Source organism: Dendrobates tinctorius, unplaced genomic scaffold (genome assembly GCF_039654945.1).
Source record: "Dendrobates tinctorius isolate UK_male_01 unplaced genomic scaffold, ASM3965494v1 ptg000038l, whole genome shotgun sequence".
NCBI classification, from domain to species: Eukaryota; Metazoa; Chordata; class Amphibia; order Anura; family Dendrobatidae; genus Dendrobates; species Dendrobates tinctorius.
In genome coordinates this window covers 25,236,678-25,380,856 of record NW_027361706.1, presented here as the reverse complement: position 1 = coordinate 25,380,856, position 144,179 = coordinate 25,236,678, and the positions used below count along the sequence as shown (strand labels likewise).

At 44.8% G+C, this 144,179-nt stretch overlaps 1 long non-coding RNA gene across 10 annotated transcripts; it reads left to right on the top strand.

Annotated features, from left to right (window-relative positions):
* The first annotated feature begins 37,351 nt into the window (after positions 1 to 37,351).
* Positions 37,352 to 142,803, top strand: LOC141088280 (uncharacterized). 10 transcript variants are annotated; one of them, XR_012231884.1, is made up of 5 exons: positions 37,399 to 37,438; positions 41,793 to 41,816; positions 41,910 to 42,036; positions 71,798 to 71,980; positions 142,485 to 142,803. It is a non-coding gene; the product is annotated as an uncharacterized lncRNA (long non-coding RNA). The 10 variants fall into 10 exon arrangements; XR_012231885.1 differs by lacking the exon at positions 41,793 to 41,816 and having other exon boundaries at positions 37,352 to 37,438; XR_012231881.1 differs by having other exon boundaries at positions 37,394 to 37,438; positions 41,793 to 42,036.
* Positions 142,804 to 144,179: the final 1,376 nt, after the last annotated feature.

The following is a 144,179-nucleotide window of genomic DNA, read 5'->3' as shown; positions in this document are numbered from 1 at the left end:
CTAGTATGGGCACGTGATGCAAGACAGCTCCTTATGTGCATGTCACACAAGAGAGGGGTGGGGTCTCTCAAATCATGCATAAGCATGAAAAAAACTGGATTAAAAACACACATGTGACATGCACAATGTGAACAAGTCTGTTGGACCATGTTCACTCCACCCTGACTGAAACACAAACAAAAAGCACAGAATGACAAATGTGCAAAAATACCTTGCAATAAGACATATAACAGTAGTCAGCAAGTGCTGATAAAAGGTAATAACAAACACAGGGTATTTAGTCTATACGTTTTTTTGCAAAAAAATGTATACCAAGCTGCCTCACCAACGTCAAGGTAACCCGTATTGAAGCAGTCCCTATCTAATCTGTTTAATACCTGAACATATGAACTGTGTCTAAATGAGCAGGATTAAGATAGGCGCTTTCTAGTATGGGCACGTGATGCAAGACAGCTCCTTATGTGCATGTCACACAAGAGAGGGGTGGGGTCTCTCAAATCATGCATAAGCATGAAAAAAACTGGATTAAAAACACACATGTGACATGCACAATGTGAACAAGTCTGTTGGACCATGTTCACTCCACCCTGACTGAAACACAAACAAAAAGCACAGAATGACAAATGTGCAAAAATACCTTGCAATAAGACATATAACAGTAGTCAGCAAGTGCTGATAAAAGGTAATAACAAACACAGGGTATTTAGTCTATACGTTTTTTTGCAAAAAAATGTATACCAAGCTGCCTCACCAACGTCAAGGTAACCCGTATTGAAGCAGTCCCTATCTAATCTGTTTAATATGTTTCATATGTTCAGGTATTAAACAGATTAGATAGGGACTGCTTCAATACGGGTTACCTTGACGTTGGTGAGGCAGCTTGGTATACATTTTTTTGTAAAAAAACGTATAGACTAAATACCCTGTGTTTGTTATTACCTTTTATCAGCACTTGCTGACTACTGTTATATGTCTTATTGCAAGGTATTTTTGCACATTTGTCATTCTGTGCTTTTTGTTTGTGTTTCAGTCAGGGTGGAGTGAACATGGTCCAACAGACTTGTTCACATTGTGCATGTCACATGTGTGTTTTTAATCCAGTTTTTTTCATGCTTATGCATGATTTGAGAGACCCCACCCCTCTCTTGTGTGACATGCACATAAGGAGCTGTCTTGCATCACGTGCCCATACTAGAAAGCGCCTATCTTAATCCTGCTCATTTAGACACAGTTCATATGTTCAGGTATTAAACAGATTAGATAGGGACTGCTTCAATACGGGTTACCTTGACGTTGGTGAGGCAGCTTGGTATACATTTTTTTGCAAAAAAACGTATAGACTAAATACCCTGTGTTTGTTATTACCTTTTATCAGCACTTGCTGACTACTGTTATATGTCTTATTGCAAGGTATTTTTGCACATTTGTCATTCTGTGCTTTTTGTTTGTGTTTCAGTCAGGGTGGAGTGAACATGGTCCAACAGACTTGTTCACATTGTGCATGTCACATGTGTGTTTTTAATCCAGTTTTTTTCATGCTTATGCATGATTTGAGAGACCCCACCCCTCTCTTGTGTGACATGCACATAAGGAGCTGTCTTGCATCACGTGCCCATACTAGAAAGCGCCTATCTTAATCCTGCTCATTTAGACACAGTTCATATGTTCAGGTATTAAACAGATTAGATAGGGACTGCTTCAATACGGGTTACCTTGACGTTGGTGAGGCAGCTTGGTATACATTTTTTTGCAAAAAAACGTATAGACTAAATACCCTGTGTTTGTTATTACCTTTTATCAGCACTTGCTGACTACTGTTATATGTCTTATTGCAAGGTATTTTTGCACATTTGTCATTCTGTGCTTTTTGTTTGTGTTTCAGTCAGGGTGGAGTGAACATGGTCCAACAGACTTGTTCACATTGTGCATGTCACATGTGTGTTTTTAATCCAGTTTTTTTCATGCTTATGCATGATTTGAGAGACCCCACCCCTCTCTTGTGTGACATGCACATAAGGAGCTGTCTTGCATCACGTGCCCATACTAGAAAGCGCCTATCTTAATCCTGCTCATTTAGACACAGTTCATATGTTCAGGTATTAAACAGATTAGATAGGGACTGCTTCAATATGGGTTACCTTGACGGTGAGGCAGCTTGGTATACATTTTTTTGCAAAAAAACGTATAGACTAAATACCCTGTGTTTGTTATTACCTTTTATCAGCACTTGCTGACTACTGTTATATGTCTTATTGCAAGGTATTTTTGCACATTTGTCATTCTGTGCTTTTTGTTTGTGTTTCAGTCAGGGTGGAGTGAACATGGTCCAACAGACTTGTTCACATTGTGCATGTCACATGTGTGTTTTTAATCCAGTTTTTTTCATGCTTATGCATGATTTGAGAGACCCCACCCCTCTCTTGTGTGACATGCACATAAGGAGCTGTCTTGCATCACGTGCCCATACTAGAAAGCGCCTATCTTAATCCTGCTCATTTAGACACAGTTCATATGTTCAGGTATTAAACAGATTAGATAGGGACTGCTTCAATACGGGTTACCTTGACGTTGGTGAGGCAGCTTGGTATACATTTTTTTGCAAAAAAACGTATAGACTAAATACCCTGTGTTTGTTATTACCTTTTATCAGCACTTGCTGACTACTGTTATATGTCTTATTGCAAGGTATTTTTGCACATTTGTCATTCTGTGCTTTTTGTTTGTGTTTCAGTCAGGGTGGAGTGAACATGGTCCAACAGACTTGTTCACATTGTGCATGTCACATGTGTGTTTTTAATCCAGTTTTTTTCATGCTTATGCATGATTTGAGAGACCCCACCCCTCTCTTGTGTGACATGCACATAAGGAGCTGTCTTGCATCACGTGCCCATACTAGAAAGCGCCTATCTTAATCCTGCTCATTTAGACACAGTTCATATGTTCAGGTATTAAACAGATTAGATAGGGACTGCTTCAATACGGGTTACCTTGACGTTGGTGAGGCAGCTTGGTATACATTTTTTTGCAAAAAAACGTATAGACTAAATACCCTGTGTTTGTTATTACCTTTTATCAGCACTTGCTGACTACTGTTATATGTCTTATTGCAAGGTATTTTTGCACATTTGTCATTCTGTGCTTTTTGTTTGTGTTTCAGTCAGGGTGGAGTGAACATGGTCCAACAGACTTGTTCACATTGTGCATGTCACATGTGTGTTTTTAATCCAGTTTTTTTCATGCTTATGCATGATTTGAGAGACCCCACCCCTCTCTTGTGTGACATGCACATAAGGAGCTGTCTTGCATCACGTGCCCATACTAGAAAGCGCCTATCTTAATCCTGCTCATTTAGACACAGTTCATATGTTCAGGTATTAAACAGATTAGATAGGGACTGCTTCAATACGGGTTACCTTGACGTTGGTGAGGCAGCTTGGTATACATTTTTTTGCAAAAAAACGTATAGACTAAATACCCTGTGTTTGTTATTACCTTTTATCAGCACTTGCTGACTACTGTTATATGTCTTATTGCAAGGTATTTTTGCACATTTGTCATTCTGTGCTTTTTGTTTGTGTTTCAGTCAGGGTGGAGTGAACATGGTCCAACAGACTTGTTCACATTGTGCATGTCACATGTGTGTTTTTAATCCAGTTTTTTTCATGCTTATGCATGATTTGAGAGACCCCACCCCTCTCTTGTGTGACATGCACATAAGGAGCTGTCTTGCATCACGTGCCCATACTAGAAAGCGCCTATCTTAATCCTGCTCATTTAGACACAGTTCATATGTTCAGGTATTAAACAGATTAGATAGGGACTGCTTCAATACGGGTTACCTTGACGTTGGTGAGGCAGCTTGGTATACATTTTTTTGCAAAAAAACGTATAGACTAAATACCCTGTGTTTGTTATTACCTTTTATCAGCACTTGCTGACTACTGTTATATGTCTTATTGCAAGGTATTTTTGCACATTTGTCATTCTGTGCTTTTTGTTTGTGTTTCAGTCAGGGTGGAGTGAACATGGTCCAACAGACTTGTTCACATTGTGCATGTCACATGTGTGTTTTTAATCCAGTTTTTTTCATGCTTATGCATGATTTGAGAGACCCCACCCCTCTCTTGTGTGACATGCACATAAGGAGCTGTCTTGCATCACGTGCCCATACTAGAAAGCGCCTATCTTAATCCTGCTCATTTAGACACAGTTCATATGTTCAGGTATTAAACAGATTAGATAGGGACTGCTTCAATACGCGTTACCTTGACGTTGGTGAGGCAGCTTGGTATACATTTTTTTGCAAAAAAACGTATAGACTAAATACCCTGTGTTTGTTATTACCTTTTATCAGCACTTGCTGACTACTGTTATATGTCTTATTGCAAGGTATTTTTGCACATTTGTCATTCTGTGCTTTTTGTTTGTGTTTCAGTCAGGGTGGAGTGAACATGGTCCAACAGACTTGTTCACATTGTGCATGTCACATGTGTGTTTTTAATCCAGTTTTTTTCATGCTTATGCATGATTTGAGAGACCCCACCCCTCTCTTGTGTGACATGCACATAAGGAGCTGTCTTGCATCACGTGCCCATACTAGAAAGCGCCTATCTTAATCCTGCTCATTTAGACACAGTTCATATGTTCAGGTATTAAACAGATTAGATAGGGACTGCTTCAATACGGGTTACCTTGACGTTGGTGAGGCAGCTTGGTATACATTTTTTTGCAAAAAAACGTATAGACTAAATACCCTGTGTTTGTTATTACCTTTTATCAGCACTTGCTGACTACTGTTATATGTCTTATTGCAAGGTATTTTTGCACATTTGTCATTCTGTGCTTTTTGTTTGTGTTTCAGTCAGGGTGGAGTGAACATGGTCCAACAGACTTGTTCACATTGTGCATGTCACATGTGTGTTTTTAATCCAGATTTTTTCATGCTTATGCATGATTTGAGAGACCCCACCCCTCTCTTGTGTGACATGCACATAAGGAGCTGTCTTGCATCACGTGCCCATACTAGAAAGCGCCTATCTTAATCCTGCTCATTTAGACACAGTTCATATGTTCAGGTATTAAACAGATTAGATAGGGACTGCTTCAATACGGGTTACCTTGACGTTGGTGAGGCAGCTTGGTATACATTTTTTTGCAAAAAAACGTATAGACTAAATACCCTGTGTTTGTTATTACCTTTTATCAGCACTTGCTGACTACTGTTATATGTCTTATTGCAAGGTATTTTTGCACATTTGTCATTCTGTGCTTTTTGTTTGTGTTTCAGTCAGGGTGGAGTGAACATGGTCCAACAGACTTGTTCACATTGTGCATGTCACATGTGTGTTTTTAATCCAGTTTTTTTCATGCTTATGCATGATTTGAGAGACCCCACCCCTCTCTTGTGTGACATGCACATAAGGAGCTGTCTTGCATCACGTGCCCATACTAGAAAGCGCCTATCTTAATCCTGCTCATTTAGACACAGTTCATATGTTCAGGTATTAAACAGATTAGATAGGGACTGCTTCAATACGGGTTACCTTGACGTTGGTGAGGCAGCTTGGTATACATTTTTTTGCAAAAAAACGTATAGACTAAATACCCTGTGTTTGTTATTACCTTTTATCAGCACTTGCTGACTACTGTTATATGTCTTATTGCAAGGTATTTTTGCACATTTGTCATTCTGTGCTTTTTGTTTGTGTTTCAGTCAGGGTGGAGTGAACATGGTCCAACAGACTTGTTCACATTGTGCATGTCACATGTGTGTTTTTAATCCAGTTTTTTTCATGCTTATGCATGATTTGAGAGACCCCACCCCTCTCTTGTGTGACATGCACATAAGGAGCTGTCTTGCATCATGTGCCCATACTAGAAAGCGCCTATCTTAATCCTGCTCATTTAGACACAGTTCATATGTTCAGGTATTAAACAGATTAGATAGGGACTGCTTCAATACGGGTTACCTTGACGTTGGTGAGGCAGCTTGGTATACATTTTTTTGCAAAAAAACGTATAGACTAAATACCCTGTGTTTGTTATTACCTTTTATCAGCACTTGCTGACTACTGTTATATGTCTTATTGCAAGGTATTTTTGCACATTTGTCATTCTGTGCTTTTTGTTTGTGTTTCAGTCAGGGTGGAGTGAACATGGTCCAACAGACTTGTTCACATTGTGCATGTGTGTTTTTAATATATTATTGTAGATACAGACTGTATGGGCTCCTGTCAGGTATATATTATTGTAGATATAGACTGTACGGGCTCCTGTCAAGTACATATTATTGTAGATACAGACTGTACGGGCTCCTGCAGGTATATATTATTGTAGATATAGACTGTACGGGCTCCTGTCAGGTATATATTACTGTATATACAGACTGTACGGGCTCCTGTCACGAATATATTATTGTAGATGCAGACTGTATGGGCTCCTGTCAGGTATATATTATTGTAGATACAGACTGTATTGGCTCCTGTCAGGTACATATTATTGTAGATACAGACTGTATGGGCTCCTGTCAGGTACATATTATTGTAGATATAGGCTGTACGGGCTTCTGTCATGTATATATTATTGTAGATACAGACTGTATGGTCTCCTGTCAGGCATATATTATTGTAGATATAGACTGTACGGGCTTCTGTCATGTATATATTATTATAGATACAGACTGTATGGGCTCCTGTCAGGTATATATTATTGTAGATACAGACTGTATGGCTCCTGTCAGGTATATATTATTGTAGATATAGACTGTACGGGCTCCTGTCAGGTATATATTATTGTAGATATAGACTGTATGGGCTCCTGTCAGGTATATATTATTGTAGATATAGACTGTACGGGCTCCTGTCAGGCATATATTATTGTAGATATAGACTGTACGGGCTCCTGTCAGGTATATGTTATTGTAGATACAGACTGTATGGGCTGCTGTCAGGTATATATTATAGTAGATATAGACTGTATGGGCTCCTGTCAGGCATATATTATTGGAGATATAGACTGTACGGGCTCCTGTCAGGTATATATTATTGGAGATATAGACTGTACGGGCTCCTGTCAGGTATATATTATTGTAGATATAGACTGTATGGGCTCCTGTCAGGTATATATTATAGTAGATATAGACTGTATGGGCTCCTGTCAGGCATATATTATTGGAGATATAGACTCTATGTGCTCCTGTCAGGTATATATTATTGTAGATATAGACTGTTTGGGCTCCTGTCAGTTATATATTATTGTAGATATGGACTGTACGGACTCCTGTCAGGCATATATTATTGTAGATATAGACTGTACGGGCTCCTGTCAGGTATATATTATTGGAGATACAGACTGTATGGGCTCCTGTCAGGCATATATTATTGTAGATATAGACTGTACAAGCTACTGTCAGGCATGTATTATTGTAGATATGGACTGTATGGGCTCCTGTCAGGTATATATTATTGTAGATATAGACTGTACGGGCTCCTGTCAGGTATATATTATTGTAGATATAGGCTGTACATGCTCCTGTCAGGCATATATTATTGTAGATATAGACTGTACAAGCTACTGTCAGGCATGTATTATTGTAGATAGACTGTATGGGCTCCTGTCAGGTATATATTATTGCAGATATAGACTGTACGGGCTCCTATCAGGTATATATTAATGTAGATATAGACTGTATGGGCTCCTGTCAGATATATATTATTGTAGATATAGACTGTACGGGCTCCTGTCAGGTATATATTATTGTAGATACAGACTGTATGGGCTCCTGTCAGGTATATATTATTGTAGATACAGACTGTATGGGCTCCTGTCAGGTATATATTATTGTAGATATAGACTGTACGGGCTCCTGTCAGGCATATGTTATTGTAGATATAGACTGTACGGGCTCCTGTCAGGTATATATTATTGTAGATATAGACTGTACGGGCTCCTGTCATGTATATATTATTGTAGATACAGACTGTATGGGCTCCTGTCAGGTATATATTATTGTAGATACAGACTGTACGGGCTCCTGTCAGGTATATATTATTGTAGATACATACTGTACGGGCTCCTGTCAGGTATATATTATTGTTAGTACAGACTGTATGGGCTCCTGTAAGGTATATATTACTGTAGATACAAACTGTATGGGCTCCTGTCAGGTTTATATTATTGTAGATACAGACTGTATGGGCTGCTGTCAGGTATATATTATTGTAGATATAGACTGTACGGGCTCCTGTCAGGCATATATTATTGTAGATATAGACTGTACGGGCTCCTGTCAGGCATATATTATTGGAGATACAGACTGTACGGGCTCCTGTCAGGTATATATTATTGTAGATATAGACTGTACGGGCTCCTGTCAGGTATATATTATTGTAGATATAAACTGTACGGGCTCCTGTCAGGTTTATATTATGGTAGATATAGACTGTACGGGCTCCTGTCAGGTATATATTATTGTAGGTAGACTGTACGGGCTCCTGTCAGGTATATATTATTGTAGATACAGACTGTATGGGCTCCTGTCAGGCATATATTATTGTAGATATAGACTGTATGGGCTCCTGTCAGGTATATATTATTGTAGATATAGACTGTATGGGCTCCTGTCAGGTTTATATTATGGTAGATATAGACTGTACGGGCTCCTGTCAGGTATGTATTATTGTAGATACAGACTGTATGGGCTGCTGTCAGGTATATATTATTGTAGATATATACTGTACCGGCTGCTGTCAGGCATATATTATTGTAGATATAGACTGTACGGGCTCCTGTCAGGCATATATTATTGTAGATACAGACTGTATGGGCTCCTGTCAGGTATATATTATTGTAGATATAGGCTGTACGGTCTCCTGTCAGGCATATATTATTGTAGATATAGGCTGTATGGGTTCCTGTCAGGTATATGTTATTGTAGATACAGACTGTATGGGCTGCTGTCAGGTATATATTATTGTAGAAATAGACTGTACGGGCTCCTGTCAGGCATATATTATTGTAGATATAGACTGTACGGGCTCCTGTCAGGCATATATTATTGGAGATACAGACTGTACGGGCTCCTATTAGGTATATATTATTGTAGATATAGACTGTACGGGCTCCTGTCAGGTTTATATTATGGTAGATATAGACTGTACGGGCTCCTGTCAGGTATATATTATTGTAGATACAGACTGTATGGGCTCCTGTCAGGCATATATTATTGTAGATATAGACTGTACGGGCTCCTGTCAGGTATATATTATTATAGATATAGACTGTATGGGATCCTGTCAGGTATATATTATTGTAGATATAGACTGTATGGGATCCTGTCAGGTATATATTATTGTAGATATAGAATGTACATGCTCCTGTCAGGCATATATTATTGTAGATATAGAATGTACATGCTCCTGTCAGGCATATATTATTGTAGATATAGACTGTACGGGCTCCTGTCAGGTATATATTATTGTAGATATAGACTGTACGGGCTCCTGTCAGGTATATATTATTGTAGATATAGACTGTACGGGCTCCTGTCAGGTATATATTATTGTAGATATAGGCTGTACAGGCTCCTGTCAGGCATATATTATTGTAGATACAGACTGTATGGGCTCCTGTCAGGTATATATTATTGTAGATACAGACTGTACGGGCTCCTGTCAGGTATATATTACTGTAGATATAAACTGTACGGGCTCCTGTAAGGTTTATATTATTGTAGATATAGGCTGTACGGTCTCCTGTCAGGCATATATTATTGTAGATATAGGCTGTATGGGTTCCTGTCAGGTATATGTTATTGTAGATATAGGCTGTATGGGCTCCTGTCAGGTATATATTATTGTAGCTATAGACTGTATGGGCTGCTGTCAGGTATATATTATTGTAGAAATAGACTATACGGGCTCCTGTCAGGCATATATTATTGTAGATATAGACTGTACGGGCTCCTGTCAGGCATATATTATTGGAGATACAGACTGTACGGGCTCCTATCAGGTATATATTATTGTAGATATAGACTGTACGGGCTCCTGTCAGGTTTATATTATGGTAGATATAGACTGTACGGGCTCCTGTCAGGTATATATTATTGTAGATACAGACTGTATGGGCTCCTGTCAGGCATATATTATTGTAGATATAGACTGTACGGGCTCCTGTCAGGTATATATTATTGTAGATATAGACTGTATGGGATCCTGTCAGGTATATATTATTGTAGATATAGACTGTATGGGATCCTGTCAGGTATATATTATTGTAGATATAGAATGTACATGCTCCTGTCAGGCATATATTATTGTAGATATAGAATGTACATGCTCCTGTCAGGCATATATTATTGTAGATATAGACTGTACGTGCTCCTGTCAGGTATATATTATTGTAGATATAGACTGTACGGGCTCCTGTCAGGTATATATTATTGTAGATATAGACTGTATGGGCTCCTGTCAGGTATATATTATTGTAGATATAGACTGTATGGGCTCCTGTCAGGTATATATTATTGTAGATATAGGCTGTACATGCTCCTGTCAGGTCTATATTATTGTAGATATAGACTGTATGGGATCCTGTCAGGTATATATTATTGTAGATACAGACTGTATGGCTTCTGTCAGGTATATATTATTGTAGATATAGACTGTACGGGCTCCTGTCAGGTAAAAATTTTTGTAGATACAGACTGTATGGGTTCCTGTCAGGTATATATTATTGTAGCTATAGACTGTATGGGCTCCTGTCAGGTATATATTATTGTAGATACAGACTGTATGGCCCCCTGTCAGGTATATATTACTGTAGATATAGACTGTACGGGCTCCTTTCAGGAATATATTATTGTAGATATGGACTGTACATGCTCCTGTCAGGTACATATTATTGTGGATACAGACTGTATGGGCTCCTGTCAGTTATATATTATTGTAGATGCAGACTGTATGGGCTCCTGTCAGGTATATATTATTGTAGATATAGGCTGTACATGCTCCTGTCAGGTATATATTATTGTAGATATAGGCTGTACGGGCTCCTGTCAGGCATATATTATTGTAGATACAGATTGTATGGGCTCCTGTCAGGTATATATTATTGTAGATACAGACTGTATGGGCTCCTGTCAGGTATATATTATTGTAGATATAGGCTGTACGGGCTCCTGTCAGGCATATATTATTGTAGATACAGACTGTATGGGCTCCTGTCAGGTATATATTATTGTAGATACAGACTGTACGGGCTCCTGTCAGGTATATATTACTGTAGATACAAACTGTACGGGCTCCTGTCAGGCATATATTATTGTAGATACAGACTGTACAGCCTCCTGTCAGGCATATATTATTGTAGATATAGACTGTACGGGCTCCTGTCAGGTGTATATTATTGTAGATATAGACTGTATGGGCTCTTGTCAGGTATATATTATTGTAGATATAGGCTGTACATGCTCCTGTCAGGCATATATTATTGTAGATATAGACTGTACATGCTCCTGTCAGGCATATATTATTGTAGATATACACTGCACGGGCTCCTGTCAGTTATATATTATTGTAGATATAGACTGTATGGGCTCTTGTCAGGTATATATTATTGTAGATATAGGCTGTACATGCTCCTGTCAGGCATATATTATTGTAGATATAGACTGTACATGCTCCTGTCAGGCATAAATTATTGTAGATATACACTGTACGGGCTCCTGTCAGGTATATATTATTGTAGATATAGCCTGTATGGGCTCCTGTCAGGTATATATTATTGTAGATATAGACTGTACATGCTCCTGTCAGGCATGTATTATTGTAGATATAGACTGTATGGGATCCTGTCAGGTGTATATTATTGTAGATACAGACTGTATGGGCTCCTGTCAGGTATATATTATTGTAGATACAGACTGTACGGGCTCCTGTCAGGTATATATTATTGTAGATATAGACTGTACGGGCTCCTGTCAGGTATATATTATTTTAGATATAGAATGTACGGGCTCCTGTCAGGTATATATTATTGTAGTTATAGGCTGTACATGCTGCTGTCAGGTATATATTATTGTAGATATAGACTGTACGGGCTCCTGTCAGGTATATATTATTGTAGCTACAGACTGTATGGGCTCCTGTCAGGTATATATTATTGTAGATATAGACTGTACGGGCTCCTGTCAGGTATATATTATTTTAGATATAGAATGTACGGGCTCCTGTCAGGTATATATTATTGTAGATACAGACTGTATGGGCTCCTGTCAGGTATATATTATTGTAGATATAGACTGTACGGGCTCCTGTCAGGTACATATTATTGTAGATACAGACTGTACGGGCTCCTGTCAGGTATACATTATTGTAGATATAGACTGTACGGGCTCCTGTCAGGTATATATTACTGTAGATACAGACTGTACGAGCTCCTGTCACACATATATTATTGTAGATATAGACTGTACGGGCTCCTGTCAGGTATATATTATTGTAGATATAGACTGTACGGGCTCCTGTCAGGTATATATTATTGTAGATACAGACTGTACATGCTCCTGTCAGGCATATATTATTGTAGATATAGACTGTATGGGATCCTGTCAGGTATATATTATTGTAGATACAGACTGTATGGGCTCCTGTCAGGTATATATTATTGTAGATATAGGCTGTAAATGCTCCTGTCAGGTATATATTACTGTAGATACAGACTGTACGAGGTCCTGTCATGTATATATTATTGTAGATACAGACTGTATGGGCTTCTTTCAGGTATATATTATTGTAGATATAGACTGTATGGTCTCCTGTCATGTATATATTATTGTAGATACAGACTGTTTGGGCTCCTGTCAGATATATATTATTGTAGATAGACTGTATGGGCTCCTGTCAGATATATATTATTGTAGATACAGACTGTATGGGCTCCTGTCATGTATATATTATTGTAGATACAGACTGTATGGGTTCCTGTCAGGTATATATTATTGTAGATACAGACTGTATGGGTTCCTGTCAGTTATATATTATTGTAGATACAGACTGTATGGCTCCTGTCAGGTATATGTTATTGTAGATATAGATTGTACGGGCTCCTGTCATGTATATATTATTGTAGATACAGACTGTGTGGGCTCCTGTCAGGTATATATTATTGTAGATATAGACTGTACGGGCTCCTGTCAGGTACATATTATTGTAGATGCAGACTGTACGGGCTCCTGTCAGATATATATTATTGTAGATATAGACTGTACGGGCTCCTGTCAGGTATATGTTATTGTAGATACAGACTGTACATGCTCCTGTCAGGTATATATTATTGTAGATATAGACTGTATGGGCTCCTGTCAGGTATATATTATTGAAGATACAGACTGTATTGGCTCCTGTCAGGTATATATTATTGTAGATATAGGCTGTACATGCTCCTGTCAGGCATATATTATTGTAGATATAGACTGTACGGGCTTCTGTCATGTATATATTATTGTAGATACAGACTGTATGGGCTCCTGCCAGGTATATATTATTGTAGATACAGACTGTACGGGCTCCTGTCAGGTATATATTATTGTAGATATAGACTGTACGGGCTCCTGTCAGGTATATATTATTGTAGATATAGGGTGTACATGCTCCTGTCAGGCATATATTATTGTAGATACAGACTGTATGGGCTCCTGTCAGGTATATATTATTGTAGATATAGACTGTACGGGCTCCTGTCATGTATATATTATTGTAGATACAGACTGTATGGGCTCCTGTCAGGTATATATTATTGTAGATACAGACTGTATGGGCTCCTGTCAGGTATATATTATTGTAGATATAGACTGTACGCGCTCCTGTCAGGTACATATTATTGTAGATACAGACTGTACGGGCTCCTGTCAGGTATATATTATTGTAGATATAGACTGTACGGGCTCCTGTCAGGTATATACTATTGTAGATATAGACTGTACGGGCTCCTGTCAGGTATATATTATTGTAGATATAGGTTGTACATGCTCCTGTCAGGCATATATTATTGTAGATATAGACTGTACGGGCTCCTGTCATGTATATATTATTGTAGATAAAGACTACATGGGCTCCTGTCAGGTATATATTATTGTAGATACAGACTGTATGGGCTCCTGTCAGGTATATATTATTGTAGATATAGACTGTACGCGCTCCTGTCAGGTACATATTATTGTAGATACAGACTGTACGGGCTCCTGTCAGGTATATATTATTGTAGATATAGAATGTACGGGCTCCTGTCAGGTATATATTATTGTAGATATAGACTGTACGGGCTCCTGTCAGGTATATATTATTGTAGATATAGGTTGTACATGCTCCTGTCAGGCATATATTATTGTAGATATAGACTGTACGGGCTCCTGTCATGTATATATTATTGTAGATACAGACTATATGGGCTCCTGTCAGGTATATATTACACTGGTCAACAGCATTTTTGGTGCCAAAGATATTTCATCGAATTTAGGGTATTTTTGGGGTGCTGATTCTGAATATGTCATCAGTTTTGCCAGATTGGCTCAAGTTTTTGAGATTTTTGGTATCTTATTTATAGCACTTGTTGGTAAATGCGACGCATCATCTCATTAATTTCTTTGGATTAGTACTTGAACTGAGCAGTTCTCAATATAGTTTTGTGTTAATTAGTGTTCTAAAAGTTTGTTCATAGCTTGATTTTTGCACTAACTTTATGTTGTTGTCTGTTTTCCAGTGAAAAGCATGAACTCATCAAGAAGAAGTTGTCTTAACGATCCAGACTCATTCTGTTACATTTGTGGTGAATACACACTGCCAAAACATAGAAGAAACATAACAGACTTCGTAAAAAAAGTGTATTTTGCCTATTTTGGGGTTATGCTTGGGGACCAAGACAAGTTTTGGGCACCACACATAGTGTGCAAAGCATGTATCGAATTATTACGAAAATGGAGCAAAGGACAAAGAAAAAGCTTCAAATTTGGTGTTCCAATGGTGTGGAGAGAGCCAAAAAATCATCATGATGACTGTTATTTATGGTAAACACAGGTACAGGCACATCTTCACAATGAGGGACAGGCCTTCTTGCAGATTCCATGTTACTCCCATTTTCGTTTCTTATGCTTATTGAATCCTTGCACTTGCACTGCACAGAAATAACAGTCATCATGATGATTTTTTGGCTCTCTCCACACCATTGGAACACCAAATTTGAAGCTTTTTCTTTGTCCTTTGCTCCATTTTCGTAATAATTCGATACATGCTTTGCACACTATGTGTGGTGCCCAAAACTTGTCTTGGTCCCCAAGCATAACCCCAAAATAGGCAAAATACACTTTTTTTACGAAGTGTGTTATGTTTCTTCTATGTTTTGGCAGTGTATATTCACCACAAATGTAACAGAATGAGTCTGGATCGTTAAGACAACTTCTTCATGATGAGTTCATGCTTTTCACTGGAAAACAGACAACAACATAAAGTTAGTGCAAAAATCAAGCTATGAACAAACTTTTAGAACACTAATTAACACAAAACTATATTGAGAACTGCTCAGTTCAAGTACTAATCCAAAGAAATTAATGAGATGATGCGTCGCATTTACCAACAAGTGCTATAAATAAGATACCAAAAATCTCAAAAACTTGAGCCAATCTGGCAAAACTGATGACATATTCAGAATCAGCACCCCAAAAATACCCCAAATTCATTAAAATATTTTGGACACCAGAAAAAAAATTTTTTTTCGTTGACCTGTGTTATTGTAGATACAGACTGTACGGGCTCCTGTCAGGTATATATTATTGTAGATTTAGACTGTATGGTCTCCCGTCAGGTATATATTATTGTAGATGCAGACTGTATGAGCCCCTGTCAGGTATATATTATTGTAGGTATAGACTGTATGGGCTCCTGTCAGGTATACATTATTGTAGATATAGACTGTACGGGCTGCAAGATTCAAAGATTCAAAGAAGCTTTATTGGCAGGACTAAATACACATTAGTTTTGCCAAAGTAGGTGTACAGAAGGGAATAGGGATAGGGACTGTAGGGATGTTGGGTAGGGGCTGTAGGAAAGGTGGATGGGGCAGATCCAGGATGGGGCTATAGAAGTCCATGGCATAGGGAAGGTGGATGGGGGCAGATCCAGGATGAGGCTATAGAAGTCCATGGCATAGGGAAGGTGGATGGGGGATTGGGGCATATCCAGGGTGGGGGCCATAGAAGTCCATGGCATATCATAGTTCTCTTTCTCGCAGTCTATGGCATTCGCTCACATATTGCGCTGCTATCTCCACTGCTCTCTCTTCTTCCCCCAACAGGATATATGTTTTCTCTTCCTCCTTCATGGTGGTGAAATCCGGGAAGAGATGTGAGAGTCTCCTGAAGTGAGTGTCCCTCACTGCTGAGTACTTGGAGCAGTGTAGCAGGAAGTGGGTCTCATCCTCCAGGGCCTCCTGGTCACAGTATTGGCACAGTCTTTCCTCCCTGGGCTTGTAGCTCTGCCTGTGTCGGCCGGATTCGATGGCCAGACTGTGGGCACTGAGTCTATACCAGCTCAGGATCTTGCGGTCTTTGGGGTCCGGGAGTTTCTCCAGGTTTGGAGCCAGTCTGTAGTCTCTCTGTAGACTCTGGTACATGGTCAGTTTCTGTGAGCTGATGATGTTCTTCCAGTCACTTACGTACCTCTCCTGGCCTTCGTCTACCATCTTCCTGATTCCGGCTTTAGTCAGGTTGTTGTGATTGGTGTTCTGGTCAGGTTGGGTTTGGGTGAGTTGTTCCGAGGGTCCTGGTTTTTCTGTTTCCCCTACATGTGTCAGGGCTTTATGGTGATGGGAGCTTGGATTGCTCCTACGTAGGTGAGCCCGGAATGACAGTGCCCTCTTTAGAACCGTTAAGTGTAGAGGGAATCTGCCCAGCTCGGCCCGGCAAACACTGTTGGAAGTGCTCCGATGGACTTGGAGAAGGTGCTTGCAGAATTACAGGTGGAATATTTCTGTTGGGCTTGAATCCCACCTTGACCAGTCTGGGTAGGTGTGAGGACTCCAGACTTCGCTGCCATACAGGAGGATTGGGGCGATGATAGAGTCGAAGATTTTTAACCAGACCCTCACTGGTGGCTTTAGATGGTAGAGTTTCCTTCGGATGGCATAGGTTTTGCATGCCTTGTCTTTCAGGGTCTCTATGGCTTGTTTGGAGCTCCCTGATCGGTGAATCTCTAGGCCCAGGTAGGTATATTTGTCCGTTCCTGTAAGGGCGCAGTTGTTGAGGATAAATGAAGGATGCTGGTCTGATTTTCTCTTTCTCTTCTGGAACACCATGATGTTGGTTTTCTATAGGTTGACCGGTAGAGCCCAGGTGGAGCTGAATTTCTCTAAGATTTTCAGGTTGTCTTGGAGGCCTTTCTCGGTTGGTGACAGAAGCAGCAAGTCATCTGCATACAGCAGGAATTTCACCTGCGCGTCGTGGAGGGTGAGACCTGGTACTGTGGAAGATTCCAGAGCGGTAGCCAGCTCGTTGATGTAAATGTTGAAGAGCGTTGGGCTTAGGCTGCAGCCTTGTCTGACTCCCCGGCTCTGCTGGAAATAAGCCGTTCTTCTGCCGTTCACACTCACACTGCAGAGGTTCTCGGTGTAGGAGCTTTTGATAACATCATAGGTCTTTCCTCCTATTCCGCTCTCCAGCAGTTTCAGGAATAAGCCTGGGTGCCACACCGAATCAAAGGCCTTTTTAAAGTCCACGAAACAGGCGTATATCTTCCCGTTCTTTGTATTCTGGACGTGGCTCTGAATGAGGCTGTGCAGGGTGTAGGTGTGATCAGTAGTGCGGTGGTTTGGCATGAAACCTGCTTGGCTCTTGCTGAGGACGTTGTGCTCGGTGAGGAAACTGAGGATCCTCTTGTTCAGGATGCTGTTGAACAGTTTTCCCAGGTTGCTGCTGACACATATTCCTCTGTAGTTGGCTGGGTCATACCTGTCCCCATTCTTGTGGATGGGTGTGATGAGGCCTTGATTCAAGGTAGGAGGGAAGTAGCCGGCACTTAGCACAATATTGAAGAGTTTAACCTTTGCGGCCTGTATTTCTGGTGGGCTGTACTTCAGCATTTCAGGTAGGATTCCATCCTGTACGGGCTCCTGTCAGGAATATATTATAGTAAAAGTAGACTGTACGGGCTCCTGTCAGGTATATATTATTGTAGATGCAGACTGTACGGGCTCCTGTCAGGTATATATTATTGTAGATACAGACTGTACGGGCTCTTGTCAGGTATATATTATTGTAGATATAGACTGTACGGGCTCCTGTCAGGTATATATTATTGTAGATATGGACTGTACGGGCTCCTGTCAGGTATATATTATTGTAGTTATGGACTGTACGGGCTCCTGTCAGGTATATATTATTGTAGATACGGACTGTACGGGCTCCTGTCAGGTATATATGATTGTAGATGCAGACTGTATGGCCTCCTGTCAGGTATATATTATTGTAGATATGGACTGTACGGGCTCCTGTCAGGTATATATTATTGTAGATGTGGACTGAATGGGCTCCTGTCAGGTATATATTATTGTAGATATAGATTGTACGGGCTCCTGTCAGGTATATATTATTGTAGATACAGACTGTACGGGCTCCTGTGAGGTATATATTATTGTAGATATAGACTGTATGGGCTCCTGTCAGGTATATATTATTGTAGATATAGACTGTACGGGCTCCTGTTATGATTGAGTCACCGTAGGAGGCAAAAACAGAAATGCTAGCTAAGTCCTGAAAACCAGAGAAGTTGGCAACTATCAGATTGCAGACCCCTGAACCTATCAACACAACTAGCAGTAGCCGTGGGGGGTTCCTACGAAGACCTAGACCCCTCGATCACAGCCGGAGAGATACATAGGCCTAAAGAAGGAAAGTGGAAATCTAACTGCCCCAGAGCAGACCCCAAAGCAATAGGCAGCCCCCCACCTATAATGGCGGTGAAAGCAAGATGAAAACACTTACACAGACAGACAGGCTGAGCAAAGACGGGGCCCAAAAACTACCTAGATAGGAACGGATAGGAAGGCTGCTGTCTGCAATCTGCCAAAACCCTATCAGAGACAAAAGCCAACAAGCTGATATCAAAATGGCCCTGAAGCAACTAAGCTTCAAAAACTAAATCAGCACTCAGGTACCTTCAGAAGACAGAGCTCACGGAACACTGCACACTCCAGCAGGGAGTGGCAGAATCCAAAAAGCAAGAAAAACAAAAACAAATCTTAGATGCAAAAACGAAAAACAGAAAACTTAGCTTTAGGAGAGCAGGAATCAGACTGGTGTCCAAGAGTCCACAGAGAAATCACCCGCAGGGCAGAAAGGGCGTAGGCTGCCTTAAATCCAGTCAGTGACTCCACTCAGCCAATCGTCTTCATTAGTCCCAGGTGTCTGATAATCAGGCTCACTACCTTCCTTCACTAGAATAGGGAGTTCACCAGGCCTCAGTGACGGAGGGGAAAATGAACTCACAACAGTACCCCCCCTTGAGGAGGGGTCACCGAACCCTCAACAATGCTACCAGGGCGATCAGGGTGAGCCCGATGAAAGGCACGCACCAATCTTTTGGCATGAATATCAGAGGCAGAGACCCAGGAATTATCCTCCTGACCATAACCCTTCCACTTAACCAAATACTGGAGTCTCCGTCTAGCCAGACGGGAATCCAGAATTTTCTCTACCTCATATTCCAAGTTACCTTCAACCAATACAGGGTCCGGAGGTGCCACCTCAGGCACAACTGGCTCAACAAACCTCTTCAACAAGGACTTATGGAACACATTATGGATCTTAAATGTGACAGGAAGAGCCAAACGAAAAGAGACCGGATTAATAATCTCCAAAATCTTGTAAGGTCCAATAAATCTAGGCTTAAACTTAGGAGAAGCCACCTTCATAGCAATATTTTTTGATGATAACCACACCATATCACCAATCTTAAACTGGGGACCAATGGAACTATGTCGATTGGAAAACCGCTGGGCCTTTTCCTGGGAGAGAGATAACTTATCCACCACTTGGTCCCAGATCTGGTGCATTCTCTCAACCACAGTGTCAACACCTGGGCAGGCAGAAGGCTCCACCTGCCCTGAAGAAAATCGAGGGTGAAAACCAAAGTTACAAAAAAAAGTGACATCAAAGTGGCAGAACTAGCACTATTATTTAAAGCAAATTCGGCCAAGGGCAAAAATGAAACCCAATCATCCTGATCAGCGGAAATAAAACATCTCAAATACGACTCCAAGGTCTGGTTTGTTCTCTCTGTCTGCCCATTGGTCTGAGGGTGAAAAGCAGAGGAGAAGTACAACTGAATTCCCAACTTGGAACAGAACGTCCTCCAAAATTTAGACACAAATTGAACTCCTCTGTCAGATACAATGTTCTCAGGAATCCCGTGCAAGCGAACCACCTGTTGCAAAAACAGAGGCACCAACTCAGAGGAAGATGGCAACTTAGGGAGTGGTACAAGATGAACCATCTTAGAGAACCTATCACAAATCACCCAAATAACAGTCATTCTTTGAGAGACCGGCATATCAGAGATGAAATCGATTGAAATATGGGTCCATGGCCTCCTGGGGACCGGCAAAGGCATCAACAACCCACTAGAGCGAGAACAAGATTTAGACCGGGAGCAAGTCCCACAGGACTGCACAAAATTCCTGACATCATGAGACAAGGTGGGCCACCAAAAAGAGCGACTCATCAGATCTCTAGTACCAAAAATACCTGGATGACCAGCCAATGCAGAGCAATGAACTTCAGACATCACTCTCTTCTTCCACTGGTCAGGAACATACAACTTTCCACTGGGGCAACGCTCAGGTTTGTCCTCCTGGAACTCTTGCAGAGCAAGTCTCAAATCGGGCGAGATGGCAGAACTACCCCTTCGCCTAAGATGGTGGCAGCCTTGGTCACCACAGGAGAATCAGCAAAGAAACTCCTAGAGAGGGCGTCTGCCTTGACATTCTTAGTTCCAGGAAGGAAAGAGACCACAAAATCAAAACGTGTAAAAAACAAGGCCCACCTAGCCTGTCTAGGGTTCAAGCGTTTAGCCGACTCTAGGTAAATCAAATTTTTGTGGTCAGTGAGGACCACAACTTGATGTTTGGCTCCCTCCAACCAATGTCTCCACTCCTCAAATGCCCATTTTATGGCCAACAGTTCCCGATTCCCCACATCATAGTTACGTTCAGATGAAGAGAACTTACGGGAAAAGAAAGCACAGGGATTCATTTTAGATGTTACCGGATCCTTTTGGGACAACACTGCTCCTGCACCAATCTCAGAAGCATCCACCTCTACCTGGAACGGGAGTGAGACATCAGGTTGCTGCAGAACCGGGGCGGAGGTAAATCTACGCTTCAGCTCCTGAAAGGAAGCAACCGCCTCCGGAGACCAATTCAACACATCCGCACCCTTCCTGGTCAGGTCAGTCAATGGTTTGGCAATACTAGAAAATTTTGCTATAAATTTCTGATATAAATTAGCAAAACCCAAAAACTTCTGGAGGGCCTTCAAAGAAGTGGGCTGAACCCAATCATAAATGGCCTGTACCTTGGCCGGGTCCATTTCAATAGTTGACGGAGACAAAATAAATCCCAAAAAAGAAATTCTCTGTACTCCAAAAAGGCATTTTGATCCTTTGACATACAGAGAATTCTCTCTCAAGATCCGGAACACAGTCCGAACATGTTCCACATGAGAATCCCAATCCTTGGAGAAGATCAAAATATCATCTAGATAGATAATCAAAAATTTATCGACAAAGTCTCGGAAAATATCGTTCATGAAGCACTGGAAGACAGAAGGGGCATTAGTGAGCCCAAAAGGCATCACCAGGTACTCAAAATGTCCCTCCGGAGTATTAAATGCCGTCTTCCATTCATCCCCCTGCTTAATGCGGATAAGATTATACGCCCCCCTGAGGTCAAGCTTGGTAAACCAGCAAGCTCCTCTGACTCTAGAGAATAGATCCGAAATCAGGGGTAACGGATACTGATATTTAATAGTAATTTTATTGAGGGCACGATAATCAATACAAGGCCTTAAAGAACCATCCTTCTTGGCCACAAAAAAAAAACGGCACCTAAGGGTGAAGAGGATGGTCTAATATGACCCTTCTCCAACGCCTCCTTAATATAGGACCGCATAGCCTCGTGCTCGGGTACAGATAAATTGAAGAGCCGACCCTTAGGAAATTTACACCCCGGGTTTAGTTCAATTGCACAGTCATAACTCCTATGAGGAGGCAAGGACGCAGACTCATTCTCACTAAATACATCATAGTAGTCCGCCAAATAGTCAGGAACCTCATGCGACTGAGGAGAGGTGGAAAAAACCGGAGCCTCACTAAAGGTACACCGGCAACCCCAACTCACCACAGACACAGACAACCAGGGAAACCCCAGGACAACGGCATCATGCAGACCATACAACACCAAAAATCTGCAATTTTCTTGGTGGTCTGGGGCGACCCGCATGACCAACTGGGTCCAAAACTGAGGTTTATTTTTAGCCAGAGGGGTAGCATCAATCCCCCTCAAAGGGATAGGCGTCTGCAGAGGTGTCAACGGAAATCCACAACGTTTAGCAAAATCCAAGTCCATTAGGTTTAGCGCTGCTCCCGAATCCACAAAAGCCTTGGCGGAAAATGTGGACAGGGAACAGATCAGAGTAATCGCCAAAAGAAACTTAGGCTGAACCCCACCAACAGAAAACGTGTGTGTGCAAAGCGTTTCTCACGTTTAGGACAAACAGAAATAACATGTGAGGCATCTCCACAGAAAAAACACAGCTTATTACGCCTTCTGAATTCCTGACGTTGCGCCTTAGACAAAACTCTATCACATTGCATAGGTTCAGACGTCTGTTCAACCGGTGGCAACACCTCTCGTGTAATCCTGCGTTCACGTAAACGCCGATCAACCTGAATGGCTAAAGACATAGAATCGTCCAGACCAGAGGGAACAGGAAATCCCACCATAGTATCTTTTACCGCTTCTGACAAACCCTTCCGAAAGGGAGCAGCCAAGGAACTATCATTCCAGGTAGTAAGGACCGCCCACTTTCGGAACAGGGTCTTTTCAGCCTGATCAATAGCATTAGGTTTGTCGTACAGCAACCCCAAGGCTTGAAAAAATGCGTTCACATTAGTCAGAATAGGGTCATCTGGTTTCAAAGAAAACGCCCAATCCTGGGGATCGCCGCGCAGCAAAGAGATGACAATTTTAACCTGCTGCGCGGGGCTCCCTGACAAGTTAGGCTTCAAAGCAAAAAATAATTTACAATTATTTTTGAAACTCAAAAATTTAGATCGATCCCCAAAAAATACATCAGGTGTGGGGATCTTTGGTTCAACAGCATGTGAACGAGCAAGATAGCGGGAAATTCCGCGCACTTCAGCAGCGAGCTGCTCCACACGATCAGACACTTGCTTTATCTCCATTGAGAGAAAAAAAAAAAATTCCCCCTACGGCCTCAGAGATATAGGGGAAAGAATATACACACACCTTTTTTTTTTTTTTAAAACAATTCTTTCCTGCTATTGAGTACCCCAGGATCTGCGGTTGGGCGGGTGATTCTGTTATGATTGAGTCACCGTAGGAGGCAAAAACAGAAATGCTAGCTAAGTCCTGAAAACCAGAGAAGTTGGCAACTATCAGACTGCAGACCCCTGAACCTATCAACACAACTAGCAGTAGCCGTGGGGGGTTCCTACGAAGACCTAGACCCCTCGATCACAGCCGGAGAGATACATAGGCCTAAAGAAGGAAAGTGGAAATCTAACTGCCCCAGAGCAGACCCCAAAGCAATAGGCAGCCCCCCACATATGACGGTGAAGCAAGATGAAAACACTTACACAGACAGAAAGACAGGCTGAGCAAAGACGGGGCCCAAAAACTACCTAGATAGGAACGGATAGGAAGGCTGCTGTCTGCAATCTGCCAAAACCCTATCAGAGACAAAAGCCAACAAGGTGATATAAAAATGGCCCTGAAGCAACTAAGCTTCATAAACTAAATCAGCACTCATGTACCTTCAGAAGACAGAGCTCACGGAACACTGCACACTCCAGCAGGGAGTGGCAGAATCCAAAAAGCCAGAAAAACAAAAACAAATCTTAGATGCAAAAAGGAAAAACAGAAAACTTAGCTTTAGGAGAGCAGGAATCAGACTGGTGTCCAAGAGTCCACAGAGAAATCACCCGCAGGGCAGAAAGGGAGTAGGCTGCCTTAAATCCAGTCAGTGACTCCACTCAGCCAATCGTCTTCATTAGTCCCAGGTGTCTGATAATCAGGCTCACTACCTTCCTTCACTAGAATAGGGAGTTCACCAGGCCTCAGTGACGGAGGGGAAAATGAACTCACAACAGGCTCCTGTCTGGTATACATTATTGTAGATATGGACCATACGGGCTCCTGTCAGGTATATATTATTGTAGATATGGACTGTATGAGCCCCTGTGAGGTATATATTATTGTAGATATAGACTACGGGCTCCTGTCAGGTATATATTATTGTAGATACAGACTGTACGGGCTCCTATCAGGTATATATTATTGTAGATACAGACTGTGCGGGCTCCTGTCAGGTATATATTATTGTAGATATGGACCGTACGGGCTCCTGTCGGGTATATATTATTGTAGATACAGACTGTACGGGCTCCTGTCAGGTATATAATATTGTAGATATAGACTGTATGGGCTCCTGTCAGGTATATATTATTGTAGATATAGACTGTATGGGCTCCTGTCAGGTATATATTATTGTATAGACTGTATGGTCTCCCATCAGGTATATATTATTGTATAGACTGTATGGTCTCCCATCAGGTATATATTATTGTAGATACAGACTGTACGGGCTCCTGTCAGGTATATAATATTGTAGACTGTATGGGCTCCTGTCAGGTATATATTATTGTAGATATAGACTGTATGGGCTCCTGTCAGGTATATATTATTGTATAGACTGTATGGTCTCCCATCAGGTATATATTATTGTATAGACTGTATGGTCTCCCATCAGGTATATATTATTGTAGATACAGACTGTACGGGCTCCTGTCAGGTATATATTATTGTAGATAGAGACTGTACGGGCTCCTGTCAGGTATATATTATTGTAGATACGGACTGTACGGGCTCCTGTCAGGTATATATTATTGTAGATATAGACTGTACGGGCTCCTGTCAGGTATATATTATTGTAGATATAGACTGTACGGGTTCCTGTCAGGTATATATTATTGTAGATATAGACTGTACGGGCTCCTGTCATGTATATATTATTGTAGATATAGGCTGTACATGCTCCTGTCAGGTATATATTATTGTTGATACAGACTGTACGGGCTCCTGTCAGGTATATATTATCAATCAATCAAATTTATTATCGCCAAGTACATATTACATATATACAAGGAATTCTTTGTGGCAAAGAGGCAACATAATATATAACAACAGATACAACAAGTAACATTTAACAAGACAGATACAGTATATAGTCTACACATGACGATTTAATTGTTGAACAGAGAGTGGATAGAAGCTGTTCATATGGCGGTTGGTACTGCATTTGGGGACTCTGAAGCGGCGTCCTGAAGGGAGTAGTTGGAATGAGGAGTGTCCCGGGTGAGAGGGATCGGATGAAATTTTCAATGCGTGGGATCGAATACTCTTATCATAAAGATCCTGGATTTTAGGCAGGGGGGAGCCTATAATTCTTTCTGCTGTTCTGAAAGTCCTTTGTAAGCGGAGTTTGTCATGCGCAGTGGCTCCCCCATACCAGACTATCAGAGAGGAACAAATCACAGATCTGATGACAGCATTAAAGAATAAGATCAGCAGATTCTTAGACAAACCATATCTTTTCAGCTGACGCAGGAAGAACATCCTCTGTTGTGCTTTTCTTATAACAGCATCCACGTTTTTCCCCCATTTAAGATCATGAGAGATGATAACACCAAGGAATTTGGTCTCTGTGACCCTAAGAACCACTCCGTCATGGATGTAGATTGGAAGTATCTCATGTTGATCTTTCCTAAAATCCACAACCATCTCAGCAGTTTTTTTAGTGTTGAGTACAAGATTATTGGCTTTACACCAGTCACATATTCTTTCCACCTCACTCCGATACAAGTCTTCAGCATTTCCCCTGATGAGACCAATCAGTGTCATATCATCGGCAAATTTCAAGATTTTTACTGAGTCTGCTGAAGAGATGCAATCATTCGTATAGAGAGAGATTATTGTAGATAAAGACTGTACGGGCTCCTGTCAGGTATATATTATTGTAGATATGGACTGTAGGGCTCCTGTCAGGTATATATTAGTGATGATATCAAAATGTATGGGCCTGTCAGGTATACAGTTGTGCTCAAAAGTTTACATACCCCGGCAGAATTTTTGCTTTCTTGGCCTTTTTTCAGAGAATATGAATGATAACATCAAAACTTTTTCTCCACTCATGGTTAGTGTTTGGGTGAAGCCATTTATTGTCATACTACTGTGTTTTCTCTTTTTTAATTATGACAACTCAAAACATCCAAATCACCCTGATCATAGTTTACATACAACATTTTTTTAATACCACGTATTGCCCCCTCTAATATCAATTGACTGCTTGAAGTCGTTTGTGGTAATTATGGATAAGGTTCTTTATTTTCTCAAATGGTAAAGCTGACCACCAAAGTTTTGATGTTATCATTCATATTCTCTGAAAAAAGGCCAAGAAAGCAAAAGTTCTACGGGGGTATGTAAATTGAGCACAATTGTATCAGTGATGACATCGGAATGGAGTATATATAGAGAAAAAACTCTGCATCACCATTAAAAAATAGAAATAAACTAAAAACTTTATTCAAAACATTAAAATCATGAAAAATAACGCCCACAGGTAACAGCTCTATCAGTGATCTACCGCCCACACTGAAAAAATATTGCAACATTTGTTAATAGTGAGCTGTACTGCAGGTTGTGAGTCCAGAAGCAGAGGATATAAGTACAGAGATAAAATTGCTATGTACAATGTGTCTCTATGTTGCTATATTGTACAGCTGAAGAAAATATTTTTTTTCATATAAAATAAACTAAAAAAAAATATGCCAATTTCAATAACCTTTTCTTCCCCCCAGTATTTTTTAACTTTAATGACCAGACCACTCCTAGGAAGTTTCACCACTGTACCATGTTTTCTCCATTTGTGGATAATGGGTCTAACGGTGGTTCGCTGGAATATCAAAGCTTTAGAAATGGTTTTATAACCTTTTCCAGACTGATAGCTCTGAATAACTTTCCATCTCATTTGACCATGCATTTCTTCGGATCGCAGCATGATGTCTACCTTTTGAGGATCTTTTTGTCTACTTCACTTTGTCAGGCAGGTCCTATTTAAGTGATTTTTTGATTGAGGATAGGTGTGGCAGTAATCAGGTCTGGGTAGGGCTAGGGAAACTGAACTTTGCTTTTCAAAGATGTGACAAACCAGTTAAAAAAAAAAAGTAGGGGGCAATAACTTTCACACAGGGTCCTTTATTTTCTTCCCAATTAATAATAGACCTTCATTTACAAATTGAATTTTGTGTTTACTTGTGCTATCTTTGTCAAATATTTTAATTTGTTTGCTGCACTGTAACATTTAAGTATGACAAACATGCAAGAGAGTAAAAAATCAGGAGGGGTGGGCAAAAAGTATTTCACATCACTGTACACTACCGGGCCACACAGATCTTTATATGAAGTATGTACCCACCGCATCTCCTGTATATACAGTAATGACCCCCTACAAGTAGTGACTTAACCCCTTCACTTGTGGGGGAGCTCCAATGTTTAGGCACGCAGGGGCTCTCCAAACGCGACATGGCAACCGCTAAATATTTTCCATTCAAAAAGTCAAATGGCGCTCCTTCCCTTCTGAGCCCTGCTGTGCACCCAAACAGGTATCCATGTACGCAGGAGAAATTGCCTAAAAAATTTTAGGATCCATTTTATCCTGTTGCCCATGTGAAAATAAAAAAAATTTTTTGCTAAAAGAAAGTTTTGGTTGGAAAAATTAAAATGTCAATTTTTTCCTTCCACGTTGCTTTAGTTCCTGTGAAGCACGTAAAGGGTTAATAATCTTCTTGAATGTGGTTTTGAGCACCTTGAGGGGTGCAGTTTTTAGAATGGTGTCACTTTTGGGTATTTTCTGCCATATAGACCCCTCAAAGTGACTTCAAATGTGAGGTGGTCCCTAAAAAAAGTGGGTTTTTTTGTAAATTTTGTTGTAAAAATGAGAAATCACTGGTCAACTTTTAACCCTTATAACTTCCTAACAAAAAAAAAAATTTGCTTCCAAAATTGTGCTGATGTAAAGTAGACATGTGGGAAATATTATTTAGTAACTATTTTGTGTCACATAACTCTCTGGTTTAACAGACTAAAAATTCAAAATGTGAAAATTGCAAAATTTTCACCAAATTTCTGATTTTATCACAAATAAACGCAAAAATTATCGACCTAAATTTACCACTAACATGAAGCCCAATATGTCACGAAAAAATTATCTCAGAATCGCTGAAGCGTTCCAGAGTTATTACCTCATAAAGGGACACTGGTCACAATTGCAAAAAATGGCCTGGTCATTAAGGTCAAAATAGGCTTGGTCATTAAAGGGTTAAAATACAATGACCAACTTTCTACTCTGCTTTCTGTGCCACTTTGAGGCATGGCAGGCACAACGTAGGAATGTTCTCCCGTGTGGTGATGTCTGGCGGGTACAGTCTCGAAACGTCCTCACATGTGGTCTGAGGCACGTTCTCGAAACGTCCTCACGTGTGGTCTGAGGCACGGTCTCGAAACGTCCTCACGTGTGGTCTGAGGCACGGTCTCGAAACGTCCTCACGTGTGGTCTGATGTCTGGCGGGTACGGTCTCAAAACGTCCTCACGTGTGCGCTGAGGCAAATGTGAAAACAAAAAAACCAAGATAGCAGCAAGAATAACCCCTTAAAAATTAACTTTTCATTAAATAATTAAAATCTTGGACAATCCCAGCTCAAAGGGTACAGGACAATCAATCACCAAAAGGTCACCAGGCAGAACATTTTTGCAAAATACTAAGGGCAACTACACTCGTCCTAATGGGCCCTATCGAGTCCCTTCCTGGCCGCAGAGGTTGGCACCCTAGTTGTTGACGATGTGGCGCCCCCGCTCAACGTTGGTGACCCTATAACACCATACAAATCCCTTGTCCACGACGAAGATACACAGAAAAAACACACAAACACCCAAAAAAAAAAACCCCTAGTGGAGAGACTGGATTACGTCTCTTAAGTGCAAACTTATCTCGAGTAGAACCGTGAGCACTAGGCCCACACCTAATAAACCTATCTCACAGTAAAAAGGGCTTATGCTGCATGCAATGACAGACTATATATGAAAGACCCCCTAAAAAAAAGAAAAAACGTCTACACAAGAAAAATTGAGAGGAAGCAATGTTCCAAACAGTAGTAGTAAATATTGCATAGTTATGCACTGCAAATAAATAACCATAAACACCTCCACCAGGTGGAAATAAATGGCATAAAAACGCTGATTAATCATACAACATGGACATAATAGTCCCAAATAGGCAAAAGCGGCAGTGAAAGCACTCCCTACAATCAAGAATGCCACTATGTCCACATACAATAAAAATTTACATTGCCATCCATCAGTCTGTCAGCGCATAAAAATCAATACTTATCAGCCATTAGAAGATGTGAGGCCCAGCCCGACGCGTTTCCCCCTCCAAAACACTGAGGGTTCATCAGGGGCAGAGAAGGGGTCTCATCACCCCAGCCGAGAGATCAGTGCAATGTGCGGCATGTGCCTGATGAACCCTCAGTATTTTGGAGGGGGAAACGCGTCGGGCTGGGCCTCACATCTTCTAATGGCTTTTAAGTATTGATTTTTATGCGCTGACAGACTGATGGATGGCAATGTAAATTTTGATTGTATGTGGACATTGTGGCATTCTTGATTGTAGGGAGTGCTTTCACTGCCGCTTTTGCCTATATTTGGGACTATTATGTCCATGTTGTATGATTAATCAGCGTTTTTATGCCATTTATTTCCACCTGGTGGAGGTGTTTATGGTGATTTATTTGCAGTGCATAACTATGCAATATTTACTACTACTGTTTGGAACATTGCTTCCTCTCAATTTTTCTTGTGTAGACGTTTTTTCTTTTTTTTAGGGGGGCTTTCATATATAGTCTGTCATTGCATGCAGCATAAGCCCTTTTTACGACGAGATAAGCCATTTAAAAGCTGCAATAGTAAGCATTTCTTACTGCGAGATAGGTTTATTAGGTGTGGGCCTAGTGCTCACGGTTCTACTCGAGATAAGTTTGCACTTAAAAGAGACGTTATCCAGTCTCTCCACTAGAGATTTTTTTTCGGGTATGTGTGTTTTTTCTGTGTATCATCGTCGTGGACTAGGGATTTGTAGGGTGTTATAGGGTCACCGACGTTGAGCGGGGGCGCCACATCGTCAACAACTAGGGTGCCAACCTCCGCGGCCAGGAAGAGACTCGATAGGGCCCATTAGGACGAGTGTAGTTGCCCTTAGTATTTTGAAAAAATGTTCTGCCTGGTGACCTTTTGGTGATTGATTGTCCTGTACCCTTTGAGCTGGGATTGTCCAAGATTTTAATTAAAAGTTAACTTTTAAGGGGTCATTTTTGCTGCTATCTTGGTTTTTTGTGTTTCTTTTTGATCCTTTTCTTCATCTTTCTTTGTGGTTTTTTGGCTGAGGCAAATGTGAACAACATCTTATACTCACCTACGGGGCAGTCTGGTATTGTTTGTCATTGTTCTTCTTCCAGTGAAGTCCTCCTTCCCGTGGATGATGCGTCCTACATCATCCACACAACCTCCACCATGACGCTTCTGTGCAGGAACACGTCTCGGCCCTGCCAATCACAAAGCAAAGTACTGCAAAGCGCAGAGAGAAGCGAGTCTGCACCGGAGCGCGATGGAAGACACTGTGTGGATGGACTTAGGACGCGTCGTCGACTCAAAGAAAGGACCGTGATAGAAGAGGAGGAGGCACCAGATTAAGCCTAGCGAAGCCCATTGGATGGGACTGCCCTGCAGGCAAATCTAATAAAAAAAAGTTATGCAGATTGGCATTCTAGAATGTTGTGTATATATAAGGGCATTCAGATAGTGGACGTGCTTTATAAAATGCTGTATATAGAGGGTATACAGGTAGTGGTCGTACTATATATATACACAGCATTCTAGAATGCTGTGTATGGCGACGTACAAGTAGTGGTAGTACTTTATATGGAGGGGACATAAACAATGATTGAATACCCTGTAGTAAATAAACAGCAATAATGCATACAAATATAAGGTACTTGGTTAATACACTCGATTTAAAAAAAAAAAAAAAATGCAAAAGCCATCCTACCACTTCACAGTGACCCTAATTGGGACAGTGATAACTAATATTAACCCCTTAACGACCGCCGATACGCCTTTTAACGGCGGTAGTTAAGGGTACTAAAAGCACAGCGCCGTTAATTCACGGCGCTGTGATTTAAGTGAATAGCGCCCCCCAGTGTCGGATTTTCTCCGGGGTCTCGGCTGCCAGGGGTAGCAGAGACCCCAGAGAACATGAATCGGTTGGTTTTTACCGACCCCCGCTTTTGCGATTGCCGTTATTAACCCTATAACGGCGACCGCAAAAAAAAAAAAGTCGCGATTTTACATTTAATTTCTCTCTCCTCTGATGTGATCGCACATCAGAGAAATAGGGTCCCCGATCCCCCCCCCCCGGTGGTCCCACGTCCCGCCTGCATCCTCCGATGGGCGCCATCTTGAAAATGGCGGGCGCATGCGCAGTGCTCCCGCCGGGAATCTGCCGGCTCCGGCTGGCAGATTCCATTCATTATTTTGATCACTATGATAAACGATCATAGTGATCAAAATAAAAAAATAGTACATAACCCCCCCGTTTATCACTCCCTTATATAGGTCAATATAATGAAATAAAGAAAATATTTTTTTTTTTCAGTTTTCCATTAGGGTTAGGGTTGAGCTAGGGTCACGGCTAGGGCGAACTAGGATTAGGGTTAGAATTAGGATTAGGGGTGTGTTGGGGTTAGGGTTGGAGCAAGAATTGAAGGGTTTCCACTATTTACCAACTTTGGGGGTCTAAAAATTGTGGTCTAAAAAAATCACTTTTGTGGAAATAAGACTTTATTTTCACAGCTCTGCGTTTATAAACTTTTGTGAATCAGGGGCTCTGCAAGCGCAACATGATGCCCGCAGACCATTCCATCAAAGTCTGCATTCCAAAATGGCACTCCTTCCCTTCCGAGCTCTCCCATGCGCCCAAACAGTGGTTCCCCCCCACATATGGGGTATCGGCGTACTCAGGACAAATCGCATAACAACTGTGCGGGTATGATTTCTCCTGTTACCCTTGTAAAAATAAAAGTTTGGGGGCGAAAAGATCATTTTTGTGGAAAAAAATAATTTGTTATTTTCACGGCTCTACGTTATAAACTTCTGTGAAGCCCTTGGGGGTTCAAAGTGCTCACCACACATCTAGATAAGTTCCTTAATGGGTCTAGTTTCCAAAATGGGGTCACTTGTTGGAGGTTTCCACTGTTTAGGCACATTAAGGGCTCTCCGAACGCAACATGGCATGCGATCTCAATTCCAGCCAATTCTGCGTTGAAAAAGTCAAACAGCACTCCATCCCTTGCGAGCTCTGCCGTGTGCTAGACGAGAGCCTGGATTTTTTTTTTTTTTAAGAGCAGGGTCACAGGAGCCTCTGTGAAACGTGGAGGCCGCATGAATAGGAAGGTTTCCCCAGGAGATGTCCATATTGCTCAGGGGAAAACTAGGACATATTTGTCTTGTCCCTTCATTTTTTTTAATGAAGCCCCCTCACTGCCTGGTAGGATATACCTGTCCTGAAGATTTCAAATCCTAACCTTTACATAGACTTTCGGACGACTGGCAGGTAACGGATTTGTCTTCCCTCCCTACTCTATCTGGCTCTGGGGGGGAGAGAGGGTAGGGGATTAGTGGTAAGGACTGTCCACCGGAAAACCGCATACACTCTTGATGTGTTAGGGCCCTGCCTCGTAGATCACAGATGATATGGTAGTGACAATTCTAGGTGGGAGATCAGAGTGATAACTCCACTCTGTCGCCCTTAAAAGCCATATCTGAAAGAAAAAGGGAAATCATTAACAAAAAAAATCAAGACCTAAGGCAGAAACCAGCCTGGGTGGTCCGGACCCATGTCTGCCTCCTACTGACACTAAGCTAAAACGGATTAGCTTCATGCCAGTTGGTGTACCCTCCTAGCATAAGCAGCATACAACCATAGTTTTTTGTGTGCCCCAATGAAGCATTAACCACCCCGCACACCAACCAGAGGGCCACACAGGGTAACCCCCCTGTCCAATCATAAACCTCCACCTCACACTAATCAGTGGACCCCACAGGATAAACACATCAAAGCACAAATGCCCCCTTCCCCCAAGCGTAAATCCCCATCATGCACCCTCCACCCCAAAGCAAAATCCCCCATCGGACGTCCACACGCCCCCAGGCATGAGCCCCCATCGGACGTCCACACGCCCCCAGGCATGAGCCCCCATCGGACGTCCACACGCCCCCAGGCATGAGCCCCCATCGGACGTCCACACGCCCCCAGGCATGAGCCCCCATCGGACGTCCACACGCCCCCAGGCATGAGCCCCCATCGGACGTCCACACGCCCCCAGGCATGAGCCCCCATCGGACGTCCACACGCCCCCAGGCATGAGCCCCCATCGGACGTCCACACGCCCCCAGGCATGAGCCCCCATCGGACGTCCACACGCCCCCAGGCATGAGCCCCCATCGGACGTCCACACGCCCCCAGGCATGAGCCCCCATCGGACGTCCACACGCCCCCAGGCATGAGCCCCCATCGGACGTCCACACGCCCCCAGGCATGAGCCCCCATCGGACGTCCACACGCCCCCAGGCATGAGCCCCCATCGGACGTCCACACGCCCCCAGGCATGAGCCCCCATCGGACGTCCACACGCCCCCAGGCATGAGCCCCCATCGGACGTCCACACGCCCCCAGGCATGAGCCCCCATCGGACGTCCACACGCCCCCAGGCATGAGCCCCCATCGGACGTCCACACGCCCCCAGGCATGAGCCCCCATCGGACGTCCACACGCCCCCAGGCATGAGCCCCCATCGGACGTCCACACGCCCCCAAGCATGAGCCCCCATCGGACGTCCACACGCCCCCAAGCATGAGCCCCCATCGGACGTCCACACGCCCCCAAGCATAAGCCCCCATCGGACGTCCACACGCCCCCAAGCATAAGCCCCCCATCGGACGTCCACACGCCCCCAAGCATAAGCCCCCCATCGGACGTCCACAAGCATAAGCCCCCATCGGACGTCCACACGTCCCCAAGCATAAGCCCCCATCGGACGTCTACCCCCCTGAATAAACCCCCATCGGACGTCCCCCCCAGCATAAACCCTCATCGGACGTCAACTCCCCCTTAAGCCCAAGCCCCTATGGGACGTCCACCCCCCTTAAGCATAAGTCCCTATTTGATGCCATTACCAACATAAAACTGTCATTGGACATCCACCCCCTGCATAAAACCTCATCAGACGTCCACCCCTGACCCCTCCCCAGCATAAACCTCATTGGACGTCCACCCCCCCTCCTTAAGCATAAACCCCCACCGGACATCCACCCCCTCCCAGCATAAAGCCCCCGTTACACACTGCGATATCGCTAGCAATATCGCTGTAAAGTCACCGATTTTGTGACGTTGCAGCAATATCGCTGTGTCTGATACTTACCTCCGACCGGCTCCCCCCGCTGGTTATCGCTGATCGCGCGAGAAGCTGCTGGATCATTTCTCGTCGGTCACTTCGAGCGACGCGTGGAGCCGAGCGGGAGGACGCAGGATCGCCGCGTCTGACAGGTAAGTAGCGATCCCCATCCCCAGCGATGTTGCTGGTGAGATCTGCTTGTGTGGCAGCTCACTAGCGACCACCTAGCGATGCACCAGCGATCCTGACCGCGTCATATCGCTAGTCGGGATCGCTGGTGCATCGCTAGGTGTAACGGTACCCTAAGTCCCACCGGATGTCCACCCCCCCCCCCCCCATGGCACCTCTTCCCCAAACAAAAAGCCCTACCAGTCGAGCGCCTACCCCAAAATCAATCCCCCCCTTTCAAGTCACAACAGATGCAGACAGGCCCCGTTGCCAAAGCATCAAGTCCCCAAGACACTCAGACACCACAATTGTGCATTAAATCCCCCCCGTCCCAAGATCCCAGCCAGACCAGGAGGAGTTAATGCACGCTTGGGGACGGGGGTCCTACTGTGGATAATGCACGCTCGTGGGGTCTGGTAGGGCCCCGGGGGAGGGTAAATGCACGCTTGAGAGGTCTGGTTGGACCCTGCATTAGACCCCCAAGGAGCCCAGCAGACCACAAAAGCATGCATTAACCCCCTCCCCATGAGCCCAACCAGACACACAAGCGTGCATTAAACCCTCCGCGCTTGTGGGATCTGGTGGGCTTCTGCAGGGTCCACCCAGACCCCGCAAACGTGCATTAACCCCCCCGGGGCCCAACTAGACCCCAAAAGCATACAATAACCCCCCCTGGAGCCCAACCAAACCACAAAAACGTGCACTAATCCCCCCCACAGTGAGGACCCCACCCAGACCCCACAAGCATGCATTAATCCCGCCGGAAACCCAAACAGAACCCACAAGCGTACATTAACCACCCCTGAGATCCAACCAGAACGCATAAGCGTGCATTAATCCTCCGGGAGCCCAACCAGACCTCACAAATGTGCATTAACCCCCCCCCCCCCACCGGGACCCAAACAGAACCCACAAGCGCGCATTAACCCCCCCCCCCGGGACTACCCGACCCTGCAAGCGTGTGCATTAACCCCCCGGATCCAACCGAACACAGCAAGCGTGCATTAACACCCCCCCCGGGACCCAACCAGACACGGTAAGCGTGCATTAATCCACCCCGGGACCCAACCAGACACGGCAAGCGTGCATTAACCCTCCTGGGAGCCCAAGCAGACCCCACAAGCATGCATTAGTATCCCCCGAAGTACAACCAGACACCCCAAGCGTGCATCATCAACCCCCCTCTCCCAGGACTACCAGACACCCCAAGCGTGCATCATCAACCCCCCTCTCCCGGGACTACCAGACATCACAAGCGTGCATTAACGCCCCCCTCCCCTCTCCCGTGACTACCAGACATCACAAGCGTGCATTAACCCCCCCGCCCCCCTTCCCCAACCAGACCCCACAAGCATACATTAACCCCCCCGGACTCGTAAGCGTGCATTAACTCCTCCACCCCCCTGCCCCAAACAGACCCCACAAGCACGCATTAGTACCCCCCGAAGTACAACCTGACCCCACAAGCGTGCATTAACTCCTCCACCCCCCTGCCCCAAACAGACCCCACAAGCACGCATTAGTACCCCCCCGAAGTACAACCTGACCCCACAAGCGTGCATTAACTCCTCCACCCCCCTGCCCCAAACAGACCCCACAAGCATGCATTAGTACCCCCCAAAGTACAACCAGACCCCACAAGTGTGCATTATACCCCAAGCCCCCTGCCCCAAACAGACCCCACAAGCATGCATTAACCCCCCCCCCGCACCCCAAACAGACCTGTAAGCGTGCATTAACCCCTACCCAAACAGACCCCACAAGCATACATTAACCCCCCGAACCCCAAATAGACCCTGCAAGCATGCATTAACCCCCCTGGGAGCCCAAGCAGACCCCACAAGCAAGCATTAACCCCTCCAGACCCTAAACAGACCCCGTAAGCGTGCATTAACCCCTACCCAAAGACCCCACAAGCGTGCATTAACCCCCCGACCCCATAAGCATGCATTAACCCCCCCTAGACCCAACCAGACCCCACCAGCGTGCATTAATCCCCCCTCCCCTCCGGGAGCCCAACAGCTCCCAGATAAGCACCCAAATCCCACGTTAGCCCCAAGTATCAGCCCCCATCAACCAAACATCTAAGAAGACGCCAACCTGTTACTCACCAAACCCTCCTGCCTGTCACTGACCTCACTCCACACTGCTCACAGACGCGGGCACCAGAGACACAGCTGAGAAAGTGTGTAACGGAGGCTTCTCTCCCTGCACCAGACGGCAGAAGCCAGAAACACGTCTGTAATGGCGTCTTCTCTTCCTGCCTTTGCTGTCAGAACACGCCCCCCTGTATGACACGCCCCCAGAAATGACATCACACCTGGAAGGAGCCCATACAGTCTAGCAGCTACCGAAGGAGCAGGTGTCTGTGTGTGATCTCTGGGGAAAGTGGTTGTCACGTGGTGCAGTGCGCAGTTGTGTATGAGACGAAGTGGGGCCAGTGCGAGTGTGACGTGGGTACAGCGGAGCCGTGCGTGTGTGTAACGTGGGTACAGCGGAGCCGTGCGTGTGTAACGTGGGTACAGCGGAGCCGTGCGTGTGTAACGTGGGTACAGCGGAGCCGTGCGTGTGTAACGTGGGTACAGCGGAGCCGTGCGTGTGTAACGTGTGTACGGCGGAGCCGTGCCCGTGTGTAACGTGTGTACGGCGGAGCCGTGCGCGTGTGTAACGTGTGTACGGCGGAGCCGTGCGCGTGTGTAACGTGTGTACGGCGGAGCCGTGCGCGTGTGTAACGTGTGTACGGCGGAGCCGTGCGCGTGTGTAACGTGTGTACGGCGGAGCCGTGCGCGTGTGTAACGTGTGTACGGCGGAGCCGTGCGCGTGTGTAACGTGTGTACGGCGGAGCCGTGCGCGTGTGTAACGTGTGTACGGCGGAGCCGTGCGCGTGTGTAACGTGTGTACGGCGGAGCCGTGCGCGTGTGTAACGTGTGTACGGCGGAGCCGTGCGCGTGTGTAACGTGTGTACGGCGGAGCCGTGCGCGTGTGTAACGTGTGTACGGCGGAGCCGTGCGCGTGTGTAACGTGTGTACGGCGGAGCCGTGCGCGTGTGTACGGCGGAGCCGTGCGCGTGTGTAACGTGGGTACAGCAGGAGCCGTGCGTGTGTGTGACGTGGGTACGGCGGATCCGTGTCTGTGTGTGACGCGGGTACGGCGGAGCCGTGTCTGTGTGTGACGCGGGTACGGCGGAGCCGTGTCTGTGTGTGACGCGGGTGCGGCGGAGCCGTGTCTGTGTGTGACGCGGGTGCGGCGGAGCCGAGTCTGTGTGTGACGCGGGTGCGGCGGAGCCGAGTCTGAGTGTGACGCGGGTGCGGCGGAGCCGTGTCTGAGTGTGACGCTGGTACGGCGGAGCCGTGTGTGTGACGCGGGTGCGGCGGAGCCGTGTGTGTGTGTGACGCGGGTGCGGCGGAGCCGTGTCTGTGTGTAACGTGGATACGGCTGAGCCGTGCATGTGTAACATTGATGTGGTGCTGAGCTGCTTGCAGACACGTGAGATGGGTATAGTGGAGCTGAGTTTGTGTTTATGTACAGTATATAGTACAGCAGCGCATTAAACCGTTGGTCGTCAAGAGGCCTATTTCCAGATTGCTGTTTTAAAACTATGATCAGCAAATAAGTGAATAGTGCCCCCCGCAGGCGACAGCTGCATGTTATGTCGGCCCCAACTGATTTTGGAGCCGATCGGGGTTGATTGGACCCTTAAATAATAAGGGTCTAGGCATCTATGTGGCTAAGAGGGGGTTAAAAGGACCCCCATTGTGGGGTCCAGTTCCACCTATTAGCCTTGTATAACTGACAAATTTCATTTTTCCCTCCCCTTCTTTCCAGAGCCATAACTTTTTTATTTTTCCGTCTATATGGCCATGTGAGGGCTTATTTTTTGCGGGACGAGTTGTACTTTTAAATGACACCATTGGTTTTACCATGTCGTGTACTCGAAAACAGGAAAAAAATTCCAATTGCGGTGAAATTGCCAAAAAAGTGCAATCCCACACTTGTTTTTTGCTAAGTTCACTAGATGCTAAATCTGACCTGCCATTATGATTCTCCAGGTCATTATGAGTTCATAGACACCAAACATGTCTATGTCCTCTTTTATCTAAGTGGTGAAAAAAAATTCCAAAGTTTGCTTAAAAAAACTTGCGCAATTTTTCGAGACCCGTAGCGTCTCCATTTTTCATGATCTGGGGTCGGGTGACAGCTTATTTTTTCCGTGCCAGGCTGACGTTTTTAATGATACCACTTTTGTGCAGATACGTTCTTTTTCTCGCCCGTTATTGCATTTTAATTCAGTGTCTTGGCGACCAAAAAAACGTAATTCTGGCGTTTTTAATTTTTTTCTCACTACGCTGTTCAGCGATCGGGTTAATGCTTTTTTTTTTTTTATTGATCGGGCGATTCTGAACGCAGCGATAAATATGTGTATGTGGGATTTTTTTTACTGTTTTATTTTGATTGTGGCGAAAGGGGAGTGATTTGAACTTTTAGGTTTTTTTTTATTTTTAAACATTTTTTTTTTTTTTTTTTTTTACTTTTGGCATGCTTCTAGAAGCATGCACAACCGGATCGGCGCTGCTACATATGGGCGATGAGCAGATCGCCCATATGTAGCAGATTTACTGCTGTGCTTTCAGCGCCGACCACCGGGTGGCACTGAAAGCCATATGCCTGGAACAACCATAGAGGTCTCATAGAGCAGTGGTCCCCAACCTTTTTTGCACCGGGGACCGGTTTCAAGCAAGACCATTCTTCCATGGCCCGGCAGGGCGGGGATGGAGGTGTGGCAGGGGCGGGGCTTTGGTCATAAGGGGGCGGGGCTATGGACACGGTTGTAGTGTAGCAGTGCATACTTATAATTAAATAACATTTATAATGTGACTCAACTCACCATAGGTTTTGAATAAGTGCTCCATCACCCCCTTCTCCCCATCATTGCCTTCACCCCATCACTCCCTTCTCCCCATCATTGCCTTCTCCCCATCACTGCTGTCTCCCCATCATTGCCTTCACCCCATCATTCCCCTCTCCCCATCATTGCCTTCACCCCATCACTGCCATCTCTCCATCATTGCCTTCACCCCATCACTGCTGTCTTTCCATCATTGCCTTCACCCCATCACTGCTGTCTCCCCATCATTGCCTTCACCCCATCACTGCTGTCTCCCCATCATTGCCTTCACCCCATCACTGCTGTCTCCCCATCATTGCCTTCACCCCATCACTGCTGTCTCCCCATCATTGCCTTCACCCCATCACTGCTGTCTCCCCATCATTGCCTTCACCCCATCACTGCCATCTAGCCATCACTGCCATCTCCCCATCATTGCCTTCACCCCATCACTGCCCTCTCCCCATCATTGCCTTCACCCCATCACTCCCTTCTCCCCATCATTGCCTTCACCCCATCACTCCCTTCTCCCCATCATTGCCTTCACCCCATCACTCCCCTCTCCCGATCATTGCCTTCACCCCATCACTCCCTTCTCCCCATCATTGCCTTCACCCCATCACTCCCTTCTCCCCATCACTGCTGTCTCTCCATCACTCCCCTCATGGCCTTCTCCTCATGTCCCCATCCAAACACAGACCAACACACACACAGACATACATGTACACACATTATACACACACACACACACACAGACACCACCTCTCTCCTCTCACCTGCCCGCCGCCCGCGCTTCCTCGCTCTGACACAGCAGCGGCCGCGCTCCTCTCTGTGTCAGTCAGAGACAGGAAGCGCGGGCGGCGGGCAGGAAGCTGGACGGGTCCTTGCAGCTCCGCTCCTGCTATTCCCTCTTGCAGGCAGCGGAGCTGCTTGATCGCTCCCTGCCCGCCGCTAAGAGCTGCTGCGCGCCGCCCCAGCCCCCGCTACGCCACTGACCGCCCCTGGCTCCCCTTGTGTCCGCGGACCGGCAAGGGCACTGCAGCAGCCCGGTGCTGGGCCGCGGACCGGCGGTTGGGGACCCCAGTCATAGAGACCTCTGGTTGTCCATGCAACATGACGCTGACCTCCGATCACTTGACGGGGGTCGACGATGACGTCATTTCCGGCCCGGCGGCCGGAAATGCTATTTAAATGCCCGCTGTCAGCTTTATCGGGATTTAACTAGTTAATAGGCGCGGGCGGACGGCGATTCCGCTCGCGCCTATTGCGGGCACATGTCAGCTATTCATTACAGCTGACATGTCCCGGCTTTGATGCGAACTGTGTCCGTCATTAGACATTAAGGGGTTAAAGGAAATCTGTCACCTATCAGCTGCCGGCACTGACATCAGGGGCTTATCTACAGTATTCTGTAATGCTGCAGCTAAGCCCCCAGTGTAATCTGAAAGATAAGAAAAAAGAGTTAGATTATACTCACCGGGGCGGTCCGGTCTTGGTCCGATGGGCTTTGTGGTCCGGCGCCTCCCTTCTAACAGTGACTTCTTCTTTGCTGCCTGTTGTGGCTCCTGCGCAGGCGCACTGCTCTGCCTTGTTGAGGGCAGAGCAGAATACTGCAGTGCGCAGTTGCCGGACCTATCCTGGTGCCTGCGCACTGCAGGACTCTGCTGTCAACAGGGCAGAGCAGTGCACCTGCGCAGGAGCCACGACAGGCAGCAAAGAAGAGGACGTCACCGTTAGAAGATGGGAGGTGCCGGACTGGACGGCGACACCCATCGGACTGGACCGAACGCCGGGGTGAGTATAATCTAACTCTTTTTTTTTTTTCTTTCAGGTTACATCGGGAGTTCTTTTTCTGGTAATCCATGGTTTATGGAGAGTATTTCGTTTTTTAACCATGCTGTTTTCATTGATCCTGAATCCCAGCTATGTTTTCATCTGCCCTCAACAGGACAGAAAATTACGCCTGCGCAGGAGCCGCGACAGAAGCAAGGATGAGGACGTCATCACTAGAAGATGGGAGGCACCAGAGCCGGACCGCGACACCCATCGGACCCGGCCGCACCGGACCGCCCCCGGTGAGTAGAATATAACTCGTTTTTCTTTCAGGTTACATCGGGGGCTTATCTACAGCATTACAGAATGCTGTAGATAAGCCCTTGATGGCGGTGGCCGCATCTCATAGGGAAAAAAAATAGGTGACAGATTCCCTTTAATTTGCTGAGGTAATCTGGAGAAATTCACCCCATGCTTCCAGAATCCCCTCCCACAGGTTGGTTTGGCTTGATGTGCACTTTTTGCGTACTATACGGTCAAGCTGCTCCCGCAACAGCTCAATGAGGTTGAGATCTGGTGACTGCGCTGGCCACTCCATTACAGATAGAATACCAGCTGCCTGCTTCTTCCCTAAATAGTTCTTGCATAATTTGGAGGTGTGCTTTGGGTCACTGTCCTGTTGTAGGATGAAATTGGCTCCAATCAAGCGCTGTCCGCAGGGTATGGCATGGCGTTGCAAAATGGAGTGTTAGATGTTGGGTTCCTGTCGCTGCACAGCAGGAATCCCGAGCTTTGCCTTCGGCGGTCTCCCATTACTCTCCGACCACAGTGGAGCCTGCTCAGCAGACTCGTCGATCCCAGCGCTCTGCTCACACCAGCATTGTAGGTTTGGTTGCTGCTGCCACCTCTGGCCCAGCTATAGCAACGCATGCTGGTCAGCAGCGATCTACTCCAGGGACCAAGTCCTCCTGTCAGTCCACTGAGCATGCCCGTGGGACAATCTCTCATTGGAGATCGGAGGTCACATGCTCAGGTCCTTCTCCAGCTCGGATTGGACCATCAGGAAGGTCCCGGAAGGACGCTGCTGTAAAAGGTTCGCATGGCTGCTCGGCCATGCGCTAAGATAGACTTTTGTTGAGACTTGTGTGAGTGATGATGGATGCATGTAACTGGTGACTGACTCATTAACCCCTTCCTTTGATACGTATGTGTTAGGGTTAGTTCAGCCTGAGTCAGCGCCTCATGGTGGCAAAGCATGTGCCACAGTGCTCCAGTCTAGCACAAAGGTTAGCGCCATAGTGCCGCCATATCTCCCATGCCTCTGGGCGGTACGAGTCTATCCGCTGCACTCTGTGACAGCTAACAGGGCACAGCACTTTCCTAGCGTCACTCTCTAGCGCCGCTGCAGCGGCTCTGAGCACAAGTGGTTCTAGAAGGACTCTGACTCCATGCCTCTGGGCAGAGTTCTGTGACCACATCGCTTGCGCTCACATTATATTAGTGCGACCTTGTGAAGTAACAGGGTTCGCCTCACACACTCCGGGTGAGGTAACCCGAGCGTGCTACTATCCGCCATTGTCTAGCAGCAGTTTCCATCGTTGCACGGTGAACCCCAGGCTGCGAACGCACCTCATTAACATCTATATTACTTGGTGTGTTCCGCCAGCCTAACATGGAGTGATAACCTTCCATATTCAAAATCCCTTTTACCTTGTACAAATCTCCTACTTTACCAGCAGCAAAGCAACCCCAGACCATCACATTACCTCCACCATGCTTGACAGATGGCGTTGGGCACTCTTCCATCATCTTTTCAGTTGTTCTGCGTCTCACAAATGTTCTTCTGTGTGATCCAAACACCTCAAACTTGGATTCGTCTGTCCATAACACTTTTTGCAATCTTCCTCTGTCCAATGTCTGTGTTCTTTTGCCCATATTAATCTTTCCCTTTTATTTGCCAGTCTCAGATATGGCTTTTTCTTTGCCACTCTGCCCTGAAGGCCAGCATCCCGGAGTCGCCTCTTCACTGTAGACGTTGACACTGGCGTTGTGTGTACTATTTAATGAAGCTGCCTGTTGAGGACCTGTGAGGCGTCGATTTCTCAAACTACAGACTCTAATGTGCTTATTTTGTTGCTCAGTTGTGCAGCGCGACCTCCCACTTCTCTTTCTACTCTGGATAGAGCCTGTTTGTGCTCTCCTCTGAAGGGAGTAGTACACACCGTTGTAGGAAATTTTCAGTTTCTTGGCAATTTCCCTCATGGAATAGCCTTCATTTCTAAGAACAAGAATAGACTGTCGAGTTTCACATGAAAGTTCTTTTTTTCTGGCCATTTTGATAGTTTAATGGAAGGAACAAATGTAATGCTCCAGATTCTCAACTAGCTCAAAAGAAGGTCAGGTTTATAGCTTCTCTAATCAGCCAAACTGTTTTCAGCTGTGCTAACATACCCTTGTGCAAGTATTCTAACCATCCATTAGCCTTCTTACACAGCAAACACAAAGTACCATAAGAACACTGGAGTGATGGTTGTTGGAAATGGGCCTCTATACACCTATGGAGACATTGCATTACAAACCAGACGTTTGCAGCTAGAATAGTCATTTACCACATTAACAATGTATAGAGTGTATTTCTGTATCATTTAATGTTAGCTTCATTGGCAAAAGCTGCTTTTCTTTCAAAATAAGGGAATTTCTAAGTGACCCTAAACTTTTGAACGGCAGTGTGTGTGTGTGTGTGTGTGTGTGTGTGTGTGTGTATATATATATATATATATATATATATATATATATATATATATATATATATATATATATATATATATATATATATATATATATATATACACACACACACACAGCTGTGGCAAAAATTAAGAGACAACTGCACAGTTTTATAAAAATCAGCTTCTCTACATGTCTCACAGCCATTCCATTCCAGTGTCACTTGATTTCCAACCAGACTACACCTCATTCTACTCAATGTGCTTCTGATTAGGTGATCACCTGAACCAAATCTTATTTAACAAAGGAAAGTATAAAAACCCTGCTGCGGTGTTCACAATCCTTTTGCAATAGGACAAGCTGGATGGCAAAGCAAGTGCTAGTAATATCCCAAAATTAATAGGAATGAAAAAATAACTTACTCTGTCGCCTTATTGGGGGACACAGAACCGTGGGTGTTATGCTGCTGTCCACTAGGAGGCGACACTATGCATAATCTGAAAAAGATTAACTTTGGCTCCTCCTCTGCAGTATACACCCCTAGACGGCGTCAGCCTTCTCCAGTTTTTGCTTAGTGTCGCAAGGAGGCATACTTAAGATTTTTTACTCTCTTCCGTTTTTTTCCTTAATTTTTTTCAACGGATTACAGACGAAGAAAAGTGGGTCTCCAGTGAGACTCCCGGCATGGCTCCCTCCTCGGTCCCCTATTAAGGGGTACCCGGTTGAGGTCGAGATGGCTCTTCCCCATGTCGCTCCTTCCCCAGTTCCTTGGGCTCTGGGTTGAGGTCGAGGGTAGGACGAAGCCCCCTGACGGTGACAGCAGCACCCTCCCTAATCCCCCTCTGGGGGCATTAGGTCGAGACACCGCAGGTAGGGCCTGTACCAGGCACCATTCGGCCACTTACATGTCCAGGGACCCCAGCCCAGCTGCGGGCTCCTGTTTGGACCGGGGGAGGTGCAGGCAGGCATGGCACTTGTCAGAGACAGGGCTCCCGGCACCCCTGTCTCTGCGGCAGCACCAGCTGCATTGCGCCTCAAAGGAACCCCCCACAGGGCCCAGGTGGCGCTCATGTCCCCACCGCTAGCCTACCGTTCAATCCGGGGGGTCTGGTTGGAATCCGACCCTCCCCCTGACAACTTCTGGGCATGAGCTATCTAATTTAGGCCGCGGCTTCGGCCTAGCCGAAGTCGCTGCCTTATTCCCGCCCCCCGGATGACGAAAAATGACACTACAGTGTCATAGAAGGGGCGGATCGAGACAGGAAGGGCGCGCTTTTACATAGCTCCGCCCACCCTTTTCATCTCTCCACCCCCTTCCCCCTCCACCTCAGAATCCGGTGGCCATCTTGCTGCACCTGAAGAAACTGAAGGCAGCACAGCAGTCTCTGGGGGGCACAAGACGTGGGATTTATAAGCGCTGGACCTAGGGGGAGCACCGGTGGGGTAAGATCACAGCTGGGTTCTTTGTACTCAGCTGTGAGTTCCTGTCACCTATAACGCTCCCCTACTCCTCCTTTCCTCTGCGTAGATACCCCTGTAGGGCCTCTGCGAATAGGTACTATGTCGGGCTCAAAAAAGGACCAGGCAAGACTGCTTTTACGCAGTCTGCACAGCCTGCAAGGCCACTCTCCCCAGCGGCAGCACGTACCCGCACTGCCGGGACTGTACCCAAAGAACAGCAACGCTTCTGCGGCCGCTACTGCGCTGGAATGGGTGACTCAGATGTCGCAGTCTATGACAAAGTCTATAGATAACCTGACCTCCACACTACTGCAGGCTCTGCAGGGTCATGTCTCGGCTATGAACGTTACCCAGCAAAGGGACGTCCGGTATCAGTAACAGGCCGCTTACGACAGTTCGAGACGTAAGCGGACCCACAGGTCGCGTTCATCTGCGTCCTCACATAGCACTAGGTCGTCCCCCTCCAGGGAGAGGCACAGTGGCTACAGGTCACCGAGACCGTCCCCTGATAGACAATGTGGATCTCCACAACGATCCCAGACCACAGAACAGTCCTAGTTCGCCCGCTAGGGAGCTCCTTAGCGATGCGCAAGACTCAGAGGGCATATGTGACTCCAGCTCAGATAACGAAACAAGGAACGCTCTGCTCCCTTGTCCCCCTAGCAATACTGCGCTAGTTGAGGATATAATCTCTTCCATCCTTCGGGTGATAGACTTTTCTGATCCAACCCCTGAAGTACCAGAACACAAGATTTCCTTTGAAAGTGTTCAGAAACCATCTGAGGTCTTTCCTGATCACCCGGAATTTCAAAAAATACTTTCTAAGCATTTTTCGCAGCCTGAGAAAAAATTCGTCAATCGCAAATACTTGAAAGCAAAGTACCCCTTCCCACAGAAGGACACTAAGGATTGGACAGATCCGCCTAAAGTGGATCCTCCAGTCTCTAGGCTGGCAGCACAAACGCTTCTCTCGCTGCCGGACAGCTCAACCCTCAAGGACGCAGCAGACAGACAGTAGAACGCATGGCTCGTTCAATCTTTGAGGCGGCAGGTGCCTCTTTGGCTCCTGCATTTGCTTCAGCTTGGGCAGCCAAGGCCATTATGGCCTGGGCTGATGTATTTCAACAGGGCCTCCAAGCTTCAAATCCTCAGCTGGCGGACCAGGCGGTGCAAATTGCAGTAGTGGCAGATTACATGGTCCATGCAGCATTGGATTCTGCAAGAGGGGTAGCGGAAATAGCATCAAACGCCATCACAATCCGGCGTATTCTCTGGCTAAGAGAATGGAAGGCGGATGCGGCCTTAAAAAAGTCCCTAACAAATCTCCCATACTTCAGGGGCCGTCCTTTCGGTGAAAAGCTGGATACAATGATATCCAATGCTACCGGGGGTAAAAGTACTTCCCTCCCTCAGCTAAAACCAAAACACACGTTTAAAAGACGTAATCAATCTCGTTTCCGATCCTTTCGGAATTCTTCAGGCTAGTCCGTCTCGCGCCCGGCACAAAATCATAACAGTTCCCCTCGCAGGGACAACACACGGGCGGCACAGAGGCCGGACAGAAACTGGCAGTCAAAGGCAAGCCAGGCAAAATCCAAGGGAGGGAAAGCTCAGATTTTTCATTCATCATTACTCATCCCCTCCGGAAAACACCCCACTTGTAGGGGGACGACTGCTACTCTTTCAGCAGGTCTGGCTGCCTATTACAGAAGACAGGTGGGTCAAGGAAATAGTGTCTTCAGGATACAATATCGAGTTACTACCAGCCCACCGCAAAGGTTTTTTGTCTCTGTCCCTCCAAAACCTCCACTCAAAGCTCGAGCCTTCCATCAAGCGATTTCATCCCCCCTGCAAGCAGGAGTCATAATACCGGTTCCATCAGATGAGCGTTTACGAGGGTTCTACTCCTACCTGTTCGTGGTGCCCAAAAAGGGAGGCAGTGTCTGACCCATACTAGACCTCAAGCAACTCAATAAGTATGTCCGAGTTCGTCACCTTCGCATGGAATCCCTCCGGTCAATCGTTGCGTCCATGGAGGAAGGAGAATATCTCGCCTCCATAGACATACAGGACGCATACCTGCATATACCGATTGCTCCGCCCATCAGAGATTTCTCAAACTCGCAATCAACCAAGACCATTACCAGTTTGTGGCCCTCCCGTTTGGTCTCTCCACGGCTCCCAGAACATTTACAAAGGACATGGCAGCTACCATGGACGTTCTGCACTCCAGAGGCATAGTAGTCGTTCCATACCTGGACGACCTTCTCATCAAGGCCCCCACCTTCAAGGACTGCAAGGTCTACGTCTCAATCACGATCGACACTGAGTCGCCTGGGATGGTTAGCCAATTTACAGAAGTCCTCGACTACCCCGAGTCAGTCTCTGACCTTCCTGGGGATGCTATTCGACACCTCCAGGGGTCTGGTGATCCTCCCCAGGGACAAGGCACTGGCCCTCCGTTTGGGAGTTCACACTCTCCTCCGTGGTTTTCCCCGATCTCTCCGGTATGCCATGAGCGGACTGGGCAGGATGGCAGCGGCAATGGAGGCGGTACCATTTGCCCAGTTTCACCTCAGACCCCATCCTCAAGTCCTGGGACAGGAATCTGTTCTCCCTCAACAGAGAGTTCCGGTTATCAGCGAAAACCAGGAGGTCCCTGTACTGGTGGCTCCAGCCAACCTCGCTTGCAATGGGAAAATCCTTTCTCTCCGGTCACTGAAAGGTTTTGACCACTGATGCAAGCCTTACGGGTTGGGGCGCGGTACACCTACATCACAGAGCGCAAGGCAAGTGGTCACCAATGGAAGTGACCATGCCCATCAACATCCTGGAAATTCGGGCCATCTTCCTGGCATTGAAAGCCTTCCATCACTTGCTAGCAGACTGTCATATCAGAGTGCAGTCGGACAATGCCACGGCGGTGGCATACGTGAACCATCAAGGCGGCACCCGCAGCATCCAGGCGATGAACGAAGTAACACGTATCCTACACTGGGCGGAGGATGCGAGGTCGGTACTCTCTGCGGTCCACATTCCGGGTGTGGACAACTGGGAAGCCGACTATCTCAGCCGTCAAGGAATGGACTCGGGGGAGTGGTCTCTCCATCCTGAAGTTTTCCATCAGATCTGCCATCGTTGGGGGACCCCGGACGTGGTTCTGATGGCATTCCATCTCAATGCCAAAGTTCCCAATTTCATGGCCAGGACGTGCGATCCGCAGTCGCTCGGAGCAGATGCCCTGGTTCAGGACTAGACCCAGTTCCAGCTTCTGTACATTTTCCACCCCTTCCCCTGATTTCCAGAGTCCTGAGGAAGATCAAACAAGAGGGTGTTCCCACCATCCTATTCGCTCCAGACTGGCCCAGGCGTACATGGTACGCCGACGTAGTGCAACTCACAGCAGACGCTCCCTGGCGTCTCCCCACACGTCCCGACCTTCTGTCACAAGGCCCGTTCTTCCACCAGAAATCAGGGGCTCTCAATTTGACGGCGTGGCCATTGAGACCTGGTTTTTGACCCAAGTAGGTTTTTCATCGGACGTTGTTAAAACCATGATCAGGGCTCGAAAGCCAACTTCAGCCAAGATTTACTATCGTACCTGGAAGGCTTTCTTCACATGGTGCGAATCTCGTGGGCACATCCCACTCCCCTATTCTCTTCCAAAGGTCCTCGGTTTCCATCAGTCAGGCCTGGACGCCGGGCTATCCCTGGGCTCGCTTAAGAGCCAAGTGTCAGCGCTTTCAGTGCTCTTTCAGAGGCATATTGCTAACAAGCCGCAAGTGAAGACTTTTCTCCAAGGGGTTTCTCGATTGGTTCCCCCCTACAAGCATCCGTCGGAGACGTGGGACCTCAACCTGGTCTTGACAGCACTACAGACACCTCCTTTTGATCCCCTAAAGGAGGTCTCACTCCGCTTTCTATCACAGAAAGTGGTTTTTCCTGGTGGCAATCACCTCGCTACGCAGGGTGTCTGAACTTTCAGCTCTTTCCTGCAGGCAACCCTTCCTGGTTTTTCATCAGGACAAGGTGGTTCTCCGTACATTGCCATCCTTCCTTCCGAAGGTTGTGTCCACCTTCCACCTCAATGAGAAAATCTCACTACCATCTCTTTGCCCGGTTCCCGTTCATAGAATGGAGAAGGCTCTGCATACGCTTGACCTTGTCAGGACATTGCGTATTTACGTGTCTAGGACTGCTCCCTTCCGGAAGTCTGATTCACTTTTCCTTCTTCCAGAAGGCGTTCGCAAGGGCCTACCGGCTTCCAAAGCCACCCTTGCTAGGTGGATCAAGTCCACCATTCAAGAAGCTTACCGCCTTAACAATTCTCCTCTTCCAGCCGGTATCACGGCTCACTCTACGCGGGCGGTAGGGGCCTCTTGGGCCATTCAGCATCAAGCCTCGGCACATCAAGTGTGTAAGGCAGCCACTTGGACTAGCCTGCACACATTTACAAAACACTACAGAGTGCATACCCAGTCCTCAGCTGGGTTCTCATATTGTTTGAGCTCGTTTATAGTAGCCTTCTTACAGGCATGGTTATGTTTCTGGTATATTCCTCCTAATGCTTTTGCACAAAACTGGAGAAGGCTGATGCCGTCCAGGGGTGTATACTGCAGAGGAGGAGCCAAAGTTAATCTTTTTCAGATTATGCATAGTGTCGCCTCCTAGTGGACAGCAGCATAACACCCACGGTTCTGTGTCCCCCAATTAAAGGCTAAGAGAAAGAGATTTTACGGTGAGTACACAAAAATCTCCTTTTTAATCATGCCAAAGGAGTTGAAAAGACAAGTCTTGAGTGAGGAAAAGAAGAGCTCAATTCTGGCTTTACTAGCAGAGGGATTTATTCCCTGTCTCACCTCCTGGGGAGGGGGTTGGGTGTTTAGCTCAGGGCTAAACAGGAGATAGGGACAGGTTGGGGACTTGGGCCTCCCTACCATCAAGTGTACCCCCAAGCTAAGGAGAGCCAGGGCACCCCCTTTAGCCTGAGGGGCAGTTCAGGGGCCCTGGTTCCACTTCTCCTGTTTCCCCGCAACTGCCCCATGACATTATTACCAGCACCCATTTTTTTTCTGGTGAGCCATGGCTCTAATGCAGACCTATCTCCAATTGCTGCAGACCCTCACTGAGGAGCGTGGGGTGCTGCACGGTGTGGTGGAGCAGCAGCTGCAGCAGTTCGTGGGGTTCGGGGCCTCAGCTCAGGTTCAGGCTCAACCAGAACCCAAGTTGTCTCTCCCAGACAGGTTTTCTGGATGGAGAGATAATTTTTTGTTTTTTTCAGGAGGCCTGCAAGCTACACTTCAGGCTCCGCCCTCGTTCATTAGGGAGTGAGGAACAGCGGGTGGGATTCATCATATCTCTCCTTAAAGTTGTTCCCCTATCCTGAGCCTTCTCCCTGCCGGCCGATTCATCATCTCTACGGTCGGTGGACGAGTTTTTTGCGGCTTTGGCGAATTTGCCCCCTGTAGTCCTTGCTAGGGAGGAGAACTCAATGGTGCAGTCGGACGAGCCCAGGCAGGTGGGAGGAGTTTGTTCCCCAATGGTGCTGCCTGCGGTTCGTCATGGTTTGGGAGCATGTTTTAGCTGTGGGCAGACCAGTCATTTTATCAGGGTCTGCGCAGCTTGCGCCAAACTTCCGTACCACCTAAGAAGCCGCGTCCCCCTGGTCGTGTGGAGGGAGGCGACCAGGGAGTGTATATTTCCTCCATTTTGCCCACTCTGTGTACTTTGTCAGCAGACGTGGTGGTTGGCAGGGTACCTGAGGGCATACCGGTGTTTGTGGACAGTGGAGCGGGAGTCAATCTGCTGGATGCTCACTTTGTCCAGACCCATGGCCTGAGGTGTAGGACGCTGGCCAAACCCCTTAGCGTCCATGCCATTGACTCTGTCCCACTGAGCCAGGGGAGGTTGACCCAAGTTGTGGAAAAAATACATTTGCGTATAGGGACATATCATGTAGAGTCCCTGTAATGCTACGTCTTGGGGGTGAATTCCATCATCCATCGTTTTAGGCCTCCCTTGGTTGGAAAAACACAACCCAATCATAGATTGGCGGTCTAGGGAAGTAGTCAGCTGGGATCAGTCGTGTGAGGGCTGCTGCCTGGGGGCTACTGTCTCTGCCATCTGTGGTGTAGTGACCACTATGTCCGCTAGGGGGCGCTGTGTGGGTGTCCCAGGACGGGTGTACAGGCACATTCAGTGTGGTAACAGGAGCAGGGTCCTAAATGACCATTATGTGTCTCAAGGTGGGTGGCCTTGGGATGCTCCAGGGTGTATTGCTCAGCAGAGGTACTGCTGATATTTCTGTTACACTGTATCAGGGAAGCCTGTGTGTGTCTATGTGCAATAGAACCTTTAGTGATGTCATAGCCATGTGATCACCTGTGGATGTGGTTACAGGGCTATGTAATTGAGGTGTTTAGCACATGTGAGGGGGTTTGAGGGAGTCTGTCAGAGGTGGACAGACTTCCCAGTGTCCAGGTGGGACACTACAGAGAGTGGCCGGTGTGCTAAGGAAGGAGAAGCCTTCCTGGGTCTACGGCTGCAGATAGAGCGCTGCTCGGGACATTGCCCTGGCCTATGTATTCGTTGTATATGGGGAGGACTACACCTCCCAGCATGTGCTGAGGCTCTTGGTCCGAGTCTGAAGCCATGGACGTTTATGATCTTTATGCCTAAGCTATGTTGGTGATATGCTGAGTTATGGTTTATGAATCAAATAAACCTCATGAACTTTGGGAAGAACCTGCCTCATAATTGTCTCCCGCTGCACCTGAGCGAGTTGAAATCCCCACACATCTTTCTACAACCGTCCACTTCTCCAGTGGGGGCAGCAGAGGTGCTGCCAGGGAGTAGGGGCATGTCTCTACCCTCACCACATGCTAACCCTGGGTGTCGGAGTCCTCTTAGGAGGAGGCGTCAGAGGAGTCATCTGTGTCAGAGTCCGAATGCTCTGATATAAACGTTTTTCCTTTAAGGCCATCGGGAGTTAATATTAGTTTTTCCCTCCAGTGACAGCTGGTGTTACTACAACTGTAGTTGGTCGGCTGCTTGGTTCTCCCCACCCCGGTGGCCGCTGGTGTTACTACATGTTTAGTTAGTCAGCAGGTGGTGACTACTCCCACTTCCCTTTTATAAGGCCACCTGGTGCTGCAATTCACTGTTGGTAATACTGGTCATTTGCTAACCAACCTTGGTGAAGACTTGGACCTGCCTGGTGCAGAGGGGGTTCAGCTTATCTGGAGCAGTGGTGATGCTGCTGGATGCTGATCGGGTGCCTTACTCTGCTGGTGGGAGCATTGGCAGCAGATAAAGCTAATCTTTGGTTTTTAGTTGCTTTAACCCCGTCGTGTCTGTTTTATATTTCCTTTTGTGTTATTGGTGCAGTTCACTTTATTCCCTGTCTCACTTCCTGGGGAGGGGGTTGAGTGTTTAGCTCAGGGCTAAACAGAAGATAGGGACAGGTCGGGGACTTGGGCCTCCCTACCATCAAGTGTACCCCCAAGTTAAGGAGAGTCAGGGCACCCCCTTTAGCCTGAGGGGCAGTTCAGGGGCCCTGGTTCCACGTCTCCTGTTTCCCCGCCACTGCCCCATGACAAGGATTGGACCATAGAGGACTGGAGTAAGGTAATCTTCTCTGATGAGTCTAATTTTCAGCTTTGCCCAACACCTGGTCGTGTAATGGTTTAGATGGAGACCTGGAGAGGCGTACAAGCCCCAGTGTCTTGCACCCACTGTGAAATTTGGTGGAGGATCACTGATGATCTGGGGATGCTTCAGCAAGGCTGGAATTGGGCAGGTTTTTCTTTGTGAAGGACGGATTAATCAAGCCGCATACAAGGTTATCCTGGAAACACAGTTGATTCCTTATGCTCAGGCAATGTTTTCCGACTCTAAGGACTGTTTTTTTCCAGCAGGGCAATGCGCCATGCCACACAGCAAGGTCAATCTGTGTGGATGAAGGACCACTACATCAAATCCCTGTCATGGCCAGCCCAGTCTCCAGACCTGAACCCCATTGAAAACCTCTGGAATGTAATCATGAGGAAGATGGATAGTCACAAGCCATCAAACAAAGAACTGCTTACATTTTTGTACCACGAGTGGCATAAGGTCTCCCAAAAGCAGTGTGAAAGACTGGTGGAAAGCATGCCAAGGCCCATGAAAGCGGTCATGGTTATTTCACAAAATATTGATTTCTGAACTCTTCCTGAGTTAAAACAGTTGTTTCTAAATGAACTTGTTTTCTTAGCATTATTGGAGGTCTTCAAGCACTGCATTTTTTTGTTATTTTGACCATTTCTCATTTTCAGAAAATAAATACAAAATTTAGTGCTTGGAAATTTGAAGACATGTTGTCAGTAGTTTATAGAATAAAAGAGCAATTTATATTTTACTCAAAAATATAAAGGGAAAAATCTGACAAACTGAAAATTTTGCTGCAGTCTCTTAAATTTTGCCAGAGCTGTATTAGGGCAGTAAAAAATTGCTGAGTTAGTAAAGTGACATGGTAAAGTTTTTTAAAAAAAATGTCATTATCCACAGTGGAGGCCTTCTCAATATCCAACACGTGCTCCCTCACTCTAAATTTAAGTTCTGTTGTGGTCAGCCGGACATATACTTTCCCACACGGGCATTCAGCTTGATGTATCACCCCCTTGGAACTACATGTGAGGTGTTTCCGAATATCGTAAAGGCGTGATCCATCAAAATTTTTGATTTTTTGGATTTGTTCAGATTCAAACAAGCCTTACATAGGCCACTAGGGAAGAACCCTGGGCCTAGGGACCTACTGCTGGAGACTCTTAGGGGATTGTAGTGACTGCACCAAAAGATCTTTAAACTTGGCCGAACGTCGAGCTACACACTGGGGGGAAGGAGGTAAAGCCCTTTTCAAAATGGGGTCCGTAAGGAGGACATTCCAATGTTTATTGATGAATTTTTCTATGTTATGCCACTAACTATTAAAGGTGGAGATAAATGTTACCTGTTTGTTCTCTTTATCTGCAATTTGGTAACTATATAGCAGTTCATTCCTTGATGTTGCAACCGCTCTTTTGTACCCCCTCCTGATCATCCTTCGACTGTAGCCCCTTTCCTCAAATCTCCTGGTCAGTTCTGCTCACTGTTTCTCAAACCTTATTGGATCCGAACAAAATCTCTTAGCATGTAAAAACCGACATATAGGGATACTACGGATGATGCTTGCTGGGTGGGAAGAGCCTGCTTGTAAATACGAGTTTGTGGCTGTCGGCTTCCTGTATACATCTGTATGGATCATCCCATCATTGGAAGCTTCAATCCAGATGTCAAGGAACTGCAGGGGCGTGTTTTACTGAATAAGAGTAAGGCTGTACCTTTGTTTTGAATATCCAGAGCGGTTTATGTCATTTTAATAAACTCGCTTGGACTTTTCCACAATACTGCTTCCTATGCCTACCTCAACAGCAGCCGAGTGAGTACAGATTTCTACGGTATATACAGCTGTGTGAAAAAGTGTTTGACCCCTTCATGATTTCCTATTGTTTTGCATGTTTGTCACACTCAAATGTTTCAGGGGATACGTCGATAATGGCTCTCACTCTGGTTTGCTGGAGTCCCAAAGCTTGAGAAATTGCTTTTTGACCTATTCCAGACTGATAGATCTCAATTACTTTACTTTTCACTTTGTTCCGTAATTTCTTCGGTTGTGGCATGATGTTTAGCTTTTGAGAACCTCTTGGTCTACATCATTTTGTCAGGCAGGTCCTGCAAGACCTTTGGGGTGGCCTAGTCAAACTCCTGTCCTTAATCTGATTGATATGCTGTGGCATGACCTTAATAAAGTGACGGGATGAAGGTGTCATAGACAGCACTGCTGATAAAGGATCCAAAACAACATATACTTGGATGCGTTTATTTGCAGGGTATAAGAGTCAATGTGTTTCGAGGTCACACAGGACCTCTTCATCAGGACAGAAAACTAGTAGTAACTGTCAGAAGTGGCTATCTTATATGTGGTCTTTAAAAAAAAAAAATGCCAATCCGAGCACATGTTAATGTCAAAGTTCAACATTAGCACTGAAACAAAGTCAAATACTAAAATGTTACATTTCATGCTAGATGTTATTCTATATGTAACATTTTTCACGTTGCTTTCTGCCACCACATCTGGTGAGTTATTTTAGTTTATTAAATACAGGTATATCGGATAAGACCCTATTGCACTTATTCGTCTCCCAGTTCTTCCTTCATTACCTTAAAAAGATGGTTCATGTTTGGAAATCCTCCTATGTGGCTGTATTACAACAATTCTGCAAAGAGGAGTGAGCCAAAATTCCTCCAGAGCGTTGTAAAATACTCACTGCCAGTTATCGCAAACGCGTGATTGCAGTTGTTGCTGCTAAGGGTGGCCCAACCAGTTATTAGGTTTAGGGAGAAATCACTTTTTCACACAGATCTGTAAGTTTGGATTTCTTTTTCCTTTTAATAATAAAGACCTTCATTTATAAACTGCATTTTGTGATCACTTGTGTTATTGATGTCTTTTATTTAAGTTTGATCTGAAACATTTAAGTGTAACAAACATGCAAAAGAATAGGAAATCAGGAAGGGGGCAAACACGAATAGGAAATCAGGAAGGGGGCAAACACTTTTTCACATAACTGTATATATACATACTGTATATGCTAGATGAGAATAAACTGAAGACAGTTTGTATAGTTTATTTTAGCAGCTCCATGGTGTCCTCCTTCCTTCCAATAAACCTGTCAGACTGATGAGATAAATCTTGAATCTCAGTCAGCTAGAAAGGTTATCTCCTGCTTTAGGCCTCCTTCACACATCCTGATCACAGGGAGACCAAGCAACAATGAGAGCGGCCTTCATCATCCGGACGGCGACTGGTCACAGCGTGAACTGTATTGATTTTCCCACATGCTGGCACATGTACTGCACTGGAATGTGTAACACGGACACACAGGCATGGACAGTGTCACGTTTACTCCGCACAGTGAATGATTGCTATGCTGTTCTATGGAAACTGTCTTGTTGAGCTGTCTGTGTCTTGATTGATAGCTTGGTTGTCCAATACTGGGATGGGCTTGCTGGGCTGATGGTGCCTTGATTGACAGCTTAGCTGTCCAGTATGTGTCTGGGGCGTGCGGGACTTTCTGCAGGTGTTCAGTGTTCTGTTAATCGCATAGCTACTTAACTGAGCTACATAGGAGGGGAGTCTTGGAGCTGCAACGGGATCAATCTGTAGGTCCAAATTAATAGAGCCGAAACACTTGCGGAGGTTGGGTGCTCGTCCAGGCTAGTTAGCGTAGCGGAACAGGAAGAAAAAAGTTTGACTGCACTCCAGAGAAATAAAAAAGTAAAATTTTTATTGTGGCAGATCAAGCCATTTAAAATCAAGTTGCCTGACGCGTCTCGAGTGCTTTTCCTGCACTCTTAGTCATAACATACAGAAACAAGTACTACCACAATTATATATACATAGATCAACTAATCAGAAATGAACAATCATGGAAAACACATGTGCAAGAGACAAAAAATGAGAAAACACAGGGCTGTGGAGTCGATAAGCCAAACCTGTGACTCCGACTCCTCAATTTCCCTTACACCGACTCCCACATATATTGCTTATATTTAAGTCAAAAATTTATTGTAGTACAATGTGAACATCAGACATTAAATCATTTTTATGATACAATAATCAAGATATTTAGATACATAAGATATATTTATTGGAATACAACTTTAGAACACAAAACTGTAATAAAATGTAAATATGTAATACACTATGTAATATCGATTACATATATACAGTACAGACCAAAAGTTTGGACACACCTTCTCATTCAAAGAGTTTTCTTTATTTTCATGACTGAAAATTGTAGATTCACTCTGAAGGCATCAAAACTATGAATTAACACATGTGGAATTATATAATTAACAAAAGAGTGTGAAACAACTGAAAATATGTCTTATATTCTAGGTTCTTCAAATTAGCCACCTTTTGCTTTGATTACTGCTTTACACACTCTTGGCATTCTCTTGATGAGCTTCAAGAGGTAGTCACCGGAAATGGTCTTCCAACAGTCTTTAATGAGTTCCCAGAGATGCTTAGCACTTGTTGGCCCTTTTGCCGTCACTGTGCGGTCCAGCTTACCTCAAACCATCTCGATTGGGTTCAGGTCTGGTGACTGTGGAGGCCAGGTCATCTGGCGTAGCACCCCATCACTCTCCTTCTTGGTCAAATAGCCATTAAACAGCCTGGAGGTGTGTTTGGGGTCATTGTCCTGTTGAAAAATAAATGATGGTCCAACTAAACGCAAACCAGATGGAATAGCATGCCGCTGCAAGATGCTGTGGTAGCCATGCTGGTTCAGTATGCCTTCAATTTTGAATAAATCCCCAACAGTGTCACCAGCAAAGCTCCCCCACACCATCACACCTCCTCCTCCATGCTTCACGGTGGGAACCAGGCATGTAGAGTCCATCCGTTCACCTTTTCTGCGTCGCACAAAGACACTGTGGTTGGAACCAAAGATCTCAAAATTGGACTCATCAGACAAAAGCACAGATTTCCACTGGTCTAATGTCCATTCCTTGTGTTCTTTAGCCCAAACAAGTCTCTTCTGCTTGTTGCCTGTCCTTAGCAGTGGTTTCCTAGCAGCTATTTTACCATGAAGGCCTGCTGCACAAAGTCTCCTCTTAACAGTTGTTGTAGAGATGTGTCTGCTGCTAGAACTCTATGTGGCATTGACCTGGTCTCTAATCTGATCTGCTGGTAACCTGCGATTTCTGAGGCTGGTGACTCGGATGAACTTATCCTCCGCAGCAGAGGTGACTCTTGGTCTTCCTTTCCTGGGGCGGTCTTCACGTGAGCCAGTTTCTTTGTAGCGCTTGATGGTTTTTGCCACTGCACTTGGGGACACTTTCAAAGCTTTCCCAAATTTTCGGACTGACTGACCTACATGGCCACTTGTTTTTTTTTTACTTAGCTGCTTTCTTATTGCCATAATACATATTCTGACAGTCTATTCAGTTGGACTATCAGCTGTGTATCCACCAGACTTCTGCACAACACAACTGATGGTCCCAACCACATTTATAAGGCAAGAAATCCCACTTATTAAACCAGACAGGGCACACCTGTGAAGTGAAAACCATTTCCGGTGACAACCTCTTGAAGCTCATCAAGAGAATGCCAAGAGTGTGCAAAGCAGTAATCAAAGCAAAAGGTGGCTACTTTGAAGAACCTAGAATATAAGACATATTTTCAGTTTCACACTTTTTTTTGCTAATTATATAATTCCACATGTGTTAATTCATAGTTTTGATGCCTCCGGAGTGAATCTACAATTTTCATAGTCATGAAAATAAAGAAAACTCTTTGAATGAGAAGGTGTGTCCAAACTTTTGGTCTGTACTGCGTGTGTGTGTATGTATGTATATGTGTGTATGTGTGTATATATATATATATATATATATATATATACACACACTATGACTTATCTCAGCTAAGACAAAGCCTAGATCCTCAGGCTACATTCACACCATGGGCGAAGCCAGGATCCAACCTGGGGGGGGGCAGAACCTCATTCTGTTCCGCAGAACCTCATACTGCACACCTCAGCTACTGCAGAACCTCATACTGCACACCCCTACATTTGAAAGTAAAGCATGCACCTTAAGAAGATGTGGTGATGAATGCAGTCTATTTATTCCAACTATCAATTGATGTGTTACTGAAGACGAGCAATGCCTGTCCTGGGCGTCCTTTTGGGCAGCTATGAGGTGTACCTGACTGGTGCTAAAAAAAAGGAGTGTAAGGCCGCCGCTAAGCTCCGCCCCCCATGCCGCGCTTCCGCCGGTAGCTCCGCCTACCGGCGCATGACGCTGCATGCGTCCTGCGTCCCCTATCTTTATCACTGGGGGCGCAGGCCGTGTGCAGTATGCGTTTGGCGACGCATGCGCCTTTTTGACGGTGCGCCGAGCGCAACCAAACTGCAGCAGGTTGCGTTTGGCGCAGGTCGGTGCACCGTCAAAAGGACGCATGCGCCACCAAACGCATACTGCGCACGACCTGCGCCCCCTGTGATAGATAGGGGACGCAGGAAGCATGCAGCATCATGCGCCGGTAGGCGGAGCTACCAGCGGAGGCGCGGCAGGGGGCGGGGCTTAGCGGTGGCCGTGCGCAGGCCGTCGCTGCGCTCAAAAGCGCTAGTGTGAAACTAGCCTTAGTCTGTGTGCTACCCGGCGTTCATTCTTTTTGGTACAGATAAGATATGGATAGATAGAGCAGATTTCTAATATGCTTTTGCTATTGAAAACATCTATGAGCTCAAAAACCTTTCAGGTGGTGGTTTTTTAAAAATCTGATCTGCTTTTGCAGCTGAAAAACTTATCCTCAAAAAAAGCGCAGGAAAAATGCTGTGTGTGAATGTAGCCTTAGATCAGGAATAGAACAGCCATTTATAGCGCATTTCATAACTCCCAAATTCCTATGAAAAAATATTCAGCACATTGTGCATTGAACTACTGTACCCAATTTATTATATATTTTAGGAGTCGGAGTCGGTCCATTTTATTCCGACTCCACCAAAATGAGCTCCGACTCCACAGCCCTGGAAAAAACCAGCTTAATAAATATAAAACAAATTATTGTTAGAGTTCATGCCCAGTGGAAATCTGGTGTTTAATTTAAGGATCCAAAATGCTTTCCGCATGAAAAGCATTTTTTGTTTATCACCTCCTCGTATAGGGCTTAATACTTTTACAAAGGCAAAAAACCTGAATGATGAAAAATTGCCATGGTGAAAATTACCAAAGTGCTTGGCTGCACCTGAATAACAAACGTTTTTGTTAGAAATATTAGTGAGATATTCAGCAATGCGCTTCTTGATTTTTCTAGAAGTACATCCGATATATGTAATATTGTATTCATTGCAAAAAATACAATAAATAACACTTTGTGAATTACAGTTGATTAATGAAGAAATTTTTTGAGCAAAACCAGAAACTGAAAAAGAAAAAATTTCTTAAGTTTTATCATGGGCAAAACAACAAACGTTGTAGCGGCTGTCCGCACATGTGTAAAAGCCCTCCAAAGATAACCATGATTTATTGTTTGAACGCTCCTGAAACCGGCTGGGAGAAAGCGCATTTAAGGTACTGTCACATTTAGCGATGTACCAGCGATCCCAACCAGCGATATGACGCGGTCAGGATCGCTGATGCATCGCTAAGTGGACGCTAGTGAGCTGCCACACAGGCAGATCTCACCAGCGACATCGCAGGGGTCGGGGATCGCTACTTACCTGTCAGACGAGGCGATCCTGACGTCCTCCCGCCCGCGTCCACGCATCGCTTGTCACAGCAGGAAGCCCAGCAGGAAGCTGACGACTAGAAACAGTCCAGGACGTTCTCGCGCGATCAGCGATAACCAGCGGGGGAGCTGTCGGAGGTAAGTATCAGACATAGCGATATCGCTAGCAATATCGCTATAACGTCACAAAAACCAGTGACGTTATAGCGATATTGCTAGCCATATCGCTTAGTGTGACAGGCCCTTAAGACTAAAACCCCTTTTTGCAACATAACGACATCCTTGACCTATAATGGAACTTAACTTATCCTGATTAAGGATCGGAAGATATTTCTTGATGATAGATTTAATAGCATTGAATTGGGGAACATTTTTAGAGAAGAATCTAGGTTGCCTGGACACCTTGTTGAAAGCACGTTTTACGATGTGATCATTATAACCTCTGTCCAGGAGACGTTGAGTCACAGTGCGGCTTTCACTAAAAAAAAAGAATTAAGGTCAGAGCAAAGACGTCTGGTTCTGTTGAACTCCCCATACGGTATCGCTTTAATGGTGTTTGTCATGTGAAGAAGTAGAAAGGAGAAGTGTGTTACCAGAGACTATTTTTTTCGAAATACAGAGGTGTGTATTTTCTGATCCTGAACATTGCCTGATAGCCAAATGTCGAGAAAGGACAATTCATTTCCAATGCCACTTATTGTAAAGGATAAATTAAGGTAATTAGAATTCAAAAAGACATGGAACAAATCCAAAGCTGTGTGTGGACCCTTCCATATGAAGATCAGATCATCCACATATCTGCCGAATCAGTGGATATAAGAAGAAAAATAATTCAAATCAGAAAAAATAAATTTCTCCTACGCCTCATTAGGGGACACAGAGACAGTGGGTGTTATGCTGCTAGCCTCTAGTAGGACACTTTGTAAATCAGAAAAAAGTTAGCTCCTCCCCTGCAGTATACACCCTCTCGCTGGCTGAGATTTTGCCATTTCTTGCTTAGTGTCTATAGGAGGCACTTGGGTCTGGTTTCACACCCCACCATTTTTATTTTCATTTTTGATTTAATGTAAATTTTTATTTTTTAATTAACGGAGTGAAGGGGGCGACAGTTCCTTTCTACGGCCCGCTCTCCCCCGAACCAACAACAGGCAAGCACGCGGAGTATACCTCCCCGTACACTTTCCTGCGACGAATGGGGCTGATTGCTCTGACGATGGTTCCCTTACGGTCGGTACTCCACGGATGTGAGGGCAAGCACAACAGGATGAAGCACAGAAATGCATGGAGAGGACTTGAGCAGCGCATTTCGGATGCCTTAAATCAGCCCCAGAGCTCTCCATCCCCCTGCCACAGGGTGGATTGATTGAGCAGTACCCCTTTAAGACCTCCTCCAGCTCTGCTACATCGCCCGGAGGATGAGACACCTGCAGCTGGAAGACCCCGGACAGCGTGACCTGCCTGAGCACAGGAATGGAGGTATGGGGTCGGGTCCTTGTCCGCGGGAGAAACGCTGACTTGGCGTCAGCGGCGGTACACTGACACCCGGTCGCGGCCTCCCCCCGCCTGGCGTTTACCGCGGGGAGGCCAGAAATTTAGTCCCCGACTTCTCCGGCCTACTAGGCCGCAAGTTAAATAGTGCCGCCCCCAGCGCCTACCTCGGGTAGGCCAAAAATGTAATCCTCGGCTTTTCCGGCCTACTAGGCTGCAAATTTTGAATAGCGCCGCCCACGCTAACGTTGCCGCCCCCTTCTCTCGGCGCCTCTCATTTCTTACGAGACGCGCAATTCTAATCTCGGGGGTCATGCTTTTTACCTCAACCTGCACTGGACAGCCGGATACCAGGTGCCACCACAGGGCCACCGCTTTCCTCCCGGGGGACACAGCAAAGGACCGTGGGTAAGCTGCATCTGCCCTCAGATTAAAGCTTAACCCCTTCCCGGCACATTCCCTGCAGCTGCAGGCAGACTCTGCCGTTAACCCTTTCAGGAGCGCTATGTCTAAATCTAAGGAGGCTAAATGGGCTGCCAAGAATCACACTGCGTTTTTTACCGTGTGTACCACTTGCAAGTCTGCCTTACCCAGTGCACAGACTAATCCATTATGCACAGACTAATCCATTATGCACGGACTGCGACCCGGCCTGCGCCCCGTCCTGCGCTCCAACGCCCCTCGCCGCCGCTGCTGTCGGGCCTCCTGCGTTTAGTACCCCTGAGTGGGCTGCATCCCTGTCACGGTCGGTGGAGTCTCTGACCCAGGCTATAGACGCCCTCCGGGAATCCTCTTTAAGTCAGAAAGCGTCTTTACCTCCCGAGGAGGTCTCTGGCGTCGTCCGGGAACTGTCCAGCAGGGGCCGTACTCGTTCACGAGATGGTCAGGTCTCTAGAAAGCGGACCCATGACACGTCCCCTAGTCACGTTCACGCCTCAGCATCGGCAACTCTTATCTCTCGCTCTCCCTCTACTGAGGTTCACAGCGAGCACGACTCTGAATTCGAATCTGACACGTCAGCCCCTCAGTCTCCCAACTGATCAAGAGTCGCTTGATTCTCTTATAGAATCAGTCAACAGGATTCTGTAGTTTGATGAGGATAATGTTCCCGCTTCAGCACACCCTATGTCATTTAAGAAAACTAGTAGAAACTGAAAGAAAAAGAGCGCAATAGGGTCTTACCCGAGAAAACACAGATATAAGTCAATGGTTTATACTCACCCTCTGCAGGAGAGTAACAGGCATAAAGGAACAAGGTCAGCTTGCTGCACATCCAAATGACCACGCCGTGGCCATAAATCTTCAGATTCAAGGAAGGAATTTTTATGGATTAAACGTGCGCTACCAGACCATCACTCCTCACAAGTTGTATAGTTAATACATTTATTTCCCTACGCGTTTCAAAGTTAAAAACTTCTTCCTCAGGGGATGATATGATGAAGTTTTTAACTTTGAAACGCGTAGGGAAATAAATGTATTAGCTATACAACTTGTGAGGAGTGATGGTCTGGTAGCGCACGTTTAATCCATAAAAATTCCTTCCTTGAATCTGAAGATTTAAGAAAACTAAACGTGTGCGCAGGTTATTTACCAGCCATCCGGTGTTTAAAGAAATTGTCCAGAAACATAGGGATTGGCCACATAAGCGGTTCACAGGGCAAAAGTCTACTGAGGCTAAATACCCTTTTGATCCAGACCTAATGAAGGATTGGTTATAGTCCCCTCCGGTGGACCCTCCTGTATCGCGTCTTACTTCTAAAACGCTCCTATCTGTTTCTGAGGGTTCCTCAGTCAGAAACCCCTCCGATCGTCAAATTGACTACCTTGCCCGTTCAGTTTTTGAAGCTTCAGGAGCACTGCTTTTTCCATCTTTCGCAGCAATTTGGGTCACTAAGGCAATGGCCGCTTGGGCAGGAGTCTTGATTACTTCTTTCCAGGGCACCAGTCTTCGGAGGCAACCAATGTCGCCAGGCAGATAATTCACGCAGCGGACTTTGTAGTGGACACTTCTTTTGATGACGCCAATTGCGCGGCTTTAACTGCCGCTAATGCGATCTCCATTAGAAGAGCCCTATGGCTCCGTAGCTGGCGGGCGGATGCCACATCTAAAAGATCGTTGACTTCTCTCCCCTTTCAAATGGGTTGTCTTTTTGGAGAGAAACTGGACCAGCTCATTTCTGATACTACCAGGGGAAAAGTAAATTCCTTCCTCAACAAAAGGGCTGTTTGGCCGTTTCGCAACCAACAGCTAATGCGTTTTCGATCTTTTCGCAACAATTCTGGTTGGTCCTCCTCTACCTTCTCTTCCGGATCTGGTCGGTTCCCGCGTGGAGACAGAGGCCCTCAGGTCTCTTACAGACCTAACCGTTCTTGGAAACCCAGGCCTAGGGCTTCTGGATCTAGGGGAGCCAGATCTCATAGATCTACCCAATGACTTGTTGCGGTATCCGGCGGACACCGACAAAGTTGGCGGTCGCCTACTTTCCTTCAGCCACACCTGGCTCGCGGTCGTCCACGACAAGTGGGTCAGGGAGTTGGTGTCCTCCGGATACAAGATACAATTTTCTTCTCCCCGTCCAACTCGGATTTTTCTTTCCTCTGCCCCCAAGAAAAAGACAAGAGCCTTCCTTTGGGCTGTTCAAGCTTTGCTAAGTGACTGAGTCATCATTCCGGTCCCTCTTCACGAAAGGTTCAGGGGATTTTATTCAAACCTTTTTGTGGTTCCAAAAACGGACGGGACGATGCAACCCATTCTGGATCGCAAACTGTTAAATCAGTTTGTCAAGGTACGGCGATTTCGAATGGAATCTCTCCGATCAGCTGTCGCTTCCATGGAAAAAGGAGAGTTCCTAGCATCCATCGACATCAAAGACGCTTACCTTCACATTCCGATCTGCCCGTCCCACCAGCAGTTCCTGCGTTTTGCAATTCACGAGGAACACTTCCAGTTCGTTGCCTTGCCCTTCGGACTCGCCACCGCCCCCAGGGTCTTTACCAAGGTCATGGCGGCTGTCATGGCCATTCTCCACTCTCGGGGAGTTGTGGTGTTACCGTATCTAGACGACCTGGATGACCTGCTCATCAAGGGTCCGTCCCTTCCAGCCTGCGAGGAATCCGTGGATATAACAGTAAATACACTTTCTCGCCTGGGGTGGAAGATAAACTAAAAGTCTTTCCCAAAACCGACTCAGCAGGTTTCCTTTTTAGGAGTGATCTTGGACACTTCCCGCGGGTTGGTCATTCTCCCTCCTGAAAAGACCCAAGCCTTATAACAGGCAGCACTGACTCTTTTCCGACCAGTTTCTCACTCCATTCGTTTCAGCATGAGAGTTCTCGGAAAGATGGTGGCAGCGATGGAAGCTATTCCATTTGCACAGTTTCACCTCCGTCCCTTACAACATGCGTTAGCTTGGAACAAGAACCCATTCTCCCTGGACCGTCGGATCCTTCTGTCCCTGCGGGTCAGGCAAGCCCTGAGGTGGTGGACACTGAGGTCCTCCCTGAATCAAGGGAGGTCTTTTCTCACAGTAAGATGGTTGGCAGTAACCACCAACGCATGTCTTTTGGGCTGGGGTGTGGTCTTTCGTCACCACACGGCACAGGGTCGTTGGTCAATCCGAGAGTCACGTCTCCCCATCAACATTTTGGAGATACGAGCGATCAGATTAGCTCTACGGAGTTTACACCATCTCCTTGCAGGTCACCCCATCAGGATCCAATCTGACAACGCCACGGCTGTAGTGTATATCAACCGCCAGGGAGGTACCCGGAGCTGGATGGCCATGCACGAAGTGAGTCACATCCTCCACTGGGCCGAGACCAACCATTCGCTCATCTCAGCAATCCACATCCCGGGCGTAGAAAATTGGGCGGCATATTTTCTCAGTCGCCAAGGCATTGCCTAGGGAGAGTGGTTTCTTCATCCGGAAGTCTTTCAGCAGATTTGTCATCGTTGAGGGACTCCGGATGTGGATCTCATGGCCTAAAGACTAAACAACAATGTTCCTCGGTTCATTGCCCGATCGCGCGATCCCTGCGCCATCGGAGCAGACGCCCTAGTTCTGCCTCCGGTACATCTTCCCCCCTCTTCCCTTGCTTCCGAGGGTCATCAAGAAGATCAGAGCGGAGGGAGTACCAGTGATCCTAGTCACGCCAGATTGGCCGTGCCGAGCATGGTATGCAGAACTAATACAACTAGTCGCCGACATCCCCTGGCGACTTCCAGATCGCATGGATCTACTCTCGCAGGGCCCGATTTACCACCAAAACTCCGGGGCCCTGTCTTTGAAGGCGTGGCCATTGAATCCTGGATTTTAGCACAGGCTGGGTTCTCTCATGACGTGATTTCCACCATGATTAGTGCTAGGAAGCCTGTGTCCATGCGCATCTATCACCGCACCTGGAAAATCTTTTCGTGGTGCAAGGATCATGGTCGATCACCTCTTGTGTTTTCCATTCCAGCCATATTGGAATTCCTTCAATCCGGATTAAAATCAGGTCTCGCGCTTAGGTCGCTCAAGGGTCAAATTTCCGCCTTGTCAGTGCTTTTCCAATGCAAAATTGCCACCAAACTTCAGGTCAAGTCGTTCATTCAGGGAGTTTCCCATGTGGCGCCTCCTTATAGAAGGCGTTTGGAATCATGGGGCCTTACAGTAGACTCCTTTCGAACCGCTGCAGGACGTGTCACTGACCGTCCTCTCTTGGAAGGTGGTCTTTCTAGTGGCAATTACGTCAATCATACGAGTTTCGGAATTGGCAACCCTGTCATGCCGTTCTCCGTTCCTGAATTTTCATCAGGAAAAGGTAGTTCTCAGGACGTCCCCGTCCTTCCTGCCCAAGGTTGTCTCCTCTTTCTGTCTCAACGAGGAAATTGTTTTGCCTTCCTTTTGTCCGGCGCTAGTCCATCGCATTGAGAAGGCCCTCCACACCCTGGATGTGGTTAGGGCGCTGAGACGGTACATCTCGCGGACTGCTCCCTTCCACAAGTTAGATGCCCTGTTCATACTTTTGGAGGGGCATAGGAAGGGTCTAGCCGCGTCAAAAGCAACGCTAGCCAGGTGGATTCGATTGGCGATTCAGGAACCCTACTGTGTCAGGAACGCGCCTGTCCCAGCGGGGATCAAGGGGCACTCTACCCGGTCAGTGGGCGCCTTTTGGGCCATTCGGCACCAGGCCTCGGCAGAACAGGTCTGCAAGGCTGTGACTTGGTCCAGTCTGCATACCTTTACAAACATTGCCTAATTTATTCTCAGGCCTCTGCGGATGCAGCTCTCGGCAGACGCAGCCGGCAGACGCAGCCTGCAATCGGCAGTACCTCAGTGTTGACTCAGTGGTACATGGGGTATTGGCAGATGTATGCTCCCCACCCAGGGACTGCTTTAGGACGTCCCACTGTCTGTGTCCCCCAATGAGGCGTAGGAGAAATAGGGATTTTTGTGTACTCACCGTAAAATCCTTTTCTCCGAGCCAATCACTGGGGGACACAGCACCCACCCTGTTTAGCCTATTGGCTCACTGTAGCATTCTTAGGTTTTGACATAGCTATGGTTATTGTTGACTGTTTATGCTCCTACTGCTTTGTTCACCGAACTGGAGAAATCTCAGCTAGTGAGAAGGTGTATACTGCAGGGGAGTAGCTAACTTTTTTCTGGTTTACTTAGTGTGCTCCTAGTGGCCAGCATCATAACCCCCACTGTCTTGTGTCCCCCAATGATTGGCTCGGAGAAAAGGATTTTACGGTGAGCACACAAAAATCCCTATTTTTCTTTCCACCATGCCATATACAGGATTGCTAGAGAAGGGGAAAATTTTATGCCCATCGGGGCACCAAGAATTTGCAAAAAAAAAATTTTGTTGAACATAAAAAAAATTATGGTCAAGCAGATATGCGAGTGAGCTGATCGGGTAGGATTTGAGTTCTGCAGAATAATTGCTGAAATGGCTAAGGTGATGATTGATAGCCTGCAAAGCAAGATTGTGAGGATTAGAAGAATAGAGATTCACTATATCACATGTGAAGAAATAAAAAAATTTTTCCCACTGTGAATTATCGAACGCCATCAGAACGAAGGTGGAATCTTTCAGGTAACCAGGAATTCTCGACACCAAAGGCTGCAGATGGCTGTCTACCCAAGACCTGAGATTTTCATTTAGTGAACCTATACTTGAAATAATAGGTCTGAAAGGAGGAGGGAAAAACCTCTCTGTGGGTCTTGGGTAGACCATGAAAAATCGATATGATGGGGAATTCGGGTAGTAGCCATCTGCCAACCTTTGAGTTGATGACACCGGAAGCTATGCCTTGCTGAATTAGGAGATAATTTAATTTTATAAACTGGAGTAGGATCTGCAGACAGAGGAGAATATGTGGTAGTATCACTTAGGACCAAATTCACACAGTGCATATAAAGACCAGTATCAAGAATCACAGTGCAACCCCCTTTGTCTGATTGCCGAATTACAATATTTGTATTGTTTTGCAACTCAGAAATAGCTCTGGATTGCTGAATCGTCAAATTATGCTGGAAATGAAATTGATTAATTTGTTTATCAAGAATTCTGAGATCTTTTTAGACTAGAAATTGAAATGTCAAGGGACATCATGTTCCTACTTAACTGAGCTGCCTGCCCCTGATCCCTGCCGGACGTAGTTTGTTCTTCTTGGTGAGTGTTAGCCCTATTCTGTTTTCTCTGAGGTCTGATCTGCCTGACCCTTTAGACCAGGGTTCCCCAACTCCAGTCCTCAAGGCCCACCAACAGATCATGTTTTCAGGATTTCCTTTGTATTGCACAGGTGATGCAATTATCACCTGAGCAATACTAAGGAAATCCTGAAAACATGATCTGTTGGTGGGCCTTGAGGACTGGAGTTTGGGAACCCTGCTTTAGACCGTGTTCTGACTCTCCGTTTTTCTTGTCCTTTGATCCACTATCTCTTGTTATTGACCCTGGACTGGGACCTGACTTACACCTTTGTCATTTTCAGTATTGACCCCAGAACGTTTGACTCTTCTGCCTCACGGCCTGTGAGTAGTGACTAGCGTCACAGACAGCAATCGGACGCGCGGCTGTGACATATGTACAGGCTTGGACTGGCCCATAGGGGAACAGGGGAATACCACAGACACGGGCCCCCAACCTCCCTACATGGGTAGTTCTTGGCATAATTCACATGATTTACTCCGTAGAGAAAAAAAACAGCATATCATCATTCATTAACCAAACTACCTAGTTTATTATACAGAGATATAGGTACATTTTTGAATGGCTGTAGTGTATTTTTTGTATGCAGATGAAAATGGGCCCCCACACTAATTGTTACTGGTGGGCCAATGGCACCTCAGTCCGACACTGCATACGTATGTACAGATGGCACACGCTGCATTATACCCTGTGAGGGGACTGCATTATACTCCATGAGGGGGCTGCATTATACCCTATGAGTGGGCTGCATTATTCCCTATGAGGAGTCTACATTATATTCTATGGGGGGGGGGTGCATTATACTATATTGAGAGGGCTACATTATACCCTATGAGGGGGCTACATTATATTCTACAGGAGGACTGCATTATACCCTATGAGGGGGCTGCATTATATTCTATGAGGGGGCTGCATTATACTATATGAGGACTGCATTATATTCTATGAGGTGGGCTACCTCAACCTCTGCTATATCATTAAGACATGTACTACCTTATATTATACCCTGATATTAGCGTGTTTTACACCACAAATTGTGATCTTGTATTTATTTTTATGTATCTACATAGTGGGCCCAAGGTGTTCTAGTCCGACGCTAATTTTAATGCCCCCCCAGACCTGCTGGGGAGGTCCGCCAGAAAAATGCTTTCCCATTGACTTCAATTATACTCGTTACCAGAGACGAACACTCGAGCATTATGGAAAGCTTGTTATGAGTAAGAGCAGCCAATAATTTTAGGACTCGCTCATGACTAATTATATGATAAAATGAATGGTGTTGCTGAAAACTACTATACATGGCAACAGCATACTGAGATTTCTTGGACCTGTAAGATGCGTTCTTTGTGCAGTGAAAAAACAGTGTCAAAAACAAACCAAATACTCATTGTGGGAACTTAAAGTGAAGTCTGCAATGATTATGGATCATATGGCTGCTGTGGTAGATCGTCTCACTCGGCTGCACGTAGAGGTGGACACAGGAACGCTGTTTATTAAATCTTCAACTATTTTATTGAAGGTACTGTGTAAACAAGTGCAGCGTTAGCGAAAGAAACACAGCGTTTCTGGCCTAACGGGAAACCAAAACCATAACGTATGGCACAGTCTATGTTGCTGAGGGGATCCGCCCACTCAGGAATAAATAACAAAAAAAAATTCAACTTTCCTAATGAAAGCACATCTTGTGGCTTGCACCGCCAGGTACGCTCAGCACTGAATGAGCAGAATGCTGTGTATTTATCCTCTGGACTCCACACACTTTAGAGCTGGTCACTCACCCTGGCCCTAAACATGGCTGATTAACCCCTCTCAGCACTTCGGGTGCTGTAGCGTTTATTTAGGTTCATATCACTGAAGCCAACGACCACAGTGATACATATCTCCCCTCCAGTACTTTGCCAGTGACTTTGTCACACCATGTTAAACATGTTTTGTTTGCATATCTTCAAGGAGTTAAGACTGCACAAACAGGTCACCAGCCAATATCTATATATGTACAGATATTAAGTGCTGCTGAGTCCAGTGGGAAAAACTCAGATTAGTGAGATGACTTAAAAGTCCTGCCGAAAATGATCTGTTTTTAGTGCACACTCAAATCCATAGACAGTGGGAATGAACCTGACTGTCTGGAGTAGCACACTCCTGAGAGCTGGTGCAGCACAGAAAAAGTCATGGACGTGTGAGTGGGAGGTCCTGATTATGGAGGATGCTAGTGTAATACCACGGTCGCCGGGGGGTAGCCTCATCACCCGCTTCGGTACTCACTGTGCTGGAGGCTGCTTCATCCCAGGTACTGTGCTCCCTCCTAGGGACCAAAAGATTGGAAGCAGAGGCCGGGATAAACTTTAACAGCTCAACTTTATTTTCTTCAGGGCACAGTACAACCCAAACGCCATCAGGACTCTTTACGTGATACCAACAGTACATCTTCCTCTACAGCAGCACGTCACTTCTTCAGACACACTTGGGTGGACCACACAATAAACACGGAACAAGGAACACTGTGAACGCGGCTCTTCGTCTTCTCTCCTGGCAACCGACTACAGACCACGAAGGTAACAGTCTACTACATTGTAGTTCACCCCTTTACGGCACTGGTGATTCTCTCCGTGCACTCAGCTAGTGGCCTACTCTACTGCTTGATCAGCTCCACACACTGGCTGTCCTCTCCACAGAGACTCTCTGTAAACCCTGTCTTAACAGCTCCTAGACTCCGGCTGTCGTCTCCACAGGGACTCCTCTATTGTTCTCCCTGGCTCAAGAGCTCCCAGACACAAGCTGACTTCTTCCACAGACTGGCTTCAATTCACATCAGCTTCCAGCCCCTAGCTGACGGCTCCAGTGGCTCTCCCCACTGGCTGCTGCTGTAGGCACAATTCTCCACTTCTCTGCTCTGGTGTTCTGCCTCCACTTTAGCACCAGAGGCTACTCCTGGCTACACTGGCTCCAAGCAGGAAATCTGTCTCCTCAAGTACCAGCTAACCACTCCTCTCATCTTAACCCCCTAGTGTCCTCCAGAATTGCCCCAACCTAAGTGTGCTCAGTGCCCCCATCTAGTGTCCCTATACCCAAACTACACCTATCTCTACATATCTATCTAACTAATGTCATGTGGCCGCAAACACATATGTACATATCACATATACTGCACACAAACACGTCAGGGATAACAAGATAAAACAATGACTTCAATATTTACAGGGCTAGTCCCTGTCACCTTCTTACACTAGTCTTAGCTCATTGGAGTGTAGATATGGTAGTAGACTGACAAATGAGAGGAGTTGTAGGACAGTGCAGCACTGTGGAGAGCTTTGTGGGAGAGTGCAATGACTGGTACTGAGTGGAGGCATCGGTGTAGCTGCTGGACAGAAATATGAGCCTGACTGCTGCATTCAGGATAATGACAAATGCATTTAGTGACAAGAAGAGCAATTAGTGACTTACAGTTAGTTGTGAGTTCAAGATGAAATGGAATCCGAGCAACAGTAACGGCTTTTAGTTTTTGTTTTTTTTTAATTAATGAGTGATTGTGCGCCGTTCGGGAGCGCGCTGGGATTAGGAACCACGCAATGGGGTGTAGCCACGCATCAGACTGACCTCACAATGGGGTGTAACCACGCACCAGACTGGCGTATGTGCAGAATAACAGCAAACTTAAATACCTGGTGTACCTCTCCTGCCACTCCTACCTTGTGTATGAAAAAGCTCTGACGTTAATACTGTTCGGGTAGAGCTATTCAATGGCGCTATCCATGAAGAAAGTGCACGGGTAGAGCTATCCCATAGCTCTATTCCTAAAGGAAATGAGCGGGTAGAGCTATCCAATAGCGCTATCCCTCAATATTCCTGAGCGTAAGCTATTTCACATGGTTGAGCGCACTTGGGATCTGCCCCCAAGGCCCTGCCCATGCCCAATGTTTGGTCCGTAGACCGCGGCTAGGAGTTAGTCCCGCTTTTGTGTCCAGCAGTGATGGTGGATCTGCTGGACTTCAGGGCTCTAGATGCGGAAGTTTACTGTCTTTCAGATGGTTCTAGGGCAGCAGTAACAACCTGCAAATGCTTGAGCAGCCCTGGCTAATCCACGCCGGCAGGATGATAAGATCCGGCGGAGGCGGGAACCTATGAGAAGAGAAGTAAATATAATGTAAGTGACGGGACTCCATATAACATGATACTACTGTGCGGTCACTGTGGCCGGACGTCAGAGGAATCTTATCACACAGAGGTCAGAGATCATCGTCAGCCATCATACATGTGACAATCCCATCAATGACAGATGTCATCTCACCCACATGCATCATTCTCACTGACTGACATCACACAACATAGAGCTGATTCTCACACTTACGTCGTCTCTTTCCCTTCTTTTCTTCATTTTTTGAGTTTTGTTGCTCCATACTCAGATTTTTTTCCTCCTGAGCTGGAAATTCTGGTCAGAAAGTAAGAAAAAAAAAGCTCAGTAACAATATATTCTTATAGGATTTGCTTTGTATCTATACTGTAAGTAAAGGGACTCGATGTTACATGATACTACTGTGCGGTCACGGTGGCCGGACATCAGCGGAATCTTATACAGAGGTCAGGGATCATTGTCAGCCATCATACATGTCCCATCACTGACAGATAACATCTGCTCCTCATGAAGTATTCTCACTGCCTGACATCATATAACATGGAGCTGCTTATCACACTTACCTTGTCTCTTTTCAGAATTTTCTTCATTTTTTGAGTTTTCTTGGTCTAAACTCAAATATATGGAAGAATTACTTTCCTCGTGAGCAGGAATATCTGATCAGAAAGTAAAAAACACTTAGTAATATAATCTTATAGGATCTGCTTTGTATCTGTACTGTAAGTAAAGCGACTACTTATTACATGATACTACTGTGCGGTCACTGTGGCCGGACGGCAGAGGAATCTTATACAGAGGTCAGGGATCATTGTCAGCCATCATACATATCACATCACTGACAGATAACATCTGCTCCACATGAGTTATTCTCACTGCCTGACATCACATAACATGAAGCTGATCCTCACACCTACCTTGTCTCTTTTCCTCCATTTCTAGCTCTATACTGAAATATATTGATTTTCTTTCCTCGTCAGTTTCATTTTCTATTCAGAAAGTAAAAAAACACCTCTTAGTATCAGAATATTCATTTAGGATCTGCTTTTTATCTGCTTGTAATATAAGTGTGCAAAATAAAAATTTTTGTCAGGTGCCAAAGTTTTTTAATAGATTTATGGCATTTCAAGGGTGTTGAATTAAAAAAAAATCTCACGGCATTACATAACTTATCCCCAATACCTATACAGAGCATAAAATAATACAACTATGACACATTGACTTAGTAGCTAAAAATTGGCCACCAAAGAATTTTTTTTTTTAAATTCGTTTATTAACCAAGAAAGAGAAACCACATGTACATTTATGCATAAACCAAAATAATACACATGCATTTTACCAAAATAATTGTAAGTGAATAGCAATTCACACATTAAATTGTTCTTACAATTTAGTTTCACAGGTCTATGAGTTATTGCTTAGATAATGAATTATTAAACAGATGAACAGAAGCATTGTCAAGCTCTATATCTTGAAAGTACACATCACAAAAGCACTACCAATCTAATTAAACTACAATCTAACACACTGCCTAGTACATTATATAATAAAAAAAAAAAATTATGTGATGCCATGAATACATCTCGATAGATTCCAACTATTAACAGTCACGGTGGTACCGAGCCTCCACTCCCCGATATAGTGAGATGAGAGGAATTCCATCTATCCCAGATTTTATCAAATTTGCCCATACAGCCCCTGTTTTGATAAAGTGTTCGCTCTTATGGGATGACCGAGTTCACCAGGTCAATCCAGGCTCTGAGAGAGGGGTTTGACCCTCCCATCCAACGTAACGCCAGCACCTTCCTAGCCAAGAAAAGTGTTTCACATAGAAAAATCCTAACATAGTGTCCCCAATTCTCCTCATCTAGCACCCTGAATAAACAAACTGATGGACTAAGAGGAACAGGAATTTGCACAAAGCATGTTAGCAATGTTACTTCAGACCAGTATGAAAGGACAATGGGGCATCCCCACACCATATGTACAAAGTTTGCTTCCATTGTATGACACCTCAAACATTCCGAGGATTGGAAAGACCCATCCTGAAAAGTCGCGATGGATTTAGATATGACTGATGTAAGATATATAATTGAGTCCTTCTATTATTAATAGATGGAGATACTTTAGTTGGAGATTCAAGAATCTCCTCCCAATCTTCAGCCTGAGCATCAGGAATGAGATCTTCCCACTTCCCCCTAATTGTCGTTATAGCAGAGTCAGTTCCTGCCGACAACATGTATGTGTAGAGAGTAGGGATAAGGCCCTGAGGGCCTTGGGATTTAAGGATTCCTATTAAAGGGAGAGATGAGATAGCTTGGGTCGTACTTGAATACCGTAAATGCGAATGGACAGCTGATCTGAGTTGAAGATAGCGGAAGAATTGGGATCTAGGGACATTATATTTAAGTTGGATTTGTTCAAAAGACATAAGGATATTACCTTCATATAGGTCTTTTATTACACATGTGAGGTCCAAAAGCCAGCGGACGGGTGGTTCAACAGCACCGAGAAATAGTTATTGTTCCATAGTGGCATTTCAGCAATGATGCCCTCAAAGCGGATCACTTTTTTGATCTGTCTCCAAACCGACCTCGCTAAACGGAGTAGAGGTAACAATCGGGGGGCATTAAGTTTATCTGTTTCTAAAAAACAGTCAATCTCTGCAGCATGAATGAGATGATGTTCCGAGTTAGGTAGATTATTTTCCGGCATCCACTTACTCAAAGCTTTAATTTGTCCTGCCAGATAGTATAAATAAAAATCCGGCAGTGCTGCTCCCCCCATGCGTTTAGACCTCTGTAGAGTGGATAATTTAAGTTTGGGTCTAGATTTCCCCCATATAAAGGACGTGGTCAGGGAGTTCAGATTAGTGAAGATGAATTTAGGAACAAGCACCGCACTATGCTGGAGGGAGTAACTAAGTTTGGGAAGTAGAATCATTTTAATTAGATTAATTCGGCCGGCAACAGATAGGGGAAGTTTACTCCATGAGGCGAATTTGAGTTTGACCAGTTCCAGTAATGGGAAGATATTAAGTTGTAGGGCAAGATCACTGCTTTTAGATATATTAATTCCTAAATATTTAAAGTGAGACACTATGGGCAAAGGGGACAGAGAGCTAAGATGGGTCACAGGGCCATGAGAGAGGGGCAAGAGAGCGGACTTATTCCAGTTGATATAAAGGCCGGAGTATTTACTAAATTTATCTATGGTAGTAATCACATGTGGCAACGTCTCGTCCGTTTTATCCATAAACTCCACCATGTCGTCAGCGTATAAACCAATATTATCTAGACGATCTGCTATTTTTATACCTCTAATATTCGGAGAGGCCCTCATACGTATTGCTAGCGCTTCTATAGCAAGGGGCAAAGAGGGTCGGGGAGAGGGGGCAACCCTGGCGCGTTCCCCTAGAAAGAGAAAAGGATTCCGATATGGAGTTATTTATAACTATACGAGCTTTAGGTTTTGCGTATATTACACCAATCCATTTTTGGAATTTAGCACCAAAGCCATATCTTTGTAAACATGCAAACAAGAATGGCCATTCAAGGGAATCAAAGGCTTTAGCTGCATCCAGGGACACCAGGGCTCAATTATTATCCTGTACCAGGGAGCTATATTGAATCACTGACTGGACCCTCCTGATATTTATAGAGGTGCTCTTACCGGGCATAAAGCCCGTCTGGTCCGGGTGTATAAAATCTAATATTACTGAGTTTAATCTAGTGGCCAGAATCTTAGTGAAAATTTTATAATCTACATTTACCAGTGATATGGGGCGATAAGATCCACAATCAAGGGGGTCCTTCCCTTCTTTCTTGAGAAAGATAATATTTGCTTCATGATAGGAGTCAGGTAAGCAGTCCCCCCTCAAGATCCCTTGAAATACTTTTAGAAGAAGTGGTGCCAGAATGTCTTGATATTTTCTATACATTTCAACAGGGAACCCATCTGGTCCAGGAGCCTTTCCAGGGGCCAAAGCCATCATAGCATTTTTAATTTCCTCTATAGTAAAATCAGCATCCAAAAAGGCTCGCTGGGTAGCATCCAGTGTGGGGAATTCTATATCTGATAGGTAATTTAGGCATTGTGGAGTATCAAGACCACTCGTTGAATTATATAATGTTGTATAATACTCATAAAAACAGTGAAGTATATCTTCAGTTGAAGTCACTCTTGAATTATCCAATGTTCAGATCTGGAGTATGGTGTTAGATGTGTTAGGCTGACGCACCAGGAAAGCCAAAAATTTACCTGCCTGATTCCCTAGTTCAAAATAGGATTGCCGAGTAAAAAATAATTTGCGCTTAGACTTCGTGTCCATGTGCTGAGTATATAGCCTATGGGAAGTCAGCCATACCACTCTATTCTCATTAGTGTGGTTAGATAGATATGCTGCTTGTCGTTATTCCATCTCGTCATCTTCCCATGAGGTCATCTTTTTAATATAAGAGATCGTAGAGGACAAACATCCTCTCAAATACGCCTTAAGGGCATCCCAAAACAGATTAGTATCCTGGGGTTCAGGGTGAGAGGAGATGAAACAATCTAATTGGTCTATAGTTCTGTCATTAGAGCCTATCAATTTCATCCAAAATGGATTCAGTTTCTAAAAAGTATTGTGTTTTGATCGGCCAAAATTAAGTCTAAGTATAATCGGGCTATGATCTGAGATTCCTTCGTTACCATGTTCTATGTCAACCAACCACATCACTAAGCTACTGGAACCAAATATGTAGTCTATACGGGATAGAGTACGTTTAGTAGACGAGTGACAGGTGTATTCCTTTACCCCGGGGTGGCACATCCTCCACAGATCCAACCAACCACTATCCTCCATAAACAGCGCCAGTGAAGAGGAAGATGAGGGTAAAGAGGAGGTCCCTCTAGAAGTCTCTCTATCCAGTCTAATTCTATCGCGACAGTCATCCATAACTAGATTAAAGTCCCCCATACATATAATGTGTGCATCAGGATAATTTAGAGCAAAGCTCATTGCCATCTGAAGAATTGACATATTGGCTGGGGGGGATTGTATACACATAGTATGACGTATGTCTTGGAGTTGATCAGTGCGCATACAAAAACGAAGCGGCCTTCTGGGTCTCTTCGAGCCTCCCTGACCTCCCATCTCAAATCTCTATGTATCAACAATGAAACCCCTCTCGAGTAGCTAGTGTGAAATGTGTGAAGAAACCACTGTACCCATGGCTTCTGTACATGTCGGGCTGAATCCCTGGTGAGATGCGTCTCGATCAGAGCCACGATGTGGGGGTGATGGTGCTTAATCTGGGAAAAGACCTTAATTCTCTTGCGAGGAGTCCCAAGACCCCTCCCATTCCAGGTCATACAGACAATTTCAGAATCCATGTCCCCTCATTTAGGTATGAGATGCCATATGATGCGAGTGGAGTTTATACGCAACACATAAAGATCTTTGGCAGCAATATCTATAAAAACTAAAACAAAACTAACAAGAAATAGAGAACAATAAGAAGTTCAAAAATAAAGGAGCAAAGTCCTGCGCTCCTATCATACATCCAACATGGGGATACCCTCACTGGAAACTGTCCCGTATGGTTGTGAAGTCAGACGCCAGTGGAAGGAGTTCCAGTGCTACAGTTCTTCGGATAAATGTCAATTAGCTGCAAACATATCAGGACTTATTTCCACGAGATCCCGTGTGAGAGCGTAACCACTCAGCTGCCTCTGCTAGATCCGTAAAGAACATGGAAGAGCCCTCATGGACAATGCGGACACGAGCTGGATATATCATGGAGTATAAGATGTTTTTTTTCTCTGAGCTGCTTCTTAATGTCCATGAATTGTGCCCTTTGCTTTTGGAGTTCCATAGAGAGATGGGGGAAGATCGAAATCGTGGCATTGTTAAACTTAGTAGGGCTTTTCTGACGTGCCAGACGTAATATAGCATCTCTGTCTTTACAATTGAGGAGGCACGCCAGGAATGGTCTAGGTGGACTGCTCGGTGGAAGTGGCCTTGTGGGGACCCTGTGAGCCCTTTCCACAGAAAACGTGGAGGAGAATTCATCTCCAAGATTATCCTTAAGCCAGCCCTCTAAGAATCGCTCAGGTTGCTGACCCTCTGAGCGCTCCGGCAATCCTATAATCCGAATGTTATTTCGGCGCCGTCTATTTTCAATATCATCCGCTTTTTGCTTTCAGGCATTTATAGAGCCGGCCACTCTTGTTAACTTAGTTTCCATGGGTGGGAGATTGTCTTCTAAGTGGGATACTCTTGTTTCCACTTCTGTAATGCGCCCCCTCATGGTTTGCATATCCTGTCGGAGACGGCCCACCTCAGAGTGCACATCCTCTATCTTTTCTGTCAGGGATGCTCTAGTTAAAGATACGGCCTGCATTAACTGTTCGGATGCTTGTCTAAGAGTCAGATCATCCTGGTCCCCACCCTCACTATCAGAAGCGTGGTTTTTACGCTGGTCTGTAGTTTTAGCATGTGATGAATTATGCCTGAGAGATCGTGCACTGTCGGATGGATCAGTTCTTGCAAATTCTTTCAGTTTGTCAGCTGACCCCGACCCTTTTGAATGATTCATATTGAACAGTGATGCAAATGGCAAGCTGAATAAACGTGTGACCACAAAATCCCCTCTTTCCTCTGACTCCAGCAGCTATAGTGCTAATCTACTATATATGTGCTCCTTTAAGCTGGGCAGTAGAAAGGAATGCAGCCAGCTCAGAATAGGGTCGCAGGGTGAAGTGTTGATTTATGACAATCCTGAGGTCGTCACCCAGGTCCTGCAGCACAGGGTGTATTGCAGTGCCTGCAGGGGGGGCCACAGTCTGTGTGTACAGACCCCTGACATGACAGGAGCCACGGGCTAGTTTATTGTGACCAGGGAAGCGCGGGGCTCATTTCTCAGAGCTCACACCGCGTATTCCCCTGCAAATACCTCCGAGAATCACTGAGTCCGCCCACAGGTCTCCTCAGGAGCGGGATCCGACAGATGGCATTCGTCTCTCTGCAGGAGACACAGGAAGAGATGGCTGCCACCGTCCACTACAGGCCTCACTCCTTGCTGGAACAGCTGCGGCGGCCCTCTCACTGAAGCCCCCCACGCACCTCCCAGGAAGCTGGATGTTGTCAGGAGCCCGGGGGACCGTGCCTCAGGCAAATAAATCACTCTCAGCAGGCTCTGTGTCAGGATAATTGCCCGGATTATAGGAGCTCTCCCAAGGTGCGTCCTCACGGCTCTGCTACATCGCCCCGCCCCACCGCCACCAAAGAATTTTGTAACTTATTATACTAAAAAACTTGAACCAATCCCCGCAGCTTGGCCAAAAGGCTCAAGGCCATTTATCCCAATGACTGAATGACTAACCCTAAGGCCGTGACAAAATGAATGGCGGGGCAGCACTTCTGCTAGGAAAACGCCAGAGGTCAGACAGGGACCCCTGGCGCTACCCACTTTTATCCCACTCTCCTTCTTTATTTAGAAATTCTTACTCCAATCAGGGACCATTCACAGGAAATTAAACCTATCCTTCCCCCTGCTACGGTCCCCTAAATGGCCAGGATTGCTAGCCAACCACCTGCAAAGCACTGCGTATGTACCATGGCAAAAACAGAGGGAAAGATTTTTTCCCACCATGTAACCCCTTCAGGACGGGGATATATAACAAATAGGGTAATGCCATGTGTTCCCCTCCTGAAGGTCCATTGATCACTATTACCTTTGCTGAATTGGTTCTAGTCTTTTAGGTAATTGTCACAAGTGTGTCACGTCCTCCTGAGATATCGGGGTTAGAAGATCACTACGTATTGTGAATCTCAAATCTTCCCTTTAACCTGTGTGTTCGTTTCCCATATTAAATGGATTTAGTTTCATCCATGAAAATAATGATTTCTCCCAATGCGACTTTTGTGCGATAACAAATGCAATAGCTTTTGGTGTTTGGGTCGGTCTTTTGAATCTAACAGCATCTCAGGTAATGAAATAACCTATATAATTATTTTGTATTTCAATTTGTAGGCTTACAGTGCCATAAAAGCGACATTTTATGGATAACATGGGATACAAATAACAGAAAAACCATGTGGAAATATTGGAGACTTGAAGTCAACATTCTCATGTTTTTTCCCATAGGCATGTACATACCTGACAATGGGGACGAGGATGGCAAACTGGTGATAGCATAGTCACTAATAGATACAGGAAAAGATTCTTTTTGCCTGTTTGGAAGAAGAAAAACATGTAAATCACACTAGATGCAGTTTAAAAGGGGGTTTTCTCACTAGATTAACACCAACCATAAGGCCCATTAGGACATATGAGAGTTATAGTGTGCAAAATAGAGCAAAAAAAAACTACAAAGAATGGCTCGCATGTAGTAGTACATATCTCCTACAGTGTGGGCAGCACTAAAAGTGCATGACTGGCTGCAATTATGGGATGTTACCATCAGCAGTTTCTGAAGCCAAGAGAACAATGACTGCTAATCATGGGGCAATGGATGCTGTATTTGATATTATGGTATTTATGTCCTATATTTGAGGTTATGCACATATATCAGCCTGGAGCTCCAAGTAATGACCCTATAATCTACTCACATTTCCGAGATGTCTGTGTTGGGTTCTGGGGTACACTCTGGAGGGGACTTGGGATCCTCCTTGTTCATCCTACTGGTAGCGTTGGTACAGAGCTAAATGCAGACAACAAGAAGATATGAAATACATTTTTTTTTACTTTTAGAGGTATTTTTTTTTTGCCCTTTTATCTATTGTTCTCATACTTACTTTAGAAAGCCATTCAGAAGAAGATGTAAAGTTTGGGTAGTTACAGCTCTCATTGTCCTCCTCATCCTTGGAGACCAGATGTTCGTGATCTACAAGACATAGGTAATGAAATATTTTTAGAGGCTGTCAATAAAACACCGTAACCATTTATCTGTAATATTAATGACAACCAATTGTCTCATACTATGGTAGACGAGACAAACAGCTCCTTAGTCTAAATGACGTCTCCTTCTACTTTCTGATGGATAAGCTTGTGCCCATGTTTTTTTAAATCAGATAGTTTTTTATTAAACATAAGAGCATTGAAAACAAATATCACATGTCACAAAATAACTCTTATCCCAGATAGGCGAGAACCTAGTAAACCCAGTGACCCCCCTAATCTGTTTGGTTTTCTGCCATACCTTATGGATAATCATAAGATTAATAGTCTCGTACCGAAATCCCAATTTTTTTGAAAGGTCCCGCCTCCAGATCCATACTTAACGCCAAGGTCTTAATTAGGTACCTCAAACATCCAGGTATCTGACCCTTCCCTAACACCTCCCCCCATCCTTTAAGATGCTGGCAATGTACAGATAGAAAATATATCCAGGGATTGGGTAATGCAAGCCCCCCTTCTTCCTTCAGCCTCTGCAATATTTCCTGTTTGAGTCTTGGACTCTTCCCACACCAGATTACCAAATAATGATTTTATCCTATGAAACTTGCACATTGGAAGCCAGACCAGGGAATTATGTAACACATACAATAACTGAGGCATAACAATCGTCTTGAGGATGTCTACTCTGCTCACCACTGATGTGCAACTAGTTGGATATAATAAAATATATCACTTTATTCAAGAATTCATTATCAAAACTACATAATATAAAGTAGCAATAAATATAAGTGCAACAAGACTATAGCAAGAAAATCCAGATATAACACAGGGAAGCAACAGTGCCCTTTCATTAAAGTGATATATTTTGCTATATCCACCTAGATGCTCTTCTTCCTCCTTACACACATGTCTTTGTTGAGTGGGTGTATTCTCTCCCTGGTGTGGGATTATTGGTATCTCACCAACTGGCACCATGTATGCCACTGGGGTTTTCTGTATCCACCACCGATAGATGTAGATTATTCCGCCCTGAGACTTTGGTATGTATTCTTTGCAGTAACGGGCTCAAGTTGAGTTCCCCAAACCTCGTCAGTGGAAGCACTATATGGATCCCCAAGTACTTTGCTGAACTACCTTTAATTTAGTACCTGCCTCCACCTCCCCAGTACAATCGTCATCTCCATCAGTCGGCAAAGTGCACGACTTATCCCAGTTAATCATCAATCCTGAAATCAGACCAAAACCTTCAATTAATATCATTACCCTTCTTAAGGACTCCCCGGAATCTGCCAAGAAAAGCAGCAAATCGTCGCCGTACAGAGCGATCTGTGCCCACGTTTGCCGCAAGCTGAGGTATATACACAGGCTTCTGACTTAGAAGGTTGTTAAAGTCTAAGTCTATCAGGAATGGATGACTCTTGATCTCAAATGCTCCTGCTGGAAAAGACAAAAGAAAAGTGTTGCGGATATTGTCAGAGACTGTTCCATATCTGAACTGTTTAACTTAATCTAAACTAATGAAATTTCTGAGCAAACAAAGGAAAATAACTGAAAGTCACATGACGAATAAGAAATGGATGAGCTGATAGAGAAGTGCTGATTCTCATGGACATGGGCGATATGTCCTATGTGTAATAAGCAAATTGTTACCTGTCCCAAGTCTTTGTTCAGGATTTTTTCTGAGCAGTTCTGTGATCAGACTCTGAGCATCAATGGGAGGAACGGGATCACAATCCCAACGTATGTCTCCTATTATATAGAAAATTACAGAAAATAAAACATCTTTATTGGACTGTAAGATAAAGCAAAGGAAATAAGTAAAACAATGTAACCAATCAAAGCAAATGATCAGATTATTCCTCTTACCAAAGACAGTATTATTAAAAATCTCTGATCGGGATTTCCCATAAAATGGTACACGTCCCACAAGAAATGTATATAGTATGATCCCCATTGACCACCAGTCCACAGGTCTTCCATAGTAATCTTCCAGGATGACCTCTGGGGCTATATAACATGGGGTGCCAGCAACCTGGAAAGCAACAGAAGAAGGAGATGAGATTGATGATACCATTATTATGACAAGTTCTCACATAAAAACACAATGACAGAAGATAAAATATCAGTGGAAAAGTTCTCTAGAAAAGAAGAATGCAGAGAAGAATCAACAGTGTGATGAGATTAGTAAAGAACAAGCTGCGTTTCTGTAAGTGATGCCGACCTCAAAGTCCTGGAACTCTCTGCTGATGTCTTCTGCTAATCGCTTGTAGGTGTTGTTTTTTTGTGTCATGACACCAACTTTTGAAACTCCAAAATCGGTAACTTTTATGTGTCCGGCAGATGTTATCAGGAGGCTGTGAAAGAAAAGATGGTTTTAACCTTACAGACTATGTGATAATAAATGATAACTTCCATTATTATACTACAGGGGGCACTTACTTTGCTGGCTTCAGGTCTCTGTGCACCACCCCATGGCTGTGCAAGTATTCTACAGCAACAACAGCTTCTGCAAAGTACAAGCGGGCCAAGGGGACAGGTAAATGACCCATGGTGTTTAATAGGGTCCGACAGTCTCCACCTGTAGAAAAAAGGAAATATGACTGGTGAGGGGTTTATAAAGCAGACCACCGTGATGTGTAATGAGAACTGAGCAGAGATATTTGTCAGGAAAGACTGTATACAGCTATAATGAATAGTGCACATAATATTAGACTAAAGTAGTGGTGAAGTGTGCTCCATGTAACTAATAACATAAAGTGATATCACATCTTGTCTACAGCTGAGGAAACTGGAGATACTGGCTTGCTCAGTGTGGACATACAGGGGAGATCACACAGATAGTGGCGAACATAAAAATTACAGGGCCCCATAGAAAAAGTTCTAATTAGGCCCCTAAAAATATCTATTGAAGCCCCTTTGTGTTCTCACCAGCAATACACTTTTTATGGCCATTTCAAAGTATGATGCCCTCAAGCGTGCCCCCACTCACAAACACAGAGTATGGTATCCCCACAGTGAATCCTCCTGCCTACCGTATCACCCCACATATACAGTGTCAGTATGATGCCCCCACTTAGTATAGTGGCGCCCACAGTGCCTATACTCAGTATAACTTCCCACACAGACACACAATATAAGGCTCCCCACATGTTTCCACTTAGTATGATGGCCCCTCACACATAATTTGGACCCTAACACAGAATTAGGACTCCCACACAGAATAAAACCCCCACAGCACACCACTCAGTATGAAGACCGCACCCAGTATAGGGGCATTCACAGCCGGCAAATCAGTTTCGTGGCATTAGCAGGCTCCCATAGCCTCTCATACAGTACTATGTCCCCCACAGCCACCCAATCAGTATTATGACCCCTAGAAATGCTGACATTAAAAAAGCACTATTCACCTGGCCCCATTCCCACGGCACGCTGCTCTGGTCAGTACAGTGTGAGTACTGAGACTCCACACTACAGGCGGGATGCTGTGACTACTTTGCACCTCCAGTGTACGGAGTCTCAGACCACAGTCTCACAACCACGGGCTGAATGGTGGATCCGGGGGGCTTTTGGCTTCCTGAGGCACCATTCTGTTTATCAGTATTCTCATTCTGAGGATGCGGCTGCTCTGAAATTGTGATGATAGGAGGAGTGATGTGGCCCAATGCCAAGTGGCGCCAAGCCTCCTGTGACTCATGGGCCCCATAGTTCCCCTGCACACTGATCAATGGATTTCCGTGCAGCTAGGTAATATATAACCTATAGTAAATGTTCTGTGGTGATGGAACCCACCACCTGGACACATCCTAATTATATGTGCGGTGATAAGATGTGAGCAGACATGGAGTGACTAGAATATAATGCATATGTGTCCTACCTTCCACATACTCCATGACCATACAGAGGTGAAGTTTAGTTGGAAAGGAGCAGAGCATGGAGACCACAAAGGGACAATCAGCGAATGTTAAGATGTCCCTCTCCATAAAGGCCAATTCCACCTTTTTTGGAGTATTCAGGTTCTGCTTGGCCATTGTCTTCATTGCAAAGACCTGGTGCAAGTCTTTATGGCGTGCTAAGTAGACGGACCTGGAGAAAAGGACAATCCATGGTTAGTAATCAATCCTTAATAACAGTCCAGCTATAGAAATCATTATACGATCTTCTGTACTAATTCTTGAAGTCTACCAGTCACTGGAAATAAATTTGTAGAAATTAATAAAATAGCAGCACATAGACCAGCTATGGAGCTGTGCACAATGCCATGTCTGTCGGAGCCCTCACACAAGTCACATTAGAGAGGAGAGAATCTTCTTGGGAAATTCTCTATAATTGACCACAAGATGCGATTCTGTCCAGGTAAAATTTAGTCCAAATTGAAATTCCTCCAATTGCTGTAAGAAGTTTATTCTGCGCCTCCCATACCCTAAGGCTGCTTTCACACGTCGTGGTTTATTCGTGGCGGTTTTAATCACGCGATTTTGCCGTGAAAACGCGAAAAATAAGCATCCCATGCAATCCTATGGGATTCCGCAATGCTGTGCTAATGCTGCGTTTTTTTCCGTGGTGGAATCGCTTCGCGGTAAAAAATGCAGCATGCTCATTAATTTAGCGGAATCGCGGCGATTCCGCCCACATAGGAATGCGTTGTTCTGCTTACTTTCCGCATGTGGCTGTTCCCACCATGCGAAAAGTAAGTAGAACATTTGCGGATGGTACCCACGGTCCGGAGGAGAGGAGACTGTCCTCCGGGCTCTGGGCACCATATCCCTGTAAAAAATAGAATTAAAATCAAAAATATTGTTCTTCTCACCTTCCGGCGTCCCGCGCAGCCTTCCCGCCTCTCTCCACGCTCCCGGCATCTTCGGTCCCAGTAATCCTTTGCAAGAATGACCGCGATGACGTCGCGATCTCGCAAGAGCGCGACATCTCACGGTCATCCGCGATGACGTCGCAGGAGCGCAACGTCTCGCGGTCATTCGCGCAAAGGATTACTGGGATCGGAAGATGCCGGGAGCGTGGAGAGAGGCGGGAAGACTGCGCGGAATAACAATATTTTTTATTTTTTTTTTAATTATTTTTTACATCCTATCTTTTACTACATCAGTAATCAGTAGTAAAAAGTTTGTCACACTTGTCAAACACTGTGTTTGACGAGTGTGACCAACCTGTCAATCGGTTCTCCAAGCGATGCTCCAGATCGCTTTGAAAACGCTAGCATTCTGCAAGCTAATTACGCGTGCAAATCACTAGTTTTTCTGCGGGAAAATTGCGGGAATTCAAAATGCGATTTTCCCGCGGAATGGAATTCTCGCAGTAACTTCTGCGGGAATTCCGCTACGTGTGAACTTAGCCTAAGGCGAAATAAATGGAGGAGATGGAAGTAACTAAATAATAATGGAACCCATTCTCCCCACCTGTCCGAGGCTCCCACCTGTCCATCACTGCAGGTCTCTATCCTCTGAGCCAGTCTTTTGTTTTTCTGGCGCCCCCTTCTGGTGCTGAGGCCAGTGATTGGACTCACGTGATCATGGTGGAGGGTGTTGGGTGCAGATGTCATTCACGTCAATATCGTGTCAGTCCTCACGTGACCATGTGTAGCCAATTACCCTTATCAGCTCCAAAATGGAGCCCCCAAAAAACCAAAGTCCACTGAGGAGGAAGCTCTGGTGGAGGCGGCAACATGAGAACAGATGGGGTCTAGGACAGGTGAATGGGATATATTACTTTAATCCCTTTCCATAAGGGGATGTGCCCATATTAAGTATTTGCAGCAGAAATTTTTACACCATATTTGCATTTCTAAGTAGAAAAAATGATGCGCAAAATAGACGCATTTTTGTTGTGTTTTTGATACGTTTTTTACCTGCGTTTTTGTCGCAGATTTTCCCCCCTCATTATTATATGTGACATCTGCAGAATAAAGCTGAAAGAATTGACATGTGCAGATTTAAATGGAAAGATCACCATCGTGTGCATGAGACTTCAGGAATCTCAGTCACTTTTCTGGCATCATGAAATCCCTCAGGTTTTGTAACAAATCTGAGCAGAAAAAACACAAAAAAGCGACAAGTCTGCAATGTGTGCACAGGTCCTTCCAGTGTAACCTGTTATGGGTCAGAATGCTCCGCTGTATATAAATGAGCTGAATAGTGAGAATTAGATGTGGACAGTGATGTGGACTCCGATTATTTCCCTCTGATAACACTGAATGGCGGAGCACAGAGGCAGAAGTGTTGTCATAGGGAACCCTGAGAAATGTGGATTATACCAACAGAAATCTCACCCAAAATGTCCAGCGCCGATCAGTTTGGATGCTTTAAAGTCGCTTATACGCGGCTTTCTCGCTGGGATCAATGATTCAATCGCTCCCTATAAGAAAATAAGAAATGATATTCAGATAAAAAAGCAGCAAGAAAAAAGCTCCAGATACAAAAACTTCTCCCTCCAATATTATGTCCCAGCTGATATACAGCAATTGGATGTAGGGCACGATACAAGCAGAACGCTCCGCAGACACGGATGTCATTTAACCCCTTAATGACCAGGGGTATTTCCGTCCTTGCGTCTCCGTTTATTGCTCCCCTTCCTCCCTGAGCCATAACTTTGTTACTTTTCGGTCAATATGGCCATGTGAGGGCTTGTTTTCGTGGGACAATTTGTACTTTTGAACGACACCATTGGTTTTACCATAACCTGTACTGAAAAACAGGATAACAATCTAAGTGCAGTGAAATTGCAGAAAAGTGCAATTCCACAATTGTTTTTTTTAACCACATTCACTAAATGCTACAACTGCCCTGCCATTATGATTCTCCAGGTCATTACAAGTTCCTAGATACCAAACATGTCTAGGTTCTTTCTTGTTTAAGTGGTGAAAAAAAAACCATCCAAAGTTTTGTATAAAAAAAAGGCGCTGTTTTTCGAGACTTGTAGCTTTTCCATTTTTCGTGGTCTGGGTCGGGGTGATGGTTAATTTTTTTGAGTGCCGAGTTAATATTTTTATTGATACCATTATTGGATAGGTACGATGTTTTGATCGCCCGTTATTGCATTTTATTGCAATGTTGCAGCGACTAAAAAAGTGTAATTCTGGCATTTTGATTTTTTTCTTATTGCGCCATTTACAGATCGGATTTCTTCTTGTTAGACGTTGATAGATCGGGTGTTTCCGAACGCAGCGATATCGAATAGGTATATCTTTTAAATTATTTTGAATGGGGCAAAAGGGGGGGTAATTTCAACTTTTATATTTTTTTAAATCCTTTCTTTCTACTTTTTACTTGCTTCAATAGTCTTCATGGGAGACTAGATGCTCCGAACATCCGATCGCTTGTGTTACACAAAGCAAATATGCTCATCTGCTATGAGCGTCAACCGCTGGGCGGAACCAATAGCAGTTTGGCAACGACAACCAAAGGGGTCTTCTGCAGACCTCGGACGGATTGTCATGCAAACCCATCGGCGACCCGCAGTCATATGACACAGGCGCCAATGGGCGGAGCTAAGATGCGCTTCCGTAGCAGCCATTTAATTATGCTGCTGTCAGAGTGTGACAGCGGCATTTAACATGTTACAGCCGCGGGTGGATCACGATTGCACCCCTGGCTGTTAGGAGCACATCACAGCTAATCAGATGAGCTGTCATGTGCTGGAAAAGATGAGGGAGGCCACGGGCAAAGCACGTCATAGGTCGTTAAGGGGGATCCTCCAAACACCAGAATCATTGTACAGTGCTGAATAATATGGGAGATCACAGATGAAAACTTAAAGGGAATCTGTCATCAGGTTTTCATATGTAATCTAAGAACAGCATGATGTAGGGGGTGAAATCTTGATTCCAGTGACGTGTCACTTACTAGGCTGTGTGTCGTTTTATTAAAATCAGTGTTTAATCAGCAAGAGATTATCACTATAGGACTAGTCTTGTGTCACGTAGTCCTATTGCTCTGTGTAACCCTGCTCCCACCACTGATTAGAGGATTAGAACAGAGATCTCCCATGGTTATATGGAGGATAATACTGGATGTGTCATTCACACTCTATGATCTGGTGACGTACAGACATCCCCTTCTATGATACTCACAGCGTCAGGTTCTTGGATCTCCGGGATCTCATAGATTCCACTATCAGGAATCGCCAGCACTGTTGGATCTAAAATAGTGATGAAGAGATGAAGAAATAAAATGTATTAGACAACATCAATCCTCCATACACAATACAGCAATATAATTTACGTCTGTAAATGGGATTATTACTGATTATATGGGGATTCTAAATATGAGGCAGTCATCGCCCTCACTGTACATGTGAGTGATGGGAAGAGAGAGCTCAAGCAGAGAAGCCATATGCATATTAGCCTGTAAGTGCACTAGGGGCGTGTCACTGCACTCAGATGAAAAAAATTATTGGAAAAAAACCGTATATTTGTTTTCAGTTTAGTCGCCAATTTCCACAAATCAAGGGAATCATTAATAGATATTTGCCCATTTTATATGAAGATAGCAAATTGGCAGATATATTAAAGCCAGGTATTAATATAGTATCGAGAAGAGCTCCTACATTGGGAGACAAATTATCACCTAATTTATTTTCTCTCAATAAAACTAATAAAACCTGGTTAACCTGCAATGGTTTTTTCAGATGTGGAGCTACAAAATGCAAAACATGTAGATATGCAAATGTCACAAAAAAATCTTCTGATGCGGCAAATAAAGTGCAATATAACATAAAACAATATATCAATTGTAATTCAACTAATGTAATATACAAGATAGATTGCACTATTTGCAAATTATCATATATAGGGTGCACATCTAGAAAAATGAAGATGCGCATTAGGGAACATCTACATGATATTGAGAATACGAATAACATGAATCGTAATATATCAGCTGTGTCGCAGCATTTCATTAGGCACCATGCTAGAAATACCTCGAGTTTCAAAGTGCAAGGAATAGAACAGGTTAAAATTCCTTTCCGCGGCGGAGATTCAAAGCGACGCCTGTTAACAAGAGAGGCTTTTTGGATTTATCACTTAGATGTCCGATCCCCGAATGGTTTAAAATAAACGAAATGGTTTAAATAAACGAAATGACCTAATGCTTCATTATTGTTGAAAAGATAAATATTTCTCTTTTGCAACATGTGTTTTAATTTATTTTGTACATTGTTATGTAATTTTAATGAGTTAATTGTCATGTGATTGCATTTGTGCATGTCATTGGATTAAATGTAGTATATATGCAGCTGAGATCAGTGTATCTCTATGGCTCTGACAAAGATCTTACAGATCGAAACGCGTTGCCGTGTCCGTGTGTATGGCATTTACTATGAAGATGACATAATTTTAATGTTGAAATAAAGAAGAAATTTTTTACACGCAGCTGGAACTAAGTGCTTTTTACTGCACTCAGATGCTTTCTTTCACGCCCCCAGTGCACTTCCACCCAGGTTTGTGTATGGCTTCTACGTTAGATTTCTCCTGACTGAGATATTGGATTTCTAAAAACAAAAGGGCTCTTTTCATTAGAGGTAATGGGCTATATAGTCAGACCGGTACTTCACATGTAACAGGCTGACAGGTTCCCTGTACACAGAGTACAGTAAATCCACCATTATCCCCTGTTCTCTATAATATCTGGAGATTCCTTCTAGAAGGTCGGGTGATCGGCTTACCTGTGGTCAGATCGCTGGTCAGTTCCCGCTGACTCGTATTAGGGTCAGGGGTCATTCCCGGGTGTAGATTTTGCCCATCTTCGGTGTCGCCTTCTGCTGTTTCCTAATAGTTATAATATATAGATTTAATATGTGGAAGATTTTACTAAATCACCAAATTCATAAATCAGGAAGAACTAAACCTGCATTTACAGATGCAGCAATTGTAACTCTACAGACAATGCGCCATGTTGAGAACTTTTCTCATTCTCTCATTTAGGTGGATTAAGATAAAGATAGAAAAATCAAACATTCAGTGTAAAGGTACTGTCACACTTAGCGATGCACCAGCGATCCCGACCAGTGATATGACGCGATCAGGATCGCTGGTACATCGCTAAGTGGTCGCTAGTGAGCTGCCACACAGGCAGATCTCACCAGCGACATCGCAGAGGACGGGGGTCGCTACTTACACTAGGCGATCCTGCGTCCTCCCGCCCGCGTCCACGCTCGTCGCTCGTCTCCACAGCAAGAAGCCGACGACGAGAAATGGCCCAGGACGTTCTCGCGCGATCAGTGAAAACCAGCGGGGGAGCGGTCGGAGGTAAGTATCAGACATAGCGATATCGCTATAACGTCACAAAAACCAGCGACGTTACAGCAATATTGCTAGCGATATCGCTTAGTGTGACAGACCCTTAAACTTTGACTTCTCTGCCCTGTGACCCCAGAGCCGTGTTACCTGCGCTCCTTATATCAGGGGTACTTCATTCATTATAGTATTAGGGGGAATTGCTTTACACTGCAGCTCCTCTCCACAAGTCCAGATTAATATACTTTATAAGAGACTTGTATGCAGAACATTTCTGTAATATCGCCCATTATCTCAGCTGCAGCATTTACAATCAGGAAGATAATAGCGCTAGACAGAGGCGGAAACACAGACGTCCCGCCACTGAGCTGTGACTACAGAATACAGGCTGCCATCACGGGGGAGGGAGCAGCAGAGACTAGCGGCCATAAATATGCTGTGCCTGCCAGTAGCTGACACAGAGGCCTGTAAGATCTAACACCAGATCTTCTGATATCGGACTGGTGATCTGGAGAAGATCAGAAAACAAGGACGTGTGATAGAGAAGAAGACGGCTCCTTACTAGGCGTTCCGATGAGCGGGCCGGACGTTCCAGTGCAGACAGGACTTTTTGGGCGAGTTTCTTAATTAAAGACAAATCGCCATGTTGAAATCTTTTTTCAGCCTATAAAAAAGAAAAGAAATAAAAATGAAAATCCTGAGTTGAGAATGGTCACAATGTGTTTGGGCTGGCGGAACGCACCGGATAATAAAGTAGTAGTGGGTGCGTTCGCAGCCCGGGGTCCACCGTGCAGAGGTGGTACACTGCTGCTAGACAATGGCGGAAGAATAGAGCGACGAGAAAACAGTCACACGTGGGTTACGTCACCCATTGTGAACAGGAGCGGACACTGTTAATTCACAGAACCGCACAGCCGCTGAACGTGAATGCCGGAGCCTGTTTAGCTCACAGAGCCCGGCCAAAGAGCGCACAGCAAATGGCCATAGAACTCTACCCCAAGGACACGGGGTTACAGTCCCTCTAGGCCCACTGGGCGCACGGCGTCGCTGCCATGAACGCCGCTATAGACGCTGGCTATGGAGTATGGTGCACTTGCACTAAGGCGTGCTGACTCACTGATGAAGGCTAAAGCCTGACTCAGACTCTGACCTACCTACACCTAAGCCTGGGCGCTAGCAGGCTAGGCTGCACAACACATGTGCACCAAGGGTAGGCGTTTCATAATGAGTCAGTCACCAGAGACAGTCATACGTGCATACATCACTCCTTATAGTCTGAAAATACAGTCTATCCTAGCGCATGGCGGAGCGGCCATGCAAACCTTTTATAGCCGTGAGCATCCAGGACCTTCCTGGCTTCTCGGACAGACCAATCCAAACAGGAGCAGGACCTGAGCACGTGACCTTTGATCTCCAATGGGAGATCACTCCACGGGCATGCTCAGTGGCCCGACATGGGGACTTAGTCCCTGGAGAATCTCGCTGCGGAACAGCATGTATTGCCGTAGCTGTTCCAGAGGTGGCAGCAGCAAGCAAACCCACGGAGCTGGTCTGGGCAGAACGCCGAGACCGACAAGTTTGCTCAGCAACCGCCTCCGCAGCTGGAGAGGAATGAGATACCGCCGGAAGAAAGGCTCGAGATTCCTGCTGTGCATCGACCGGAACCCGACGCCTAACACAATGGAGGGTGCCATTTTATGTGAAATTTGCTCCTCTGTCTGCAGATAAAATGCGCCATATCTAGGGATTCGTCGTGTTTTGTATTGGAGGAAAGAAGAAACTTCTATCCCGCCATTATTAGGGAGAAGATTTGTGCGGAGTGTCCGCCACTTACCTGCTGTAATAACATCCTGATGTTCTGAGGTAAATCGCTCAGATACTCTGAGGTTAGTTGACCTTGGTTGTATGTGGTCAGGCAGTCCTTTACCAGCTCTATCACCAGCCGGTGAGTGAAGCTGAGGACGCCATCGGGTGGTAGAAGCGCAGTGTCGGGGTTATTTTCTAAAATAATACCCCATAGTGCGTCTACCTGAAAGTCATCTAGAAGATAGTCAGCCATAGCGAGTAAGTGCAAGTGCGCACAGTTCACTAGCTATAGAACCAAAAAATGGCACCTATGACACTGTGTACATTGTATAAGTAGAGACTGTGTTCCGTGATGTCATAATAGCCAACATCATGAGTGATGTCATAATGGCCAACATCATGAGTGATGTCATAATGGCCAACATCATGAGTGATGTCATCATGGAATCTTGAGATAGAATTTTCATGGGCGGCTCTGTATGAATAGATGTTGCCTAGCAATTCTGAAAGTGGAAAACCATGGAATGAATTATGTTTCCATGTTAAAAAAAAAATGAACATTAACTTTGTTTCACAAAAAAATTACTTCAGGTCCAATTTTTTTTATTTTACCAAGGGTAACAGGAGAAATTGGACCCCAAAAGTTGTCCAATTTGTCCTGAGTATGCTGATACTACTGTATGGGCACACGTCGGGGCTCGGAAGGGAAGTAGTGACGTTTTGGAATGCAAACTTTGATGGAATGGTCTGCGGGTGTCATGTTGCCTTTGGAGAGCCCCTGATGTGCCTAAACTGTGGAAACCCCCCACAAGTGACCCCATTTTGGAAACTAGACCCCCCCAAGGTACTTATCTAGATGTGTGGTGAGAACTTTGAACCCACAAGTGCTTCACAGATGTTTATAACGTACAGCCGTACAATTAAAAAATCATATTTTTTCCACAAAAATTAGCTTTTCACCCTCAATTTTTATTTTCCCAAGGGTAACAGGACACCAAACGTTATTGTGCAATTTGTCCTGAGTACGCTGATACCCCATATGTGGGGTAAACCACTGTTTGGGTGCATGGCCGGCTCGGAAGGGAATGAGCGCCGTTTGACTTTTTTGGTTGGAATCGAGATCGGACGCGATGACACGTTTGGAGAGCTCATGATGTGCCTGAGCAGTGGAAAACCCCCACAAGTGACCCCATTTTGGAAACTAGACCACCCAAGGAACTTATCTAGATGTGTCGTGAGCACTTTGGACTCCCAAGTGCTTCACATAAGTTTATAACGCCCAGGTATGAAAATAAACAATTATATTTTTTCCACAAAAGTTGTTGTCCAATTTGTCCTGAGTACGCTGATACCCTATATGTGGGAGAAAACTACTATATGGGCACACGTCGGGACTAGTGACGTTTTGGAATGCAGACTTTGATGGAATGTCTGTGGGTGTTGGAGAGCCCCTGATGTGCCTAAACTGTGGATACCCCCCCACAAGTGACCCCATTTTGGAAACTAGACCCCCCAAGGAACTTATATAGTTGTGTGGTGAGCACTTTGAACCCCCAAGTGCTTCCTAGAAGTTTATAACGTAGAGCCATAAACATAAAAAAAATACTTTAGGCCCGATTTTTTATTTTCCCAAGGGTAACAGGAGAAATTGGACCCCAGAATTTATTGTGCAAATTGTCTCCTGAGTTTGCTGATACCCCATATGTGGGGCTAAACCACTGTTTGGGCGCAAGGCAGAGCTTAGAAGGGAAGGAGCAATGTTTGACTTTTTCAACGCAGAATTGGCTGGAATTGAAATCAGACACCATGTTGCGTTTGGAGAGCTCCTGATGTGCCTAAACAGTGGAAACCCCCAACAATTCTAACTCCAACCCTAACCCCAAATCTCTTAACCCTAATTTCATCCCTAACCGTAGCCCTAGCCCTTACCCTAACCCAAGCCCTAATCCTAACCCTAGCCCTATCCCTAATGGGAAAATGGAAATAAATACATTTTTTTTAATTTTATTATTTTTACCTAACTAAGGGGGTGATAAAGGGGGGTTTGATTTACTCTATGGCGGGTTTTATGTTTGGCAGCTGTCACACACTAAAAGATGCTTTTTATTGTAAAAATAGCTTTGCATGATAGTTTTTGCATTACCACATTTTGAGAGCCATATTTTTACCCACAGAGTCATGTAGGTCTTACGTTTTTCGGGGCGAGTTTATTATGTTTTTATTGGTACCATTTTCGGGCATGCGACATTTTTTGATCGATTTTTATTCCGATTTCATGAATTTCATTTTGGGGAGTGCCTTTACACTATTCCGCGTGTGGTAAAATTGATAAAGCGTTTTTACTGTTTGGGTCAGTACGATTACAGCGATACCTCATTTATATCTTTTTTTTATGTTTTGGCGCTTTTATGCAATAAAAACAATTTTATATAAAAAAATTATTTTTGCATCGCTTTATTCTGCAAGCTATAACTTTTTAGTTTTTTTGCTGATGACGCTGTATGGCAGGTCGTTTTTTGTGGGACAAGATGACGTTTTCAGCGGTACCATGGATATTTATATACATCTTTTTGATCGCGCATTATTGCACTTTTTGTTCAGCGGTATGCTGATAAAACATTGTTTTTTGCTTTGCTTTTTTTAAGGAGTTCACTAAAGGGGTTAACTAGTGGGACAGTGTAATAGGGTGGGTCATTACGGACGCGACGATACTAAATATGTGTACTTTTATTGTTTTTTTATTTACAAAAAAAATAATTAGGGATTTTTTTTTTTTTTTATTAGGAATTTTTTAAAAATTATTTTTACACTTGATTTTTATTTTTACTTTTATTATATTGCCCCAGGTGGGGACATTACTTTGCAGTACACTGTGTCAGATCAGCGATCTGACAGGCACTGAGGAGACTTTTCTCAGCTCCTCTCAGCAGGCACTGAGAAAGCCGCCTCACTGCAGGACCCCGAAGGCCCCCGCGGCCATATTGGATCCGTAGGCCTGTAGGGAGGAGGCCCTTGGGTCTCAAGGAAGCACGCAGAGAGCCCCCTCCTTGCGTGATTCTTCCCTGTGCCCCTGGAACACTGCGATCATGTTTGATCGCAGTGTGCCAGGGGTCAGTATGCCGGGGGCGGTCCGTGACCGCCACTGGCACATAGTGCCGGGTGTCAGCTGTGATAATCAGCTGACACCCGGCCGCGATCCAGCGGCACTCCCCCCGTGAGCGCCGCTGATCGTGGTGATGTACTCTCCCGTTCCCGCTCATACAGGCCCGGGTACCGTGGACGGGATAGTACGTCACATGTCAGAAACGGGCTAAGCTATAATGGGATTCCCTTATTGTAAAGGACAATAAGAAGCCAAAAGGATCCTATTTAGGATTCCATTACTGCATTGTCATTTACACAAATAAAAGTGCAGGCTGGCATACCCTTAAAGCCATGCTTGCAACTAGTGTGGCGTCAGTGCCGCGTCCTGATATTTTCACAAATAGATGCAAGTAATATTGAACATATTTTACCACTGTTATGAAGTGCAATACACAGTATGACCCCCATATAGTCTCTCTGTACAGTGTGATCCCCACATATCTTCTCTCTCTACAGTATGAATCCCCACAGCCTCTCTATTAGTGATGAGCGAGCGTGCTCGACACATCATGATGCTTGATCGACTATCTGGGTGCTCAGGCACACTCGTTACTCGATCGATTATCGTGGGTGCACGAGCGCCATGGTCAAGTCCACGACTGTGAAGGAAATATATAATCAAAAAGGGAAAATAATACCAGCAGTAGAGTTACATTTAGGTGAGAAAAGGGTAAAACTGAATATACCAGTATTGTAAGCACAAAGGGGCTTTTGCTGGAGGTGTCAAACCTGGCAGCTTAGCTCTTGGATTTTATTATTATTATTATTATCATTCATTTATATAGCGCCATTTATTCCATGGCGCTTTACATGTGAAAAGGGGAAATATAGACAAGTATAGTAAACATGTGTAGGACAAGGGACACACAAGTACATAAGGAGAGGGGACCCTGCCCGCGAGGGCTCACAGTCTATAGGGATGGGTGAGGATACAGTAGGAGAGGGTAGAGCAGGTCGTGCTGTGGTTCAGTAGACCGAGGATCATTGCAGGCTGTAGGCTTGTCGGAATAGGTGGGTCTTCAGGTTCTTCTTGAAGGTTTCCATTGATGGTGAGAGTCTGATGTGTTGCGGCAGGGAGTTCTAGAGTATGAGGGAAGCACGGGAGAAGTCTTGTATGTGGTTGTGGGAAGAAGTGATAAGGGGGGAGTAGAGAAGGAGATCTTGAGATGATCGAAGGTTGCGTGCGGGTAGGTACCTAGAGACCATGTCACAGATGTATGGAGGAGACAGATTGTGGATGGTTTTGTATTTCATGGTTATGGTTTTGAATTGGAGCCTCTGGGCGATAGGAAGCCAGTGAAGGGCCTGGCATAGGGGGGAGGATTTTGAGCTTCAAGGGGTTAGCAAATGGTCTGTACTAAGCAGAATATTTCCTATTGTCTGTATAGGGGGAGACGGGAGATTTCAAATGCCACATCGTTAGCCATTCGGCCAATTACAAACACCATCTTTTAAAATGGCAACTTCGGTTCATCCTGGAAATATGAGCCTATGATCACGACTATAGAAAGATGGGTGATACAAAGAGAAGTGTTCACATGTGAGGGCAGCCCGTGCCCCAAGATTCACTTCTCCCTATGATAAATGTATATGGATGTAACAACCCTGCTGGCATCACTGCATGGCCTCCCATCCCCGCACACCAACTTACTCGCTGCTCCAGGTCATGCGATGATTTCTATCTGCTGCCAGCTCCATGCGCTATGCCTCTTGTTTTCCTGCTTGCTCTCTTCATGTTTCCTGACTGTGTGTATAGGGGGGCGGCGCCTGAACTCTGCTTCTTATGCAGTCAGGGTGCACCGGTCTAATCTGTCCCCGACCAATCACCTGGAGCCCTTTACTATATAGGGTCGCCACATCCACTAACCCTTGCCTGTGCAATGTCTAATCTCAGTTAGTATCTTGCTGCTGAGGAAGCCAGGCCCTGTCCTGTGTATCTCCTCCTTCTCTGGAGGAATACTTCTTGTCTTGCTTTGTACCTTGTCTGCCTCCCAGGAGGCTGAATATCCTGGCCCTTGAGTCTTGGTCCCAGTACCTTGTCTTGTACTGTGTCTCTGTCTGAACTCTGTCTTACCTCTCTCTGTCACTCTCCTTGTCTGTGGTTCCTTTCCCTGCTGTGTCTTTCCCTGTGTCCTCCCTGCCTGTACCTTGCTCTCTGGCAAGCTCCGCCTACTCTGCACTCTGGCAAGCTCCGCCTACTCTGCACTCTGGCAAGCTCCGCCTACTCTGCACTCTGGCAAGCTCCGCAATCCTGCATTTGTCATATTCCACTCTCCTATCTATCCATACCTGCACCTCCTGTGTGAACAGGTCCAAACCTGTTCCTTCATACTCCACTCCTTCCTGCCTGTATCAGTACCCGTTTCTGCTGTATGAACAGGTCCCTACCTGTTCCTTCATACACCACACCTGCTTGCCCAGTGTCTCCAAGCCGTGCCTGCTTGCCCAGTGTCTCCAAGCCGTGCCTGCTTGCCCAGTGTCTCCAAGCCGTGCCTGCTTGCCCAGTGTCTCCAAGCCGTGCCTGCTTGCCCTGTGTCTCAGCCATGCTTACCTGGCTGCTTGTCTGTAGCTTCTGTCCAAGTGACGTGTCCCTAAGTGGGATCAGCAGCCACAGCCAGACACCACCCTGGAGTAGTCACGCCCCTTCCAGGGTAGTCTGGTCTGTGGCACAGTGGGGCCACAACCCCCCGGCTCGCGCCAATCAGCCGAGGCGTGAGCGTGACAATGGAAACATTTAGTTATTTCTGTTATTTCTCCCTTTTTAATTTATAACTGTATTGCATGTTTGTGTATCATGTTATTTTTACCTCCTTTATAAATTTATTGTTAGCACTGTATATTTTTATATTAATTTATATTAAAGCTTGCAAATAGTCTCTTCAGAGAGGAAGAGGACTGAAACTCTAGTGCCACTTATAGGATGTAGCAACCCTAAAGGTACTGTCACACATAGCGATGCACCAGCGATATGACGCGGTCAGGATCGCTGGTGCATCGCTAAGTGGTGGCTAGTGAGCTGCCACACAGGCAGATCTCACCAGCGACATCGCAGGGGTCAGGGGTCTTACTTACCTGTCAGACGAGGCGATCCTGACGTCCTCCCGCCCGCGTCCACGCGTCGCTCGTCTCCACAGCAGGAAACCGACGACAAGAAATGGTCCAGGACGTTCTCGCGCGATCAGCGATAACCAGTGGGGGAGCGGTCGGAGGTAAGTATCACACATGGCGATATCGCTATAACATCACAAAAACCAGTGAAGTTATAGCGATATTGCTAGCGATATCGCTTAGTGTGACAGGCCCTTAAAAGTCAATATCGACTATGTTGACTTTTAGGATTGCTACTTCCTATAAGTGGCACTAGAGTTTCAGTCCTCTTCCTCTCTGAAGTCTTAATTTGCATATTTCCCAGAGGAGCATTGCATCTTAAGGATATGTGCACACATTGCGGATTTGCCTGTGGAATTTTCTGCGCAGATTCTGCCTCTCTTGGCAGAAAACGCAGATAAAAATCCCTGTGTTTTTGATGCGGATTTTCATGCGGATTTGTATACGTTTTTGCTATTTAACAAAAAAAAATTGTGATGTCTTTTCTTTGTCCAACCTCTTCTTTTACATACTCCACTGAAGACCATAATATCATCACATACCATGTTCACATATAATGTTTACACACACAAAATAAATATAAGTGAATATCTATAGATAGATAAATAGGTAGATATATCTCTAGATAGTGTGAGGCAGTGACCGGGGTCATATGTGAGGGTCGCTATGTGTCCACCAGGATGCGCTCAGAAGCATATTAGATCCGCTGGAGTGCCTTGTGGTCACAGCAGCGTGCCTGTGAGTCTGAAGGCAGAATAAAAGTAAGTTTGAACCTGGTCAAGTTATTTTGACCAAGGAACTTGTTCAGGAAAACCCGGTATAATAATCTTTATAAAGCACTAACATATTCTGCAGCGCTTCACAGTTTGCACACATTATCATTGCTGTCCCCAAAGGGGCTCACAATCTAGAATCCCTATCAGTATGTCTTTGGAATGTGCGAGGAAACCCACACAAACACAGGGAGAACATACAGACTCCTTGCAGATGATGTCCTTGGGATTTGAACCCAGGACCCCAGCACTGCAAGGCTGCAGTGCTAACCACTGAGCCACCATGCTGCCCTATGGGCTTTTATTTTTTTAAACGGACTGCAGGAAGTTAGTGGGGTCCAGTCTGTTTCCTCCAGCCCAGATCTTATAAGTGGCCTATGGCCACAGATTGGAGTGAAGGAAAAAAAAACCCTGCAGGAAGAGTTTGGGTGTATCAGTTTTGGTCCTGCAAGCAGACAGAGCAGTTCCTTTGCAGAGCACTCCCTGTGTGAGGCAACACAGGGCCAAGTGGAGCCTAAGGCTGGGGTCACACTAACAGACGCAAAATACAGTCCATAGTTTACAGGCGTACTACGGATGAATGACCCCTAAATAGTGCTCCGTATGTCATCCGTAATCAAGGTGTGGTCGCGTATTTTGCGCATGTAAGCATCCGTATGTAATCCGTATGCCATCCGTATGCTGAGATTTTCTCGCCGGCTTGCAAAATGGACATATAATGGAGCCCTATGACAGGTTTTATAACACAAAAGAAAGAATAGATATAGACACATAGAATACATATACACATGTCATTGAGACACATACAGTATATATATATTTATATTTCACAGAGTTCTTCATAGCAGAATAGCCGCTAATTCAATTGCTGGCTTTGGTGAAATCATTCCCCAACCCAACATGAAATGACACATGGTTTACGAACAGTAAACCATTTCATGTTTTGTTTTGTATGTCTTTCATTAGTAATTAGATGAGGGTTGATGTGTAAAATTTGGGAGGTGTAGGTGTTAATTTAAGGGGTTAATTCGTTGTAATGTGTGGGCTCCTGCGGTAATTTGTCAATGCGGGTGCCCACACATTTTTTTACAACGAATTAACCCCTTAAATTAACACCTACACCTCCCAAATTTTACACATCAACCCTCATCTAATTACTAATGAAAGACATACAAAACAAAACATGAAATGAAATGGTTTACTGTATGTAAACCATGTGTCATTTCATGTCGGGTTGGGGAATGATTTCACAAAAGCCGGCAATTGAATTAGCGGCTATTCTGCTATGAAGAACTCTGTGAAATATAAATATATATACAGTGGGGCAAAAAAGTATTTAGTCAGTCATCAATAGTGCAAGTTCCACCACTTAAAAAGATGAGAGGCGTCTGTAATTTACATCATAGGTAGACCTCAACTATGGGAGACAAACTGAGAAAAAAAAATCCAGAAAATCACATTGTCTGTTTTTGTTTCATTTTATTTGCATATTATGGTGGAAAATAAGTATTTGGTCAGAAACAAAATTTCATCTCAATACTTTGTGATATATCCTTTGTTGGCAATGACAGAGGTCAAACGTTTTCTGTAAGTCTTCACAAGGTTGCCACACACTGTTGTTGGTATGTTGGCCCATTCCTCCATGCAGATCTCCTCTAGAGCAGTGATGTTTTTGGCTTTTCGCTTGGCAACACGGACTTTCAACTCCCTCCAAAGGTTTTCTATAGGGTTGAGATCTGGAGACTGGCTAGGCCACTCCAGGACCTTGAAATGCTTCTTACGAAGCCACTCCTTCGTTGCCCTGGCGGTGTGCTTTGGATCATTGTCATGTTGAAAGACCCAGCCACGTTTCATCTTCAATGCCCTTGCTGATGGAAGGAGGTTTGCACTCAAAATCTCACGATACATGGCCCCATTCATTCTTTCATGTACCCGGATCAGTCGTCCTGGCCCCTTTGCAGAGAAACAGCCCCAAAGCATGATGTTTCCACCACCATGCTTTACAGTAGGTATGGTGTTTGATGGATGCAACTCAGTATTCTTTTTCCTCCAAACACGACAAGGTGTGTTTCTACCAAACAGTTCCAGTTTGGTTTCATCAGACCATAGGACATTCTCCCAAAACTCCTCTGGATCATCCAAATGCTCTCTAGCAAACTTCAGACGGGCCCGGACATGTACAGGCTTAAGCAGTGGGACACGTCTGGCACTGCAGGATCTGAGTCCATGGTGGCGTAGTGTGTTACTTATGGTAGGCCTTGTTACATTGGTCCCAGCTCTCTGCAGTTCATTCACTAGGTCCCCCCGCGTGGTTCTGGGATTTTTGCTCACCGTTCTTGTGATCATTCTGACCCCACGGGGTGGGATTTTGCGTGGAGCACCAGATCGAGGGAGATTATCAGTGGTCTTGTATGTCTTCCATTTTCTAATTATTGCTCCCACAGTTGATTTCTTCACTCCAAGCTGGTTGGCTATTGCAGATTCAGTCTTCCCAGCCTGGTGCAGGGCTACAATTTTGTTTCTGGTGTCCTTTGACAGCTCTTTGGTCTTCACCATAGTGGAGTTTGGAGTCAGACTGTTTGAGGGTGTGCACAGGTGTCTTTTTATACTGATAACAAGTTTAAACAGGTGCCATTACTACAGGTAATGAGTGGAGGAAAGAGGAGACTCTTAAAGAAGAAGTTACAGGTCTGTGAGAGCCAGAAATCTTGATTGCTTGTTTCTGACCAAATACTTATTTTCCACCATAATATGCAAATAAAATGAAACAAAAACAGACAATGTGATTTTCTGGATTTTTTTTTCTCAGTTTGTCTCCCATAGTTGAGGTCTACCTATCATGTAAATTACAGACGCCTCTCATCTTTTTAAGTGGTGGAACTTGCACTATTGCTGACTGACTAAATACTTTTTTGCCCCACTGTATATGTTTGTCACAATGACATGTATGTGTATGTGTGTGTATATATATAATATATATATATATGTATTCTATGTGTATATATCTATTCTTTCGTTTGTGTTATAAAACCTGTCAGTGTGAGTTTACTGTATCGCGCACTGAATTGCCGGCTTTTCTAAAGGACACTGGGTGCGTATTTCTCGCAAGTCACACATGTGGTCCGTGTGTAATGTGTATTTTTTGCGCCCCCATAGACTTGCATTGGCGTATTACGGGCGTAGTACGCTGACAATCGCAGCATGCTGCGATTGGCACGGAACGTATAATACAGATGAGAAATATACGGCCGATGGGAGCTGCCCCATAGAGAATCATTTGTCCGTGTGTAATGCGTGCTTTTAACGCCTCTCACTCGTCCGTATTCCTCGCCAGTGTGACCCCGGCCTAAGAGTCTGGCACACCTGCATACACGATAGTGCGGTCGCTCATAGCAACCGGTCACAGACTATTTTGTGTTTTCCCGGCTGCGATCCGGAGGATACAGCGTACTGAGCACTGTGTGAGTTTTTGGACATTAAACACGTTTTGGTTTGAACGTTCTTGGGTCACTGCCTCATCACTGCACAGCGTGGACACTAGTGATGAGCGAGCACTAAAATGCTCTGGTGCTCGTCGCTCGGGTCGAGCAAATTGTAATAGTTCAGAGCTTTAAACAATTTTTTCCGAGATTCATGCCATTTTTCCCGGTGCAACAAAAACGCACCAAAACAGATTTTCCTGGTAAATATGTTAAGCTACATCCTTTGCAGGTTAATGACTTGCCTGTAAGGCAAAATAATTAACCCCAGACCAAAATGTTCCTCCCCACTTGGGCTTAGTTCAGACGCAGCGTTTTTGAAGCATTTTTCAACTTTAACTTTGCTTTAATACACTACAAATGCAGTCGCACCCCAATACCCCTTTCATAAGATGTCTAGGAGGGCCTCCATAAAAAAGGTAGCATTGAATGCAAGGCCTGCCCTGCTGCAAAGTCGTATGCACCCCATTACGCCTTGGAACCCACCTACTGGATGAGCCCAGGAAAATCCACTTCACCATATTCATTTGGTACTCCCGTACTCATTTTTTTTAAACATTGCCAGCAATATCTGCCTTGCTGCAAAGTCATATGCACCCCATTACACCTTGGAACCCATATACTGGATGGGCCCAGGAAAATCCACGTCACCATATTCATTTTGGTACTGTACTTCCGTATTCTTGTTTTTAACCCCTTCCCGACCTTTGACACCACATAGGCGTCATGAAAAGTCGTGCCAATACGACCCATGACACCTATGTGGCGTCATGAATTGATTGCTCTCCTGCGGGTCGGGTGACCAGGGTCACTAAATGGTCACCCGACCCGCACACAGAGGACACTTCATAGTTAACCCCAGGGGGCATGGCTTAGCCCCCACATGCCTACGATCGCTCTGATTGGCTGTTAAAAGTGAAACAGCCAATCAGATCGATTTGTAATATTTTACCAATGAAATTTGGTGAAATATTACAATCCAGCCATGGTCGATGCTGCAATAGCATCTGCCATGGCTAGAGACTGAGACCCGACCCCCCCCCCCCACATCGACTGGCGGGGATTTTTGCCGCAGCCGTTAACATCAGCTCCCCCCGCCTTCCCTCCGCTTCCACCTTTCGATCCCCCCCCCACCCCCATGGTACTTGCAAAGTCCCTCTGGCCATCCCGGTGTCCCGCCGTCCTGGATCATGGGCGCCTCCATCTTGGAAAATGGCCGGCTGTAGATTCATTCATTTATTTTGATCACTGTGATAAACTCTCACAGTGATCAAAAAAAAGTAAATACACCCCTCCTTTATCACCCCCATAAGCAGGCACACATAATAAAATAAAAAAAAAAAAAAAAAAAAATAATTTTCCATTAGGGTTAGGGATGGAATTATGGTTAGAGTTGGAATTAGGGTTAGGGTTAGAGATAGGAATAGGGTTGGAATTAGGGATGGAATTAGAATTAGGTTTAGGGGTGGGTTGGAGTTGGGATTAGGGTTAAGCTTGTGGTTAGCATTAGAGTTGGAATTAGGGTTAGGGGTGTGTTGGGGTTAGGATTGTGGTTAGGGTTATGATTAGGGGGTTAGAGTTGGAGTTAGAATTGAGGGGTTTCCACTGTTTAGGCACATCACGGGGTCTCCAAACGTGACATGACGTCACAATTTATTCCAGCCAATTTTACGTTCAAAAAGTCAAACAGTGCTCCCTCCATTCCGAGCCCCGATGTGTGCCCAAACAGTGGTTTACCCCCACATATGAGTAATCACTGTACTCAGGAAAAATTGCACAACTTTGTAGGTCTAATTTCTCCTGTTACCCTTGGGAAAATAAAAAATTGGGGGCTTAAAAAAATATTTTTGTGGGAAAAAAATAATTTTTTATTTTCACGGCTCTGCGTCATAAACTTCTGTGAAGCACTTGGGGGTTCAAAGTGCTCACCACACATCTAGATAAGTTCCTTGGGTGGTCTAGTTTCCAAAATGGGGTCACTTGTGGGGAGTTTCTACTGTTTAGGCACATCAGGGGCTCTGCAAACGTATATGACACCCGCAGACCATTCCATCAAAGTCGACATTTCAAAACATCACTACTTCCCTACCGAGCCCCGACGTGTTCCCTTACAGTGGTTCCCCCCCACATATGGGGTACCAGCGTACTCAGGACAAACTGATCAACAACTTTTGGGGTCCAATTTCGCCTGTTACCCTTGTGAAATTAAAAAATTTGGGGCTAAAAAATCATTTTTTGAGGAAAAACGAAAAATTTTTTATTTTCACGACTCTGCATTATAAACTTCTGTGAAGCTCTTAGGGGTTTAAAGTGCTCACCACACATCTAGATAAGTTCCTTGGGTGGTCTAATTTCCAAAATGGGGTGACTTGTGGGGGGTTGCCACTGTTTAGGCACATCAGAGGCTCTGCAAACGTGACATGACGCCCGCAGACCATTCCATCAAGTCGGTATTTCAAAACGTCACTACTTCCCTTTCGAGCCCCCACATATGGGGTACCAGCGTACTCAGAACAAACTGGACAACAACTTTTGGGGTTGAATTTATCCTGTTACCCTTGGGAAAATAAAAAATTAGGGGCTAAAAATCATTTTTTGAGGAAAAAAAATGATTTTTATTTTCACAGCTCTGCGTTATAAACTTCTGTGAAGCACTTGGAGGTTCAAAGTGCTAACCACACATCTAAATAAGTTCCTTGGAGGGTCTAGTTTCCAAAATGGGGTCACTTGTGGGGAGTTTCTACTGTTTAGGCACATCAGGGGCTCTGCAAACGTACATGAGGCCCGCAGACCATTCCATCAAAGTCGACATTTCAAAACGTCTCTACTTCCCTTCCTGGCCCTGACATGTGCCCGAACAGTGGTTACCCCTCACATATGGGGTACCAGTGTACTCAGGACAAACTGTACAACAACTTTTGGGGTCCAATTTATCCTGTTACCCTTGTGAAAATAAAAAATTTGGGGCTAAAAAATCATTTTTTGAGGAAAAAAAATTATTTTTATTTTCATGGCTCTGCGTTATACACTTCTGTGAAGCACCTTGGGGTTCAAAGTGTTCACCATGCATTTAGATAAATTACTTAGGGGGTCTAGTTTCCAAAATGGGGTCATTTGTCAAAATGGGGTCAATTGTGGGGGAGCTCCAAAGTTTAGGCACACAGGGGCTCTCCAAACATGACATGGTGTCCGCTAACAATTGGAGCTAATTTTCCATTCAAAAAGTCAAATGGCGCTCCTTCCCTCCTGAACCCTGCCGTGCGCCCAAACAGTGGTTCCCCCCCACATATGGGGTACCAGCATACTCAGGACAAACTGGACAACAACTTTAGGGGTCCAATTTATCCTGTTACATTTGGGAAAATAAAAAATAGCTTGCTAAAAAATCATTTATGAGGAAAAAAAATGATTTTTTATTTTCATGGCTCTGGGTGTATAAACTTCTGTGAAGCACTTGGGGGTTCAAAGTGCTCACTACCCATCTAGATAAGCTCCTTGGGGGGTCTAGTTTCCAAAATGGGGTCACTTGTGGGGGGTTTCTACTGTTTAGGCACATCAGGGGCTCTGCAAACGCAACATGACACCCGCAGAACATTCCAAAAAGTCTGCATTCCAAAATGGCTCTCCTTCCCTTCTGAGCTCTCCCATGCACCCAAACAGTGGTTCCCACCCACATATGGGGTATCGGTTGTACTCAGGACAAATTGTACAACAACTTTTGTGGTCCAATTTCTCCTGTTAGCCTTGTCAAAATACAAATAGGAGGCTAAAAAATCATTTTGGAGGAGGAAAAAATGATTTTTTATTTTCACTGCTCTGTGTTATAAACTTCTGTGAAGCACTTGGGGGTTCAAAGTGCTCACCACACATCTAGATAAGTTCATTGGGGTGTCTAGTTTCCAAAATGGGGTCATTTGTGGGGGAGCTCCAATGTTTAGGTACACAGGGCCTCTCCAAACGCGACATGGTGTCCGCTAACGATTGGAGCTAATTTTCCATTCAAAAAGTCAAATGGTGCTCCTTCCCTTCTGGGCCCTACCGTGCGCCCAAACAGTGGTTTATGACCATATTTGAGGTATTGGTGTACTCAGGAGATATTGCCCAACAAATTTTAGGATCCATTTTATCCTGTTGCCCAAGTGAAAATGAAAAAAATTGATGCTAAAAGAAAATTTCTGTTGGAAAAATTAAAATGTCAATTTTTTCCTTCCATGTTGCTTTAGCTCCTGTGAAGCACCTGAAGGGTTAATAAACTTCTTGAATGTGGTTTTGAGTAGCTTGAGGGGTGCAGTTTTTAGAATGGTGTCACTTGTGGATGTTTTCTGCTATATAGACCCCGCAAAGTGACTTCAAATGTGAGGTGGTCCCTAAAAAAATGGTTTTGTAAATCTTGTTGTAAAAATGAGAAATCGCTGATCAACTTTTAACCCTTTTAACTTCCTAACAAAAAAAAATTGTTTCCAAAATTGTGCTGATGTAAAGTAGGCAAGTGGGAAATGTTATTTATTAACTATTTTGTGTCACATAACTCTCTAGTTTAACAGAATAAAAGTTCAAATTTTGAAAATTGCGAAATTTTCGCCAAATTTCCATTTTTTTCACAAATAAACGCAAAAATTATTGACCTAAATTTACCACTGTCATGAAGCCCAATATGTCACGAAAAAACAGTCTCAGAATCGCTAGGATGCTTTGAAGCATTCCTGAGTTATTACCTCATAAAGGGACACTGGTCAGAATTGCAAAAAATGGCCAGGTCATTAAGGTCAAAATAGGCTGGGTCATGAAGGAGTTAAACATTGACAGCAATGCCTGCCCTGCTGCATAGTCATATGCACCCCATTACGCCTTGGAACCCACATACTTGATGGGCCCTTGATAATCCACTTCACAATATTTATTTGGTACATCCAGAAGTCGCCAATAATAGACATAAAAGGTCTAAGTTAATCTACTCAAGTGATGAATACTGGGGCTTCGGTGCAAGATTTTCAACATATCAAAGTAAATGGCATTTGCATGCCAAAAAAAAATAATTACACCTCCATGCAAAGTGTTTGTTTTCTGAACAGAAACACTTGAAGATCTTTTTTATTTTCAAATGTTAGTGTATCAGATAAAGAAAATAATGTGGCTTCACTGAAATCGTCTTCTGATGGCAAATAGAAGCATTGAGTGAACTGTGAAATTGTAGGCAAAAATCGTACATTGCAAGATGGTGGACGTTACACAAGGCAAGGTTCAAAAAGATTATTGTGAGATGGCAGAAAAGTGCATTCTTCCCAAAACAATTACATTTCACAATGTTCAAATAAAAAATCACATAGAAAATCACCCAGAGTGAAGGAGAATTGACTGCAAGTTTAAAAATGAAAGAATATGCATCTCTTCCACCAAAACTTGATAACACTTCAGAGTTCTGGCTGATAAAAATATCAACAATCAGTCCAAAAGGGAGTGAAACCGATTGTTACACCCGGTCCCCGTGCTGGCTCTGCGCCCCGGTCTGCCGCTGCACCCCGTTCTGGTCACTCACCTCCTGCCCTGCATGCTGTCCCTGTGCAGCGAGCGAGCTCCCTGTATGTCTCATGCTGCTCCTCGGCGTCCTGCTCTCTCTCCCTCCCCCAACTTCTGGCGTCCTGTCAGCAGGTCTTCAGGCAAAGCTATTAGAGCACGCGCGCGCGCTCCCCTGGCTTCTTAACCCCTTTACCCCCAAGGGTGCGTTTCACGTTCATGACCGGGCCAATTTTTACAATTCTGACCACTGTCCCTTTATGAGGTAATAACTCTGGAAAGCTTCCATGGATCCCGGTGATTCTGACATTGTTTTCTCGTGACATATTGTACTTCATGTTAGTGGTAAAATTTCAATCAAATAACTTGCGTTTATTTGTGGAAAAAAAAACAGAAATTTGGCGAAAATTTTCCAACTTTGAATTTTTATGCCCTTAAATCACAAAGATATGGCTCACAAAAAACTTAAGTAACATTTCACATATGTTTACTTTACATCAGCACAATTTTGGAACCAAAATTTTTTTTTGTTAGGAAGTTATAAGGGTTAAAAGTTGACCATCAATTTCTCATTTTTGCAACACAATTTTATTCTTACGGACCACATCATATTTGAAGTCACTTTGAGAGGTCTATATGATAGAAAATATCCAAAAGTGACACCATTCTAAAAACTGCACACCTCAAGGTGCTCAAAACCACATTTAAGCAGTTTATTAACCCTTCAGGTGCTTCACAGGAATATTTTGAATGTTTAAAAATAATTAACTTTTAACTTTTTTTCACAAAAAAACTACTTCAGGTCCAATTTTTTTATTTTACCAAGGGTAACAGGAGAAATTGGACTGCAAAAGTTATTGTGCAATTTGTCCTGAGTACACTGATACCTGATATGTTGGGGGGAACCACTGTTTCGGCGCATGGCAGAGCTCAGAAGGGAAGGAGCGCCGTTTGACTTTTTCAGTGCAAATTTGGCTGGAATTCAGATCGGACACCATGTCATGTTTGGAGAGCCCCTGATGTGCCAAAACAGTGGAAACCCCCCACAAGTGACCCCATTTTGGAAACTAAACCCCCCCAAGGAACTTATCTAGATGTGTGGTGAGAACTTTGAACCCACAAGGGCTTCACAGAAGTTTATAACGTACAATTAAAAAATCCTATTTTTTCCACAAAAATGATCTTTTCACCCTCAATTTTTAATTTTCCAAGGGTAACAGGACCCTAAAAGTTAATGTGCAATTTGTCCTGAGTAAGCTGATACACCATATGTGGGGGTAAACCACTATTTGGGCGCATGGCAGAGCTCGGAATGGAAGCAGCGCCATTTGACTTTTATGGCTGGAATTGAGATCGGACGCCATGTCGCGTTTGGAAAGCCCCTGATGTGCCAAATCAGTGGAAGCCCCACACAAATGACACCAATTTGGAAACTAGACCCCCCAAGGAACTTATCTAGATGTGTGGGGAGAACTTTGAACCTCCCAGGGCTTCACAGAAGTTTATAATGTACAGTAGTAAAATTAAAAAATCCTATTTTTTCCACAAAAATGATCTTTTCACCCCCAATTTTTATTTTCTCAAGGGTAACAAGACCCTAAAAGTTATTGTGCAATTTGTCCTGAGTATGCTGATACCTCACATATGGGGGTAAACCACTATTTGGGCGCATGGCAGAGCTCGGAAGGGAAGCTGCGCCATTTGACTTTTTTGGCTGGAATTGGGATTGGACGCCATGCCGTGTTTGGAAAGTCCCTGATGTGCCTAAACAGTGGAAACCCCCCACAAATGACACCATTTTGGAAACTAGAACCCCCGAGAAACTTATCTAGATGTGTGGTGAGCACTTTGAACCCCTAAGAGCTTCAGAGAAGTTTATTACGCCCAGGCGTGAAAATATATTTTTTCCACAAACATGATCTTTTAGTCCCCAATTTTTTCATTTTCCCAAGGGTAACAGGAGAAATTGGACCCCAAAAGTTGTTGTCCAATTTGTCCTGAGTATGCTGATACCCCATATGTGGGAGAAAACTACTGTATGGGGACACGTCAGGGCTCGGAAGGGAAGTAGTGACGTTTTGGAATGCAGACTTTGATGGAATGGTCTGCGGATGTCATGTAGCGTTTGGAGAGCCTCTGATGTGCCTAAACTGTTGAAACTCCCCACAAGTGACCCCATTTTGGAAACTAGACCCCACACGGAACTTATCTAGATGTGTGGTGAGCACTTTGAACCCCCAAGTGCTTCACAGAAGCTTATAACGCTAGGGCGTGAAAATAAAAAAATCATATTTTTTTTTCACAAAAATGATAATTTTGCCCCCATTTTTTTATTTTTGCTAAGGGTAACAGGAGAAATTGGACCCCAAAAGTTGTTTTGCAATTTGTCCTGAGTAGGTTGATACTCCATATGTGGGGGTAAAACACTGTTTGGGTGCATGGCAGAGCTTGGAAGGGAAGGAACATCATTTGACTTTTTCAACGCAGAATTGGCTGGAATTGAGATAGTAACATAGTTATTAAGGTTGAAGGAAGACTTTAAGGGTGTGTGCACACGCTGCGGATTCTGCTGCGGTTCCGCAGCGGTTTTGGCCGCTGCGGGTCCGCAGCAGTTTTTGCTGCGGTGTACAGTACCATTATTCCCTATGGGAATAAAAAACCGCAGTGCGGACGGTGCTGATTTTTCCGCTCGGTTTTTCTGTGGTTTTGAAACCGCAGAAAGAATTGACATGTCAATTCTTTCTGCGGATTCCGCTGCGGTTTGCCATCTCCTCCATTGAGGAGATGAAAAACCGCAGAGCATTCCGCAGGTAAAACCGCAGGTCTTTTGACCTGCAGATTTACCTGCGGATTTTACAATATCCACGCGACCAAATCCGCACTACAATCCGCAGCGTGTGCACATACCCTAAGTCCTTCTAGTTCAACCCATATCCTATCCTAACTTGCCCTAACATGTTGATCCAGAGGAAGGCAAAAAAAAACCCATGTGGCAAACAGTAAGCTTCACATTGGGGAAAAAAATTCCTTCCCGACTCCACTTACGGCAATCAGACTTGCTCCCTTGATCAACGCAATATTAAGGAAACTAGTGTATATAACCTGTAATATTATACTTTTCAAGAAAGGCATCGAGTCCCTTCTTAAATTTTAGTAGGGAACCACTCATTACAACATCATATGGCAGAGAGTTCCATAGTCTCACTGCTCTTACAGTAAAGAATCCGCGTCTGTGAATATGCTTAAACCTTCTTTCCTCCAGACGTAGAGGATGCCCCCTTGTCGCCGTCACAGGTCTAAGAGTAAAAAGATCATTAGAAAGGTCTTTGCACTGTCCCCGCATATATTTATACATTGTATTAAGATCACCCCTAAGCCTTCGATTCTCCAAACTAAATAACCCCAAGTGTAATAACCTGTCTTGGTATTGCAGACCCCCTAGTTCCCTAATAACCTTGGTTGCTCTTCTCTGCACCCGCTCCAGTTCAGCTATGTCTTTCTTATACACCGGACACCAGAACTGTACACTGTATTCTAAGTGTGGTCGCACTAGTGACTTATTTAGAGGTAAAATTATGTTCTCCTCATGAGCATCTATGCCTCTTTTAATGCTTCCTATTATTTTATTTGCCTTTGCAGCAGCTGCCTGACACTGGCCACTAAATGTGAGTTTGTCGTCCACCCATACACCCAGGTCTTTTTCAGTGACAGTTTTGCCCAGTGTTTTACAAATAAGCACATAATTATACATCGTGTTCGTTCTACCCAAGTGCATGACCTTACATTTATCCCCATTAAATCTCATTTGCCATTTATCAGCCAAAGCTTCTAGTTACATAAATCCTCCTGTAATATAAAATTGTCCTCCTCTGTACTGATTACCCTGCAGAGTTTCGTGTCATCTGCAAATATTGAAATTCTACTCTCTATGCCCCCTACAAGGTCATTAATAAATATGTTAAAAAGAAGCGGGCCCAAAACTGACCCCTGTGGTACCCCACTGCTAACCGTGACCCAGTCCGAGTGTGCTCCATTTATAACCACCCTTTGTTTCCTATCCCTGAGCCAGCTCGTAACCCACCTACACATATTTTCCCCTATCCCCATTGTTCTCATTTTATGTATCAACCTTTTGTGTGGCACCGTATCAAAAGCTTTTGAAAAGTCCATGTACCCCATGTCCACTGCATACCCTTGGTCTAGTCCGGAACTTACCTCTTCATAAAAGCTTATCAGATTAGTCTGAAAGGAACGGTCCCTTGTAAACCCATGTTGATATTGGGTCATAAGGTTATTCTTCTCCAGATACTCCAGTATAGTATCTCTTAGAAAACCCTTCAGGATTTTACCCACAGTTGAGGTTAAACTTACTGGCCTATAATTTCCAAGTTCAGTTTTTGTCCCCTTTTTGAATATTGGCACCACATTTGCTATACGCCAGTCCTGTGGTACAGACCCTGTTATTATGGAATCTTTAAAGATTAAAAATAATGGTCTATCTATGACTGTGCTTAATTCCTGCAGTACTCGGGGGTGTATCCCATCCGGGCCCGGGGATTTGTCAATTTTAGTGATTTTTAGACGCCGCCGTACTTCCTGCTGGGTTAAGCAGGTGACATTTAATGGAGAATTTGTATCCCTGATCATGTTATCCGTCATGGGATTTTCTTGTGTAAATACTGTTGAAAAAAAGTCATTTAGTATATTGGCTTTTTCCTCTTCCTCATCCACCATTTCACCCAGACTATTTTTAAGGGGACCAACACTATCATTTTTTCGTTTCTTATTATTTATGTAGTTAAAGAATATTTGGGGATTATTTTTACTTTCTCTGGCAATGAGTCTTTCTGTCTCGATCTTTGCTGTCTTGACTTGCTTTTTACAGAATTTATTTAATTTTCTGTATTTATTTAATGCCTCATCACTACCTACTTGCTTTAATTCTCTAAATGCTTTATTTTTTTTTCTTATTGCACCCCTTACAGCTCTATTTAGCCATAGTGGTTTCCTCCTATTTCTAGCATGTTTATTCCCATACGGTATATATTGTGCACAGGTCCTATTCAGGATGCTAATAAACGTCTCCCATTTTCTTTGTGTATTTTTATGTCTCAGGATATCGTCCCAGTTAATTGCACCAAGATCATCTCTCATCCGTTGGAAATTTGCTTTCCTGAAGTTTAGTGTCCTTGTTACCCCTCTACTACTCATCTTATTAAAAACCAAAAAAACTGAACTGGAGTTGACTTGAATGACATGCATGATGTAAAAGCATGTTCACACTGGCCATAAAAGCAAGCAAAACCAAAAGTAGAAAAAACAATGTGTGTATATACCCTAATGAAAATAAATAAGTAAAAAAGCAAGTGCATTAAATAACATAGGGTACTTGGTAAACACTATTTTGATCAAAAAAGTATAAAGCTGTCCCACCACGGCATGGTGTACCCATTTGAGACAGTAACTACACTAACCGTTAGTGTAGTTACTGTCTCAAATGGGTACACCTTGCCGTGGTGGGACAGCTTTATCCTTTTTTGATCAAAATAGTGTTTACCAGTACCCTGTTATTTAATGCACTTGCTTTTTTACTTATTTATTTTCATTAGGGTATATACAGTACACACATTGTTTTTTCCTTTTGGTTTTACACATCTTATTAAAGGATACATGAAAACTTATTAATTTGTGATCACTATTACCCAAGTGACCCTCAACCCTTACATTTGATATGCGGTCTGGCCTGTTGGTTAATATTAGGTCAAGGTCCGTGACCGCCCCGACACATAGCACATAGTGCCGGGTGTCAGCTGTGATAATCAACTGACACCCGGCTGATCGCTATGACGTACTATCCCGTCCATGGGCATAGGGGCCCAGGTCCCATGGACGGGATAGTACGTCAGATGGCAGAAAGGGGTTAAAGCACGAAAATTTTCTGAAGTACCGTATATACCCGTGTATAAGCCGACACCCCTAATTTTGCCACAAAAAACTGGGAAAACTTATTGACTCGTGTATAAGCCGAGGGTGGAATCCCTAGACTATGCCCCCTTATGCTGCTCCATAGAATATGCCCCCATATGCTGCTCCATAGTTTATTCCCCCCATATGCTGCCCCATAGAATATGCCCCCATATGCTGCCCCATAGTTTATGCCCCCATATGCTGCTCCATAGAATATGCCCGCATATGCTGCTCCATAGAATATGCCCCCATATGCTGCTCCATAGATTATGCCCCATAGAATATGCCCCCATATGCTGCTCCATAGAATATGCCCCCATATGCTGCTCCATAGAATATGCCCCCATATGCTGCAAAAAAAAAAGCCATACTCACCTCTCCTGGGTCCATCGCCGCTGTCTGCCACTTCTTTTGTCAGTGACTGTTCAGCCAGCAGAGGGGCAGCGCGCACTAACACGTCACCGTGCCCCCTGCTGCCTAAACGTCACTGACACAGGACGCAGCAGAGACAGCGGTGAGCAGCGATGGACCGGGGGACAGGTCAATATAGCTATACTCACCCATCCTGCCGCGGTCTCTGCAGCCTCGCTTCTCCACTGTCTCCCTTCCTGTCTTCAGCGGTCACGTGGTGCCGCTCATTACACTCATGAATATGCGCATGTTCATGAGTGTAATGAGCAGTACCACATGACCGCTGAAGACAGGAAGGGAGACAGTGGAGAAGCGAGCGAGGCTGCAGAGACCGCGGCAGGACAGGTAAGTATTATCTCTGACACCCCCGCTCCCTCTCCCCCGCCGACCCCCAGGTATATGACCCGTGAATAAGCCGAGAGGGGGACTTTCAGCCCCAAAAAATGGACTGAAAATCACAGTTTATACACGAGTATATACAGTATTTGCAAACCAGGGTGTGGTTTACACATGCGGGGGTACCTTGGTAACAAATATACTCTTGTCAGCACAGACACGCTTGCCCAAAATTGTACTGCCTATAACAGCACAGAAGACGTTCCCCCTGGTCATCTATTGGCTGTTAAGGAGGAGACAGTGATGAAGGCCTGAGTAACAAGTAGGCCAAATGTAAAGGACCGGGTATCCTACATTAGTAATGCCCATACACGCAGTGCATAGGCTGACAAACGTTTCACCAATGGGGGTACCTTTTTTATAAATATACTAGTGCCATCACAGCCCCCTCTTGCACCAAATTGAGCAGCCTATAACAGTACAGAACACTTTCATGTAGGTCAGGTAGTATGAGATAAGGATGAGACATTGCAGGAAACCAAGTTAAGAAGTAGGCCCAAAGTAGGGGTGTGGGTCTCTTAGATTTGTAATTATTATTATTATTATGCATTTATATAGCGCCATTTATTCCATGGCGCTTTACATGTGAAAAGGGGAAATATAGACAGGTACAATAAACGTGTAAGACAAGGGACACACAAGTACATAAGGAGAGGGGACCCTGCCCGCGAGGGCTCACAGTCTACAGGGATGGGTAAGGATACAGTAGGAGAGGGTAGAGCAGGTCGTGCGGTGGTTCAGTAAACCGAGTGCATAGGCTGACAAACATTTCACCAATGGGGGTACCTTTTATATAAATATACTAGTGCCATCACATCCCCCTTGCCCAAAATTCACCGGCCTATAACAGTACACAACATGTTCACACAGGTCATGTATTCGGAGATAAGGAAGAGACATTGCAGGAAACACAGTTAAGAAGTAGGCCCAATGTAGGGGTGTGGGTCTATGAGACTTGTAATGGAGTGCATGACCTGACAAACAATTCCCCAATGGGGGTTACCTTTTTTTAAAAATAGACTATGGGCATCATGGACACCTTTGCAAAAAATTGGACTGCCTGTAGCAGCACAGAACACGTTAACCCTGGTCATGTAGCCATGGACAATGAGGAGACATAATGAGAAACCATACTGAAATTAAAAGACTAAATTACAAATGTGAAGCCACGTATGAAAGAAAATAAAACGGATGGGCAAACACAGGTTCATAGATATCAAGCCACAATGTGTTCAATGAGTTCCCTAATGGAACAATAGCTCAGATACAGTGATATAAAAAGAAATATTATCTAATACCCTTGATAATAGTTGAGTTACTTTGCATCACGCAATCCCTTCAGCCTGATGTTCGACTGGTTGTGAATGATGAGGATAAGGAGGAGGCTAACAGCAAACAGACCAACCCATGAAGCGGATAGATACCCATGTGTGTTTGTCAAGAAGTGCCTGATAATACACCTCCCCAAAAAAGACATTTAAGGTGATATCTCGGTGTTTTCATTTGGAGGTGTACCGAAGTCTTGCCCAGTCCAGCCCTTATTCATTTTGATAATAGTCAGCCTGTCAGGATTGTCAGTTGACAGGCGGATGCGCTTATCTGTTATAATTCCCCCAGCGGCACTAAAAACCCGTTGTGACAGAACGCTAGCAGCAGGGTAGACCTGGACCTCCAAGGCGTGGAGAACCAGGTCATGCCCCGTGTCCAGCTTGGATACCCAATAACTAAAAGGCACAGAGGAATCCCGGAGGATGTTTGTACGATCTGCAAGGTACTTCATCACCATCTTCCCAAACATTGAACTTCTTGTGACAGCACCCCTTGCCTCTGTGCAATGGTAGGGTCGGAGAAAATTTTCCCAGGACTTTGCCATTGTTCCCCTGTCTGACCTGGATTGTACTTCTGTCTCTCTTGCTTGGACTCCTTGGCTGTACAACAAACTCTGACGTCTGCTGCCAGCGTTCTCATATGGGAATTGTTTAAATAATTCCGCTACAAGGGCCCTATGGTAAGGCACCATTTTTAGACCCCTGTCTGACTGTTGAATAAGAGATTGAAAATTTTCCTTGCAGCGTGGGTCTAAAACCAGTAATGAGTGTCCCCAAGAATTTTTATAATGCAAGGGTCATGGGAAGCGTAGCACAACATAAAGTCAGCCATGCGTGCCAAACTAGTAACAGACATGCCTTCCATGTCCTCATCAACAGGACGACTGACCATGGTGTCCCCTTCATCCTCATACTCCTCCTCCCTGTCCGCATGCCGTCTCCGCTGAACAGACGGTATGACAGCTGTGCTTGTAGTACCATCTACAGTGCATGAAAGTAGCTCCTGTTCTTCTTCCTCCTCCTCCTCTTCATTTTCCACCACTCCACGTTGCGACGACATGAGGCATCACCCGGTATGTTTCCTGGCTCAATGTCCTCGTGTCCTTCCTGCAATGCATCCTCTTTTATTGTGAGCAGAGAGGCTTTCAGAATGCTGAGAAGCGGGATGTTACGCTAGTTATGGCATTATCGCCGCTCACCATCTTGGTGCAGTCCTCAAAGTTCTGTACTGTAGTATTCTGCTACAGATGGATCTGGATAAGTTGGGAACTTGGGCCGAAAGGTGGCAGATGCAGTTTAGCAATGATAAATGTAAGGTTATACACATGGGAAGAAGGAATCAATATCACCATTACACATTGAACGGTAAACCACTGGGTAAATCTGACATGGAGAAGGACTTGGGGATCCTAGTTAATGATAAACTTACCTAGAGCAGGCAGTGCCAGGCAGTGGCTGCCAAGGCAAACAGGATCATGGGGTGCATTAAAAGAGGTCTGGATACACATGATGAGAGCATTATACTGCCTCTGTACAAATCTCTGGTTAGACCGCACATGGAGTACTGTGTACAGTTTTGGGCACCGGTGCTCAGGAAGTATATAATGGAACTAGAGCGGGTACAAAGGAGGGCAACAAAATTAATAAAGGGGATGGAGGAACTACAATACCCAGAGAGATTAGCAAAATTAGGATTATTTAGTCTAGAAAATAGACGACTGAGGGGCGATCTAATAACCATGTATAAGTATATAAGGGGACAATACAAATATCTCTCCGAGGATCTGTTTATACCAAGGAAGGTGACGGTCACAAGGGGGCATTCTCTGGGTCTGGAGGAGAAAAGGTTTTTCCACCAACATAGAAGAGGATTCTTTACTGTTAGGGCAGTGAGAATCTGGAATTCCCTGCCTGAGGAGGTGGTGATGGTGAACTCAGTCGAAGGGTTCAAGAGAGGCCTGGATGTCTTCCTGGAGCGTAATAATATTGTATCTTACAGTTATTGTTAGGTTCTTTAGAAGGACGTAGATCTGGGGATTTATTCTGACAGAATTTTATAGGCTGAACTGGATGGACTAATGTCTTTTTTCGGCCTTACTAACTATGTTACTATGCTACATATGTCTGACATCCATGTCCACTCCTGAGGTCTTATATTTGGTGTCTAACCTGAATATCGATGGCCTTGTTGAAGCTGGTACTCAACAACTTCCCTCTTCTGCTCACAAATCCTTTGCAACATATGCAGTGTAGAGATCCAACGCGTGGGGACATCACACACCAGTCGGTGAGGCGGAAGCTGCAAACGCTGCTGAAGGCCAGCAAGGGCTGCTGCAGCTGTTGCTGACTTTCGAAAATGGGCAGACATACGGCGTATTTTCAACAGCAGATCAGGCAGCTCCGGGTAGCTTTTGAGAAAATGTTGAACCACGAGGTTAAGCACATGGGCCAAGCAAGGTACGTGTGTGAGCTGACCTTGCCTCAGAGCCGCCACCAGGTTCTGGCCATTGTCACACACGACTATTCCTGGCTGTAGGTTCAGTGGGGTCAGCCAAATATCTGACTGCTCCCTCAGCGCTGTCGACAACTCTTCTGCATTGTGTGGTTTGTCACCTGTGCAGATTAGCTTCAGCACAGCCTGTTGCGGCGTGGCTGAGGCAGTGCTTCCAGCTTCTGACTGATGTGTTCATTTCAGAGATGGTGGCTGAAGAAGAGGAGTGTTAGAGTGTTAGCGACTCCTGGAGTGGACCCTCTGGGTCGCGGCACCAACCCTCCCAGGGCGAGCTAGCCTAGTGAGGACCACCCCCTATACAGGGAGTGTCAGGAGCAAGCCCCAGGGGATACGATACCACGATTGCTGGCACCAGGCGGCCGGTTCACAGGAGATACGAGACTGTGTGACTGGAGGGTGCAGGATACTAGGGAACACAGGAGAGTACACGGGAGTGCGCTGAATACAGGGTAGTGCTAGACGGGTACACGTGGGCACATAAGGCGTGTAGCAAGTAACAGAACACAGGAATAGAGTGAATGCCAGGAGGCACGGCTGAGCAAGAAACAAGGGACAGGATACGAGAGGATGTGCCAGGAGGCACAACTGAGCATGAAGCAACAAGGGTTCAGAGCAAGTGCTAGGAGCACCACAGAATAGCAGACAGAGCAGAGGACCTGAGAACAGCGCACAGCCAGGCTGGGACACAGCTGACCCAGCCAGGAAGCACAACAATAATCAGGCACCTCCCCTAGGGGGAGGTCGTCTGATATAGCACATGACTACTACTGGTTCCGGGTCAGGACCTAGCCAGAAAGCACATGACCACTAGTGGTTCCGGGTCAGGTCCTCCAATACCATAGAGAGGACCGAGCCCTATACAGCACTGACAGGAGCGCGCAAGCGCAAACGTGACATGGAGGAGGAGACCCAGGGACGAGAGCTGCGCGTGCGCACCCGACGGGGACCCCTGAGGGACCGCCGTACCGGAGGGAGTGACGTCGGGGCCGAAGCCCCGCCTCCTGGTGAGCGCGGCATAACAAGGAGGAAGAGGTGCAGGAACTGTAGACTGTGGGAACAACCCTGACTGAAGTAGGGCCAGCAATCCTCGGTGTGGGAAGGATGTGTTCCATCCCAAGGTCCGACAGGGTGCCGGCTTCCACTATTTTAACCCAGTGTGCTGTCAGTGAGATATACCGTCTCTGCCCACCGGCACTTGTCCATGTGTCCGTGGTTAGGTGGACTTTACCAGTAACAGCATTGTTGAGGGTACGGGTAGTGTTGTGGGACACATGCTGGTGTGAGACCGGTATGGCACAACGGGAGAAATAGTGGCGACTGGGGACCGAGTACTTTGGGACAGCCGCCGCCATCAAGTTGCGGAGAGCTTCCGTCTCCACGAACCTAAAAGGCAACATTTCGAGCGCAAGCAGACGAGTAATGTGGTCTGTGGTGCATTGGCTGGGTATTTCGGCTTGCGTCCCAATGACTGGGGTATAGACAACTGAAGGCTGGGCTGGGACAAGGACGTGAACGGGCTTGATGATGGTGCTGGTTGACTGCGGGCAACAACAGGTGCAGGGCTCGAGGCATCTTCACAGGCACATGGAACTGGGGATTGGCATGTATGCAAAACAATGAAAGAAGTGTTGTCACCTGCAGACAGTGTTCCTGGAGACTGAGGTTTTGCCCACAAAGTTGGGTGCTTTGATGCCATGTGCCTAATCATGCTAGTGGTGGTCAGGCTAGTAGCTTTACTACCCCTGCTGATGTGGGCATGGCAAGTGCTGCAAATGGCCTGTTTGGGGTTAACGGCAGAGTCCTTAAAAAATAACCAGACTCTGGAAGATCTAACACTTTGAATAGCAACTTCCGGCCTGTTGGTGTGACGGGGAACAGATGCACGCCTTCTGTCTGAGGCCATCACACTGCTTCTTGCCTGTTGGGGTGATATGCTTCCTTCCCCATGTGTGCTGCTTTGCTCGCTCTGCATGTCCTCCTGCCAGGTTGGGTCAGTACCTATGTCATCCACCACCTCGTCTTACACATCCGCACCCTGCTTCTCCTCCTGACTTTCCGGCAATTGTGTCTCATCATCATCCACCTCAGGTGACCGTGGCTGCTCAAAGATTTGTGAATCGCTACATGGAATATCATCTTGCCCCGCTTCAACTGGAGCGGGCAAGAGGCCCGAATCTACAAATGGATGACTGAACAGCTCTTCTGAGTGTCCGAGTGTGGCAGCAGATGTCTCAGGGCACTCGGCATGGTGGGAGGAAGGAGGAGCAGGGTGAGTAATATCCGGTCCACATTTACGGCTACTCAGACTTGACCGTGTGGAAGACATGGTGGTGTTGGTGGCTAAGTGACTTGAAGCATTATCCGCTATCCAACCACCAACTGTTTCACTCTGCGCTGGCTTCAATAGTGTTGTGGTGCGGTCCCCTAGAAACTGGGACAGGAATTTTGAGCGTGAAGATGTGGGTCTTTTCTGTGGCCCAATGTAAACTTTGCCATGGCCTCGTCCTCTGCATGCACCATTAGCATCATTTCCACTTCCCCGTCCCTTGCCCCTTGCCTTTACCATTTTAAATGGAGTAATGATAGAGGTAAAAAGCTACCTACAAATGGATGTAGTTGGAGAACAATTGGATGTGGTAAGTACTGTAAGCCTGCAAAGCGATGATTTTTCCACCACAGATACACCAGGCCTCTGCTTGAGAAAACAGACTGTATTCCTTATTAATTTATATTTTTTGGGAGACAAAAGACTGCTGGATATAACAACAGTGACAGGCAGGCAAAAACTAAAACAGCGTAAACTGGCCAAAGTTTGAGCACGCACAGATAGTTGCAGGTACGGAGAGACCACTACAATGAATGTGTGGCCTTTGTATTTTGTGGCCTAAAATATCGTGTATTTAAAGCAAATTTACAGGAAGCCCCCAAAAATATAACAGCCGTAAAATGGCAAGCGTTTGAGCACACACAGATATGAGCTGGCACACAGGTAACACTACAATATTTGGTTGGCACTTTTCATTTTGTGGGCTAAATTCTCGTGTATTTAAATCACAGTAACAGGCAGCACCTAAAAATAAAACAGCTGTAAACTGGCAAGAGGTTGAGCACAAACAGATATGAGCTGGCACCAAGTTAACACTACAATGAATGTGTTTGGTTTTTTAAATTTTCGGGGGGCTAAATGCTGCTGTATTTAACCCCTTTCTGCCTTTAGACGTACTATCCCGTCCATGTGCCCTGGGACTTAATTCCTAGGGACGGGATAGTACGTCTAATGCGATCAGCGGCGCCCACGTGGTGAGCGCCCCGATCGCGGCCGGGTGTCAGCTGATTATCACAGCTGACACCCGGCACAATGTGTCAGGGGCGGTCACGGACCGCCCCCGACATGTTAACCCCTTGTACACCGCGATCAAACACGATCGCGGTGTACCGGGGGTTAAAGGGAAGCATCGGCAGGGAGGGGGATCCCTCCGTGCTTCCCTGAGCCCCCCACGGCAGCGCAATGTGCAGCGCTGCTGCAGGGGACTTCTTCCCTACAGGCCTCCGGATCCAAGATGGCGACGGGGGCCTGTAGGGAGCTGACTTCCTCACTGCCTGCAAAGCGCAGGCATGAGGAAGTCTGCAGAACTGCCTTTGACAGATTGCTGATCTGTCACAGTGATCTGTGATGTGACAGATCAGCGATCTGTCACAGGACAGTGATGTCCCACCTGGGACTATGTAGTAAAGTAAAAAAAAAAAGTGTTAAAAATAATTTTAAAAAAATCGCTAAATAAATTAGTAAAAAAAAAAAAAAATATTCCCCAATAATTCCATTTTTTGAAAATAAAAAAAAAAACAATAAAAGTACACATTTTTGGTATCGCCGCGTCCATAGCGACCCGCCCTATAAAACTGTCCCATTAGTTAACCCCTTTAGCGAACCCCTTAAAAAATAAAAATAAAAAACGAAGCAAAAAATAATGATTTATTATCATACCACCGAACAAAAAGTGCAATAACGCGCGAATAAAAAGACGCATATAAATATCCATGGTACCGCTGAAAACGTCATCTTGTCCCGCAAAAACGAGCCACCATACAGCGTCATCCGCAAAAAAATAAAAAAGTTATAGCTCGCAGAATAAAGCGATGCAAAAATAATTATTTTTTATATAAAATTGTTTTCATTGCAAAAACCCGACAAAACATAAAAAAACAACCTAAATGAGGTATCACTGTAACCGTACCGACCCGAAGAATAAATCCGCTTTATCAATTTTACCGCACGCGGAATGGTGTAAACGCACCCCCCAAAAGAAATTCATAAAACGCTGGTTTTTGTTCATTCTGCGTCCCAAAAATCGGAATAAAAAGCGATCAAAAAATGTCACGTGCCCGAAAATGGTACCAATAAAAACGTCAACTCGTCCCGCAAAGAATAAGACCTCACATGACTCGGTGGGTCAAAATACGGAAAAATTATAGCTCTCAATATGTGGTGATGCAAAAACTATTTTTACAATAAAAAGCGTCTTTTAGCGTGCGACAGCCGCCAAACATAAAAACCGCCATAAATAGTAAATCAAACCCCGCGTTATCACCCCCTTAGTTAGGGAAAAGTAATAAAACTAAAAGAAAATGTATTTATTAACATTTTCCCATTAGGGTTAGGGCTAGGGTTAGGGTTATGGCTGAGATTAGGGTTAGGGGTGTGTTGGGGTTAGGGTTGGAGTTAGAATTGGGGGTTTCCACTGTTAGGGCACATCAGGTGCTCTCCAAATGCAACATGGAGTCTGATCTCAATTCCAGCCAATTCTGCGTTGAAAAAGTCAAATGGTGCTCCTTCCCTTCCAAGCTCTGCCATACGCCCAAACAGTGTTTTACACCCACATGTAGGGTATCAGCCTACTCAGGACAAATTACAAAACAACTTTTGGGGTCCAATTTCTCCTGTTACCCTTAGGAAAATAAAAAATTGGGGGCAAAAATATCATTTTTGTGAAAAAAAAATGATTTTTTTATTTTCACGCCCAGGCGTTATAAACTTCTGTGAAGCACGGGGGTTCAAAGTGCTCACCACATATCTAGATAAGTTCCGTGGGGGGTCTAGTTTCCAAAATGGTGTCATTTGTGGGGGGTTTCTACTGTTTTCGTACATCAGGGGCTTTCCAAACGCGACATGGTGTCCGATCTCAATTCCAGCCAAAAACGTCAAATGGCGCTGCTTCCCTTCCGAGCTCTGCTATGCGCCCAAATAGTCATTTACACCCACATATGGGGTATCAGCGTACTCAGGACAAATTGCACAATAACTTGTAGGGTCCTGTTACCCTTGGAAAAATAAAAATTGGGGGTGAAAAGATCATTTTTGTGGAAAAAATATGATTTTTTAATTGTACCGCTGTACGTTATAAACTTCTGTGAAGCCCTTGTGGGTTCAAAGTTCTCACCACATATCTAGATAAGTTCCTTGGGAGGTCTAGTTTCCAAAATGGGGTCACTTGGGGGGGTTTCCACTGTTTAGGTTCATCAGGGGCTCTCCAAACGTGACATGGCGTCCGATCTGAATTCCAGCCAATTTTGCATTGAAAAAGTCAAACGGCGCTCCTTCCCTTCTGAGCTCTGCCATGCGCCAAAACAGTGGTTCCCCCCAACATATCAGGTATCAGCGTACTCAGGACAAATTGCACAATAACTTTTGCCATCCAATTTCTCCTGTTACCCTTGGTAAAATAAAAAAAATTGAACCTGAAGTATTTTTTTAGTGAAAAAAAGTTAAATGTTCATTTTTTTTAAATATTCAAAAATTTCCCGTGACGCACCTAAAGGGTTAATAAACTTCTTGAATGTGGTTTTGAGCACCTTAAGGGGTGCAGTTTTTAGAATGGTGTCACTTTTGGGTATTTTCTATCATGTAGACCCCTCAAAGTGTCTTCAAATGTGATGTGGTCCGTAAAAATAAAATGGTGTTGCAAAAATGAGAAATCGATGGTCAATTTTTAACCCTTATAACTTCCTAGCAAAAAATAAATTTTGGTTCCAAAATTGTTCTGATGTAAAGTAAACATGTGGGAAATGTTATTTATTGAGTTTTTTGTGTGCCGTATCTCTGTGATTTAAGGGCATCAAAATTCAAAGTTCGAAAATTGCGAAATTTTCGCCAAATTTCCGTTTTTTTTCACAAATAAACGCAAGTTATTTGAATGAAATTTTACCACTAACATGAAGTACAATATGTCATGAGAAAACAATGTCAGAATCACCGGGATCCATGGAAGCGTTCCAGAGTTATTACCTCATAGAGGGACAGTGGTCAGAATTGTAAAAATTGGCCTGGTCATTAACGTGCAAACCACCCTTGGGGCTTAAGGGGTTAAAAAAGGTACAGATAGCCCCAAAAATGAAACAGCTGTGAAATGGCTATAGTTTTAGCATGCACAGATATCAGCTGCAACGGAGATACACCAAAAAATGTGCGGCCTGTATTCAAATTACACCTGTGGCTAACTATAACGGATAATATAGCCCACAGGTAGCAGCAGCACCAGAAAACAGGAAGGGAATGGACCTTCTTGACATGGGCGGACATACCGCCGGTTCAACTGGTGCGACTGCATCGGGGCCCCTGAAGCTCTAGGGGGCCCCTGCAGGGCGGCTAATGATGAGGGCAATCTGGCCAGTTTCTCCAGGCCCGAGGCTCCGGGGGCCCCTGGCCAGATTGACCTCATGTGCGGTGGGCAGGAAGCAAGAGCGGATCTGCAAGGATCCTTCCTGCCCGGTGCCAGCGCTTCATGTCTCTGAGAGCAGCGCCGCTGAATGATGTCATCATTCAGTGGCCGCTGTGCCAGAACGAGGAAGCCGGAGATGCTGCGGACAGGTGCTGTCACTGTGTGTATGTATGTATGGATGGATGTGTGTGTGTATGTATGGATGTGTGTTTCTATGTATGGATGTGTGTATGTGTGAGTGTGTGTGTATGGATGTGTGTGTGGATGTGTGTGTGTGTGTGTGTGTGTGTGTATGTATGGATATGTGTTTGTATGTATGGATGTGTGTGTATGTATGGATGTGTGTGTGTATGTATGTATGGATGTGTGTATGTATGGATGTGTGTATTTGTGTGTGTATGTATGGATGTGTGTGTGTGTGTATGTATGGATATGTGTTTGTATGGATGTGTGTGTATGTATGTGTGTGTATGTATGTGTGTGTGTATGTATGGATGCGTGTGTGTACGTATGGATGTGTGTGTGTATGGATGTGTGTGTGTGTGTATGTATGGATGTGTGTGTGTATGTATGGATGCGTGTGTGTGTATGTATGGATGTGTGTTTCTATGTATGGATGTGTGTATGTGTGAGTGTGTGTGTATGGATGTGTGTGTGGATGTGTGTGTGTGTGTGTGTGTGTGTATGTATGGATATGTGTTTGTATGTATGGATGTGTGTGTATGTATGGATGTGTGTGTGTATGTATGTATGGATGTGTGTATGTATGGATGTGTGTATTTGTGTGTGTATGTATGGATGTGTGTGTGTGTGTATGTATGGATATGTGTTTGTATGTATGGATGTGTGTGTATGTATGTGTGTGTATGTATGTGTGTGTGTATGTATGGATGCGTGTGTGTGTACGTATGGATGTGTGTGTGTATGGATGTGTGTGTGTGTGTATGTATGGATGTGTGTGTGTATGTATGGATGCGTGTGTGTGTATGTATGGATGTGTGTTGACCTATGCGCCCTGGCATCCCCAGTCAGCTATTACTCTCTGGTAGCAGCCCGCACAGAAGAGAAGCAAAACCTCTAACATTCTGTAGGGAAAAGGGAGATAATCCTGACCCCTATAATACCAAGCCAAGAAAGAAGCACAGTCACTGCGGCAGCCCCCCACACAGAATACTGCTCCTGGCGTAGCCCACTAATGTGGGACAGTCGCGCAGAGTCCGGGACCATATAACGCCAAAATAGTAACACTGCATGTGGTGCCCAAATAATAGTGTTCCGAGTATATATTATAGGGGCAAAGAAAGTGCCAGTACCGGCATCTAATATTTCAGTTATTACTGTGTCATACAACCCAAGTCATGGCGCCACCAAATCTCCAACTATAACCATGCCAGACAGTGCTGAGTGATAAGTCAGAGAATGGGCAGCACAGTACTGGGGTCCCACCAATGACTACATCTGCCCGGAGTTTTTGGGGGTTTCCTCTGGGTGCTCTGGTTTCCTTCCACATATGAGCAGGTTACTTTTATGTAACAGCGCAGACAGTGAGGAGATGGTGGACGTTAGCCAGCACCATCTAACTAGCACAAAAAGGAAAATCATTGTATAAGTGTATATAAGTAAGCACTATATGGCGGGTTACACTAACAGGGTCACTGCAGTATATTATTGCACAGCACTATAACATCTATGACATGGTCTATCAGGCTCGGACTGGCCCTTAGGATAACATGGGCTCCTGTGCAAATCAGGACCCCCAACCTTACTGTATGGGCAGGACTTGTCATAATTCACTTTATTCAACTCTGTTCAGAAAAAAAGCAGCATCTCATCATTCATTAACCAAACTGCCCAATGTATTATTATATAGAGCTATAGGTAAATTTGTTAACCAGGGTCGTGTAATATTTGTATGCAGGTGAAAAGTGGGCCCCCAAAGTCAATGTTACTGGTGGGCTCTTGGCACCCCAGTCTGACACTGTGTTCTGTTATATGCACTGTTCTGAATGGTCTAATTTTCTAGCAGTTAAATGGCTGTTTATGCCTTTACGTGTTGACGGGTGTCACTTTCAGTACTAGGCCGTCCCCATCAGTCTCCGTAAGCTCCTGTGATCGTTACACTGGAGCTCGTGGGGGTCACCGGTATTTCCTGCTAGGTCCCAAGTCCTAGATATGCGAGTCACAGGATATACACCGGCCATCGCCGTACCATGAAGCACAGCCCCAGCCCATACCCTGTATACCGTACACCTGCAGTGGAAGCAATGGCCCACAGGAACGGTCCTCTGCTACAGCCGACTGTCTACCAAGCCTGGAGATGCTTACAGTCTTCTACTAGCACAGAGAACAAATCTTCCTCTCTACACAGGCCCTCTCCAGCATCTGATCGATATCTGAACCTTCCATGGCAATGTGTTTGTATATACAGTTGTGGCCACAAGTATTGACACCCCTGCAATTCTGTCAGATAATACTCAGTTTCTGCCTGAAAATGATTGCAAGCACAAATTCTTTGTTATTATTATCTTCATTTAATTTGTCTTAAATGAAAAAACACAAAAAGAATTGTCCTAAAGCCAAATTGGATATAATTCCACACCAAACCTAAAAAAGAGGGTGGACAAAAGTATAGGCACTGTTCGAAAAATCATGTGATGCTTCTCTAATTTGTGTAATTAACAGCACCTGTAACTTACCTGTGGCACCTAACAGGTGTTGGCAATAACTAAACCACACTTGCAGCCAGTTGACATGGATTAAAGTTGACTCAACCTCTGTCCTGTGTCCTTGTGTGTACCACATTGAGCATGGAGAAAAGAAAGAAGACCAAAGAACTGTCTGAGGACTTGAGAAACCAAATTGTGAGGAAGCATGAGCAATCTCAAGGCTACAAGTCCATCTCCAAAGACCTGAATGTTCCTGTGTCTACCGTGCGCAGTGTCATCAAGAAGTTTAAAGCCCATGGCACTGTGGCTAACCTCCCTAGATGTGGACAGAAAAGAAAAATTGACAAGAGATTTCAACGCAAGATTGTGCGGATGTTGGATAAAGAACCTCGACTAACATCCAAACAAGTTCAAGCTGCCCTGCAGTCCGAGGGTACAACAGTGTCAACCCGTACTATCCGTCGGCGTCTGAATGAAAAGGGACTGTATGGTAGGAGACCCAGGAAGACCCCACTTCTTACCCCGAGACATAAAAAAGCCAGGCTGGAGTTTGCCAAAACTTACCTGAAAAAGCCTAAAACGTTTTGGAAGAATGTTCTGTGGTCAGATGAGACAAAAGTAGAGCTTTTTGGGCAAAGGTATCAACATAGAGTTTACAGGAGAAAAAAAAGAGGCATTCAAAGAAAAAACACGGTCCCTACAGTCAAACATGATGGAGGTTCCCTGATGTTTTGGGGTAGCTTTGCTGCCTCTGGCACTGGACTGCTTGACCGTGTGCATGGCATTATGAAGTCTGAAGACTACCAACAAATTTTGCAGCATAATGTAGGGCCCAGCGTGAGAAAGCTGGGTCATGGGTCTTCCAGCAGGACAATGACCCAAAACACACTTCAAAAAGCACTAGAAAATGGTTTGAGAGAAAGCACTGGAGACTTCTAAGGTGGCCAGCAATGAGTCCAGACCTGAATCCCATAGAACACCTGTGGAGAGATCTAAAAATGGCAGTTTGGAGAAGGCACCCTTGAAATATCAGGGACCTGGAGCAGTTTGCCAAAGAAGAATGGTCTAAAATTCCAGCAGAGCATTGTAAGAAACTCATTGATGGTTACTGGAAGCGGTTGGTCGCAGTTATCTTAGCTAAAGGTTGTGCAACCAAGTATTAGGCTGAGGGTGCCAATACTTTTGTCTGGCCCATTTTTGGAGTTTTGTGTGAAATGATCAATGTTTTGCTTTTTGCTTCATTCTCTTTTGTGTTTTTTCATTTAAGACAAATTAAATGAAGATAATAATACCAAAGAATTTGTGTTTGCAATCATTTTCAGGAAGAAACTGAGTATTATCTGACAGAATCGCAGGGGTGTCAATACTTTTGGCCACAACTGTATACACAGTGCCTTGCAAAAGTATTCAGCCCCCTGGGACTTTTCAACCTTTCCCCACATATCATGCTTCAAGCATAAAGAAACCAAATGTAAATTTTTGGTGAAGAATCAACAACAAGTGGGACACAATTGTGAAGTTGAACAAAATTTATTGGTTATTTAAAATTTTTGTGGCAAGTCAAAAACAGAAAAGTGGGGCGTGCAATATTATTCGGCCCCTTTACTTTCAGTGCAGCAAACTCACTCCAGAAGTTCATTGTGGATCTCTGAATGATCCAATGTTGTCCTAAATGACTAATGATGATAAATATAAATATAATCCACCTGTGTGCAATCAAGTCTCTGTATAAATCCACCTGCTCTGTGATAGTCTCAGGGTTCTGTTTGAAGCACAGAGAGCATCATGAAGACCAAGGAACACAACAAGCAGGTCCGTGATACTGTTGTGGAGAAGTTTAAAGCCGGATTTGGATACAAAATGATTTCCAAAACTTTAAAAATCCCAAGGAGCACTGTGCAAGCGATCATATTGAAATGGAAGGAGTATCATGCCACTGCAAATCTACCATGATCCAGCCGTCCATCTAAACTTTCATCTCAAACAAGGAGAAGACTTATCAGAGATGCAGCCAAGAGGCCCATGAACACTCTGGATGAACTGCAGAGATCTACAGCTGAGGTGGGACAGTCTGTCCATAGGACAACAATCAGCCGTACACTGCACAAATCTGGCCTTTATGGAAGAGTGACAAGAAGAAAACCATTTCTTAAAGATATCCATAAAAAGTGTTGTTTAAAGTTTGCAGCAAACCACCTGGGAGACACACCAAACATGTGGAAGAAGGTGCTCTGGTCAGATGAAACCAAAATCGAACTTTTTGGCAACAATGCCAAATGATATGCTTGTCGTTAAGGCAACACAGCTCATTACCCTGAACACACCATCCCCACTGTCAAACATGGTGGTGGCAGCATCATGGTTTGGGCCTGCTTTTCTTCAACAGGGACAGGGAAGATGGTTAAAATTGATGGGAAGATGGATGGAGCCAAATACAGGACCATTCTTGAAGAAAACCTGTTGAAAGTCTGCAAAAGACCTGAGACTGGGACGGAGATTTGTATTCCAACAAGACAATGATCCCAAACATATAGCAAAATCTACAATGGAATGGTTCACAAATAAACGTATCCAGGTGTTAGCATGGCCAAGTCACAGTCCAGACCTGAATCCAATCGAGAATCTGTGGAAAGAGCTGAAAACTGCTGTTCACAAACGATCTCCATCAAACCTCACTGAGCTCGAGCTGTTTGCAAGAATTTCAGTCCCTCGATGTACAAAACTGATAGAGACATACCCCAAGCGACTGCAGCTGTAATTGCAGTAAAAGGTGGCGCAACAAAGTATTAAGTTCAAGGGGCTGAATAATATTGCACGCCCCACTTTTCAGCTTTTGAATTTCAACAAAAATTTAAAATAACAAATAAATTTCTTTCAACTTAACAATTGTGTCCCACTTGTTGTTGATTCTTCACCAAAAATTTACATTTGGTATCTTTATGTTTTGAAGCATGACATGTGGGAAAAGGTTGAAAAGTCTCAGGGGGCCGAATTCTTTCGCAAGGCACTGTGTATGTATATATATATATATATATATATATTTATATCTTCAAAGTATTCCAATATTGAATGAACCCTCTATCTCTACTCCTCCTTCTTTAGTCAGAACATGTATTATTTCTAAAAAAAAAAAAAAAAAATACATTCCAATGTCTTCTTATAGCTTCCACAAGAGCAATTCGTAACAAGTACATCTTTCATAGCATTTTCACTTGGACTCTTTCTCCTTTTTTCCTCCCCTTTTCCATTACTCTCCCTCCTCTCTCCCTAATCTCCACCCCCTTCTTCTCCGCAATTATATATCAACTCCCAAAATTTCTCTTCTCATAGCGGTATAAGATTTCTCAGTCTTTTGCATAGTGTAAGATTTTTATCCCTTTGAGAAAGAGTTTTAATAATTCAAAAGGGGATAATCAGAATAAGTCCCGACAATACTCAGACGTTTTGTTGGTGATTCTTTTTTCTGCTGTTTTCCTTGAGAAGATCTTCTCTGTCTTTAAGAAAGTCTGATGCTTGTTCTGCTGCTGAAAATGTTTGTGTTCTTCCTCCAGGTAAAAACACTTAAAGATTTGCCGGTAATTGTAATGAGAAGCTGATTTTCTTCTATACTAGCTCAGTGCATATTCCACTAAAGACGCGTCTTTCTTTGTTACTACCACCGAGTAGTCATTGAAAATTAACGTTCTACATCCATCGAGCACCAGGGGTAGAGAGAATTTTCTGTACCTTTGTAAGATGTCCACTTTGTCTGGCTCAGGTATTTCGCAGTACCAGGCCCGGGCTTATAAGCAGGAGATTCTTGTGGAGGTGGTGGTGGTGGGCCGACTCTGTGGGCGCTTTCTCCTTCAATGGTGTATTAATGTCCAGAGCATTTGGTACGTCTAGTGTGCATATGGGTCGCCCCTCACACCCAGGGCAGTGGGGTACCCGGTACCGGGCTGGTGTCAGGGGGATGTGTCACAGCAGCAGTGACCCGGTCCATGGCCCTGGGCGCCCAATATCAATGGCGGTGATGTTAATAGTATAGTTTATATGGATTGTTCGTGACGCCAGCCGTGGTGTTTGGCAAATAAGATGTTGAGCCAACGCTGCATGCAGATCCACTGGGACTGATGGTGTGGTGCAGCAAAGATGGTGTAGCTCCCCACAGGTGGAGCTGTAGTCCCAGGGCAGTGTGGGTGCAATGGATGAGGAGAGGCGCAGAATGGTATAGATGCTGGTACCCAGATGTAGCAGTGATGAAGGTGTTAGCGGCAAATGAATGGAGGACACCAGGGCTTGCAGTTTCAAAGCTTTACTCACAGTTCGTGGTACCCACTGGTGCCTACCTCTGTGCCATGTCCTTCGGGGTAGAGACTCAACCTCCCGGGCAAGTCAGGGTTCTCCTCTCCAACACTCCGCCAACATGTGCCTTTCTTGAACGACTCCTCCATTGCGCCTTTTAGTGTGAAGAACTCCAGTACCGTAGTTCTCTGGAATTCCTCCTGTCAGATGTTCCTAGAACCTTACTTGTATGACAGACAGCTGTAGCCTCTATCGGGGACTCCTCTCAGAGTCCTGGCTCACTAATCGGTTGCTGTTGTGTCCCAAGTCTTTGATGGGAGCAGTGCATTTATAGCCAACTACTCCACCGGTGTCTGCTGCAGAACCATAAGTGTCCATACAACCTCGGGGACCGGGCCCAGGCTTTGCGCTGAGAACCTATAGGCAGGGTACTCTCTCAACCCCAACTCCTCTCTGTTCTCCTACTCCTTCGTTCCGCGCTGTTCCTTCTCTCTCTTATGGAAGCTTAGGTTGCAGGTCTACGTCTTTATCCTTCTCTTCTCTCTCCCGTGCCAGCTGGCTCAGATCACTGAGGCAGCTGCAGCACTCTTTCTAAACTGAACTCAAACTGAACTTAAACTAACTTCAGAACTGAACTCTTCTCGCCTGACCTCCCGTCAGACTGACCTACAATTCTCTACTTTCCCCCTCTTTTATACTAATTCCACCCACCTCCCAGCACATCTCGTGTTACGAAGCAGGGTTCCACGAAGGGTGCTCTGCTACCCCCAGCCTGAAGCTGCTAGGTGAACCTACTGAACTATCCTGTGTGTGGGATGCAGGTGTTGGGAGTGTGGAAAGGAGTTCCCAACTTACCTAGTTGGTGGGGCACTACACCTTAGGAGAAGGTGCAATACCTCTGTGGCGACTGAGCCTCAGGGGTGCCACATACCCCCCCGTTAAAAACAGCACATCCGCGGGCTGCAAGATAACAAAGCAGACAGCAAAAAAACATACAAAAGTTTTGTAATGCATAACAACTTTTCTTATACTAATCTTCCTAGTATAGGAGGTACTCATCTTGAACGTTACAAACAATTCTATCTTAAATCCTATCTAAAATTTTTAATTCTAAGTGCAATTCTCAATTCAAAGTGCTATTCTCTGTAACACAGTTTCTCTCATTTTCTCTCATCAGTACACATTTATTTTTCTACTTTCACTGTCTCTTCTAGACGCAAGACGCTGACCGCAAGTACCTGGTCCGTCACCTGTCTACTTTCAATTCTTTATTCACATCACTCATCTCTAGATCAGACATCCTAATTCTTCTATAAAAGCCATTTCTAAGTTACTAATACTCTTATAAAACACATTATCAAATACTTCACAGTAAAACATTCAACAGTTATTCTTGTAAGGTGCTGGACACGGCTCCCAGCCGGGATCTCTTGCAGTGTCCCTTGAGGTAGACATCATCTTCGAAAAGTGTCCATGCAAAAACATTATCTTCGCAAAGTGTCTTTTTATGTAAAACTTGACATTATCTTCGCAAAGTTTCTTTTTATGTAAAACCAAGAAAGAGCACCTAAAGAGGTACAAACTATTTACAGTAAAAGTTTTGGATCATACAGCGTTCATGATCTCCTCAGTTCCAAATGTAGAAGCGCTGCCAATCAAAAACAGGGCAACAAAAGTGCTACCGAAAAAACATGATAGCAACACAAGGCACAACTGGTGCAAACAAACCCTCCTGGGTAACGAGATTTGAAAAGTGTTTCTTAATGCTGTTCCCCTCCTGAGGTTGGTATCCCGGTCCCAGACCAGATCCAGGACGACCTGGCCAGCCGCTGCAACTGCGGTACACCCCAGGGCTTCCCCAGGTGGAGGGACAGCCGACAAACCTGGGGCTTCCTGGCGGTGCGGCCTCTGCTCCGGTGCAGGTGGTGATGGTGCGGATGGTGGCTCCGGGTCCGCAGGGGTCTCTGCGGGGACCTGCGCAGCCGCGTCAGGTCCGGGCGGGAGCTCTGCTTCCACTCCCGGGTCCTCCGGTAACCCCTTCAGGCAGGCGGCACTCAGCCGTACGGTCAGAGTAGAAGTATAGATCAGCGCTGCCCGGGGACAGTCCGATGTGGTAGCGGCGGGTACCGATGGAAAGGGTACCGCTGGTGTAGACCCCGCCGGGGCGTGCTGCCATCTCAGCTTCTCTAAGGCTTCCTTCCTCAGCTGCAGACGGGTGGTCAATATGGGGATTTCGTCTTCTAATTGCTGGCAGTTCATCTCATAGTTCGGGTTGGAGCTGTCAGCCATGGCGTCGGGGAGATCCGTTTCCTCGCGCTCCGCAGGCCTCCTTCCCTCACTCTCCAAAATGGCGTTCTGGCGTTCTTCCTGCCTCGGCCCCTTTCCCGCCACTGGCTTCTTCTGCCCCTCCTTCCGGTGGCGGCATCTTCTTCCAGCGCCTCCATACCAAGCCAGTATACGAACCCCTCGGGGGGTGGGCCATGTATATGTCACATAGTAATTCAGGCAGGGAAGGCCCAATACTCTTCGCTGTCTTTTCTTAGGACCTCCCATCTCTTCACGCCCTTCTTCACTGCGCCAGCGGCCATTTCTAATGTCCATTATACAGTCTATTAAATTTGGTCTTCTGCACATTTTCAAAAGCACAAAGTCTCACAAATTTCAGGCGCACAGAACCCGATGACATCGGGTCTCGTCATCCTGTTCGTGACGCCAAAATTGGGTCACCCCTCACACCCAGGGCAGCGGGGTACCCGGTACCGGGCCGGTGTCAGGGGGATGTGTCACAGCAGCAGTGACCCGGTCCGTGGCCCTGGGCGCCCAATATCAATGGCGGTGATGTTAATAGTATAGGTTATATGGATAGTTCGTGACGCCACCCGTGGTGTTTGGCAAATAAGATGTTGAGCCAACGCTGCATGCAGATCCACTGGGACTGATGGTGTGGTGCAGCAAAGATGGTGTAGCTCCCCACAGGTGGAGCTGTAGTCCCAGGGCAGTGTGGGTGCAATGGATGAGGAGAGGCGCAGAATGGTATAGATGCTGGTACCAAAATGTAGCAGTGCTGAAGGTGTTAGCGGCGAATGAATGGAGGACACCAGGGCTTGCAGTTTCAAAGCTTTACTCACAGTTCGTGGTCTCCACTGGTGCCTGCCTCCGAGCCGAGTCCTCCGGGGTAGAGACTCAATCAACCTCCAGGGCAAGTCAGGGTTCCCCTCTCCAACACTCCGCCAACATGTGCCTTTCTTGAACGACTCCTCTATTGCGCCTTTTAGTGTGAAGAACTCCAGTACCATAGTTCTCTGGAATTCCTCCTGTCAGATGTTCCTAGAACCTTATTTGTATGACAGACAGCTGTAGCCTCTATCGGGGACTCCTCTCAGAGTCCTGGCTCACTAATCGGTTGCTGTTGTGTCCCAAGTCTTTGATGGGAGCAGTGCATTTACAGCCAACTACTCCACCGGTGTCTGCTGCAGAACCATAAGTGTCCATACAACCTCGGGGACCGGACCCCGGCCTTGCGCTGAGAACCTATAGGCAGGGTACTCTCTCAACCCACAACTCCTCTCTGTTCTCCTACTCCTTTGTTCCGCACTGTTCCTTCTCTCTCTTATGGAAGCTTAGGTTGCAGGTCTACGTCTTTCTCCTTCTCTTCTCTCTCCCGTGCCAGCTGGCTCAGATCACTGAGGCAGCTGCAGCACTCTTTCTAAACTGAACTCAAACTGAACTTAAACTAACTTCAGAACTGAACTCTTCTCGCCAGACCTCCCGTCAGATTGACCTACAATTCTCTACTTTCCCCCTCTTTTATACTAACCCCACCCACCTCCCAGCACATCTCGTGTTACGAAGCAGGGTTCCACGAAGGGTGCTCTGCTACCCCCAGCCTGAAGCTGCTAGGTGGACCTACTGAACTATCCTGTGTGTGGGATGCAGGTGTTGTAGTGTGGAAAGGAGTTCCCAACTTAAATAGTCGGTGGGGCACTACACCTTAGGAGAAGGTGCAGTACCTCTGTGGCGACTGAGCCTCAGGGGCGCCACACATATACTTGTAAGCTGGCTACAGGTAATAGATTCTGGTAAACCCATGATCCTAAGATTGCTTCACCGGGATCTATTCTCCAGATCATCAAATGCAGCAAGATCATATTTTTAATGTGCATTTAATTAATTTATTTGCTGATATAAATTTATTCAGATGAAAGTAAAATTCTCTCTCAAATTGGCACCGGCCGCGCCTGCGCAGTAACATCTATTGGATCACCAATCTTGGTGGACACCTGCCTGGTGAATGTGATTTTTTTTTTTCAAAACATATAGTCAGTGTGTAAAATAGGGGGCAGATCACTGAGGGATCAGTGACCTGACAGAAGCCATCGGTATGAAAAGCTAAGAAGAGCACCACATGAAGACCTCCCCCACAGGCTCGTTCCGGAGTGGAAAGAGAAGAAAACATTCTCCACAAGAATTGGCCTGTACTAAAAGCAGACCCAATTCTGGCAGCACAATTACCAAAAAATCCCCTTATAACGGCCAGGAGGGGTAGGAGTGTGATGGACATGTTACTGAGGAGCCACTATATTGCCAAGGTGTCCAATCCCTTCACCTCTTCTGAAAGTAAACCAAGACGGGCTGTCACCCCTGTGGTGACTGTCGGGCCTGTGAAAATATCATCAGGAGTACAGAATTTATGTCCTCTGATGGGTCGTTATCTTGACATTTTAAGGTTTTTCATGGATGTGATACGAAAAGTCTAAAGGTAAGGGGGATTGATTGTGTTAATGGGGGAATTAGGGGTTGTGATTTAAAACAGATATTGGCACAATTAGAATGCCATTGGATCAGTCATTTGGGATCCATGGCCCCCAAAGGCTTAACTGAAAAATGAAGCTTTCTCCCATTTCTTTGAATAATCCATCAACATCAACAATGTCCATTGTATAGGGAATATTCAAGGTTCCTGATATCTCTGCGCTTTTATTTTAATTATGTGTGTTTTTTGTCTGTAGCTGATACATTATTGAAGATTTATCTTTTCCTTATGGCTATTCATGAAATGTATGTGTGATATGGGATTCTTGTGTGACCATCATATGAGGACCCCTCTGGTGTCAGGATGAACACTTCTGAACACTTCATCTTGAACGCCATATTATTGGTTGACACAGTAATAATAGTGTTGTTCATGTACTCTTGTATATATAGCTATTTACATTTTTGCACATGTGCACCTTAATTACATGTTTTTTTTAACTGCTGCACTTTATAATGCTATGGTATATTAGTGGATTCCAATGCAATAATGTTATTTTCTCTATTTGAGTATATTAAGGACATGTGCACTTTATTATACCTAATGTTACCCATTGTGTGACACACTTTCATTAATGTGACTAGTGGTTATGATTTTACACTGGCACTTGTAATTTCTGTTGTTTTCATTATCTAATATGGTGATTTATTTTACCTCACTAATAATGGTAGACTCCATGGGACTCCTTAAACATGGCCGCCGGCTGAGAGTGCACTCCTGAACGCTGGTCCGTCCTTCCTGGAATCCAACTTGACAACGCACCTGTCTGTGACGCCATCGGGGGATTTCCCCGGACATGCACTTTAGATATATCCATATGAGCCACCATTACACATTACCTCTCTTAGGATAAGTATATATAGAGAAGCTATGGATGTACTTGACTCATACTGATAACTTTTTGTCTGCTGTGATTATTTTCCCGTCTTTTGAGGTGATGTATGTTTATCTGCTGGATTTATAATATCCTTTATATACTTTCAATTGTTCCTCTCTTCTATGAGAGCCCAAGTACTGTGAGTGCTCCCCAGGTGACACTTGTTGTTTCTTTCTTGATGTACAGCCTGTATATAGTTTCTTTATTACTGATTTTGATTAAATAAAAAACATATATTTGTTTATATTTATGAAGTCAGCATTCAATTTTTTCTTCAGTTTCATTTATTATACCCTGGAGACCAGTGAACAAAAGCACAAGAGGGAGGACACAGACTGAGTCCGGGCCCTCTCTCTTGTGCTTCTGCTCACTGGGTCCCTCACAACAGTGATGGCAGTAATGCTCTGATGGCGGTCCTGTCCACACATAAAAGTATAAAATAAAGACTCAGACACATCATGGAAAGTTTAAATAGTGGGAAGTTTATTATATGCTTTATTATATATTATTTATTCTATTTATATATTATATATTTATATATTCATTATATATATTTAATATATATTAATCTATTATATATTTAATAGATTATATTTATTTTTATTATATTATATATTTATTATATTGAATTATATTATTATTTATTATATATTTATTATATTATATATATTAATCTATTATATATTTAACATATTATATTTATATTATATATTTATTATATTATTATATTACATTATATTATTTTTATTTATTATATTATATATATTTTAATATATTATATATTTAACATGTTATATTTATATTATATATTTATTATATTATATATTTATTATATTTTACTATATATTTAATATATTAAATTATATTATTATGTACTATATATTTAATATATTCTATATATTAATCTATTATATATTTAACATATTATATTTATATTATATATTTATTATATTATATTAAATTATATTATTATTTATTATATTATATATATTTAATATATATATATTAATATATTATATATTTAACATGTTATATTTATATTATATATTTATTATATTTTATATATTATATTAAATTATATTATTATTTATTATATTCTATATATTAATCTATTATATATTTAACATATTATATTTATATTATATATTTATTATATTAAATTATATTATTATTATTTATTATATATATATTATATATATATATATTAATATATATATATTTAACATGTTATATTTATAGTATTTGAGGTTGAAGGGAGACTTTAAGTCCATCTAGTTCAACCTACAGCCTAACATGTTGATCCAGAGGAAGGCAAAAAAACCAAATGCGGCAAACAGCGCCACATCCGGGAAAAAAATTCCTTCCTGACTCCACATACGGCAATCAGACTAGCTCCCTGGATCAACGCCCTATCAAGGAATCTAGTATATATCCCCTGTACACCATACCAGCATACTTCTCTCCTTTCTCCAGTTCTTCATCCGTCACGTCTTCTATCTGTTCTTCTAGGACCGTCAGCCACGTTTCTCTTCCAGCCTTGTTCTTCTCCTTGTAGGTCCTGCAGCTCTGTTTCCAGGCATCAGTGGATATTCCTCTCTCTCTTCCATGCCCAGTGGTCAGGGTCTTCTGCCATGATCTAGAATAAAATAAGTGATTATAATCAGAGTGTAAAGGGCATATGTCACCATTAATCATAATCCAATTTGCATATATTTTAGGCCTGATGATACTGGTGTGATGACTGAAAATCCATGGCAGAATGACTTTACAATCACTTATTAAAGTTTTCTTGCTTGACATTAAAACAAGCATTTCATGAGTCCAGCTATGGCTGCAGTCATAAAATGCTCTGCCTAATATCAGGATTATACGACCATTTTGATGTGGCTTTACAGAGTAAGTACAAGCGCCTCATCAGGTCTAAGGGATTTATTTAAGCATACTGTTTATATTGTGATCTCTATTTACAGATCAGCTTTATATTATTACTGTCTATATTACTCACCAGATCACACGTGTCCCGATCCACCCAAGCCCGGAATCCCATCCTGGTGAGCAGAACATTGCGGCATTGTAGCAGTCGGTCCTTCTTCATCCTCCACTTCCGTCCAAGGGCCCAGCGGTAGATCTCTTGTCGATATCGCACCTCTTCTTGCTCAAACTGGTTGGCTAAAAAACTTGGAGGGAAGAGAAATGAAACCAGATAAATTACAATCCACTTCAGAAGAAAATACAGACAACAACAACAAATGCCATTATCATGTATTTAGCCGAGTGGCCGAAAAGAGATTTTGGTTTTACAATAAAATAAAACAATGTTATTTATAGACGTGAATGTGTAATAAAAAAAGAGACTCACAGCGCTGGAAAGAAGAAGGTTCCATATTCTGAAGATGGCAGTCCTGCTCTCCGGAAGTAAGCGACGACCATGGCGAGGAGATACTGGAGGGAGGAGAAGCCGAGTTAGAGGGATATACACTCACTGGCCACTTTATTAGGTACACCATGCTAGTAACGGGTTGGACCCCCTTTTGCCTTCAGAACTGCCTCAATTCTTCGTGGCAGAGATTCAACAAGGTGCTGGAAGCATTCCTCAGAGATTTTGGACCATATTGACATGATGGCATCACACAGTTGGCGCAGATTTGTCGGCTGCACATCCCTGATGCGAATCTCCCGTTCCACCACATCCCAAAGATGCTCTATTGGATTGAGATCTGGTGACTGAGGAGGCCATTTGAGTACAGTGAACTCATTGTCATGTTCAAGAAACCAATCTGAGATGATTCGAGCTTTATGACATGGCGCATTATCCTGCTGAAAGTAGCCATCAGATGCCTGTTCTTAGCTGAGAGGAGTGGTACCCAGTGTGGTCTTCTGCTGCTGTAGCCCATCTGCCTCAAAGTTCGACGCACTGTGCGTTCAGAGATGCTCTTCTGCCTACCTTGGTTGTAACGGGTGGCAATTTGAGTCACTGTTGCCTTTCTATCAGCTCGAACCAGTATGCCCATTCTCCTCTGACCTCTGGCATCAACAAGGCATTTCCGGCCACAGAACTGCCGCTCACTGGATTTTTTTTCTTTTTCGGACCATTCTCTGTAAACCGTAGAGATGGTTGTGCGAGAAAATCCCAGTAGATCAGCAGTTTCTGAAATACTCAGACCAGCCCTTCTGGCACCAACAATCATGCCACGTTCAAAGGCACTCAAATCACCTTTCTTCCCCATACTGATGCTCGGTTTGAACTGCAGGAGATTGTCTTGACCATGTCTACATGCCTAAATGCACTGAGTTGCCGCCATGTGATTGGCTGATTAGAAATTAAGTCTTAACACACAGTTGGACAGGTGTACCTAATAAAGTGGCCAGTGAGTGTATAACACAGCACATATCTGTCAGTAGATTCCTAGGTTTGGTCATATCTGGCCACTATACATAAGAATAAGCCCTTTATTTCCCTATGATGGATCTTCTCAGATCTGGAGGATTTCTTATCCTTCACTACAATAATACCTTGTCCGAAATCTTAAGACAGCTGTCCCTGGCTAGAAAACATCTGATGTGTTCTTCTTCTACAAAAATGAGGAAAATAGAATTATTTCACTATGAACTTTGTAATGAAATCCTGTTTAATGCTATTAATTCTAAATTAATGGGGTTGTAGGGCTCCTCATCAATGATGGATTATCCTCAGGATCGCTCA